The following is a 144,179-nucleotide window of genomic DNA, read 5'->3' as shown; positions in this document are numbered from 1 at the left end:
TCTTCATTCAGGATACAGTATCAACAACGTGTTATCTGTTGTTAGAATTATATATTAATACCTTCAGCTGCTGACGGGCGTTGATATATGTCAACGGGGACAGGTGAAAATGTGTGCCCCGACCGGAAATCGAACGCGAGATCTCCTGCTTGCATGGCAGACGCTCTAACCATCTTTTTTTTAATTATCAGATTGACTTGGAATTTTCATGAAAATCAGACAACCATAATCAAATCATCATTTAATATCAGCTGCAAAAGAAAATCAACAAATTAGCAAGCACAAACAGTTTTTAAATTCTGAACGTGAAGAATAACCCATTATTTCCCGCTGCTTGTCAGTATTTCTTTTTATATACATGTGGAAGAGAAAAAGCGACAAAACAAAGCTACAAGGGAGGGGAAAGCATATTCGCAAAAAGCGTTAGGTATCGTGGCAACCGTTGCAACCGTTGCCATTTCCAATGCGCAGGTGTCAGGTAATGGTGAAAAACGTGGGGATCTGGGTCATTCCCGCCTTCAACGGCATAGTGAACATAGTAACTCAAGAGCCAGACAATCGTGTTCGGTTTCGTCTGAGGAAAAAAGGATATGTCCGGATGTAGGAAAATGTCGTCTGGGAAAGCGGTTTCAGGCCCTCGAGTGAGGAAAGCTAATTGACGGCGGACCCAGAGCCAATCATCCCGTCCGCAAGCAACAAGCCCGTGAAGTAAGGTGTCAGTTTGATGACATTCCTCACACTGATCAGTCGGCGGAAGGCCAATACGAAAAAGACGATCACCAGTAGGCATCAAACGGTGAATGACCTTATACCGCGTTGAAACAACCTCCATCGGCAATATAGGAAGACTAAGATGAGACCAGACCGTTTTCCAAGACGTTAAAGGGGAAGCAAGTTCAACAGAAGAAATGGGATATGGTGCACCCCAACGGGGTGATAACATGTTGGTAGTAATATGCGTCATAAAAATTATATCAGCACCTAGGATACCGATAATTAGAAAGTATTCACAAATGTGCCGCAATTTGGGATTAATCCGTCCAACATCAACAGGAGGGTCAGACAGACCGGTCGGAGGCGGATAAGTAAACGAGAGGTAACTGAAAGCGGACCCCGCGTACAGGTTAAAGCATTGGGGCGGGCAAATAAGATGGACGTCTTCACTTTGATATCAGAAAGACCCAATCCCCCAAGCTTTCGATGCCTGGCCACGACTTCATACCGGACACTAAAGATATAGCGGCGCCATAGGAATTGACCAGTCAACTGTTTCAGTCTGCGGGCCATCATCGCGGGAAGCGGGAAGACCTGCGCAACGTAATATACTTTACTGAAGACATAGGTCTCTAAAACCCGTACCTTGTGAAGGAGGCTAAGGAAACGGCGTTCGTGTTCAAGGATAGCCCCGTGAACACGACTCATAACCTCACGCCAATTCAGTGTCGCCATTTTGATCGGATTGCGATCCACTAAGATCCCTAAGGTCTTATGGCGATTGGCATCCGTCGCCCAAGGAATGACGACATGATCGAAGGCTCTCAGCGGCAGGAAAGTGCATTTACGATCATTAATGCAAGTACCAGCAAGACGACAAAATGAATCCAAGGTGTCCTTAAGCCTCAGTATGTCCTCGACACGTCGTACTAAAACCATGACGTCATCGGCGTATGCACGGACCGAAAAAATTTCCCCCAATATAGTCCAGCCACGTAATTGCATGGCGAGGCCGCGAAGTAAGGGCTCTAAGAACAAGACAAAGAGTGACATTGATAAGGGGCTTCCCTGCGGTAAACCCCGTCTGATCGATATCCGGGTGACCGTTCACAATCACCGAGACACTGATGCGGTAAAAAGGCGAGTTAAGACCTGTCGAGCATCATTATTAAAGCTGACAGTGGTGAGCACTCTCGTTAAAAAATCGTGGCTGACACGATCAAACGGTTTTTGAAAATCATGAAAAAGCAAAGCCCCCTGGGTTGGTTGGTTGGTTGTTTGGGGGAGGAGACCAAACAGCGAGGTCAGCGGTCTCATCGGATTAGGGAAGGACAGGGAAGGAAGTCGGCCGTGCCCTTTCAAAGGAACCATCCCGGCATTTGCCTGGAGCCATTTAGGGAAATCACGGAAAACCTAAATCAGGATGGCCTGACGCGGGATTGAACCGTCGTCCTCCGGAATGCGAGTCCAGTGTGCTAGCCACTGCGCCACCTCTCTCGGTAAAGCCCCCTGGGATATTAGCGGCAGCCGCCATCGAAATTACATCGCGACATTCGAGTACAGAAGTCAGTATCGTGCGTCCAGGCACACAGCTTTGGTGGGCGGCAATAATGGTATCGAGCAGCTTAGAGAGGCGGATATTAATTGCGCGAGCGACAATTTTATAATCGACGTCAAGGAGGGTAATAGGACGGAGGGAATCAATCTCAGGTTGACCTGTGGATTTCGGAAGGAGGACCAGTTTACCTTCCTGAAAAGGAGCAGGAAGTGAGACTCCCTTCATCACTTCATTTACCATTGGCGTTAAGGTGTCACCAATGAGTGGCCAAAATTGAACATAAAACACCTTAGGAATACCGTCTAACCCAGGCGACTTGCGGGACTGAGATCCTGTAACAACAACATAAATATCATCCTTGTGAAAGGGGCGCAGAAAGGCGTCATTTAATTGAGGAGTGACGACGCGATTCAGCAAGGATGTAAAGTCGTCGAGAGAATTTTCAGCCGGGACATGGGTATCGCACAGATGAGTAAAATAGGTGTAAATAAAGTCGGAAATGTCACGGTGAGAGGTGAACATGCGGCCGTCAGTGGTTGTGAGGGAGGCAAGGCACACACGTTTCCGGCGCGCCCGTAAACGGACTAGATGGTGTAAGGACGTCAATTCGTCTTGTAAAAGGGAACGTGGTTGAGACCTCGTCCGCAGTCCCTCCATTTGAATGTGTTTGAGCTGCAGCAATTTGGCTTTGATGTGCTGTAGCCCTGTCGTACAGTTGACGTAATACTGAGTAGTAAAATTCTTGCGTTCGTCGATCGTCTGCCACCATCGCAACTCCAAAACGCATGAGAGCCCTACGGGTTTGTGGTTTAGCATGCAGTATCCACCATGCCACAATAGACGAGTACCGGTCCATAGTACGAGAACAACGAACCCATTCGTCCTCCAGGATAACACCAAGAGAGGTGTCGTGCAAATAGGCTATATTGAGCATCCAGGGAGGACTAAACAATTTTACCGGTTGCTGCTCGTAATTAAACGTGACGGCTACAGTGCAATGATCAGTAAAACAGACTGGTATCACATCAACATCCAGAAGTTGCCCACACAAGGAATCGGGAAGGTAAAAGTGATCAAGGCGACTGCTAAACGTGGGAGTAAAGTATTTATGTCGCACTAGTGTAGGATAGCAAGAAATCCACACGTTAGGCAGGCGCAAGGAGCGCACCAGGTCGTCGAGTTCTTTACTGAAAGAAAAAAAAAAGTGTTCAAATGTGTGAGAAATCTTATGGGACTTAACTGCTAAGGTCATCAGTCCCTAAGCTTACACACTACTTAATCTAAATTATACTAAGGACAAACACACACACCCATGCCCGAGGGAGGACTCGAACCTCCGCCGGGACCAGCAGCTTAGACCAAAACTGCAGCGCCTGAGACCGCTCGGCTAATCTCGCGCTGCTTCTTTAATAAAATTAAAATTAGGAGACTGATCCACAGGCCGTAGAACACAATTAAAGTCCCAACCTAAGATAATCTTTGTCGGGGATTTACGAAGCATGTAAATTGTTTCTTCTTTATAGAAACTCGAAAGTGCGGTAGTACGACCTGTGCCAGAAGGGGCATAAAGAAGGAGTAAAGTGATATCACAAAACGTGCACCAGTTCCCCCTTCCGCTGTCGATTATTCAAAATCCGTCAACGGAATGCCTTCCCTATAAAACAAAGCAGGGCCGTAGAAAGCTCGGAAGCTACATTAAAAAAGATTGAGAATCCAGGAATGGAAAATTGGACGAATAAGACTTCCTGTAAAAAAAAAAAAAAAAAAAAAAAAAACACCATCTGCCCCAGATTGATATACAGGGTGTTACAAAAAGGTACGGCCAAACTTTCAGTAAACATTCCTCACACACAAAGAAAGAAAATATGTTATGTGGACATGTGTCCGGAATCGCTTACTTTCCATGGAAGAGCTCATTTTATTACATCTCTTCAAATCACATTAATGATGGAATGGAAACACACAGCAACAGAACGTACCAGCGTGACTTCAAACACTTTGTTACAGAAAATGTTCAAAATGTCCTCCGTTAGCGAGGATACATGCATCCACCCTCCCTGATGCGCTGATGCAGCCCTGGAGAATGGCGTATTGTATCACAGCCGTCCACAATACGAGCACAAAGAGTCTCTACATTTGGTACCTGGGTTGCGTAGACAAGAGCTTTCAAATGCCCCCATAAATGAAAGTCAAGAGGGTTGAGTTCAGGAGAGCGTGGAGGCCATGGAATTGGTCTGCCTCTACCAATCCATCGGTCACCGAATCTGTTGTTGAGAAGCGTACGAACACTTCGACTGAAATGTGCAGGAGCTCCATCGTGCCTGAACCACATGTTGTGTCGTACTTGTAAAGGCACATGTTCTAGCAGCACAGGTAGAGTATCCCGTATGAAATCATGATAACGTGCTCCACTGAGCGTAGGTGGAAGAACATGGGACCCAATCAAGACATCACCAACAATGCCTGCCCAAACGTTCACAGAAAATCTGTGTTGATGACGTGATTACACAATTGAGTGCGGTTCTCGTCAGCCCACACATGTTGATGGTGAAAATTTACAATTTGATCACGTTGGAATGGAGCCTCATCCGTAAAGAGAACATTTGCACTGAAATGAGGATTGACACATTGTTGGATGAACCATTCGCAGAAGTGTACCCGTGGAGGCCAATCAGCTGCTGATAGTACACGTTGTACACGGTACGGAAACAACTGGTTCTCCGTACTAATCCATACATCAAATGGGCATCTGCCAACTCCCCATTTGTAAACATTGCACTGACTGCAAAACCACGTTCGTGATGAACACTAACCTGTACTGATGTGCTTGATGCTAGTACTGTAGAGCAATGAGTCGCATGTCAACACTAGCACCGAAGTCAGCACTACCTTCCTTCAATTGGGCCAACTGGCGGTGAATCGAGGAAGTACAGTACATATTGAAGAAACTAAAATGAGCTCTAACATGGAAATTAAGCGTTTCCGGACACATGTCAACATAACATATTTTCTTTCTTTGTGTGTAAGGAATGTTTCCTGAAAGTTTGGCCGTACCTTTTTGTAACACCATGTATAAACTGTCGCAAAGCGTCGAGCCGAAGCTCAGAACATATTCTGTTAATATTGAGAGTAAGAAATGTGTATGCTTGCATGGAGCTCCAACCCAGAAAGAAGAACAAAGAACGGTAGAGATCCGTCAGTTGACGGAGCAACATACAAGTAACCATACCAGAATCAATCGCTGAACCAGAGAGAGACGAAACAGAACCCTCATCTTCCCACTGCTTTTTCTTCGGCCGGGACGCGGTTCTCTGTGGCTGTTCACGGAGTCTTCTGCGGCTCCGCAGCGCCGACGCTGCCGCGATCGGTCGCGTGGGAGCATCATATAGGTATTCCGTTTCAGGTTGCGAGGGAGAGGCCTCTACATCCCACTCGTCCGCAGACATGAGTTCACGGAGGGACGGTTGGTGAATAACAACGGGATACACTGGCTCTTGAGAATCCATCAGTTGCTTTATGGGAAAAGGCTGTGACCCAGGGGCGACAGAAGTAGCAGGAGAGGGGATGGGAAACAGAGTCGACAGGAGAAGTGTCCGAGAGTATCGGAGAAGACACGTGGAAATCGGAAGCAGGTTCCTGCACTGGAATCTCCGAAGGGGCGGCCTCGACAACAGGAACAACGCCAGATAAAGTGTCAGGGATCTTCTGCACAGGCGTGAAAGCACCCGTGACGTCCTCATCCACGATTTCAGACTGAGAAGGAGGGGCCGTTACTGGAGGCACATCGGAAGGGCGAGCCAATATGGAACGAACATCAGCCGCATCATCCTATGTTCGGCGATGCTTGTTGTGAGAAATCATGGCGGGCACATCGGAAGTAACGGCATCAATATCCCTACGCTAGGACAGCGGGGGAAATCACGGGCGTTGTCGGTCATCGGATCACTGCGTCCCTTAGAAACAGAGAGCGATTCAGTCTGGGATCCCTGCGGGAGAAGATCAGCTAAAGTCAATTTTTTACGCTGTTCGTATGTGGTTTTTAATACCACCACACGCCGCTGTCAAAATATGCAGTATGCGCATGATCAGTAGTGACTTTCATTGTATCGACTAACCAGTCATGTATCTCCAAAGAACTGGGCTGGACGTGACGCATAGATATGTCGAAGGTGAAGCTGACAGTACCTGTACGAGGAATTTTCGTGGCAACCACGGTGGACATCGCGGCGCCAGACGACGCAGCGACAGGAAGGGCCGCACCAACACCAAACACTAGCCGACAACCAGCGATGCGACGCGCACGGAGACCAGCACCACACTAAACTGACACGAGGAAAATACACAGCGCTACGGTAGAGGCGGAACTAATAGCACAACCTAGTCACCCGACGCGCGAAGCGGGGGAATGATCCGAGCCACCGAGGGCACAGAGTATAGTGCGACTGCAGGAACTATGTCGCATACGCCTCCTGCGAGACCCACTTTCTCACCTTAAATGTCCACACACTACATTCGTAGTGTCACTACCCAACACACGCATTACTCGTGAAAGACATCCTTAGCAAGTCCCGTAAGAGTTCGGGTAATTTGCGTGCATCCGCACAGAAGAGGAAGGTCATGGCCGGTATTGCCAGAAATATATTCTTATATGGATATGGTGTCTGTTCTTTCGGACATGTCCGAAAGAACAGACACCAGTGATGACCTGCAAACGTCTATAACGAAATTAGAATTATATATTAATACCTTCAGCTGCTGACGGGCGTTGATATATATCAACTGGCACAGGTGAAAATGTGTGCCCCGACCGGGACTCGAACCCGGGATCTTCTGCTTGCATGGCAGGCGCTCTATCCATCTGAGCCACCGAGCGCACAGAGGATAGTGCGACTGCAGGGACTATCTCGCAGTTCCGGGTTCGAGTCCCGGTCGGGGCACACATTTTCACCTGTCCCCGTTGATATATATCAACGCCCGTCAGCAGCTGAAGGTATTAATATATAATTCTAATTTCGTTATAGACGGCTGCAGGTCATCAATGGTGTCTGTTCTTTTGGACATGTCCAAAAGAACAGACACCATATCCATATAAGAATATGTTATCAGTTGTTGTTAGACGAAGGCATGCTGCAGTCACTGCTGTGTAAAGACGGACATCGCAAACTTTATTTCAGCGCGATAGTGTCCCACCTCATAACGTGGAGCTATCCGGGCATAATTAGATGTACACTTTTACCAGAGATAGGTAATTCGTAGAAGGCCGGTGGAACGACCGCCACGTTCCCTGGATTTCTGTTTCTGGTGACATGCGAAGGCAATTTGTATATGGTGATAATAAGAAGCCTATCACACCTGAGGGACGAGACTGACGCATATGCTCACATCCCGGTACATTCGCTGGCTTAAGTCTGTGAAGTATGGGTGAAGTGCATTACTACTTTACAACGTGCTGGACAACGTGTACACATTCTATATCGTTCATGTGTTATTGCCGGAATTTGCACTGGTCTGTACAAAATGTGACATAACTCAAGAATGAATAAAACTATGTGCAAAGGAAAGACACCATTGTTTTTGTAGCGCATTCTTCTCTCTGCCTGATAAGCCACATGACCCACTTTTCATTTGAAAATTACGAGTGGTACCGAAAACGGTCGCCATGTTGGTAGTATAGCCTCTCAGAGTTTCCTCCTCTCCCAGCTCGTACTACTGGACTTTAAATTTCTATTTAGCCGCATGTTTTTGTTTTAGAGGTGTGGATCGACACCTATTAGACTACCCTGTACATAGCTTTTTAATAACTGACTCCAAGCTGCGATTAAGTTATATTTTCGATTTAGAAATGGTGCAATACGAGCAGTGGCGTTCTAATGCTACAAAAGAGGTTCAAATGGTTCAAATGGCTCTGAGCCCTATGGGACTCAACTTCTGAGGTCATCAGTCCCCTAGAACTTAGACTAACTAACCTAAGGACAACACATACATCCATGCCCGAGGCAGGACTCGAACCTGCGACAGTAGCGGTCTCGCGGTTCCAGACTGTAGCGCCTAGAACCGCACGGCCACTCCGGCCGGCACAAAAAGAGGAACAGGAATGGAGTAAGTACTGAAATGTGAAGTCGACCCAACGTATATTGCTGTTTTGTGTTATTCACGTTCTTATTGCTTTCAGTCGTTTCGTTTATCATATTTTCATACCATCTTTTCACATCCTCTCATAGAGATTTCGAAACAGTTTTATTTCATTCAGCGTATCTGTAACGATCGTAGTACCGTCTGTTTCAAACTTTCGCCTTGTATTTAGTGATTCTTGCCTTCTTTTCGTTTATTTTTATCGTGCTTGAAACGTCGTTCATGTTTGCCTCAATATTTGTGTTAAATATTTCCACATTTAAATACATCAGTATGTTACTCATTGTCTAAGACACAGAACTTTTCTTTTAATTTGAAGAGGTATGCCCCTTTATTCTGAAATAAATTTGAATTATTGTTATTGTTGTTGTTGTGGTCTTCAGTCCGAAGTTTTTTTTTTTTTTTTTTTTTTTTTTGCATGCCACCCCAGCCAGTTTCTTCATCTCTGCGTAACTACTGCAAACTGTATCCATCTGAAAGTGATTGCTGTATTCCTGTATTCGAGCCTTGGTCTCTACAGTTTCTGCCTTCCCCCAATCACACACACACACACACTTGCTTTCATTCCAAAATTGAAGATTCCTTGATTTAGCTTTAGGATGTGTCCTTTCAATCCGTCCCGCGTCGTACAATAAATTACTTTTTCCTTTAGGTCGGTTCAGCACCACTTCATTAATTGCAGGCCTTATTTCAATAGTGGTGCAAGTACATTTTTGTTCATTCTGAGATACAGAGTCCTAAAGTTAAATGAGCGCTGAAAAATCTGCAGACGAGATACCAGAAATATACACGTATATATACTTGAATATTTCTGGCATGCGTACCATCACGTTTCCGACTACGATAAAGGTCGGATTGTGGCGTATCGCGATTGCGGTTTATCGTATTTATCGACATTGCTGCTCGCGTTGGTCGAGATCCAATGACCGTTAGCAGAATATGGAATCCGTGGGTTCAGGAGGGTAATACGGAACGCTGTGCTGGATCCCAACGGCCTGGTATCACTAGAAGTCGAGATAACAGGCATCTTATCCGCATGGCTGTAACGGATCGTGCAGCCACGTCTCGATCCCTGAGTTAACAGATGGGGACGTTTGCAAGACAACAACCATCTGCACGAACAGTTCGACGACGTTTGCAGCAGTATGGACTATCAGCTCGGAGACCATGGCTGTGGTTACTCTTGACGCTGCATCACAGACAGGAGCGCCTGCGATGGTGTACTCAACGACGAACCTGGGTGCACGAATGGCAAAACGTCATGTTTTCGGATGAATCCAGGTTCTGTTTACAGCATCATGATGGTCGCATCCGTGTTTGGCGACATCGTGGTGAACGCACATTGGAAGCGTGTATTCGTCATCGCCATACTGGCGTATCACCCGGCGTGATGGTATGGGGTGCCATTGGTTACACGTCTCGGTTACCTCTTGTTCGCATTGACGGCAGTGTGAACAGTGGACGTTACATTTCAGATGTGTTACGACGTGTGGCTCTACCCTTCATTCGGTCCCTGCGAATCCCTACATTTCAGCAGGATAATGCACGACTGTATGTTGCAGGTCTTATACGGGCCTTTCTGAATACAGAAAATGTTCGACTGCTGCCCTGGCCAGCACATTCTCTAGATCTCTCACCAATTGAAAACGTCTGGTTAATGGTGGCCGAGCAACTGGCTCGTCACAATACGCCAGTCACTACTCTTGATGAACTGTGTTATCGTGTTGAAGATACATGGGCAGCTGTAGCTGTACACGCCATCCAAGCTCTGTTTGACTCAATGCCCAGGCGTATCAAGGCGGGTATTACGGCCAGAGGTGGTTGTTCTGGGTATTGATTTCTCAGGATCTATGCACCCAAATTGCGTGAAAATGTAATCACATGTCAGTTATAGTATAATATCTTTGTCCAATGAATACCCGTTTATTATCTGCATTTCTTCTTGGTGTAGCAATTTTAATGGCCAGTAGTGTAAAACACTCTCTTTGTTTTGTGGTGTGTCAGTCTTCTTGTGATGTGCTAAGGTATCGCTATATCCATGGCTCTCTTGGACGTCTTCACCATCGTTCACAAACTTCACAGGGGTGACTTTAAAACACGCTAACACAAAACAAGTCAGCAGTGCAAAAAACAAGATGGTGTTTGTAAAGGAATGTCAGTTCTCACATACTTGTAGCGTGCATATTGTTGGGCTATGGGTCCCAGAGAATGATTTTAGGTAACTGGAAACATCAGAAATGTAGCTTCTTGGATTAAGTTTGCAGCAGAGAGGATGAAAGCAGGAGCATCTAAATAGGGGTGAAATAAGGTGTGAAATCTATAGTAGAGAAAGTTATAATGACACAAATGGACGGAAGGAATATGTTCTTAGTATGTCAGAGGCCGGGATCCAAAAGCGTTCGGTACCTTATAAATCTCTGGAGAGAACGACCAGCGAGGAGACTCAGGAAAAGTTGGTGAAGTCGGAACAGGTTTATTTGAGCCTAACGCTGGGAAACCAAAAGAACAAGAACAGAGAGGAATTACTCATATTGATGCATAAATCTGAGGGATAGGAAGTGGAGAGTTGTTTTCTATTGGCACACGACAGGAAGTTATTTCACATCTCACTGGCACAATATGTTGACTCGTTCCCGCACTTCCATATTTCGATCACTTTTCTCTGACAGATGAGAGTAAGGAGGCTTAGTAATTAAGATTCTATTGGAGTAGCTTATATTTGACGGTCTATCCATTTTCATTCGCGTCTTGCCTGGTTTCTCCTGTACATTTTCGGCGAATGCCAGATTGGTTCCTTAGAAAAAGGTGACAGCCAGTTTTCTCTCATATCCTCGTTGAGTCCCACCTTGTGCTTTGTGTCAAATGAAATCGTCCTCCGAGGAACGTTAAACCTTAATCTTCCTTTCTTTCACAAACATGCACGAATAACTTGCTAGCGAATCTGAAATTGTACTGCCGATGCTTGGGCTATCAGAAGCGTCTGCTCCAAGCAAGTTGTGGTGCTTGCCATTTCCGTCACGGCATTCTAAATGAGAAATGGCATGGCTGCGAAAAAGGAGAGAAACTTTATTAAGAGCAATATTTAAGACGACGCTGAAGCCGTATCAGGCGGACATCAGGAAGTGGACTAGCGGTTCGTATGCTGTCAGACTTACCGACAACCTACCGACGAAGCGGCGGTGCTGTAATGACTGGACAAGGACACCACCGGGCACCAAGCAGACGCTGACATGTAGCGAGACTGTTGGAGAACTTTCAGGAAAGGTGTGGAAGAATCTGTATGAAGGCCTCCGGAAGAGTCGGGAAAAACGTCTCTATGGGAGAAATTCGCACAAAAGTTCCTGGGAAAACAGTATATGAACAGTCAGCGCAGGGGGCCAACACAGACTATCACGGAGCAGCTAGAAGCACTATATCAGCCAAGTCGTCAGGAACAGTCACTCGTTGACCAGTCTGGTGTCGCAGTAGAAGATAGCTAAGGGAAAATCGAAGTTTTAAATTTCACATTTTAGAAATCATTCACGCAGGAGACTCGTACAAATATACCGTCGTTTGACCATCGCACAGATTCCTGTACGAAGGACATAGTAATTCGAGGTCTGTTCAAATAATTCCGGAACTTTGTAGACTAAATTTTTCAGTGCGTACCGTTTGCTTATTGTGCATTGTCTCCTTCGAGATACTGCCCTCCTCAACTGATACAGCGCTCCCAACGCCGCTTCGACTTCCGGAAGCAGCTTGGTACTCCTCTTGCTGGATCGCATGAAATGCCGTCTGGAAATTTTCTTTAATCTCGGCCATCGTTGCAAATCTTCGTCCTTTCAACGGTGTTTTCAACTTTGGAAATAAAAACAAGTCCTCAGTGCCGGGTCAGAAGAGGACGGAGGATGAGGCACCACAGTGATTTCGATTTTTGTGCAATAGTCACACATCAACAGGGATGAATGGCTGGTGTGTTATCGTGACGCAAGAGCCATGATCTGTCTCGCCACATTTCAGATCGTTTCCTTCTCACATTTTCTCGCAGACGTCGCAACACATCTCGATAGGACCATCGATTAACAGTTTGCCCCTGTAGCACGAATTCATGATGAACTAATCCTTCAAAATCAAAGAAAACTATCAGCATGGCTTGGACATTTGACCTGACCTGGCGATTTTTTTTTTTTTTTCTTGGAGAACCTTTTCCGACCCATTGTGAAGATTGAATCTCGGTCTCAACATCATAACAGTAGACCCACGTCTCTTCTCTTCATTTGCGCGATCCAAAAGCTCTTCACGATTATGAGGCGACGGTCTTTCCGGTCTTGACTCATGAGCCGTGGGACGAACTTGGAGGCAACACGATGCATTCCGAGATGTTATGTCAGGATTCCATGACATGGTCCAACTGAAATGTTACATTCTTCTGCAACCTCTCGGACAGTCAATCTTCGACTGGCACCACCAGTTTCGTTGAAGTTCCTGATATGAGTGTCGTCGGTAGACGTCGAAGGACGTTCTGAACTAGGTCATCTTTAACCTCCGTCCGGCCATTTTTAAACCATGTGTACCATTCATAACACGTAGTACGACTCAAGCACTCATCACCGTAGGCTTCCTGCATCATTTGCTGTGTATCTATAGAGGTTTCGTTGAGTGTCACGCAAAATTTAATACAGGCACATTGCTTCTCTAGCTCTGCCATCTTGAAATCCGCAAACTCCACGACACAACGTTCTACACAATACGGCGTTGAACAATAACTAACAGATATACATCAATGAAATTTCCAGCAGTTACACATTAATCACAGGCATGTGCAGGGATGCCAACCGCATTTAGCTTCAACATACCATTGGTTGGCGTGAAATTACGAATGTTCCGGAATTCTTTGAACAGAACTCGTAAGCTTCCCTGGCGTAGAGAAATAACTGAAAGAGTTGAAAGCAAATAAATCAGCTATTTTGTATGGAACCCAAATTAGGTTTTACGAGAATTACCCTATTGCACTGGCTCCTTACTCAGCTAATCACGAATATCTCTCCCAGCGCAAAATCGCAAGAGACTGCAAAAAACCGCAGGTGATTGCTGTATATAAAAGGGTAAAAGAACGGACTCTCAGAATTACAGAATAATATCCTTAGCATTGCTAGTCTGCAGAATTTTTGAACATATTTTCAGTTCTAATACACGGGAGCGCCAAAGAAACTGATATACTGATATAGGCCTGCGTATTCAAAAACAGTGATATGTAAACAGGCAGAATACGGTGCTGCGGTCGGCAACGTCTATATAAGACAACACATGTCTGGCGCAGTTGTTAGATCGGTTACTGCTGCTATAATGGCAGGTATCAAGATTTAAGTGAGTTTCAACATGGTGTTATAGTCGGTGCACTAGTTATGGGACACAGCATCTCCGAGGTAGCGATGAAGTTTGGAACTTCCTGTGCGACCATTTCACTAGTGTACCGTGAATATCGGGTATCCCTTCAACATCAAATCTCCGACATCGCTGCGTCCGAAAAAAGATCCTGGAAGAACGGGACCAACGACGACTGAAGACAACCGTTCAACGTGACAGAAGTGCAACATTTCCGCAAATTGCTGCAGATTTCAATGCTGGGCCATCAACAAGAGTCAGCGTGCGAACCATTCAACGAAACATCATCGATATGGGCTTTCGGAACCGAAGGCCCACTCGGGTACTCTTGATGACTGCACGACACAAAGCTTTACGCCTCACGTGAGCCCGTCAACACCGCCATTGGACTGTTGATGACTGGAAACATATTGCCTCGTCGGACGAGTCTCGTTTCAAATTGTATCGAGCGGATGGATGTACACGGGTATGGAGACAACTTCATGAATCCATGGACTCTGGTGTCAGCAGGGGACTTTCATGCTGGTGGAGGCTCTGTAATCGTGTGGGGAGCGTGCAGTTGATGTGATACGGGACCCCTGATACGTCTAGATACGACTCTAACACGTGACACGTACATAAGCATCCTGTCTGATCACCTGCATCCATTCATGTCCGTAGTGCATTCCGACGGACGTGGGTAATTCCAGCAGGTCACTGCGACATCCCACACGTTCAGAGTTGCTACAGAGTGGCCCCAGGAACACTCTTCTGAATTTAAATACTTCCGCTGGCCGCCAGACTTCCCAGACATTAACACTGCTGACCGTATCTGGGATGCCTTGCCACGTGCTGTTCAGAAGAAATTTCCACCCTCTCGTACTCTTATGGATTTATGGACAGCCGTGCAGGATTCATGGTGTCAGTTCTCTCCAGCACTACCTTAGACATTAGTTGAGTCCATGCCACGTCGTGCTGCGACACTTCTACTTGATCGCGGGGGTCCTACACGATATTAGGCAGGTGTACCAGTTACTTTGGCTCTTCAGTGTATAATAAATTTTCTTGGGACGGAAAAGCTAGTGTCCACGAATCAGCGTGGTTTCAGGAAGCATTGTTCGTGCGAAACTCAGCTTGCCTTTTCTCGTATTACATCCTGAAAACCATGGATGAAGAACAAAAGGTAAATTCCATATTCATTGATTTCCGAAAAACATTGAACGCTGTGCTCCACAGAAGATTGTTAACGAAGGTACGAGCATATGGAATAGGTTGCCAGATGTGTGAATTTCCCGACGACTTCTTAAGCAACAGAACCCAGTACGTTGTCCTCGATGATGAGTGTTCACCAGAGGCAAGGGTATCGTCAGGAGTGCCCTACGGACGTCTGATAGGACCGCTGTTATTTTCTTTATGCATAAATGATGTAGCGGGCAGAGTGAGCAGCAATTTGCGGCTGATTGCTGATGATGCTGTGGTGTCCGGGAAGCTTTTGTCGTTAACTGACTGTAAGAGTATACAAGATGTCTTAGACAAAATTTCTAGTTGGTGTGATGAATGGCAGCTAGCTCTGAATGAAGAAAAATGCAAGTTAATGCAGGTGAGTAGGAAAATATACCTGTAATTTTCGAGTGCAATATTAGTAGTGTGCATTTCGATTAAATATCTAGGTGAAAGGTTGCAGTGCGATATGGAATGGAATGAGCACGTAGGGCTTGTAGTAGGAAAGTGTGGTTCATCTGTAACGGAGACCGAATATAGGAGGCCAGTGCGACATAATCTAGAGCACTGTTCTGTAAGGTGGCTATAGTTTCGCACCTTACAAGCACTCATCCACATACTTTGCCGTGATCTACAACCACATTCGGTATTATTTGATAGGTAGTGCATCGTATAAATGGATATTTAAAGGAGATTGACATTGTCACATACGCCTTGTATATAAATGTTAACGTTTATTGCATGAAAGGTGACGGAGTGTCTTTATTATCATACTAGCAGAGATTGGAACGACAGTGAAGATGAAACGGCAGATGGAACTCAAGCCATGGGTGGAAGGCCCACACAGGTGTGTTGGTCCCGCTTAAAAACAGGAAATAGCAAGACGGACGTCGTAGCACCTAAGCACTGGAGCACAATAGAGTCGTGACCGGCCGATATTGTAGCCGAACCGGAGGGATTATACTTCGGAAACTACGAAAATCTTGGACGCAGGTGAGATGAACGAAGAAGCGGCACCTCGGAAACCACTCAGGCTGGGTTATTTCCAAGGATTCTTACTCACAAGCGTACCATTGTACGAGTATAGGTTTTTCCTCGCAAACGTTCCGCGCTGGACGATAAAAGACTATGATATGGTTGATCGGCGTTCGGAAGATTCTGTAGAGAGGGAGAATATTCCGTGGTTTCGGAAATATGATTCGCTTTCGGAATTACGATGGTGGGAAGCCAAGCCTTGCTCGGAAGCCAGTGCTGGAGAGACGGAGTCTTCCATTGTGAGCGCCCGTGTGTGACGGTCGCTCGATGTCAACTTTTGTTGGTACAGGCGGACTTGCTGTCTTTGCTCTCAGGAGAGTTTATAGTTAGAACAGTTAGGCACTGTACTGTTGCGAACTTATACGATTCTGGACTTCACCTCCGGGTTGGAAGTCGTCGTTGAGCACGCAGCGTTCAGTAATCGAGGGCACTCCTTCTGCCTATATTTACGTTGAGACGTTATCTGAACCCCGTCCTTGTGGCTGGGAGTTCGCGTTTCTCGTCTGTAGAACACAGAGAGGAGAAGACAGTATTGGAGTATATTAGTCAGAGGACCGCCTTCTGCCGTCCTAGTGTTTGAAAGAGTTTTATTTTGTGGCTGGCATTCTTCCATCGTCGCAGACGAGTACGAGGACCAGCACGCCAACGCACCAGACGCAGTACATACGGTGATAACGCAAATTGCTCCGGCTTATTAGGGCTATAAAGCTAAACAGCCGTGATCACGTTAGTGTATTTCCACTGAGGTTCCAGCTGACCGTAGATCATCTATGAAAGTAGTGTCTTCTAGTGTTTGGTACGTACATGATGTCAGTCATTTCACGTTGTTGATATTAGATCGTGCAGTCATAATACGGGGCAGAGTTGGGCAACTGATTAGTAATTTTACTAAGGAACAGTAAACTTTGTAATATAAAGGTTTTTTTAAAAATCTACATTAATAATATAAGCAGGAACAACATTTATCATTTAGTAGTTTTAGTTGCCTTCATCACTCATTTATGTTTAGATTGTAATTTATAGAATAAAGAGACTGCTTCAGGGGGTAGTCAGACAGGGCCAAATCTTCATTTCTGCGCTTATTATTTTCCGTTGCGCACATTCATTTTTCACCCGCCTGGAGTAGCATCTTGGAGTTCGAGTACTTGGGATCCGCAGTAGGTTTCACTATAGGAAAGCATCGAAGGAATTCAGAGGCGGGCTGTTAGATTTGTTGTCGGTAGGTTCGAACAACAAGCAGGTCCACTCTGCCGTGACAAGAGTGGAGCGGGGTGTGCGGCGTCGAACGCTGTTTCCTCGGCAGCGTGCAGCACAAACCTTTTCCGACGATACGGAAGTGTCCTGTCGGCAAGCGTTTCGGGAGGCAGGAACAGCGTGTAGCAGGTCGCGCACGTGCCACACAAACGAGTTTGTGTTTCTCGAGCGTGCAGTGAGTGGCGAGCCGTGGCCTTTGAAGAAATTATCATAGCCTACTGAAAGGAGGATACGGAGTGAAATAGCGATGAAGCTTAAAATTGACGGCAAACATATATTATCATTGTGTCATACTCTTCTGACAAAATTAATTCATTAACATGTCTCGCAATTTTCTTGCCACTAGTGATGTTACATGTAATTGTTTGCCGGCCGAGGTGGCCGAGCGGTTCTAGGTGCTACAGCCTGGAACCGCGCTGCCGCTACGGTCGCAGGTTCGAATCCTGCCTCGGGCATGGATGTGTCTGATGTCCTTAGGTTAGTTAGGTTTAATTAGTTCTAAGTTCTAGGGGACTGATGACCTTAGAAGTTAAGTCCCATAGTGCTCAGAGCCATTTGAACCATACATGAAGGTAAATACCAGTTTTCCCTTTGGTGATACAGTTGAATGGAAATTGGTGTAGGGTACTCTCATGCGTGCATCGATCTTTTTCAAAAAAAAAAAATGGTTCAAATGGCTCTGAGCACTATGGGACTCAACTGCTGAGGTCATTAGTCCCCTAGAACTTAGAACTAGTTAAACCTAACTAACCTAAGGACATCACAAACATCCATGCCCGAGGCAGGATTCGAACCTGCGACCGTAGCGGTCTTGCGGTTCCAGACTGCAGCACCTTTAACCGCACGGCCACTTCGGCCGGCGATCTTTTTCAAAACGTAATCAAATTTAGACACAGACTTTCTTGCGCATTCATGGAATTTATCAGGATGTAGTCGCAAACTGTCACACAGTCTGTTAAACTCTCCAAACAATTCTCTCTGTTTTATTAAAATAATTCGGCCTTTCTTTACCATGAATAAGTCGACTTTCAGAAATTTATGCCATTCCAGTATCAAATCGGGTAGTAATGCATCCGATTCTATTGTTTGTCTGCACGAACAAGAACTACCTCACAACCTTGTTTTTGCGGTTTTAAAGAAACAGTTTCGAAAAAGTATTTGTAGCCTCACTGTGTAGTTTTATAATAAACTGTCGCTCCATTTTCACCTATAATCATTAATTTTCTACAATTTCTGTTTTGGTTTGACAAAAGAAGCTAAATTTGGCATCGCATCTAGATGAATAAACTCTATGCGTTACTCAAAATTCGTCACTAATGACACTTACGAAGAAAAAAGTTAAGTTTAAAAAGGCAGAAGGAAATAAATCGTCAATTCTGCTAGAATTCCAGGGGACTCCTGTAACCCAGTGTATCATTAATAATTAACAGCTGGGACTGAAACTTACAAAACGATTTTAACTATAAACTTCATTTATCTTTCACATGTGAAGAAGTACAGCAAACAGCGTACCATCTTTCCGTTCCTACCCTGTACAGAGTGAGAGAGTAATTCTTCTTAGCAGAAATATTTTTTTAATTCTCTAATGATATTGACGTTGACAAATAGTTGGCAAGGTTACGAAAGAATTTTATTGGGTCAGTTCTACTCTGCAGCAAAAATACAGCATTGTTCTATTAGAAAAAAATCAAATTTGATGCCCGTTTATTTGTGGATAACAAGGTTACGGAAGAATGATAGTCATTACTTAATGAACCGCATGAACCGCTTGAGACTACTCATTAAGGGTAAAATCATCACGATATCGACCGTTTCCGCAATTGGTAAACGGTCCATTTTAACACGGGTAATGTATCACGAAGCAAATACCGTCCGCACTGGCGGAATGTTACGTGATACCACGTACTTATACGTTTGTGACTATTACAGTGCCATCTATCACAAAGCGAAAAAACATTCATATTTCTTTACGTACTACACGAATATGTAATAAAAATGGGGTTCCCATTTTAAAAAAACGCAGTTGATATCCGTTTGACCTATGGCAGCGGCCGGCTGCTCAGCTCTAGTTGACGCCACGCGGGATTAGCCGAGCGGTCTAGGGCGCTACAGTCATGGACTGTACGGTGGTCCTGGCGGAGGTTCGAGTCCTCCCTCGGGCGTGGGTGTGTGTGTTTGTCCTTAGGATAATTTAGTTTAAGTAGTGTGTAAGCTTAGCTACTGATGACCTTAGCAGTTAAGTCCCATAAGATTTCACACACATTTTGAACCTTTTTTTTTTTTTTTTTTTTTTTTTTTTTTTTTTGACCTATGGCAGCGCCATCTAGCGGGCCAACCATAGCGCCATCTGGTTCCCCCCTTCAAGCTAGACGAGTTTCGTTGTTTGTAGTTTTTTCGTTTGATGTTTATTTCGTGAGATATTTGGCCCGGTTACTATCAATGACCACCCCGTATATTCAAGAGAAAGAGGTTTCCATGATACGTAGAGTTGTTGGATGCCCTCCTGAGTGGTATCGTGCCAAATTTTGTCCGACTGTGGCGTTCGAGCGTCAAAATCTCGTTTTGGTTGGAGGGCCCTGCCTATAATGCTCCAAACGGTCTCAATTGGGGAGAAATCCGGCGACCTTTCCGGCCACGGTAGAGTTTGGCAGGCACGAAGACGAGCAGTAGGAACTCTCGCAGTGTGCGGGCGGCCATTACTTCGCTGAACCATCCTGGGATTTCGACAATCTAATGCGCCAATTGGAAAGAATTCCTTAGGAGAACATCCAACAACTCTTTCAAATTGCATAAGGGCCAGAGGTGGAACAAAGGGTCATTTGCTTGCTCAATTTGCGAAGCTCCTTCTCTTGAATAAATCACCCAGTTTTTCTGAAATTGTTATTAGTTGTTTGTCTGTAAATGTACATCACAATTTCCGTCCCATTCGGATAACTCCTTCGTGGTGTGTCGTACAATTACTTGAAATTCAAGCTCTTTTTTGTTTACAAACTTAATTTGACACGAACACTGACACGAAAATTTTTAAAACAGACACGAATGATTATACAAATTATGAAACTTCCGCGATTTTATACTGAAAGTAAGTCAGTATCTGACTCTAGGTACCTTTACCAATAACTCGTCCAATTAGCCACTAAACGTGATCCGCAGTTGTATAAAACTATTACTACCGCTACCTTTTCTCCAATTTCGAGCACAGAAACAATATGGTTTATTCAATAATTTTAAACACAGCGTCATTGGAACTACAGTGAATGATTATCATAAAAACGATCTTAAAACAGTCCAAGTCGCTTTTTCTTTACATTTGACGACCAGTTTCTGTTAAATAGCTCCCTTCATACCAACAGTTAAAAATAAAAATAAACTGGGTGACAGAAATATATGTAAAATTACAATGCAATGAAACATTAAAATACGGAGATAAGCCTTCCTATGACCATGGTAATGTGACAGCATTCTTAACTTTGATGAAGTAATATTTTACGTTAAGTAAGCAACAGAGCATGAGCTTATCCTGTGTGTAATAATTAATATAGACAACTGACACGGGTTACAGTATGATTGTAACGCTATGAAGAGGTGCAGTGTCGAACAAACGCTTGTAATCGATGTTTGGATTTAAAAAATCCGTTAAAGGATACCTCTGAATTAACGCACACTACATGATCAAGTGTTATTCAGAGACCTCGGAGCTGGGATTGGTCAAAGATTAACAAACATTAATAACAACAACTCCGTTATTCGATACTACACAGTCAAAACACAACGCATCTTTCTGTGAAATCTCTGCCCAGGAAGTATGACTGTTAAATACAGGGTATCCATAATTAAAGTTCCAGTTTCAAAACGCTGTAGAAAGAGAACTAGTGCTCAGAAGAAAGCCAAATTTGAACAGCATATTATTGACGCAGGGGAAAACGGCATGAAACAAAAAAGTTACAGAAATTTGACCAGTAGATGGCGCTGTCATAGATACACGACGCTATTTCAACATAGTCAGGAAGTCTCTGTACACAAATGTCGGAACGTTCTAACAGTCGTCAATTCCTCGACGACAGAAACCAGCTCATTAATCACGGAGCCATTTGGGAACCACTGTGCGAATGTTCTCATCAATGGAAAATCTTCGATTGTCGAGAATCAGTTCCTCGATTGCGAGACAATGTCGTCTGTGGTCGATATCAATGGCTATCCTTCCTGATTAGCATCGTCCACATCTGTACGGCCGTGGTCAAATTTGGGGGCCAAGCATGACATTCCGTTTGGTCCATAAACCGCTAGAATTTCACAGTGAATCTATGTGCAATTTTTACGTTATGTCCACAAGAGCCGTGAAGCACTGCGGATTTAAATTTTGGAGTACGTTTCCCGTAACTGTCCCACTTCAATCGCACAATGGGTAACTCCCTCTTTGAAATCCCTACATAAATACAGGGTATTGTTTGATATAAAATTGATTTTGTTTTCAGCGACAGCGAGGAAAATGATATATATTGCATGTCACGTCTAATTTTATTATGTGTACAGTTTAATTAACAAAACTTGCATAAATAACTTTCATCTACAACAAGCCTGGACAAATAATTCGTATCATTATCATAAATATAACACGTTCACTTTCTTCGCATCCCGCCCTGAAGCCGTATATGCCTCCGAACGCTTGAATCTGAACAGGAAAGACTTGACAGATAAACTTGAGATTCAGGAGAGGAAGATCCTGAGAAAAATTCTGGGACCAGTCAAAACAGATGGTGAGTACAGAAGATAATCGAACCAGGAGCTATACAATCATACCGAGAAAATCACAGATGTAGCCAGGAAGAGACGTCTCGCTTTCTACAGACATATTACAAGGATGGACCAAACAAGACTAACCAATCAACTTCTCAACTACTAGAAGAGCAGGAAGACCGTGACACCATGGCTGATAAAGTCAAGAAAGATATCCAGCAACTGAACGTAACTGAAAGTGACATTAGAAACCGAGCACTTCTCAGAAGGATACTAAAAGAAAAGAGGTTTCAGGACCGATGGTTCAAATGGCTCTGAGCACTATGGGACTTAACATCTATGGTCATCAGTCCCCTAGAACTTAGAACTACTTAAACCTAAGTAACCTAAGGACATCACGCAACACCCAGTCATCACGAGGCAGAGAAAATCCCTGACCCCGCCGGGAATCGAACCCGGGAACCCGGGCGCGGGAAACGAGAACGCTACCGCACGACCACGAGCTGCGGACTCAGGACCGATCACCGCGTAAAAAGCTCGGTGCTCTGTGGACAAAGGAGAAACATAGCCAGAGAATGCGGGATTACTAGGTAAACAACAAGTCCCTCTCCAGGCTGAAAAGTTGAATATCGTGGTCCTTAGCTGGCCCATTCGAAAGAAGAAGAGGAAGTTCACTTTCTTCTAATACACGTGAAATTTTCAATTTAGGGAAAAACAAATATTGTGTTCCAAGTGTTACAACTCTCCTGTTTATTCATACAATGAAGGCTTTCACGACCGGATGTTTGAGCTGCTGAGAATTCTTCCGTGTTGTATGGCCGTGGTCGACGGAACTCTTCTATCTCTGACGTTTCGTCCAAGGCTGCGTTGGACATCTTCGTAGGTACCCCTGGTTGTGCTGACTCTTGCCGACTGACGAGTCGGACGTCGAAGAGCGGCCTAAATACTGTGTAAAGTGGGCGTGGTCTGGATTTCACGTGATAGCAGAGACAAACCTTGTCAAAGATAAAATATAACTATCGATCATAGTACGTCAAAGATAAAAACTTCTCATCGATTCTGTAGCATCACTGTCCATATATCGCTGAGTTTCATGCCTTCTTCTTTTCTGTTAAAATTATGCCCATATTTATACATTTCGATGGCTTCTCTATTTTTCTCCTGTTTATATAATGTCTCTAATTTGCATCTAAAAGCAGTTCAAACAATGTATCAACTAACACAGAGAAAATACTTCGCAAAAAGAAGTCAAAGTCAGTTTACTTTGTTTCGAAAAATTAGATTCTTGTGGTGTTGCATCTTTTTTGTTAACTGTTCATTTAATTTTTTAAAACTTAATTCGTTGCTTACTGTAATAATTTGTAGGGTGTGTTCGTGGTGCCTAAGTTTTATTTGTACAACGTTATAATTCACTGTATTTCAGCTCAAATGGCTCTAAGCACTATGGGACTTAACTTCTAAGGTCATCAGTCCCCTAGAACTTAGAGCTACTTAAACCTACCTAACCTAAGGACAGCACACACATCCATGCCCGAGGCAGGATTCGAACCTGCGACCGTAGCGGTCGCGCTGTTCCAGACTGTAGCGCCTAGAACCGCTCGGCCACTTGGGACGGCATTTCAGCTGAATAAAAGATTTCGTAAAAGAAAGATGCTCCAGCTGGCTGAAAATTTAAGCGCGAAAGTAATAGGTTCTATGTTCGGGTCCTTATCCGGTACTCAGTTTTCATCAGCTAGGGAGTTTCAAAACAGCGCACACTCCACCGCAGAGTGGCAATTTACTCTGAAGAATTATGTATCTTACGAAATGTTAAAAATCGGGGTATATAATTTATTTTGAATCTAAAGTTTAGTTAGGTGCTAAAATTGTCTAGTGGTATTGGTTGGCATCTGATCTCGTGCGAGGGTAATGGCCACAGAAGGCTGGCAGTCATCGCACTGCACTACACGGCGGGAGCTGGCTCGAGCTCTTATAGGGTAAATGAACGGCACTCTCGACGTTGACCTAGTTTGAGATGTGAACGAGGCGTAAATCACGGCAAAGCGCGCACAGCTAGTTAGGAACGCATAAACCTAGAAAGTCGCGTTGCCTTTTTGGGCGCAGCGGAGGAAAGTGTACGGCGCAATACTTGTCGCCGCCCGTTGAACGACTTTCTGTATTGCTGCCAGTGACTTGGGTCACGCAAGCCAGTAGCGATACTTTTGTTTCAGTACCTATCGTACCGCTATCGACACACAGTTTGTGAGTGTCGTAAGAAACATCAGTGTCGGCTTTGTAAGTGTTGAGTGGTGATAGATGTGTTTGCAGTATCTCTGCAACATACAGAAAACTCATTGCAGTAGTGAGACCTGCATACCATAGGCAGTCCACAGGGTGAACTCTAAATCCAATGTTAAAATTTTGGAATTTTTTCAGGAAGATTTTGTTATTATTTTGGTGTCAGGGACCCGGTGGCTCGTAACATAGTAACTGCTTTTCTAGTTATTTCTTACTCCCATTCACCTATATATCTGTACTGCACAGAAAAACCTCCACAAAACTCCAAATGTCGACAACAAACTTGTTCTGTTTACCAACGGCATTTGCTGTCCACAATAATAATACCTCCATTACTATTCGCCCTTAAGTTTGCAGTCAGTTTGTAACGTAACAACACTACATTTTGGTTATCACCTTACAGATTTTACTATCATCTGCATCTACATCTACATCTACATCTAGATGGATACTCTGCAAATCACATTTAAGTGCCTGGCAGAGGGTTCATTGAACGACCTTCACAGTTCTCTATTATTCCAATCTCGTGTAGCGCGCGGAAAGAATGAACACCTATATCTTTCCGTTCGAGCACTGATTTCCCTTATTTTATCGTGGTGATCGTTCCCCCCTATGTAGGTCGGTGTCAACAAAATATTTTCGCATTCGGAGGAGAAAGTTGGTGATTCGAATTTCGTTATAAGATTCCGACGCAACGAAAAACGCCTTTCTTTTAATGATTTCCAGCCCAAATCCTGTATCATTTCTGTGACACCCTCTCCCATATTTCGCGATAATACAAAACATGCTGCCTTTCTTTGAACTTTTTCGATGTACTCCGTCAGTCCTATCTGGTAAGGATCCCACACCGTGCAGCAGTATTCTACAAGAGGACGGACAAGCGTAGTGTAGGCAGTCTCCTAGTAGGTCTGTTACATTTTTTAAGTGTCCTGCCAATAAAACGTAGCACTTGGTTAGCCTTCCCCACAACAAAAAAAAAATGGTTCAAATGGCTCTGAGCACTATGGGACTTAACATCTGTGGTCATCAGCCCGCTAGAACGTAGAACTACTTAAACCTAGCTAACCTAAGGACATCACACACATCCATGACCGAGGCATCCCCACAACATTTTCTATGTGTTCTTTCCAATTTAAGTTTTCCGTAATTGTAATACCTACGTATTTAGTTGAATTTGCGGCTTTTAGATTAGACTGATTTATCGTGTAACCGAAGTTTAACGAGTTCCTTTTAGCACTAATCTGGACGACCTCACACTTTTCGTTATTTAGGGTAAACTGCCACTTTTCGCACCATTCAGATATTTTTTCTATATCGTTTTGCAGTTGTTTTGATCTTCTGATGACTTTATTAGTCGATAAACGACAACGTCATCTGCAAGCAACCGAAGACGGCTGCTCAGACTGTCTCCCAAAACGTTTATATAGATAAGGAACAGCAAAGGGCCTATAACATTATCTTGGGGAACGCCTGAAATCACTTCTGTTTTACTCGATGAACTTAATATCAGTTATATTCTGGGTACCTGATCTATTTTTGTGCACTTGAACTATGAAACCTAAGATTAACTATTGATAATTACGTAATATTTAAGTCTCCGGCCGACCATTGTGGCCGAGCGGTTCTAGGCGCTTCAGTCTGGAACCACGCTGCTGCTACGGTCGCAGTTTCAAATCCTGCCTCGGGCATGGATGTGTGTGATGTCCTTAGGTTAGTTAGGTTTAAGTAGTTCTAAATCTAGCGTGGAGGGTAAAAATTGTAGAGGGAGACCAAGAGATGAATACACTAAACAGATTCTGAAGGATGTAGGTTGCAGTAGGTACTGGGAGATGAAGAAGCTTGCACAGGATAGAGTAGCTTGGAGAGCTGCATCAAACCAGTCTCAGGACTGAAGACCACAACAACAACAAATATAGGTGACTGATGACCTCAGATGTTAAGTCCCCATAGTGCTCAGAGCCATTTTTTTGTTGTTGTATATAACCATTTTCCTTATTGAAACTATGTTTACAGAAAATTACACCGGGCACGCACGTTAATGTGACCACCTGTCAAAAGCCTAAAGAACCAGCTTTTGCAGCATTTCCGAGTCAGTGAGGTTTTTGACAGTACCTACAGGGATGCTGAGCCATGCCGACTCCAGTGTCGTGGTCAGCTGCATTAGGTTTCTTGGTTGAGGATCCATGGCGCTGACAGCCCAATCGAGGTAGTCCCACAGATTCTCGATTGGGTTTAAACCTGGGGAGTGTGGTAGCCAGGAGAGTACGGTAATATCATTCTGATGCTCTTCGAACCACGATCATACACTGCGAGCGGTGTGACACGTTGCATTGTCCTGCTGTGGATGCCATCGTGCCGGGGAAAAATCAACCGCATGTGGGGATGGGCATGGTCCCCAGGGATAGATGCATACTTGTGTTGACCTGTTGTGTCTTCCAGAATGCCACGAAAACATTTCCCAGGCCGTTCCGCTCCCTCCTCCGGCATGGACCCTTCCGACGATTGTTGCAGCGTGTTTGCCTTCAGACGATCCACGTAGAGATGGGCAAACTCGTTCATCCTTGGGAACTAGTTCTCTGGAGATCGCTCTTTTCTGGGAACCGTTCATTTTTACTCGTTCACCGTTCATTTGTGCATGGTATACGTTTCTTATGTAAAACTGAAATTGCCTCGCTCCTGAAGTACATACTTTTCATTCATTACAGAATACTCACACACTTGTAGAAGTACTTTTTGTGATACTGCAAAACCTTTCGTTTAGCCAACAGTAGCGTTATGTGGCTGATCGAAGTGAAATAATATAAGGTGGCGCACGGAAAACCGGCCGAGTACAGATTGCACGCCAATTACGCACGATTTTTTGACCGCTACGAGCAGAATAGATAAACGTGTAATAATTAGGCAGCAAAGAACTAACAAATAAGCTAACGCAAACAACAACTTCGAAACAATAGATGACGATTGCTGGGCGACAATGAGCATTCTAGTACTCGGGGCCGATTTTTCGTGAGCCACCCTCTACCACTGAAATAATATTGTAGAAGTTATTGTATTCTCTTTACAAAGTGTAGCACCAGACACTCGATTAACAAGCGTGGGCTTCATTCGCTTGTATGTCGGTCTGCCTTCCATAACAATGAAAATGCTGTTTTACCTTGAATCAAAAAAAGACGGCAAATGGCCACTCGTGTGTGCCGTGTCGACTTCCTTTGCACGTGTAATAACTTGTCTTTTTATGTCTTGTGTTGTCTATCTAAATAGTGAAGTAAGCTGATACTCACTTTTGTTACCTGGAAAGATGGATGTATTACATATCAGTAATTTTTATGTAATTTACGTAATTATAAAATACATATTAATTACCGGCCTTGGATGCTGAATAGAATACGGAAAGAACCAGAAGTCCAGAGTTGAAAAAAGGTTTGAAACAGATGGGCGAGCGCAGTGAACGAAACAAAACACAACTCGATACTGAACTGCGGCAATGGAACTGCGACAAGAGGCCTCGCGAAGAAGGACGAGTCCGGCCGAGGGAGACCGAGACCGAGACAGAGACGGGAACGGGACCAAGGCTGAAACGAGACCGGCCGAAGTGCCGTTGCGGAACGAGACCGACCGTTTCCCGTTCCTGAAAACTATAAGTAGTAAGCCGCGACCGAAGTGAACTATGAAAGACCGTTCCTTAGAATTCGTTCCTCGCTCCTTCCGTTCATTTTGGTGAACCGTTCCTTTGGACCCGTTAGTTCGCAAGCGACCAATCTCTAGTTCCACGCTGTCCACGCCAACAACCGTGATTCATCTGAAAAGACCACATGTCGTCGTTCAGTGGACGTCCAGTAGAAGTATTGGCATGCAGAGTCCAGCCTTCGGTGCCAGTGCGTGGGTGCATGAAGCAGGCGAGGCAACGCTCTCTGAACAGTCGTTCAGAAGACATTATTCGTAGCCCCTTGGTTCATCTTGGCGGTCAGTTGCTCAGAACTTTCACATCTGTTCGCCCGTAAGCACCTCTGCTGCCGTCGTTCACCCGTGTCATCTAGGGCCCCTGGAGCACTACAGTAGCCTCGGAGCTGGCTTTGAATAGCGCCGTTTTGCCATGCACGGTCTACTTTAAACACCGCGCCACGCGAGCAGTTTACAAACATTGCCATTTACGAAATGCTTCCGCCCTTGGCGGAAAGACATTGATCATGCGCTTTTGAAAGATAAATTGCTCCGTTTCCGCATTACGACCATGACTGCACTGTTTCCTGCGTATCCCAGCCACATCTTATACTCTCTGCACTGTTAGTGCCGCCACCTTCCGTCTGTGAGGAGTTACTGCACGTTGACAGAGAACGTTGGCGGTGCTCACATTAATGTGATGGGGCCATGTATTTTCGTTATTAATGTTTGTAAATAATTGATCTCTTCGTGAGAGAACGGTTTTCTAACAAAATCATGAACGTGGTCTTCAACTGCGAGGGTCACTCCAAAAGAAATTTACGCTACTTTGTAAAAATACAGTTTTCATTCTGCATGTGTGAAAGTTTTTACAGTGTATAGATACATCCTTCCCGCTTGTTTTCAAACTTAGTTCAACCTGTTCCCGTGAGTGGCGCCGTCACAGCATGTCTTCAAGATGGCTGCTACACTTGACGTTCGTCAGACGCAACGAGCTGTCATAGAATTCCTGTGCTGTGAAAACGAGACAGTGGGAAACATCCACAAGAGGCTGAAAAAGGTGTATGGAGATGCTGCTGTCGATCGCAGCACAGTTAGTCGGTGGGCAAGCGGGTTACGTGATGAAAGCGGGCACGGCAATATTGAGGCTTGTCCTCGCAGCGGCAGGCCTCATACTGCACACACTCCAGACAATGTGCAGAGAGTTAACGAATTGGTGACAGACGCATCACAATGAACGAATTGTCACTCTACATTGGGATAGGAGAAGCAAGTGTTTGCAGAATACTCAAAGTGTTGTCGTTAAAAAAGGTTTGTGCCAGGTGGGTTCCCAGGATGTTGACAGTGGCTCACAAAGAAACAAGAAAAACGGTATGCAGCGAACTTTTGGAACAGTACGAGAATGGTGGAGATGAATTTCTTGGAAGAATTGTGACAGGTGATGAAACATGACTCCATCATTTTTCACCAGAGACGAAGAGGCAATCAATGGACTGGCAGCAGGTAAATTCACCCAAGAAAAAGAAAATTAAAAACCACACCTTCTGCTGGAAAAGTCATGGCTACGGTGTTTTTCGATTCCGAAGGACTCTTGCTTGTGGACATCATGCCAAGTGGAACCACCATAAATTCTGATGCATATGTGACGTCACTGAAGAAACTTCAAGCTCGACTGAGTCGTATTCGACCATATCGGCAAAAGCAGGATGTTTTGCTGTTGCACGACAATGCACGGCCACATGTCAGTCAAAAAACCATGGAAGCGATCACTAAACTCGAATGGACAACATTGAAACACCCGCCTTACAGTCTTGACCTGGCTCTATGTGACTATCATCTCTTTGGGAAACTGAAAGACCCTCTTCGTGGAACAAGATTTGAAGATGATGACTCCCTGGTGCACGCTGTCAAACAGTGGCTCCAACAGGTTGGTCCAGAACTTAACACTACTGGCCATTAAAATTGCTACACCACGAAGATGACGCGCTACAGACGCGAAATTTAACCGACAGGAAGAACATGCTGTGATATGCAAATGATTAGCTTTTCAGAGCATTCACACAAGGTTGGCGCCGGTGGCGACACCTACAACGTGCTGACATGAGGAAGGTTTCCAACCGATTTCTCATACACAAACAGCAGTTGACCGGCGTTGCCTGGTGAAACGTTGTTGTGACGCCTCGTTTAAGGAGGAGAAATGCGTACCATCACGATTCCGACTTTGGTAAAGGTCGGATTGTAGCCTATCGCGATTGCGGTTTATCGTATCGCGACATTGCTGCTCGCGTTGGTCGAGATCCCATGACTGTTAGCAGAATATGGAATCGGTGGGTTCAGGAGGGTAATACGGAACGCCGTGATGGATCCCAACGGCCTGGTATCACTAGCAGTCGAGATGATAGGCATCTTATCCGCATGGCTGTAACGGATCGTGCAGCCACGTATCGATCGCTGAGTGAACAGATGGGGACGTTTACAAGACAACAACCATCTGCACGAACAGTTGGACGACGTTTGCATCAGCATGGACTATCAGCTCGGAGACCATGGCTGCGGTTACTCTTGACGCTGCATCACAGAGAGGAGCGCATGCGATGGTGTACTCAACGACGAACCTGGGTGCACAAAAGGCAAAACGTTCATTTTTCGGATGAATCCAAGTTCTGTTTACAGCATCATGATGGTCGCATCCGTGTTTGGCGAAATCGTGGTGAACGCACATTGGAAGCGTGTATTCGTCATCGCCATACTGGCGTATCACCCGGCGTTATGGTACGGGGTGCCATTGGTTACACGTCTCGGTCACCTCTTATTCGCATTGATGGCACTTTGAACAGTGGACGTTAGATTTCAGATGTGCTACGACCCGTGGCTCTACTCTTCATTCGATCCCTGCGAAACCGTACGTTTCAGCAGGATAATGCACGACCGCATGTTGCAGGTCCCGCACGGGCCTTTCTGGATACAGAAAATGCTTGACTGGCCAGCACATTCTCCAGATCTCTTACCAACCTAAAACGTCTGGTCAATGGTGGCCGAGCAACTGGCTCGTCGCAATACGCCAATCACTACTCTTGATGAACTGTGGTATCGTGTTGAAGCTGCATGCGCAGCTGTATCTGTACACGCCATCCAAGCTCTGTTTGACTCAATGCCCAGCCGTGTCAAGGCCGTTATTACGGCCAGAGGTGGTTGTTCTGGGTACTGATGTCTCAGGATCTATGCACCCAAATTGTGTGAAAATGTAATCACATATCAGTTCCAGTATAATATATTTGTCCAATGAATACCCGTTTACCATCTGCATTGTTCCTAAAGGATGTATCTCCACATTGTAAAACTTTCAAACATTTAGAATAAATGATGGATTTTAAAAAAATAGTGTGCATTTATTTTGGAGTGACTCTCGTACAAAAGTAGTAGATGTACTTAGTCTTTTAATTTGGCGCCTCTTTTCTTGCCTTCGCACGCTACACGTAAAGAGACTTGCAGTCAGTGATAATTGCACAGTAGTGCAATGTATTGTGCGTAACAAAGCAGTTACGTTTGTGCAGTAAGTCACTGCAAAATGTTGACCGGGGACGTCAGTTTGGTGCATTTACGGTAGTCAGACGCCTCAGTTATGTAACTGCCTGAGATGGAAGTTTTTTTGAAGCTACATCTAAATTGAAATTGCTCGAATAACAAGTTCTGCAAGTATTTAAGTCATTAAACACAATATGGCGAGCAGTGGTTAAAATTTTAAATATGAGTCGTGAAGATGAGATGTGGAAAGGAAAAATCTGTCACGAACATCCGGTGGTCGGGCTATCGTCCTCACGATGGGTAGAGTACAGGCATTCTTCGCCATGGCAATGGTAGGAGGAGGGTAGCGCGTTAATTGCCCCAGCCGCTTTTATCCGCGGGAAAGACCGTCGGTACTCATTTGATAACAGACTAAATGGCCCAGTCGACGTCCTGCAAGGACTGGAACGGTGAAAACTCCCCGTCCCTGGCTGAGATTCAACCTGGAACCTCCAGAGCTGGAATCTTGGCGCTCTACCCTGCAGACCATGGCCATTTCAGGAGAATACTGTAAAATGTTAACTGCTCGCTGCTTATAAGCCTATGCTTCTGTTAAAAGGCAAGAACGTTTTCCTTTTCTCAATAGTACTCTAACAGGAGGATCAGTCACCTTAGGGAAAGCTGTTATTTAGTTCTGAATAATATATTGGCATGAAACACAATACCGTGTGTTAGTATTACTTGGAAGATTATAATTTCCTATCTCCCATCTCCAAAGCCAAACTGTTATTGATAAATAAATATTTGCAATACAGATGTTTATGCGTTAACGTTACTTAATGGAGGTATAATTGCCTTCAGCACACAGAAAAAATGTTTGGTTAATTTCTAAATAGAGACTGCTGTTATTTGTATTTTGAACAATAACTGCTACAGTTCATATTCAATTTGTCTATTAAGATCTTGCAAGATTAACGTAAAACATCACCATTAACGAGAGACATTTCTCTCTGTATAAATTCAGTAACTGTAGTAGCAAAACAGAAAACAAATTTGAGCTCACCTGCTTCATTTTATCACTAAGGAAAAGGCACAAACTGAAGTTGTAATGGTTTTCGTTGTAGTACTGAACACAAGCCCACTGGTTTGGTGGATGTTTCGAAGTAATTTTAGTAATGACTAAGGTAAGAAGTGCAGAGTGTTATAGGGCAACCCAACATAACACCTGATAAATATTTTGCAATAATACAATTCCCTTAATAATAGTCCATTCAGTTGTTTTAAGCCACGGTTAAACGTGTTCTAAATCTAAAGTCATTAAAAATTTTGAGAAAAATAATTCACAACTGTGTCTAGTTGCCACAATATTAAAATGTTCTTGTGCTGAGCTAATACGCCTGTAGCAACACATAAGTGTAATTAAATCACGCAAGTGTAAAGGTGCGACTGGTCACATGGAAGTTAAAGTCTCGGTCACAAAGAAACAATAAAAGTACCGGTTTTCCTCTGGCTTTCTGGTGAATACAAATTTAAAATTAAAATTTAAGGAAAATCAGAATTAGAAATCAAATGGGTCGTGCTACTAGCACTGTTCTCCGGCAGTTAACAGCGATATAGACTAGCATGGACAGAGTCTTCATTTGTGTGGCCGTAGTGTCCGTAGTTGCTTTACAATTCTTTAGGGTATTTTTGTTCTGTCGTTTCAACTACAAAAATGGGTGATTTTTTTCACCAGACGCGTTTCGCTTTATTGAAGTAAAGCATCATCAGTGTTCTGTAATTAAGTTATTTACATTTTGATTTGCTTTTGGAGCGAAAAGCAGTTCGTTAAGAATAAGTTGATTTGTACTTACGGTGATTTTCTGTTGATTTCTCGGGAAATGCTGTCTGCTAGCACATCGTTGTTCTTCTGCGCTAGACACCGATAATTTTGGTCAATTTTTTTGTTGTTCACAGCACTACACATTTCTTACGTTTTCCACAACACACTTTTATGCACACCACTGTATTCTGTTTGTTTTTGTTCTTCTAAGTAGTGTTGTGGTTTGTGTTTTATAGTGTTGGCAACATAACTTTTCCACTACCTAGTCTTCGACCTACAACTTTTTTTTGATTATTAGATTATTGTATACGTGTAATTCTATTTAATCATGTTTCTGTGTATTTATGTACTGTGTAAGAGTAGGGAAGGAATAGCGATGGAAAAAAATGGTTCAAATGGCTCTGAGCACTATGGGACTCAACATCTTAGGTCATAAGTCCCCTAGAACTTAGAACTACTTAAACCTAACTAACCTAAGGACATCACACACACCCACGCCCGAGGCAGGATTCGAACCTGCGACCGTAGCAGCCTCGCGGAATAGCGATAGACGGCTTTTTAGTGTAGGGGAGGGAGAAAGCATGAGTGGACACAAGTGTATAGCAGTGTGTTGGAGTGTGAGTTAGAGGAGAAGGTGAGAAGCGAGAAGTGAAATGAAATTGTGAGTGGGAGAGGGGGAGGGCGTGAAGGATGGAAAAGGCTCTTTTCTTTTTCATGTAATTTCACCAATTATTTTATATAGAGTCTGGTTCCCAATATTTATTTGGTCATTGGGCAACTGTTTAATTCGTGTTAATGCTTTTTGTATGTGAAAAGTGTCTTGGAAGGGGAGAAAGTGTCTGTCTTTACTGATTTTTATGATATTCATAACTTTTTCTATATTACTTAGTCTATGATGTTCTTGTTTTAGATGATCCGCAAATGTTGAATGATTTGTTCCGTATTTAAATGCTCTGATGTGTTCTTTATATCTTGCGTCCAATGTCTTGCCAGTCATTCCAGTGTATATCTTCTCACAATCTCTGCAACTGAGTTGATAGATACCCGATTGTTAGTATCTGCCTGGTTTTGGTTTCAGTTTTGAGATGTGCTTTTGTATGGAATTGTTTGTTTTGTAAGCAATGTTTATGCCTTGTTTTTTGACTGTGTTACCTATTTTATATGTGAATTTGTTGTGGTAGGTCACTGCATGCCATTTTTTGTTGTAGACCAATGTGTAAGGGTTGGTGTAGTTTGGTTAGTTTTTTCACTATTTGTTTCTTTATTTTTTGTTTAGTTTGTCTACCATTGTTTCTTTGTGTCCATTTTTAATGCTATTTATTTAATACTGTCTAGCTCTTTCCGGTAATCAGAAGTGTTTAGGGAGAACCTGTTTAGCCTGTTTAACATGAATCTGATTGCTGCTTGTCTGTGGTTCTGTGGATGGTTTGAGGTTGCATTTAAGATAACATCACTTGCTGTGGGTTTTCTGTATATGTCAAACGTGTGTTTATTATTGTCCTCTATTATGGTTATGTATAGAGGTTGAGTGAGTTTTCTTGTTCTTCTTCTTTTGTGAACTTTATGTTGCTGTGTTCAGTATTTATGTCTTTGTGTAGTCGCTGAATTCTGTTTTTAGGTTAATCTACCATGCTTATTATGTCATCCATGTATCTGAAGCAGTAGATGAAGTTGTAGCTTTTCTTTGTTATTATGTCTTCAAATATTAATTTTTCTGTATGGTTCATGAAAATGTTGCTAATGTTCCTGAAACAGGTGAACCCATGGGTTCAAAATAATTTTGTTGGTAGGTTTACTGATAAGGAATTGGTCGATATACACCTCTTGTGTGGATTCACAGAATGCAATGGAAGCGCGGCACAACGGCGTTATGCTGAGCTATTCCCGCAAAGATGGCAATTACATCCAGGTACTTTTACATCTCAGAGTTGTTGCTGATTTTGCACTCAAATTGGTTCATACAAATTCTAATTTTTTTGTCTTCAACTTTAAATGATTGATTTTGTCATTAGGAAAAGAAAGCTTGCTATAAATGAGTGACTTTATCTTAAAGAGTAGGTTGTAATAATGGTACATTTGTGTGGCATAAAATTTATGTCAAATCCTTTCCTTAGTTTGTGATTGGAATATTACTCATTCGCCACTTACGTTCGTATTTGATTTTATTCTAAAGTTGGTTCAGTCAAACATGCCATAATTTCCATATTCCACCCTGTTTCAAAATGAGATCTTTTACGTTAGAGAAATGTTCAAAGTACACAAAAGCAATCAGTACTTTGCTATCAGTCGGTATCGATACCTTTTATTCGATATTATCGAGATATTGACACAATTTTAGTTACTCGTATCGGTACCAAATATCGTAAAGAATCTGTTACTGGAAGATCATTAGCCATGCTTTCAGCGGCCGACCGTGGGTGTGCCACCTTTTGAGAAATGCAACGGACGCGCACTATTCATTAAGAAGATCAAAATCGACAGCAAATGATTACCTCTTCTCGTAAATAGTTTTCCTGATTGGTAACTGGCTTTGGGCAGAAAGATACAGGTATTTTCCAGCTGCCGCACACAGTCATCGAAGCATTGTGAAACTGTGCTTTAAAATTCTATTATTCCAAAAAACAAAAGGAAAAGGCACTACTTATCTGATAGATAGATTACGTTTCCAGTAAGTGGGAAGCACCGGGTATTTCAGGTTTTGAATTATGGAAGTGATGATGATGATGATGAGCGTTTGGCGTCATTGGCCGGGAGGCCCCTCGCGGGGCAGGTCCGGCCGCCATATCGCAGGTCTTATTACATTCGGCGCCACATTGGGCGACCTGCACGCCGGATGGGGATGAAATGATGATGAACACAACACAACACCCAGTCCCTGAGCGGAGAAAATCTCCGACCCAGCCGGGAATCGAACCCGGGCCCAGAGGACGGCAATCCGTCAAGCTGACCACTCAGCTACTGGGGCGGACATTATGGAAGTGGAACATAGACTTTTAATCTGAAAACTACGCAAAGAGCGAGTGTTAGTCAGCAAACTATGGAGAGATGAGTTTTCGGAATTACTATGAGAGGTGCCAAATTGGTCAGGGAACAGATTGGAGCAGAAGATGTACGTACACACAAGGACCATAGCTCAAAAAGAGTTGTACATTGTCAGAATAGTGTGCACGATGCCCTGCAGACACAGTTCGTTTGCTGTAAGGGGAAACAGGTGAATCGCAGCGTTTGAATGAAAGAGCGTGGCAACTACGACTGTACTCCAAAGTTTAAGTACACGGGACAGTACGATTCTTGTGGCCAAAATGTCCAAACTGGGCACCGATTCACCGTGATATTCTGGCAGTATATGGACCAAATGTCACGTCGGGTGAGGTATGAGACATTCACGTTAACGTAATTTGTAGGTAGTGGGTACCGCCGCGGAGAAAGTGCAGAACAGTAATCCGAGGGTCGCGAGGTCGAGACGCTATGTTAAAACTATAATACACTCCTGGAAATGGAAAAAAGAACACATTGACACCGGTGTGTCAGACCCACCATACTTGCTCCCGACACTGCGAGAGGGCTGTACAAGCAATGATCACACGCACGGCACAGCGGACACACCAGGAACCGCGGTGTTGGCCGTCGAATGGCGCTAGCTGCGCAGCATTTGTGCACCGCCGCCGTCAGTGTCAGCCAGTTTGCCGTGGCATACGGAGCTCCATCGCAGTCTTTAACACTGGTAGCATGCCGCGACAGCGTGGACGTGAACCGTATGTGCAGTTGACGGACTTTGAGCGAGGGCGTATAGTGGGCATGCGGGAGGCCGGGTGGACGTACCGCCGAATTGCTCAACACGTGGGGCGTGAGGTCTCCACAGTACATCGATGTTGTCGCCAGTGGTCGGCGGAAGGTGCACGTGCCCGTCGACCTGGGACCGGACCGCAGCGACGCACGGATGCACGCCAAGACCGTAGGATCCTACGCAGTGCCGTAGGGGACCGCACCGCCACTTCCCAGCAAATTAGGGACACTGTTGCTCCTGGGGTATCGGCGAGGACCATTCGCAGCCGTCTCCATGAAGCTGGGCTACGGTCCCGCACACCGTTAGGCCGTCTTCCGCTCACGCCCCAACATCGTGCAGCCCGCCTCCAGTGGTGTCGCGACAGGCGTGAATGGAGGGACGAATGGAGATGTGTCGTCTTCAGCGATGAGAGTCGCTTCTGCCTTGGTGCCAATGATGGTCGTATGCGTATTTGGCGCCGTGCAGGTGAGCGCCACAATCAGGACTGCATACGACCGAGGCACACAGGGCCAACACCCGGCATCATGGTGTGGGGAGCGATCTCCTACACTGGCCGTACACCACTGGTGATCGTCGAGGGGACACTGAATAGTGCACGGTACATCCAAACCGTCATCGAACCCATCGTTCTACCATTCCTAGACCGGCAAGGGAACTTGCTGTTCCAACAGGACAATGCACGTCCGCATGTATCCCGTGCCACCCAACGTGCTCTAGAAGGTGTAAGTCAACTACCCTGGCCAGCAAGATCTCCGGATCTGTCCCCCATTGAGCATGTTTGGGACTGGATGAAGCGTCGTCTCACGCGGTCTGCACGTCCAGCACGAACGCTGGTCCAACTGAGGCGCCAGGTGGAAATGGCATGGCAAGCCGTTCCACAGGACTACATCCAGCATCTCTACGATCGTCTCCATGGGAGAATAGCAGCATGCATTGCTGCGAAAGGTGGATATACACTGTACTAGTGCCGACATTGTGCATGCTCTGTTGCCTGTGTCTATGTGCCTGTGGTTCTGTCAGTGTGATCATGTGATGTATCTGACCCCAGGAATGTGTCAATAAAGTTTCCCCTTCCTGGGACAATGAATTCACGGTGTTCTTATTTCAATTTCCAGGAGTGTATGTCCTTTTTGTTTTCAGTTTTTACGTTACTTACATCGAAAATGAACCGAACTATTGCTCAATGTATCCTATTTATCAATATTTTCGTCCGCACTTCTCACACCGTCGGAGGTTCGAGTCCTCCCTTGGGCGTGTATGTGTGTGTGTGTGTGTGTGTGTGTGTGTGTGTGTGTCGTCCTTAGCGTAAGTTAGTTTAATTCAGATTAAGTAGTGTGTAAGTTTAGGGACCGATGACCTAACCACAAATTTCCAAATTTTTCAATATTTTGATAAAAGGCATGTAAACTAAAGGCGAAGGCAAAATAGAGGAGTGTCGTCATTACTTCATCAAAACCCATATAAATTTTTTTTTACTGTTGTGTCGAAGCCCTACGTACAGGCGAACAAATTTCTTTTGTTAACTGACGCGAGAGGAACACAAAAAAGAAATCCATAATTATACGACAAATTTTTTGAAGATGAAGGATTGCCATCGTGCACTGTTAAAGTGATTTCTCCAAATGCGCTACGCTAGTGCAAACCTGCAATATCTGTTTTTATCGCCAACCTTCAAAACTGCTCTTATCTTATCGACAAAGAAAGGGAAATCACATTCGGGGTAGATTGCATTGCAATACTGTTTACTGTACATCATCGCCAATATTTTACGACACAATGTGTGATTTGCTGCGAAACTGCGTGATGTCAGAGAAAGTTTTATGAATGTAAGCGAAGTTTGTTTTTCTGTAGAAACAATCATGTAATTGCATAAATGCGACACTTATAACGTGTGCAACACGCCGAGAAAATTACTGCTTTCCCTGTTTGTACAATAAACATCACGCCAGCAAGTGTAAATCATGAACTATAAAATAATGAAAGTATCTAATTTTGTATATGAAGTTCTCGTGTACAGATTTAAACCACTTCCTGAAAAATTATTTACAATCCCAAATTTTTCTTTGTCTTTCCTCTTCATGCCTTTTATGAAAGTATTAACAAACACAATTCATTAAGCATTATTTCTGTTTATTTTACAACGTAAGTAACTTGAGTATTGAAACTATGAAAGATAAAATACCTTCCACATACTAGCTCGAACCCGCTTCCCCATGGTCGCTCGTTCCACACTCTGTCTGTTGGGCCACTATTTACACAATTCGCAGGCTGTGCTGCCATAAATGTCTGACGCCTCGCCCGAGCCGCCCCAAAACCGCTACCTTCTTTTAAACTCCTGGCCACCTGGAGCGCCCACCTCTGTAACTTTTATTTCTGACTAAGCCCTGCATATACCAGAAATCTGGAAGAAATCGGTGGTGACAAGTAGGCGCGGTACCCTTGTGAGCTGCAGGTTATTTACGCGTGGCGCACTCAGGCTCAAATGGTTCAAATGGTTCTGAGCACTATGCGACTTAACTTCTGAGGTCATTAGTCCCATAGAACTTAGAACTAGTTAAACCTAACTAACCTAAGGACATCACACACATCCATGCCCGAGGCAGGATTCGAACCTGCGACCGTAGCAGTCGCGCGGTTCCGGACTACAGCGCCTAGAACCGCATGGCCACCGAGGCCGGAGGGCGCACTCAGTCAGCACGCTAAAATACAATACTTAAACTTCTATTTTCTCCATACTGTAAAGAGATATGTTTCCCTCCCAACTTTGAAAACAATTACGATATGTTAGCTACATTTAGTACATGGTGACGTATCAGATAAAATGAACCATACATAAGGTAGCCAGCGAAAACAATTTTCGTTGCAAACTATTCAAATTTTATGCTACAGAGTGCTTGGATATTAAGTATCGTAGTAACTATGTCCCATATCGAAAAAATAGACACTTTATCATCAAGCTGTGGCATGAAACTATAAGATACGAAAGAAAACTATTTTATATACCAATTATTTTCGAATCAGAGATATTATATACAGTAGTGAAGAAGATTGCAGATGTGAAACAGGTCGTTTTTAATTTTCTAAAGGAAAAGGAGAACCTCTACCGAAAAACTAACTCCAGGAGTTGATGTAGCTTTGCTTCATTTACATATAGAATTTTTTACAGTTTAATGAGGTCCTATTGTTTACTGCACGAAAACCGGAAAACTCATTTTTTCTCATGCGCTCTCGCTGCTTCGTGGGAATCGCTCGTTACTTTACTGTGTGGTCTTTTCTCTTACTACTTATCATTTTATATTTATAAAATTTACAGTACATTGTACAACTGTTTACATGTAAGTAAGCCCAGCAGCTAAAATGCACAATTAATAAAATAAACACATTTGGCTTCAAATACAGCTGTTTACTCGGTTTCAATACGGCAGACTTCGCGCCTGCACACCAAATACTGGAGAATGGATTTCAGCTGACTTTCCATTCTGTATGCACTCTATTCCCTGCTCGCTTGCTGAATCTCTCACATGGTGTATGATTTGCTGCGGAAGCTAGCTGGCTGGCTGGACTTCGTGAACGGAAAGGCGCACAAGCTGGCCGAATTGCAATTTTTCTCAAACGAGTGTAAACAAGCTATTTGGTAAAAAAATTTGATCTTCACACATATTAATAGCTTCCTTCGTCAGCTTTATGATGAACTGCCTATCATTTCGTTAATGTTCAAATTTATTGTAATATTTTAGGATTAGGAGAACTGCTGTAAGAATTTCGGAAAGTTCACAGTGAAAGATGAGGTCGCTATGAATTTGCGGTTGGTGCACGTTGGGTCATATACTGCTGCGTATGAAATGCAGCTAACACATTGAATTTTTCTTTAAACTTTGAAGAATGGCCGGTCGGAGTGGCCGAGCGGTTCTAGGCGCTACAGTCTGGAACCACGCAACCGCTACGGTCGCAGGTTCGAATCCTGCATCGGGCATGGATGTGTGTGATGTCCTTAGGTTAGTTAGGTTTAAGTAGTTCTAGGTTCTAGGGGACTGATGACCACAGCAGTTAAGTCCCATAGCGCTCAGAGCCATTTGAACCATTTTTTTTGAAGAATGTTTCTACCTATTATCACCCTTAAATGCATCATATATAAACTTCGTTCCGAAATCACACACTAGCGAAAAAAAACAGAATGAAATATTCATGGAATTCCTTGTATCTTGTAAACTGTTTCAAATATCGAAACACGATTTTGGCAAATGATAGTACGCAAAAAGGAGAGAATTTCTCCATATGATTAATATGCGAAACTTCCACATCAACTGCAATATTCAAGCGACTACAGATTTTTTTCAATGAAACTATGTAATATTTAGCACCATCGATCAGAATCATAAAAAAGCAGCTGATGGAAAGACAAGTCTATAGTTTATGAAAATGCCCATTCTCTGGATAAAAATAAGTTGTATTATCTTCACATATATTCTTCCAAACCCACAGTAATTCTCGTTTCACCGGCTATCGCTGGCGCTTAACTATTACGTTAGTTTGCTGAAACAATCTGTAGTCGCTAGAATATTGTGGTAGATATGGAAGTTCCACATATTAATCATATGGCAAAGTTCTCTTCTCTTTGCGTGTTATCATTTGCCAAAAGCTTGTTTCGATATCTAAAACTGTTTACGAGATACGAGGAATTGTTTGAATATTTCATTCTGGCTTCTTCGCTGGCGCACAAGTTCGCGACGACGCGCTTTACGTAAGATTCAAAGTTTAAAGAAAAATTCAATATGTTAGCTACATTTCATATGCAGCTACATAAGGCCTATCATGCACCAAACGTAAATTCATAGCGACCTCTATCTTTCACTGCAAACTTTCAGAAATTCGGGCAGTAGTTTACTTAAACCTGAAATATCACATTAAATGGACCATTCTCGAAAGCCTTGGCAGTTCATTATCAAGCTAACGAATGAAGCTATACGATGTGCGAGAATCAAAAATTTTCACCAAATAGTTTTTTTACAATAGTTTGATGAAGATCGCAGGCGCGTGACTTTGTTTGGTCTCGAGGGTTGTCTGACAGAGATCCCACCCTATAGGCTGTGACGTCAGTCGTAAAAGAGGACTCCTGACTGGCCAGCGCAGTAGCATATAGGGAACCCTATCTGCCCTGGAATCCTGATTACAACCAACCTACTTTCAGAAGGAAAGGTGTTTGACTACTTACTGAACGTGCCGCGTAGTATTTAAGGATGCTCATATACAAAATTTCGCGCCTCGCTCATGCACTGTAGCTTATGTGGTTTTCGTACGCCAGTTTGAGGCTGTTTCCCGGCTTGATAGACCGTAAATCCCCTGTATCAATTTGTTCGCCTCGAATTCACCTACTACACTGTGGTAAGTTGTAAACAGTTATCGTTTACACTATGTATGCATCGTATAAAGTAGGGTCGAGAATAACTATGTTTCATATTAGTAGCGTAGGACAATCTTTTCACTGCATATAACGGCGGTGCCTGACGTGAAAGCCGCACATGATGGATTTTTCACCGCAATAGCCGATTCCAGCCGCAAAGCCTTTCGACTTCGGCACATTTCTCGCATGCTTTGCGAAAAGATTCATCGCCAACATTAACGAGTATTGCATCACTCTACTCCTCGTTTCAAGAGCTTTCGAATTTCGTTATGAATTATATTATCCCATGAAAAAAAATTCTTTCTTCAATATCTCGGTTGATAGAACGATTAAAAATACCCACTCAACAAAATTACTTGCCTCTCTGCCTACTATCACTTCTCAAAATCCTTGTTTCGATATCATGAACCGTTCCCGAAATGAAACGGGTGCAAGTTTTTGGCGAATCGGCTTGTACGTGAACTTTCTCATTTCTGACTCTGTGACCACCTGAGTGCTTCTGTTATAGCTATGTGTCAGGTAGGAACTGTAAGACTGCATCGACGGATGGCTGGAGGAAGTGCTGAGAGGCCGTAGGGGTACTCCAACTGAAGCCGTCGTGTTGTTCTTTCTCCTTTGGTTCTCTCCCTCCCACGCCAGTTCTTTCCGGCTTAGGTCTTGACACAGCGATGACACCGAGGCGAGAGACAGATAACAAATCAGTGCTGACTAGAATATGGGCAGCGAACGCCGCGAAGTGGGAATCCCGGCGTCGACTTGAAGTGATGTGGGGCAGTGACGGAAGCCCTAAATGAGTCCGGCAACTCCGTCTTTTATGGGTGCCTGTTTCTGCCACAAGGCTTTTTGTGCACCGGACAACCAAGAGAATAAGAGTTTACGTTCTCGACGACGATGCAGTCGTAGGAGTCGGAGCATAAGCTTTTGATAAAGTAATGGCGAGAAAAAGGTCGTAGTACTGCAGCTTGTGATGTAACACACTAGTTTTTTTTACTATAACAAGGTCGTTGTTCTGAGGTGCCTGGGCACCTAAATACGTCTGCAAGAATCTACTACTTCAAATCTATACTACGCAAGACACCTTACTGTGTGTGGTGGAGGGTACTTGTGGTCACACTATATATTCTCCCCTTCCCTGCTCCATTCATGGTTTGGGATGTGGGAAGAACAGTTGTCGGTAGACCTCCATATTAGCTCTTACTTCTCGAACGTTCTTGTCAGTAGTAAGTCTCTTCTTGATGCACAATGCCTCTCTTCTAGCGTCTATCGTTCCAGTTTGTTGAGTATCTCTGTAATGCTCTCGCGTCGCCCAAGCGATCCCGTGACGAAATGCGCTGTTCTTCGTTGGATCCAAGTCTGGTTCTATTGGGGCGGGGAGCCACGGTGTCTGCTGCGGGCGACAGTTTCAAGGGGGGCGCCAAATTCATACTCATGAAGAAAGAAATCTTGTTTCACAAAGCGCGTAGCATCCAACGCACTTTGATCTATTGATTATTCATAGTTTTTGAATCGTATCCCTGTTGATTTTTGAACATTTTGAACACATTTTAAGTTGATTTCTGAACTGATCATAAGTTGATTTTTCAATATCTGCATAGTGTGCATGATGTTTTTGCCAGAGGAATCTCCGTCGCATCAAGAAATAAAAAACTTCCTTCTGACAAAAGGGGAAGGGGCTATATGAGCTGTGACGAATAAACCTGAACAAGTGAATGCCAATCGCTGTCTATTTATGTGATTGACAGGGTGTGCGAATGATAAGAGTTGTTATAATTATTAGCGAAATCCATAGATTCAGACTACTTGAATTGAAATATACGCCTAACAGGAATAGCAGATAATAAAGATTACATATTAACTTCTCGATGTATCCGAGAAAGTGAAACTTTTGCCAGATCGCTGCACTGCTAAGGGCCAGTAGTACAGTCCGTGACTAGCAGCAGCTTAAGTTCTATTCTCGGAAACGTGTTGTGCAAATACGTAATAACGCCTAACCGGAGAATAAACGCGTGATAACAGAACCGGTGATTCTGGCAGGGTTAGTGAAGTTAACTGGAGAATAAGTTTTGACAATGACAAGAATAGTTGCAGAATTAGTGATGACAAGAGTGTTTGTTAGAACGAGGATGGAGAAGAAACAGAGATATCACACAAATTATATGGAAGAATATGACAATTCCAAATTTATATAAAAATTTGATACTACTTCTTTTCGATCTCATGCTTGAGAAACTGGAGCATATGAATGAAATGTGAAATTATTTCCTGTCAAACCTTTTTGCTTGCAGTAGGTCTAATAGGCATTTGATATCGGTACTTCTTGCGTTATATTCCGTCGTGTTATTTATGTAAGTGAGGTAAATAAAAATGACCATTTGTGCCAAAACAGTCTCGCTTACTTGGCGTATCTTACAACTGTTGCAATATTACAAAGGCCTATTTCGTTTTTTCTAGCAGACAGTGACAAAATAGACGTAATCAAACCGAGAAATCACACCACTCTTGGGTACTATTCATATTAACAGCTTTTTCAGTATTAGACAACGACATTTTGATTTTTCGTGTAGCAAAACCTTTGACGAACTTCGATGAGGTAATAGATTCTTTCGTATAAAGGAAAGCACGCCATGTAAAGCTTTAGCAAGATTAGAGAGAAAAAATGCTGGGACCTAAGGATTACAGAAATGTGTACTGTCTTGCTTGTCTCTTGACTTTAGTGGTTTTACTTTTCCTATATTAAATTTTTTGTCACACGGAGAAAGTTATTAGCTAATAGGCAATAAAGAGTGCAGATTTTTCTGAAGGGTTCTTATTCTCCCGATCACATAAAATCCCGCCCAGGATTAATTGAGAGTTTTTTAAAGGGAGTTAGAATGTCAAACCGGCCGACTGGAAGTAAGAGAGGCACCACAGGACATTTTAATTTTGGTTGTCCTGAATATACGTTTGTGGCTCCCATTACAAAATATACACGTTTGAATTCCACAGAGCGAAATACAGTGACGTGCGATACAAGAATGCTGTGTGAAGACGCATGACACTACACTTTGGCACACTTAAGACCAAATAACATGTCTTACATTTACTCGAACATATATGTTTTATATACAAGATTCTTCAGAAGTATGTACAATAAAAATGTAGAGATTTTTGAAACATCGATTTTTTTTATAATTTTTGACGTCCTCGAAGAGGGTGTGGGCCCACTATCAAGTTTTTGCCCCGGTTCGGAAATGTTGTAGATCTGGGGCTGGTTGGATTTTGTCTCATTTCTCCATTAATATAACCTGGTAAGGGTCCAAGACTGATGACCAGTGCTCGAGAACCGCTCGTACAAGCGTTTCGTAAGCCACTTCTTTCGTGGATGAGTTATATTCCCTGAAGATTCTTTTAGTCAATCCCGGGCTGACATCATATTTTCGTACAGTTTGTTTTATGTCGTTATTCCACTTCAGGTCGCTCCTTATGGTTACTCCTAGGTAATGTACGGTAGCTACTGTATCCAGTGGTTTGTGGCCAATATTGTAATCGTACAGTAGTACGCGCAACACGTCAGATTTATTAACGTTCAGGGTTCAATGCCAGTCCCTACACCAATCATCGATCCTCTGCAGGTATTCTTGCAATTCGCTACAATCCTCTGGCGTTGATACCATCTTATAGACATATGTTTCATCTTTCGCAAGACATGAACCGATATTTACGGAATCGTTGTTGAGTATTATAGATAAGATACTCGTTCTCCGGAAACGTCATAATACGTTAGCATAAAATATGTTCCACAATTCTACAACATATCGACATCAGTGATACAGATATAAAATTATGTGTATCTAGCGACGAACCTTCTTGAAAACTAAGATGACCTGTTGTTTTTTTTTTTTAGTCGCTAAGTAGCCTTAGTTGCTCCAGCAACCTACAATAAACTACAGCTAAAAGGATAGTCCTTTTGCCCTGTCTCGGTAGAATCGGACAGATTGTTGTTGTTGTGGTCTTCAGTCCTGAGACTGGTTTGATGCAGCTCTCCATGCTACTCTATCCTGTGCAAGCTTCTTCATCTCCCAGTACCTACTGCAACCTACATCCTTCTGAATCTGCTTAGTGTATTCATCTCTTGGTCTCCCCCTATGATTTTTACCCTCCACGCTGCCCTCCAATACTAAATTGGTGATCCCTTGATGCCTCAGAACATGTCCTACCAACCGATCCCTTCTTCTGGTCAAGTTGTGCCACAAACTTCTCTTCTCCCCAATCCTATTTAATACTTCCTCATTAGTTCCTCGTTCGCAGTACCAGCACAGCAAGGCCGTTCTGGTTATTGTTACAAGGCCAGATCAGTCAATCATCCAGACTGTTGCCCTTGCAACTACTGAAAAGGCTGCTGCCCCTCTTCAGGAACATATATCTGTTCTAAATGCCTTTCACTATTAAGCGATTTTAGTTACTTTCCTATTCCGTGATCACTTATCTCAGTGTTTACATTCGTCATGCACCCTGATGAGTCTACCACTCTCCTTCGTTGCTGTGCATCCGTTTGTTCGTCTGCAGGCGACTAGGAACTTCAGCAGCGAAGTGTACAGTGCATATACAGAAATGCCGAATTTGGAGTATTGTTAAACTGCGTATTGTGCACGAAGAGCCATTGCACTCGCCATATGTAACTGTTTGACGAAAATATACCCACAGGGCCCGTCAGGTGTACCGTGGCGTCTGTACGTTATCGAGACCTCCTTGTACAGCATGTGATGCCCGCGTTGGAGGAGCACACCCGTGTGGAAACCACTGTTTTCATGCAAGAAGGGGTGACATCTCATGTCGCTTGCTTAACGAAATAATGCAACCTTTCAAGAACGCGTATCTCCAGAGATTTTTCAAATGCATAGCCAGCAGATCACCTGATCTGAATCCATGTGAATTTTGGTTCTGGGAATATCTAATAGAACGCGTTTACCAGGGACACATTCGGTCTCTACCTGATATGAAGAACAGTATAGAGGAATACGTCGCTCAGATTCCACCGGAACTGCTGCGAGCAACTGTCGATCATGTCGTTTTACTGATGAAGCATCTCGTCTACGTCCACGGTGCTCATACTGAACAAACTTTGTAAGGGGGCGATTAATAACAAAATCAAAATTATGCCTTTCTCACTTGTTTGACCTTTTCTGCCCAGGTCCAGTTCGTAATCCATTACATACAGGAACTTTTCTATACGTCTTTCTTGCAAGTTTCGCTGCCATACGATGATTACAGCTCACAATGGACCTCCGCAAGTAGATGCACTTTAATTATAACCACCCAGTATTATTTATGTTAAGTCCATTGGTTTGGCTTTTTAAGGGGCTAGTGATCATTTGTCAGTATCAAGTTCTTATTCAAGCAGCAGCTTATCCTAGCCATCCCGATGTCCTTTAAATCCAGATGTTCCATCGGGATGTGAAGTGCGGACTTTGCGAATGCGAATCCAGTGTCTTAACCATGACGCCACCTCAGTCGGTTGCCGTATTCGAGCGTGCTACTTGGTCGACAAATTATTTTTTAAAGAAATTTCCACCTTTTGACTGTAAATTACTATTCATTTACGTCATGGAATCATAATTTCGGCTAAATAACCATTGTCAAGTGCAGGCCGAAATACAACATAATGTCCGACCTGTCTAAATGACGTATTATCGACGAAAGAACGTATATCTGATCTTATACACCAGTCGTCGCATTATACGAGGGCTATTCGGAAAGTAAGGAACGATAGGACGCGAAATGGAAACCACAGTGAAAATCAAAACTGTTTTATTTGCAACGGTTAGCTACACCTTCCAGCTACTTCTGTACACAGTAGCCGCTCAGACTTAGACACCTGTCGTAGCGTTATACCAACTTTTCAATTCCCTCGTTACAGAAGACAGCCGCCAGTGATTTTCACAATTTTCTACTCAGGACTGCAGCTCATTGTCTGTGCCAAAATATTGTCTTCATAGCCAGCGGTTCATCTGAGCAGAGATGAACCTCAATGGTAGTCAATTACCAGCTGTATTGTGGGTGATCAAACACTTCCCATCGAAAACGCTGCAGGAACATCTTCATTGCCCCTGCAGAGTGCGCCCGAGAATTGTCGTGTAGAACGAACCCTACGACAGTTACGTTGTGTGGATTGCATAGCTTCAGGCGAAATCTTTTGCCAAGCCCTCATACTTGGCGGGAGACGCTAATTTCTAGCCATCTTTACGTTCTCACTGTGAGCTCACAACTGAAAAACGCGACATGATGTGATCGACGAGCGTACTAAACACAGTGCCCAACGCATCTGTGCAAAGCTTCATCAGATTTTCACTGTATTTTCCATTTCGCGACCGATCTTCCCTACTTTCCAAATAACCCTCGTAGGATATAAGTGTAGATCAAAGACGCATAACATGGCTGATTGTATACAGCGAATAGACATTAACAAACTGCAATGCGTATTTGGCAGCCAGTACATTGCTTGGAGCTCCATTTATCATGTCATTGATATACAGACGACATGAATACAGGTGATAGCAGAGTACTGGCTGTCCCCGGCCGGAGTGGCCGAGCGGTTCTAGGCGCTACAGTCTGGAACCGCGTGACCGCAACGGTCGCAGGTTCGAATCCTGCCTCGGGCATGGATGTCTGTGATGTCCTTAGGTTATTTAGGTTTAAGTAGTTCTAAGTTCTAGGGGACTGATGACCTCAGAAGTTAAGTCCCATAGTGCTCATAGCCATTTGATTTGAATATTGGCTGTCAAATATGCTTTTCAACTGGTTCATGTTTATTCTCAATACACAGTTTCAGCTAATTATATCCTTTAATACGCGACTAGTTTATAAGACTAGGTATACATTATTTCGACGATGACTGGCCATTTAGACAGATCGGACATTTTGTGTCATTTCAACGTGAACTTGAGACTAGTTCTACGAGTAAAGCCAAAATAATGGTTTTGTGAAATAAATGAATGGTAATTTACAGCCAAACGCAGAAATTTCTTTCAAAAATTTCTACACGACTCTCGTCCCGCGCGAAGGAATCATTCGTCGACAATATCGGCTCTACTCTGGACCACTTTCGCGCGAGCGGGCTTCGCTCTGCCGAAGGTTCGAGGCCGTCTACTGCGGGCTGCACTCGTGACATGCTTGTCATTGGTCCAGCTTCCATTGTCCAGGGAACACAACAGCCTGTTACCGCACAGGCACTTAGACCTGTCGCTGCCAAGTTCAGTAGAGTAACGTGGTATTTTCGGACGGTTCCCCTCTGGGATCAAAGCTACATACTCGATAGACGTTGCTGTGGTGATTACCTACCGGCAGCCCTCGCTAATGACCTACGGCAGAAAGAAAGTGCTGAGCGCCATTCGCTACAGGTTGTAACCTAGCTGTTACGTGTGAGGACAATTTGAACATTCCCCATTTACAACTGTGGCCTCGCTTACAAACCATCTGGAGGGAGATTACGACTGAAATACTGCGAGCTACACAAACGACACAAGCGACAACCAGTACTCCAGTACCCATCGACGTTCCCCTACTATGCCGTCAGTTTCATGGTACACTCGTTAACCAAGACAAAACGTAATATACGGTGTCAATGGGCATAGAGCGTAATATCAGAGGCTCTTAGTTTTGGGCGATTCAGCAACAACTACCACGCCACCCTTTTTTTCAACGCAGCGCTCACGAGACAAGCTCACATGAATGCTAATAAATAGAAGCATTTGCTGAAATTAATACCTTTTCTAAGCTATGATTCCTGCCCTACTGAAGGGGACATTACATACATACTAATAAAATGCGATTAAATACATTTATCGCAGAACAGTTACACTGTACAATTCTTTAAAGTGATGGATTATTTTTCTTTTACAGCAGTTGTTACTTCCATGAATAGCTCCATTGCCCAATGTATCTGCCATTTCGCCACTCTTTTTTAAAAAAAGAAACAATATTCGTGAGATACTAGTTTGTACGCAGTCTCTGAGCATAACTACCGTCAAAACTTTCTTGGAACACTAGCAGGGAAACGGTGCAGCTGGTCATTTTTAAAAATATGAATATGGCGTTTCAGTCTTTGATCGCTTTTCTTTATTTTCAGTGACCGGTTTCGGGCTAGCTGCCAATCTTCAGATCTGTTAGACGAAGTTATTCACTCTTGTTAATTATATTTTTAACTTTGTCTAACAGATCTGAAGATGGGCAGCTAGCCCGAAACCGGTCATTGAAAATAAAGAATAGCGATGAAAGACTGAAACGCCATATTTTTATTTAATGAACGATCTCGGATTTCCCATTAAGACAATCATGGGTCATTTTTGTCACGTAAACATACACTAAAAGAATTTGTAGTCTTTATTATAAAGTTGCAGTCCGACAAACGTCCTCTTCGGTAAATTATCTCGCGCAATTGTTTGCTTACGTTTATAATACACCTTGTTTTATTTTTTGTAATGAAGTCAGACAGTTGTACAGTTTGTATCATAATGTGACACAATTGCATCTGGTGAAATGGCCTTTGTTTGAAACCAATCAAATAAGATTTTTCGACAAAACGTCGGGATAAAATCATAATATGGCCTATGTATTGAAATGTAATTTAATGAAAAAATCTCTTTAATGCGAAGGTTACATAGAGTAGTGTAATGAATACAGAATACATAAACCACAACTGTGCACTGTCGCTAGCGTCTGCTGGCCCGATGGACCAGCTACGTAATCACTTTGCACCGTTTTTTCACTTCTTTTTCGATTTTGCCATACCTATCCCATTCGCTCGCACTGGAGTTTTTAGTCGTTCTGGACTACTTTCGACGCAAGCTTTCCTCTGACTCGTGTTTTCTATAATTTCCATCATATTTACAAGCCATTTGATATGAAATTTTTCATTATTTTGTAATTTTCAACGTAACACCTATTTTCGCTCTTATGCTGGCGAATATTTTTATTGTCTTACATTGGGTCCCGGTGCTCTTCAAAATGACACCAGAATCCATGTACAAGGCCTAGCTAAACGCGTTTCCACACTACACTACTTTTTAACTTAACGCAAAATTAATTTGCAACCATTTAGTATTGGAGGGATGAATGAAAGTGGTAAAAACTGCAGAGATAGGCCACGAGTCGAGTATGTTAAACAGGCTCAAAAGGATGTGGGTTACATTAGTTATTCGGACAATGAGGGGCTTGCACAGGACAGAGTAGCGTGGAGAGCTGCATAAAACCTGTCTTCGGACTGAAGACCGCATCAGTAACAACAACATGACGGCTCACGTTAATAATAAAGTGACGTGTTACTCATGTCGATAGTTTATGTATTGCACTGTGGTATTTGCTTATGTCGTGCTTTTAAAACGTTATGACGTGGTCGCATCGGCATTATAGACGTCGAGCCAAAGGTGCTGTTAATGTACTCCACAACTTAGCTGCATGGCAAGCCTGCTCTTGGTGGTCGCAGACAAAAATTGCGAAACCTAAGTTGAACGCACAGTGCAAATTGCAGCTGGCCCTATATCTGTCTGCGGAAGACGTCGTGTCAAGTGCATTGCACCACTCCTGCCCACATATGAAGAAAACTGATAGCTTTTTTCCTGCAGGCTAACCTTGCCAAAGTGTTGGACATAGAAGGATGGGGGAGACAGTGCGAAACATGGAGAGACGAGTTGATACAGACTGTATTCTGGGGATTTGCTGTTTATTGAGGTTGTGTCCCTATTCTCTGGATCCAGCCCTTCCATTCCCACGATACGTGAGAAATTTAGCACCTTCTCAACAATATTTTCTGTTCGGGTCTCCCCTTCTAGACACTGTGTATACTTCGTCAACCAGTAGTAAAAGACCGTACAAAGTCGGTACCAACATTAGAAATTATTTATGCATGTTTATACGCCAGATAAGGGAAAATTTTGCAGCGTTCTCCGCTATAGGGACATAACAGTTTTTCACATTGCCTACAAACTTTCTAGCGCCTCTCCAAAGAGAATGTGGCCTGGGTTCCGAGAACTTATAATTCTTGTCATTCGGTTGCTGGTCTTCGTCCTGTGCTGGCGGTGCAGTTTGAAGCTGTAATTGTTGCTTTTTGCTATAGCATGACGTGTTGGCTCATACTTCAGAGTCAGGATTCTGTGAAGATCGCAATTCAACTGTTTCTTTGTGCGTAGGGGATGTGAAGGTCTTTGTATTATTGCTCTTGTTTATTTGAAAATACGAGTTGTGAAGATCAGGAACTTTGATTTTTTTTAGTCAATCCAATTGCTACACTATTAACTTTAATGTTTCGTATTTGTCCTGCGTGTACTTGTTTTTCATGAATCTTATTGCGATAAGATTTCCATGTTATGAACTGGAATAAAGGTGGTAGCTGTGAAATCGATTTCCATTAATGAAACCTATTTCTTGCAAATTCTTCCACCGTTAGGTGACCCTTTATAATCAGGTATGCACTAGGATGTAGTTTCAATGTGGTGGTGTTACCACTGTGCGCAGTGGCCAGATTATTAATGGAATACTGCATAACAGGCAAAAGGTGTTTTTTGTGGTTCGAGTGGTAACATTCGCAGGTTTTTATTTTGGAGCTCAAACCGTTACTAATGCAGATTAATTTCAAGTATTCTTGAATTGATTTCGACTACTGTACGCATATGAGTCGCTTTCAACTGAGATTGCCGAGTAGCAGTTTTCTTAATACACTCCTGGAAATTGAAATAAGAACACCGTGAATTCATTGTCCCAGGAAGAGGAAACTTTATTGACACATTCCTGGGGTCAGATACATCACATGATCACACTGACAGAACCACAGGCACATAGACACAGGCAACAGAGCATGCACAATGTCGGCACTAGTACAGTGTATATCCACCTTTCGCAGCAATGCAGGCTGCTATTCTCCCATGGAGACGATCGTAGAGATGCTGGATGTAGTCCTGTGGAACGGCTTGCCATGCCATTTCTACCTGGCGCCTCAGTTGGACCAGCGTTCGTGCTGGACGTGCAGACCGCGTGAGACGACGCTTCATCCAGTCCCAAACATGCTCAATGGGGGACAGATCCGGAGATCTTGCTGGCCAGGGTAGTTGACTTACACCTTCTAGAGCACGTTGGGTGGCACGGGATACATGCGGACGTGCATTGTCCTGTTGGAACAGCAAGTTCCCTTGCCGGTCTAGGAATGGTAGAACGATGGGTTCGATGACGGTTTGGATGTACCGTGCACTATTCAGTGTCCCCTCGACGATCACCAGTGGTGTACGGCCAGTGTAGGAGATCGCTCCCCACACCATGATGCCGGGTGTTGGCCCTGTGTGCCTCGGTCGTATGCAGTCCTGATTGTGGCGCTCACCTGCACGGCGCCAAACACGCATACGACCATCATTGGCACCAAGGCAGAAGCGACTCTCATCGCTGAAGACGACACGTCTCCATTCGTCCCTCCATTCACGCCTGTCGCGACACCACTGGAGGCGGGCTGCACGATGTTGGGGCGTGAGCGGAAGGCGGCCTAACGGTGTGCGGGACCGTAGCCCAGCTTCATGGAGACGGTTGCGAATGGTCCTCGCCGATACCCCAGGAGCAACAGTGTCCCTAATTTGCTGGGAAGTGGCGGTGCGGTCCCCTACGGCACTGCGTAGGATCCTACGGTCTTGGCGTGCATCCGTGCGTCGCTGCGGTCCGGTCCCAGGTCGACGGGCACGTGCACCTTCCGCCGACCACTGGCGACAACATCGATGTACTGTGGAGACCTCACGCCCCACGTGTTGAGCAATTCGGCGGTACGTCCACCCGGCCTCCCGCATGCCCACTATACGCCCTCGCTCAAAGTCCGTCAACTGCACATACGGTTCACGTCCACGCTGTCACGGCATGCTACCAGTGTTAAAGACTGCGATGGAGCTCCGTATGCCACGGCAAACTGGCTGACACTGACGGCGGCGGTGCACAAATGCTACGCAGCTAGCGCCATTCGACGGCCAACACCGCGGTTCCTGGTGTGTCCGCTGTGCCGTGCGTGTGAACATTGCTTGTACAGCCCTCTCGCAGTGTCCGGAGCAAGTATGGTGGGTCTGACACACCGGTGTCAATGTGTTCTTTTTTCCATTTCCAGGAGTGTAGAAGAGTCGCTCCAACTGCATCCGCAGTTCGAACTAACTTCAAGAGTTAAGAAAGGAATTACGCCCACCTTTGCTTCAGTTTCGGTACAGCTCTAGAATAACAACGTTTTTAGGATGGTTCATGAAAGTACAGTATTCGTCATAGACCTGAAAGGCTTAACGTTATTGTGACAAAGCGTGTACTGAAGACAGTTGTACCATACTTTGTATCTAGTGCCTGTCAGGGGAGGAACCAAGAGCGACTGAGGGCAAATAATAGGATTATGCCCCCTCCCCGCCCCAAAAAACAGTAGAAGCATTTGTATTTTTACATAAATCAATTTCCCAATTCCACAGATAACTTTGGAGAATAAAGTAACACAAGTTTTAAAAACAGGCAAGGAATTGTAGAACTTAACAAGCAGTGTTTAACAGAGTATATTTTTCAGCTGTTTGCTTGACGGCCGGCTCACGTAAATGGTCTGGTGGCTTGACCAGTAAAATTCAGCGACATAGCGACATAAAGGAGCAAACCACCGGCTGATCCACCCGCTGTCATCAACAATCCTGGCTTTGTTCGTGAATTCACGAATAGGACCGAATAACACAGGAACTCTCAAAAAACGTCGGCTGACAAATCCAAGTTTAAGATGATGTTCATCGCCTTTTTCTACGGCAAAGGATTGATGCATCATGAATTTCTACCCGAGGGGAGCGTGGAAGATGATGAACACAATGCCATTGACTGTTGATTTTTCTCAGCATCGTACTGGTAGCACCAGGTCTCATCTCGTGTAATGATGCGGATATCCGACAACGCGTGACCACGGTGCTTCGAGCGATTCCACAAGAAGCGTTTGATGATGACGATGGTTGGTTTGTGGGGCGCTCGACTGCGTGGTCATCAGCGCCCATACGAAGTTCAAATTTTTTTCACTCTCCAATTTTTTACATAGTCCAGTCTAGCCACTGGCACAAACGATGATAATGATGATGATGATGAAATGATGAGGACAACACAAACACCCAGTCCCCGGGCAGAGGAAATCCCCAACCCGGCCGGGAATCGAACCCGGGACCCCGTGATCCAGTGGCAGCAACGCTATCCGCTAGACCACGAGCTGCGGACCACAAGAAGCGTCTGCTGACAGTTTCCATCGGCTTTACCATCGATGTTAGAAGTGAATTGTAGCGAATAGTGAGTACTCTTACTTTGAAAGTCACTAAAGGTATTTCGTTTGTAACTCTTGTTTTCTTCATTTTCTGAGATCATTCACCGACCTTTCCAGACGCATTTTGTAGTTCCTATATCAATTACGTGACGCATGTAGGGCCGCTTCTTAAATATTCGGGTGTATGCTTTTCAATAGGTAAATTTTTCTTGACGTTAGGTTAAGGCAATGGACTGTTCACTTAAGTAAAGGAATTATTATTATTACATGATGTGTTTTATACATTTCATACTAATTAAAAGATTTGCTATTATTACAGTGAAACATTTTATGTATTTCATTTCTGCTACTAAAATCGTACACATCTGCCGGAGTGGCCGAGCGGTTCTAGGCGCTACAGTCAGGAGCCGCGTGATCGCTACGATCGCAGGTTCGAATCCTGCCTCGGGCATGGATGTGTGTGATGTCCTTAGGTTAGTTAGGTTTAAGTAGTTCTAAGTTCTAGGGGACTGATGACCTCAGAAGTTAAGTCCCATAGTGCTCAGAACCATGTGAACCGCACCGAGCGAGGTGGCGCAGTGGTTAGACACTGGACTCGCATTCGGGAGGACGACGGTTCAATCCCGCGTCCGGCCATCCTGATTTAGGTTTTCCGTGATTTCCCTAAATCGCTCCAGGCAAATGCCGGGATGGTTCCTTTCAAAGGGCACGGCCGACTTCCTTCCCTGTCCTTCCCTTATCCGATGAGACCGATGACCTCGCTGTCTGGTCTCCTTCCCCAACACAACCAACCATGTGAACCATGTGTCGTACACATCTGTAGCACGTAGTAGATAGGAGTGACTGCAAGTCAATTTTTGTCCGCGTTGTATTTTTAAGTGAACAAAGTTCTCGTATACTCGAATAAAAAGTAGTTAACACTAAATGCGAACATTTTAGGTTAGGCTTTACCGTGACTGTTTTTGACATTAATTGAAACAACAAGTTTACTGTTACCAGAAACCGTTTTATTTATTTACACGACGCGTTTCAAAGGTTTAAACCTCCATCATCAGGTGGATTTACATTAGCTAGTATGACATTTGTGTGTGTGTTGTGTTACGATTTTTTGGAGGAACTTGTGGCACTGCCTAGTGGGGAGACAGGACACTATTTCAGAATATGGTTTTGGATATCTTCTGACAAAAAAATTAAACTGATATCTGATAATAAACGTAAATAAGTAAACTAGAGTACCTCCAGTGGTCACAGGTCCCTTTCGCTGTCGTAACACATCACATGTATACTGTCATATTTGTAAACAAATATGGCGTCTGGCATCTGCTGGATGCAAGGTTCGTATAGCAGAAGAGAACACATAATCGCACAGTGCAAAGAATGTACATCGTAACAACATTATTACAGAATAATTGTTTAAAGCATTTGGAGGTGTTTGTAATGAGGTGTCGAATATGTGTGTGTGTGTGTGTGTGTGTGTGTGTGTGTGTGTGTGTGTGTACTTCAGGTGGCATATAATTTTGACAAGTTAAAACAGCTTAACATTCGTACTCGTTTATACAATCAGGTGAAATGTTAAAATGGCTTAAACTTCATACTTATTGATAACAATCAGGTGAAATGTTACGGACTTGAAGTACAATAATCATATTGGCTACAGCAGTAAAATCATACATAGATGACACTATTCGACTGGGATTAACAGACAGATGTGAGAGGCTGGAGGCAGAAGGAGAGGAAGAGAGAGAGAAAGTGAGTGAGTGAGTGAGTGAGTGAGTGAGAGAGAGAGAGAGAGAGAGAGTGGAAAGAGTGATTATATGAGGGCAAACATTTACATGGCAAGGGGTCTAAAGATTACATGTTACATATATTAGCTGCCTAAATGTTGGGGTAATACATTGGTTAATACTGTAAAATATGCAGATAGATATACAATTTATGCCAGTAGTTGATGTACATACAGTTTCAAGCTGACAAGGAGTACAAGCTGTTGGTGTGATGAATTATCTGTAAATGATGTACAATAGATTGACATCCAATCCAAAACCATATTCTGAAATAGCGTCTCGTCTCTCCACTAGGCAGTGCCACAAGTTCCTCCAAAAAATCGTAACACAACACGCACACAAATGTCATACTAGCTAATGTAAATCCACCCGATGATGGATGTTTAAACCTTTGTAACGCGTCGTGGAAATAAATAAAACGGTGACTGGTAACAGTAAACTTGTTGTTTCAATTAAAAAGTAGTTAGTTTCGCAATTTCCTGTTGTACTCTGCTCCCATGTTTTACATTTCGCATGCGCGTATGACCCTTTTTTTAATTGCTGAGGTATAACCACAATGTGTGCATGCTCTCGTATATATACGTGAACGTGTCACAGGCGCGGCGTGTGTGTGTGTGTGTGTGTGTGTGTGTGTGTGTGTGTGTGTGTAAAAGAGAGAGAGAAAGAGAGAGAGCGGGTGAGATAGGGAGAGTGAAGTTTATTTGCGGCTAAGCCATTGCGGCGTGTCTAAAAAGAAAACGCGCGAAGGCCTGAACGTCACAGAGAATGCCGCCAGAGCGCCTTGGATGTGAGGGACGCGGGCAGCGGCGGCGGAAAGTGCGCAAGCGTCGTTCCATAACAGGCGGACACGCGCGAAAGCGAGGCGGCACTGGCGCGGGACACAGGGCGCAATTAGGACTGGCGCCACTTTTTCTGCGCGCCGCGCGCTGGGCGGCGGTGACGCGGGATCGTAAAGGCCTCGCAGCCTGCAGGAAACATAAATCAGCCGCTCCGCCACACGCTACCTCCTGCTTCATTTACTAACTCATACCGCATCTGCACTACCGGACACAAGCTACATTTTGACTAGCTCTAAGAAGTGAGCCACTAGAAAGATGCACGCTCTTGTTGTTGCGGTCTTCAGTTCGAAGATCGCCTGATGCAGCTGCACTACCCTGCGCACGTCACTTACACTACTGGCCATTAAAATTACTACACCAAGAAGAAATGCAGATGATAAACGGGTATTCGTTGGACAAAGATATTACACTATAACTGACATGTGATTACATTTTCACGCAATTTGGATGCATAGGTCCTGAGAAATCAGTACCCAGAACAACCACCTCTGGCCGTAATAACGGCCTTGATACGGCTGGGCATTGAGTCAAACAGAGCTTGAATGGCGTGTACAGGTACAGCTGCCCATGCAACTTCAACACGATACCACAGTTCATCAAGAGTAGTGACTGGCGTGTTGTGACGAGCCAGTTGCTCAGCCACCTTTGACCAGACGTTTTCAATTGGTGGTGAGAGATCTGGAGAATGTGCTGGCCAAGGCAGCAGTCGAACATTTTCTGTATCCAGAAAGGCCCGTACAGGGCCTGCACCATGCGGTCGTGCATTATTCTGCTGAAATGTAGGGTTTCGCAGGGATCGAATGAAGGGTAGAGCCACGGGTCGTAACATATCTGAAATGTAACGTCCACTGTTCAACGTGCCGTCGATGCGAACAAGAGGTGACCGAGATGTGTAACCAGTGGCACCCCATACCATCACGGCGGGTGATACGCCAGTATGGCGATGACGAATACACGCTTCCAATGTGCGTTCACCGCGATGTCGCCAAACACGGATGCGACCATCATGATGCTGTAAACAGAACCTGGATTCATCCGAAAAAGTGACGTTTTGCCATTCGTGCACCCAGGTTCGTCGTTGAGTACACCACCGCAGGCGCTCCTGTCTGTGATGCAGCGTCAAGGGTAACCGCAGCCATGGTCTCCGAGCTGACAGTCCTTGCTGCTGCAAACGTCGTCGAACTGTTAGTGCAGATGGTTGTTGACTTGCAAACGTCCCCATCTGCTGAGTCAAGGATTGAGACGTGGCTGCACGATCCGTTACAGCCATACGGATAAGATGCCTGTCATCTCGACTGCTAGTGATACGAGGCCGTTGGGATCCAGCACGGCGTTCCGTGTTACCCTCCTGAACCCACTGATTCCATATTCTGCTAACAGTCATTGGATCTCGACCAACGCGAGCAGCAATGTCGCGATACGATAAACCGCAATCGCGGTAGGCTACAATCCGACCTTTATCGAAGTCGGAAACGTGATGGTACGCATTTCTCCTCCTTACACGAGGCATCACAACAACGTTTCACCAGGCAACGCCGGTCAACTGCTGTTTGTGTATGAGAAATCGATTGGAAACTTTCCTCATATCAGCACGTTGTAGGTGTCGCCACCGGTGCCAACCTTGTGTGAATGCTCTGAAAAACTAATCATTTGCATATCACAGCATCTTCTTCCTGTCGGTTAAATTTCGCGTCTGTAGCACGTCATCTTCATGGCGTAGCAATTTTAATGGCCAGTAGTGTACTCTCTGCATACCTTCTGCAACATACTCCGCACACGCTTCGTTCCGTTGAAAAACTAACGATCCTTAGACGAATCAATACGTGTCCTATCAACGAATCAATTTTTTAGCCAAGTTGCGCCATGCATTTCTTTTCTCCCTACTTCGATTCGGCATTTATTCATCAGTAATTTCCTCTACCCATCTACTCTTCAGCATTCCTCTGAAATACCGCATTTCAAAAACGTCTGCTCTTTTTTTGTCTGAACTGCTTATTGTCTATGTTTCACTTCCATGCAAGGTTGCACTCCAGACAATTAATTTCGTAAAATACACTCCTGGAAATGGAAAAAAGAACACATTGACACCGGTGTGTCAGACCCACCATACTTGCTCCGGACACTGCGAGAGGGCTGTACAAGCAATGATCACACGCACGGCACAGCGGACACACCAGGAACCGCGGTGTTGGCCGTCGAATGGCGCTAGCTGCGCAGCATTTGTGCACCGCCGCCGTCAGTGTCAGCCAGTTTGCCGTGGCATACGGAGCTCCATCGCAGTCTTTAACACTGGTAGCATGCCGCGACAGCGTGGACGTGAACCGTATGTGCATTTGACGGACTTTGAGCGAGGGCGTACAGTGGGCATGCGGGAGGCCGGGTGGACGTACCGCCGAATTGCTCAACACGAGGGACGTGAGGTCTCCACAGTACATTGATGTTGTCGCCAGTGGTCGGCGGAAGGTGCACGTGCCCGTCGACCTGGGACCGGACCGCAGCGACGCACGGATGCACGCCAAGACCGTAGGATCCTACGCAGTGCCGTAGGGGACCGCACCGCCACTTCCCAGCAAATTAGGGACACTGTTGCTCCTGGGGTATCGGCGAGGACCATTCGCAACCGTCTCCATGAAGCTGGGCTACGGTCCCGCACACCGTTAGGCCGTCTTCCGCTCACGCCCCAACATCGTGCAGCCCGCCTCCAGTGGTGTCGCGACAGGCGTGAATGGAGGGACGAATGGAGACGTGTCGTCTTCAGCGATGAGAGTCGCTTCTGCCTTGGTGCCAATGATGGTCGTATGCGTGTTTGGCGCCGTGCAGCTGAGCGCCACAATCAGGACTGCATACGACCGAGGCACACAGGGCTAGCACCCGGCATCACGGTGTGGGGAGCGATCTCCTACACTGGCCGTACACCACTGGTGATCGTCGAGGGGACACTGAATAGTGCACGGTACATGCAAACCGTCATCGAACCCATCGTTCTACCATTCCTAGGCCGGCAAGGGAACTTGCTGTTCCAACAGGACAATGCACGCCCGCATGTATCCCGTGCCACCCAACGTGCTCTAGAAGGTGTAAGTCAACTACCCTGGCCAGCAAGATCTCCGGATCTGTCCCCCATTGAGCATGTTTGGGACTGGATGAAGCGTCGTCTCACGCGGTCTGCACGTCCAGCACTAACGCTGGTCCAACTGAGGCGCCAGGTGGAAATGGCATGGCAAGCCGTTCCACAGGACTACATCCAGCATCTCTACGATCGTCTCCATGGGAGAATAGCAGCCTGCATTGCTGCGAAAGGCGGATATACACTGTACTAGTGCCGACATTGTGCATGCTCTGTTGCCTGTGTCTATGTGCCTGTGGTTCTGTCAGTGTGATCATGTGATGTATCTGACCCCAGGAATGTGTCAATAAAGTTTCCCCTTCCTGGGACAATGAATTCACGGTGTTCTTATTTCAATTTCCAGGAGTGTACTTCGCAACACTTAAATTTGAATTCTACAGTAAAAAATTTATTTCTCAGTATGTAACGCGTTTCTTGCTCTTTCTAATTGGCATTTGTATGTCCTCTACTTCGATCATCGCCAGTTAATTTGCTGCCCTACTATCAAAACTCAGTTTACTACTTTTAGTACCACATCCTTGAAAACTCAGACCTTCCTATGCACGAAGATCTAACAGCTACAAATAGGCTTAAATCCAGGACAGCTGCCGGCAGGAGTGGCCGAGCGGTTCTAGGCGCTACAGTCTCGAACCGCGCGACCGCTACGGTCGCATGTTCGAATCCTGCCTCTGGCATGGATGTGTGTGATGTCCTTGGGTTAGTTAGGTTTAAGTAGTTCCAAGTTCTAGGGGACTGATGACCTCAGAAGTTAAGTCCCATAGTGCTCAGAGCCATTTCAACCAGAACAGCTTTCTGGACAATCGGCGAAGAGCTTCAAGACTTCGACTCAAAAACAACCTGGAAGGAACTATGAGCTGCAAGTGCACACAAGAACTGGAATTTGGTGTACGAGCCCAACAAGAAGATTGAAGAACTCAACCTCCCAAGGAAACTGTGGACAACTTTGAACCGCCTAAGAACAGGTGTCGGCAGATGCAAGCAACTAATGAAGAAATGGGGCCTATCAGACAGGCTTGAATGTGAGTGTGGTGAAATCCAAACAATGGACCATTTACTCGCGTGTGAAGTGTACCGATATGATGGTGATTTGAAAGACATACACAGACTCAATGACTCGGCCTTAAATTGGCTCGAGAGTATTTGTAATGTTGTATGGTATTATAAGAGCACCTGTAAAGAGTATTGTTACCATAGCTGTATAAGTATATTTTAATGAATGTAAGAATGATAGCCTTTGTTTATGCCGAACGAGTAAATAAATAAATAACTACCACATTTCGTTATCTAATTCCCCAGCATAGTTCGATTTCATCCGCCTACATTCTAGTACCTTGTTTTACTTCCGATATTCATCTTAAAATCTTTATCCCAGACACTATTCATTCCATCTAGTGCTCCTTCAAGTCCTTTGTCATCTCTGGCAAACAATTTAATCGGACAACCTCGGGTTTTTTATTGCTTCTCCCTGAACTTTAATTCATTTTCCAAATTTCTCCTTGGTTGCCTTTACTGCTTGCTCAATGCACACACAGAATAACATAGGGGATGGTCTTCAACAGACTCAATCCATTTTCGACTGTCAGCTATTATCTCTATCTGGAGAAAGCTAGTAGCTTTCTTCATCTCTTACACATTTTTCCGTGTCATTGTCTGCATATACACACTTCCTACATTGTATTTAGTTAAACTCTCAGGAATAGAGCTCTCTTACATCTAACCAGGCAGTCTACAGATTTTTGTACTGCATTCAATACGATGAGCACGTTATAAGTTATCTCAAACGAAATACCGAATCCAACAGACTATGACGTAAGTAATGGAAACAGTAATAGTTACACCACAAATAACACTGTTCATATTCTTTCATTAAAAGTAGGCACATTTCAAGCATGCAGATTTAAAGTATGAACGCTCGCAGCATCGAACATGAGAAGAGATGAGGATGAAGTTGAATGAGCGGGCCGGCCTCTGGTGGCCGAGCAGTTCTAGGCGCTTCAGTCTGGAACCGCGAGATCGCTACGGTCGCAGGTTCGAATCCTGCCTAAGGCATGGATGTGTGTGATGTCATTAGGTTAGTTAGGTTTAAGTAGTTCTAAGTTCTAGGGGACTGATGACCTGAGATGTTAAGTCCCATAGTGCTCAGAGCCATTTGAACCATTTTTTGAATGAGCAGAGAAAGATGAGTGTTTAATTTTATCCATATATCGCAGCTTCAAACGTGACTGTATTCAATACATTGGAAGTATGAATTGAAAAACGCTTTCAGTCACAACTTTTCGTGATTTATTAAGTACACGATGCATTTCGGACTCTGTGGGTCCATCATCAGGTGTAATTTGTCTTAATACATGCTTTATTTTTTCCCTTGAATGGGGTGAAATGCATATTCCACACAGTCCAAGAAAAGCGTTTTTATCACTTTAGCACCAGCATACATTTTTTCTCCAGTGTTTTCGTACACATCACTTCATTCAAGAGGCACATTTGTATACATATTTGTACACAAATGTGCTTTAAGTGATGTGTACGAAAACGACGGAGAAAAGAATGTAAGCTGGTGCTAACGTGATAAAAACGCTTTTCTTGGATTATGTGGAATATGCATTTCACCTTATTCAAGGGAAAAAATAAAGCATGTATTAAGACAAATTATACCGATGATGGCCCACAGTGTCTGTAATGCATCTTGTACTTAATAAATCACGCAAAGTTGTGACTGAAAGCGTTTTTCAATTCATACTTCCAAAGAGGAGTGTGATAAAGCCTTAAAAACAAAGGAGGGGAAAAAAGTTGGGGTAACTGATTTAGAGATGAAAAGAGAAGGAAGCGTAAGTGGGACAAAATGGAAGCAACTCCTTTATTATTTGACGAAGTAAAACCGGCAATACGCGTTCTTAGAAGGCGTTACTTTTTACACAGAGTAAAGGGCAGCTTTTTCCAGAAGTGAGCAACAACAACGAAATTAATCTGTGAATGTTTTTGTTTTATGGATGGGCACGACTAGGACACTAGGTACGTGAGTTCTTGTGTTACTTCTATAATGAGATGACAGGAACTGCACACTGATGAGTCAGTGAAATAGACGTAGCGTATGGTACTATCTCGTCTTGGGGGAAGTGGGTGGTAGAGGGAGAACGCGCGCTAAGTATTTGCCTCGTATCAGTGAGTACAGCGTGTGGTGCCACACGTCGAGATATTTCGAGTGCGTTTCTTGCGTTAGTTTAGATTAGTTACACCACAGCAAGCGGAATCGCTTTGGTATTCTTCGTAGTCTTTCTAGGACAATAAATTTGAAGGAAATGGTGGGAATTGTTAACTATCCGAGAAGTAAGCATCCGTGTATTTCTCTAAGTCTCTATACAAACATTCATATGGGGATACTTAGATCGGGACGGGATAAATAGTGGGATTCTCTCTAAAAGCGCCAACCGTATTGTCCTCAAGGCCACTGTTGAAAGTACGAGGGCTATTCGGAAAGTAAGGAACGATAAGTCGCGAAATGGAAGCCCCAGTGAAAATCAAAACTGTTTTATTTGCAATGGTTAGCTACACCTTCCAGCTACGTCTCTACACAGTCGCCGCTCAGACTTCGACATCTGTCGTAGCGTTGTACCAACTTTTCAATTCCCTCATTATAGGAGACAGCCGCCAGTGCTTTTCGACGATTTTCTTCTCTGGACTGCAGCTTGTTGTCTGTGTCAAAATATTGTCTTCATAGCCAGCGATTCATTTGAGCAGAGATGAATCTCAGGGGTAGCCAATTACCAGCTGTATTGTTGGTGATCAAAGACTTCCCATCGAAAACGCTGCAGGAGCATCTTCATTGCTCATGCAGAGTTTGGCCGAGAATTGTCGTGTAGAACGAACCGCATTACAGTTATGTCATGTGGATGGCATAGCTTCTAGCGAAATCTTTCGCCATTCCCTCATACTTGGCGGGAGACGCTACTTTCTAGCCATCTTTACGTTCTCACTGTGAGCTCAGAACTGAAAAGAGCGATATGATGCGATCGAGGGGCGTACTAGACACTGTGCCTAACGCATCTGTGCAAAACATCCTCAGATTTTTACTGTATTTTCCATTTCGCGACCGGTCGTTACTTAGTTTCCGAATAATCTTCGTATTTTCACTTACGTGGCAGAGGTGTTGGACGACAAATTACTGTCGCTAAAAATTGATTTCTGCAAGAGAAGTGGAGGCAAACACAAACTAGTTTGCAAGACAGAAACTGCTGATGATATGTGTAAAGGTCATCGCATACAACGATTTTAGCTCTCGCGGGTTGTTCGCCGAAGACGCAGTTGCATAGAGTCTGGTTACGAACTTAGAAAATTGTTGTGAAATGCTGGAAAATCTGAAGACGTCCAGCGTTTTGTGGGGAGACAGGCAGGTGACCTCATAATACACTGATAAGGCGAAACATTATGACTACTGCCCACCAACTGTGGCCCTGTGGCGTGGTAAGGAAAGCATAAAAGCGAAGCGGCGCCCAGTCGGGAACCATTCTAGCGACGACAGGGACCGCAAATGGCGAAATCCACTAGCATAAGCGACTTTGACAAAGGGCAGACTGTTATGACCCGGCGTCTAGAAGCCTGCATCTCGGAAACAGTGAAGCTGCTCCGCTAATCGCGTGTTAATTTCGTGAGCTTCTATGGAAAGTGGTGGAAGGACGGTGAAACCACGAGTAAGCAACAAACTGCTGGATGTCTTCAGATTGTGCAAGTCGGAAGGTTACTCGATGTGTAGCAGGATAGACGGCGATCTGTGGTATATCTGACGACGGAGTACAGTGCTTGTGAAGGCACAAGCATTTACGGGCATGCTGCACATTGTTGACCATAGTGGTCCGCAGCAGACGACCCGTACGTTTTCCCATGTTGACCCAACGACATCATCTTTTACGACTGTATTGCGCACGGCATCATCGACATTTGACCGTGGACCAAAGGAAACGTGTCGCCTGGTTGGATTAAACGCGATTTTTGTTACACCAGGTCAATGGTCGTGTAAGGATACGACATCATCCAGGCGAACGGCTGCTGAAAACATGTTCTGTGTCGCGCACCCAGCCGGTAGGTGCAGTATTATGCTAAAGTGAACATTCATCTGCGCTCCTATGGGACCTATAGTAGTAAACGAAAGCACAGTGACAAGTTGTGAGCTACGTAAACATTACTGCGGCATTCATTATTGATGTCTTCCCCAACAGCAATGGCACCTTCCAGCAGGACAAAATGTCGAAGGCTAGAGTCGTGCTAAACTGGTTTGAGGAACATGATAGTGAAATCAAGCTGGTGTCTTACCCACTACATTCAGCTCATCTGATCCCAATAGAGGACATCTTTGACGCTTTCATGCGCCAATTGGTATTGCGTGAACTGTGTGTAGATGTCTGGTGTAAAATACTTCGGAAACATATCAAGAAGTTGTCGAATCCAGACCACGCAGAATCGACGCTGCATTGTGCTCCAAAGGTTCAAAAATGGTTCAAATGGCTCCGAGCACTATGGGACTTAACATCTGAGGTCATCAGTCCCCTAGACGTAGAACTATGTAAGCCTAACTAACCTAAGGACATCACACACATCCATGCCCGAGGCAGGATTCGAACCTGCGACCGTAGCAGCAGCGCGGTTCCAGACTGAAGCGCCTACAACCGCTCGGCCACTACGGCCGGCGCTCCAAATGTTAACCAACACCTTATTAAGCAGGTGTTCGTAATGTTTCGGCTGATCAGTGCAAGGAGACAATTCTAATGAAAGGCCCATTTTGACATGCGTACATGGAGGGGATGATAGAAAACAGATGACAGACAGTAGCTGTGGATGGGCTCCTCCAGGGCCCAAAGTAAAGCGAAATAACCCTCCAGGAAGCTAGTATGACTTCTTTCGTGATGACATGACTGCAAGTGGACGACACTAAGGACACTGACAAGATGGGAGGAGGAGATACACTGCTGGCCATTAAAATTCCTATACTACGAAGATGACGTGCTACAGACGCGAAATTTAACCGACAGGAAGATGCTGTGATATGCAAATGATTAGCTTTTCAGAGCATTCACACAAGGTTGGCCCCGGTGGCGACACCTACAACATGCTGACATGAGGAAAGTTTCCAACCGAATTCTCATACACAAACAGCAGTTGACCGGCGTTGCCTGGTGAAACGTTGTTTTGATGCCTTGTGTAAAGAGGAGAAATGCGTACCATCACGTTCCGGACTTTGAAAAAGGTCGGATTGTAGCCTATCGCCATTGCGGTTTGTCGAATCGCGACATGGCTGCTCGCGTTGGTCGAGATCCAATGACTGTTAGCAGAATATGGAATCAGTGGGTTCAGGAGGGTAATACGGAACGCCGTGCTGGATCCCATCGGCCTCGTATCACTAGGCAAGACAACAACCATCTGCACGAACAGTTCGACGACGTTTGCAGCAGCATGGACTATCAACTCGGAGACCGTGGCTGCGGTTACCCTTGACGCTGCATCACAGACAGGAGCGCCTGCGATGGTGTACTCGACGACGAACCTGGGTGCACGAATGGCAAAACGTCATTTTTTAGTATGAATCCAGGTTCTGTTTACAGCATCATGATGGTCGCATTCGTGTTTGGCGACATCGCGGTGAACCTACATTGGAAGCGTGTATTCGTCATCGCCATACTGGCGTATCACCTGGCGTTATGGTATGAGGTGCCATTGGTTACACGTCTCGGTCACCTCTTGTTCGCACTGACGGCACTTTGAACAGTGGACGTTACATTTCAGATGTGTTACGACCCGTGGCTCTACCCTTCATTCGATCCCTGCGAAACCCTACATTTCAACAGTATAAAGCACGACCGCATGTTGAAGGTTCTGCACGGGTCTTTCTGGGTACAGAAAATGTTCGACTGCTGCCCTGGCCAGCACATTCTCCAGATCTCTCACCAATTGCAAACGTCTGGTCAATGGTGGCCGAGCAACTGGCTCGTCACAATGCTCCAGTCACTACTCCTGATGAACTCTGGTATGGTGTTGAAGCTGCAAGGGCAGCTGTACCTGTACACGCCATCCAAGCTCTGTTTGACTCAATCCCCAGGCGTATCAAGGCCGTTATTAAGGACAGAGGTGGTTTTTCTAGGTACTGATTTCTGAGGAACTATGCTCTCAAATTGCGTGAAAATGTAATCACATGTCAGTTCTAGTATAATATATTTGTGCAATGAATACCCGTTTATCATCTGCATTTCTTCTTGGTGTAGCAATTTTAATGGCCAGTAGTGTATGTAGAAAGTGAGAATCGGACGTCACTGTAAACCATTAGTACTACTGCACATCCTCGCGACAACGAGGTCTGTTGTAGATCGAAGGGCTTATCTCCACAGGGACAATGACAAGCACGTGATCGTCAATGTCTGACTCCTGTTGCTTGGGTTTGAGATGAGCCTGTGACAGACAATGTTCCATATATTGTCCCGAAAGTATGGTGCAGGTTATGGTTGTCGTTGAAGTAGCCATTTAGGAAGACGGGACACAACTGTACATCGCTACGCAAACTCTGATTTTGCTGTGAGGTGCTCCGTTTCAGTGCTATTACAGGCTCATTCTACCTATAAATACATTTGCGTATGTTTAATTAGGTCATTAAAGTGAATGCAAAATGTCTGTTCTCAGCGATATCGTTTTATGGCAACGGAAGGCGTTCCCAGAATGACGCAATTATTCGAAAGTGGCGTGTAATTGGCAATAAATTATTGAAGTAACACAGGCAAAACAGGAATGTAAGTATCAAAACACGCAACGATAAAATGAGGTAATTGTGGTGAGTTTTTAATGGCAGTAAAATTACTGCTGCCACTCAATTCCCGTTATTTATTGACGTGCACGACAAATTTCGGGCAATAATTCTCGTTTTTCGCGTGTATTTGATTCGCACAAACCTCTGAGGATGATTTTTTTTGCGTGCGTGTGTGTGTGTGTGTGTGTGTGTGTGTGTGTGTGTGTGTGTGTGTGTGTGTGCGTGTGTGTGTGCGGGTGTTCCCAAGCGCGCAGTTGACAGCGTTTTTCGAGTTGTATACCACTGCCGGCCGAAGTGGCCGAGCGGTTCTAAGGGCTACAGTCTGGAACTGAGCGACCGCTACGGTCGCAGGTTCGAATCCTGCCTCGGGCATGGATGTGTGTGATGTCCTTAGGTTAGTTAGGTTTAAGTAGTTCTAAGTTCTAGGGGACTGATGACCTCGGAAGTTAAGGCCCATAGGGCTCAGAGCCATTTGTATACCACTCTTTTCCCGCTTAAGGCAACAGAGAACGTGTAAACATCCAGTTAACGGGAGGAGCTTCTTTTAGTGACGAGCATTATGTGAAATACTTCTTTTGTGACGAAAGTCGACTTTTAATAAAAGAGCACATACAGTTTTTTATTTTTTATTTTAGATCTATAGCTGGTCGTTTGAGACAGTCGATTGAGTCTTACAATAATGATTCTTTTAATTAAATTATAAACGTATATTCCTCTCAGTCTGCGTTATTTTTTCATAATGAGCATACTTTTCTTATTTCCACACAGAAAAATGTCAATATTTTCATCTTGACTTTTCGGTCTAAATAAATTACAAGCATCTATAGTTTTCTTACTTGCGAAATTAAAAATACATCTGATAATGTAAAGAAATCCGTAATTCTTCTGATGAATATATGATACAGTTTCCACATGACGGTGTGCCTATAATACTATATCTAGGAATGTATACAGGGTGGTCCATTGATAGTGACCGGGCCAAATATCTCACGAAATAAGCGTCAGACGAACAAACTACAAAGAACGAAACTCGTCTAGTTTGAAGGTGGAAACCAAATGGCGCTATGGTTGACCCGCTAGATGGCGCTGCCATAGGTCAAACGGATATCAATTGCGTTTCTTTAAACAGTAACTCCCATTTTTTTATTACATATTCGTGTAGTACGTAAAGAAATATGAATGTTTTAGTTGGACCACTGTTTTCGCTTTGTGATAGATGGCGCTGTCATAGTCACAAACGTATAAGTACGTGGTATCACGAGACATTCCGCCAGTGCGGACGGTATTTGCTTTGTGATACATTACCAGTGTTAAAATGGACCGTTTACCAATAGCGGAAAAGTTCGATATCCTGTTGATGTATGGCTATAGTGATCAAAATGCCCAACGAGCGTGTGCTATGTATGCTGCTCGGTATCCTGGACGACATCATCCAAGTGTCTGGACCGTTCGCCGGATAGTTACGTTATTTAAGGAAACAGGAAGTGTTCAGCCACATGTGAAACGTCAACAACGACCTGCAACAAATGATGATGCCCAAGTAGGTGTTTTAGCTGCTGTCGCGGCTAATCCGCACATCAGTAGCACACAAATTGCGCGAGAATCGGGAATCTCAAAAACGTCGGTGTTGAGAATGCTACATCAACATCGATTGCACTCGTACCATATTTCTATGCACAAGGAATTGCATTGCGACGACTTTGAACGTCGTGCACAGTTCTGCCACTGGGCACAAGAGAAGTTACGGGACGATGACAGATTTTTTGCACGCGTTCTGTTTAGCGACGAAGCGTCATTCACCAACAGTGGTAACGTTAACCGGCATAATATGCACTATTGGGCAACGGAAAATGCACGATGACTGCGACAAGTGGAACATCAGGGACCTTGGCGGGTTAAGGTTTGGTGCTGCATTATGGGAGGAAGGATAACTGGCCCCCACTTCATCGATGGCAATCTAAATGATGCAATGTATGCTGATTTCCTACGTAATGTTCTACTGATGCTACAAGATGTTTCACTGCATGACAGAATGGCGATGTACTTCCAACATGATGGGCGTCCGGCACATAGCTCGCGTGCTGTTGAAGCGGTATTGAATAGCATATTTCATGACAGGTGGATTGGTCGTCGAAGCACCATACAATGGCCCGCACGTTCACCGGATCTGACGTCCCCGGATTTCTTTCTGTGGGGAAAGTTGAAGGATATTTGCTATCGTGATCCTCCTACAACGCCTGACAACATGTGTCAGCGTCTTGTCAATGCATGTGCGATTATTACGGAAGGCGAACTACTCGCTGTTGAGAGAAATGTCGTTACACGTATTGCCAAATGCATTGAGGTTGACGGACATCATTTTGAGCATTTATTGCACTAATGTGGTAATTACAGGTAATCACGCAGTAAGAGCATACGTTCTAAGAAATGATAATTTCACCAAGTTACATATATCACATTGGAACAACCGAAATAAAATGTTCAAACGTACCTACGGTCTGTATTTTAATTTAAAAAACCTACATGTTATCAACCTTTTGTCTAAAATTGTGAGCCATATGTTTGTGACTATTACAGCGCCATCCATCACAAAGCGAAAAAAGTGATCCAACTAAAACATTCATCCAACTAAAATATTCATATGTTACTTAAGCAATATCATGCTTCAGTATACAGGGTGTTACAAAAAGGTACGCCCAAACTTCAGGAAACATTCCTCACACACAAGTAAAGAAAAGATGGTACGTGGACATGTGTCCGGAAACGATTAATTTCCATGTCAGAGCTCATTTTAGGTTCGTCAGTATGTACTGTTCTTCCTCGATTCACCGCCAGTTGTCCCAATTGAAGGAATGTAATATTGACTTCGGTGCTTGTGTTAACATGGTCTTCCACCTACGCTCAGTGGAACACGTTATTATGATTTCATACGGGACACTCTACCTGTGCTGCTAGAACATGTGCCTTTACAAGTACGACACAACATGTGGTTCATGCACGTTGGAGCTCCTGCACATTTCAGTCGAAGTGTTCGTACGCTTCTCAACAACAGATTCGGTGACCGATGAATTGGTAGAGGCAGACCAATTCAATGGACTCCACGCTCTCCTGACCTCAACCCTCTTGACTTTCATTTATGGGGGCATTTGAAAGCTCTTGTCTACGCAACCCCGGTACCAAATGTAGAGACTCTTCATGCTCGTATTGAGGACGGCTGTGATACAATACGCCATTCTCCAGGGCCGTATCAGCGCATCAGGGATTCCATGCAACGGAGGGTAGATGCATGTATCCTCGCTAACGGAGGACGGTTTGAACATTTCCTGTAACAAAGTGTTTGAAGTCACGCTGGTACGTTCTGTTGCTGTGTGTTTCCATTCCATGATTAATGTGATTTGAAGAGAAATAATAAAATGAGCTCTAACATGGAAAGTAAGCGTTTCCGGACACATGTCCACATAACATATTTTCTTTCTTTGTGTGTGAGGGCCGGCCGGGGTGGCCGAGCGGTTCTAGGCGCTACAGTCTGGAACCACGCGACCGCTGCGGTCGCAGGTTCGAATCCTGCCTCGGGCATGGATGTGTGTAATGTCCTTTGGTTAGTTAGGTTTAAGTAGTTCTAAGTTCTAGGGGACTGATGACCTCAGAAGCTAAGTCCTATAGTGCTCAGAGCCATTTGAACCATTTTTTGTGTGTGAGGAATGTTTCCTGAATGTTTGGCCGTACCTTTTTGTAACGCCCTGAATATGGTAACGGATGCTCCACCGTATTACTTTTTCTTACACAGCTTCAAAAACCATACAGAAAAAATGAAGGCTGCCTCTCCATACCGTAGTTAGAAGTGACGCATTTATTGTTTTTCCTAAGGAGAATGCCAAACGTTGTACCTGATTTAAGAATACTTCATCTGTTCATGAGTTCTTAAAAGTAGGTATTATGGAAAGTAAAGTAGTACAACTGCAAATCATATGCGAACTTCACCGTAGGTACATATACAAAATACAGGTTGGTCCACTGATAGTGACCGGGACAAATATCTCTCGAAATAAGCGTCAAATGAAAAAACTACAAAGAACGAAACTAGCTTGAAGGGGGAAACCAGATGGCGCTATGGCTGGCCCGCTAGATGGCGCTGCCATAGGTCAAACGGATATCAACTGCGATTTTTTAAATAGGAACACCCGTTTTTTATTACATATTCGTGCATGATCCACATGTTGTGTCGTACTTGTAAAGGCACATGTTCTAGCAGCACAGGTAGAGTATCCCGTATGCAATCATGATAACGTGCTCCATTGAGCGTAGGTGGAAGAACATGGGGCCCAATCAAGACATCACCAACAATGCCTGCTTGATGCTAGTACTGTAGAGCAATGAGTCGCATGTCAACACAAGCACCGAAGTCAACATTACCTTCCTTCAATTGGGCCAACTGGCGGTGAATCGAGGAAGTACAGTACATACTGAAGAAACTAAAATGAGCTCTAACATGGAAATTAAGCGTTTCCGGACACATGTCCACATAACATCTTTTCTTTACTTGTGTGTGAGGAATGCTTCCTGAAAGTTTGGCCGCACCTTTTTGTAACACCCTGTATACTGAAGCATGATACTGTTTATGTAACGCATTGGAGAGAAACAGAAATTGGTTTTCCTCTCCTAAACGTTGAGTATGTCACTGCATTATATGAAGAAGTGGCTCGGAGCACTATGGGACTTAACATCTAAGGTCATCATTCCCCTATAACTTAGAACTACTTAAACCTAACTAACCTAAGGACATCACACACATCCATACCCGAGGCAGGATTCGAACCTGCGAACGGAGCGGTCGCGCTGTTCCAGACCGAAGCGCCTAGAACCGCTCGGCAGAACTGGCCGGTATATGAAGAAATATAACAGCAGCAATGTGTGTGGGTTTTCCATTTAAGTGTTAGAAGGAACAACCACAGACCTGCAAACAACCAGTGCACAATGACTAAAGTACATTTCAGCATTATTGTTTTTGTGGTCTTCAGTCCAGAGACTGGTTTGATGCAGGTCTCTATGCTACTCTTTCCTGCGGTTATTCATCTGGAAGTACTTACTGCAATTTACATCTATCTGAATCTGCTTAGTGTATTCATCTCTTGGTCTTCCTCCACGATTTTTGCCCTCCACGCTGCCCTCCAATGCTAAATTGGTGATCTCTTGATGCCTCAGAACATGCCCTACAAACCGATCCCATTTTCTAGTCAAGTTGTGCCACAAATTCCTCTTCTTCCCAGTTCTGTTCAGCACCTTCTCATTACTTACGTGATATATCCATCTAATCTTCAGCATTCTTATGTAGCACCGCATTTCGAAAGATTCTATTCTCTTCTTGTGTAAACTATTTATCGTCCACATTTCACTTCCATACATGGCTACACTCCATACAAATACTTTCAGAAACGACTTGCTGACACTTAAATCTATACTCTATATTAACAAATTTCTCTTCTTCAGAAATGCTTTCCTTACCATTGCTAATTAAATTTTATATACTCTCTACTTCGACCATTATCAGTTATTTTACTCCCCAAATAGCAAAACACATTTAGTACTTTAAGTGTCTCATTTCCTAATCTAATTCCCTCAGCATCACCCGATTTAATTCGACTATATTCCATTATCCTCGTTTGGCTTTTGTTGATGTTCATCTAATAGCCTCCTTTGAAGACACTGTCAATTCCGTTCAACTGCTCTTCGAGGTCCTTTGCTGTCTCTGACAGAAATACAATGTCATCGGCGAACCTCAACGTTTTTATTTCTGCTCCATGCATTTTAATAGCTACTCTGAATTTTTCCTTTGTTTCCTTTACTAATTGCTCAATATACACATTGAATAACATCGGGGAGAGGCTACAACCCTGTCTCACTCCCTTCCCAACCGCTGCTTCCCTTTCATGTCCCTCGACTCTTGTAACTGCCATCTGGTTTCTGTACAAATTGTAAATAGCCTTTAGCTCCCTGTATGTAACCCCTGCCACCTTCAAAATTTGAAAGAGTGTATTCTAGTCAACATTGTCGAAAGCTTTCTCTAAGCCCGCAAATGCTGGACACGTAGGTTTGCCTTTCCTTAATCTATCTTCTAAGATAAGTCGTAGGGTCCGTATTGCCTCACGTTTTCCAACATTTCTACGGAATCCAAACTGATCTTCCCCGAGGTTGGCTCCAACCAGATTTTCCATTCGTCTGCAAAGAATTCGTGTTAATATTTTGCAGCCGTGACTTATTAAACTGATAGTTCGGTAACTTTCGCACCTGTCAACACCTGCTTTCTTTGGGATTGGAATTATTATATTCCTCTTGAAGTCTGAGGGTATTAAACAAATTGTAATTCTCTAGTGCTCACAGACTAGTGAAGTATAAAATATTTATACTAGGGTTGTAAGGAGATAGGGCGAAAATAAATTTCATCGGAAGCTACAATGTTCCTTAAGAGGAATGAATGAGAAAAAAATGCTTCAGTATTTATTGAACGAAATAGAACTGTTAAGCGACGTTTCTTATACGAGGTGTTAACAGATATATGGGGAACCTCTGGAGAATGGGCAGAGGACTTGCTTCAAATGGCTCTGAGCACTATGGGACTTAACATCTGAGGTCATCAGTCCCCTAGAACTTAGAACTACTTAAATCTAACTAACCTGAGGACATCACGCACATCCATGCCCGAGGTAGGACTCGAACCTGCGACCGAAGCAGTCGCGCGATTCCGGGCTGAAGCGCCTAGAACCACTCGGCCACAGCGGCCGGCTATGCATTAGTTAACATACCTTACATGATGTTATTGTCCATTTATTTTGGTAGCTATTCTGCTACACAATATACAACTTGTCATCTGCAAACAGTGAAACGTAATTTACTTTTCTGTTTTTTATTCATTTACGGACGGAAATGAGTCTGTATTACGTTGTTGCCTGTAACTTACAGTTTTGAAGGTGTGGTGCGTTCTCCTGTGTTGTTGGCGAAGTAAATAGGTTTACTTCGTGACCTGCGGTCGCTTGGCACTGCACTTTTTCGATTTCTCAAAACATAGGTGGAGTTTTCGCTGCCATTACGTGTTGTTGTGGTGTTCATTTGTTTCGTAGCATGTTTGGCTGGGTGAGGCGCGGGAGTTTGAATTGTATTTGGCATCAGTGATGTATGGTTTGTGTGGGTTTGCATGTGTGTGTTGAGTACTGGGGCAGAGAGAGAGAGAGAGAGAGAGGGAGAGATCTCTCTCTCTCTCTCTCTCTCTCTCTCTCTATTTCTATGTTAATATGTAACAACAATTTTACCGTTAAAAATAAAAATTAAACCCACTGATGATAGCACAAATGTGCTGAAACATGTATGGATGAAACAAAACAGAAAAATAGGTGTCTTGCATAAGGCGGAACTTCTCATCCCATTTTCGTACCAAGCACGTGCACAACAAGAAGAGCTGCACCACAAGATGATTATTATGGGAGCATTTACACTGGGGTGACGAAAGTCATGACATAGCGATATGCACTTACACTGATGGCTGTAGTATCGCCTATGTTAGTTATAAAAAGGCAGTGCATTGGCCGAGCTGTCATTTGTACTCAAGTGATTCATGTGAAAAGGTTACCGCAGTGATTATGTCCGCAAAATGGGAATTAACAGACTTTGAATGCGGAATCGTAGTTGGAGCCACACATATGGGACATTCCATTTCGGAGATCGTTAGGGAATTCAGTAATTCACAGTGTCAAGAGTGTGCCGAGAATACGAAAATTCAGGAATTACCTCTCACCACGGACAGCGCAAAAGACGACGGCATTTACTTAACGACCGAGAGCGGCGGAGTACGCGTAGAGTTGTCAGTGCTAACGGACAAGCAGCACTGTGTGAAATAACCGCAGAAGTTAATGTGGGACGTACGACGAACGCATCCTTTAAGACAGCACGGCGAAATTTGGCTTTAATGCGCTATGGCAGCAGACAAACGATGCGAGTGCTTTTGTCAACAGCACGACATCGCCAGCAGCGCCTCTCCTTGGCTCTTGACCGTATCGATTGGACGCTAGACGACCGGAAAACCGTAGCCTCGTCAGATGGGTCCCAATTTTAGTTGTTAAGCGCTGATGGGAGTGCTCGAGTGGGGCGCAGACCCCGACGAAGCCATGGACCGTAGTGGTCAACAGGGCACTGTGGAAGCTGGTGGTGACTCAATTATGGTGTGGGCTACGTTTGCATGAAATGGAGTGGGTCCTCTGTTCCAACTGAACCGATCATTGACTGGAAATGGTTATGTTCGGCTACTTGGAGACCAACTGCAGCCATTCATTGACTTCATGTTCTCAAAGAACAATGGAAATTTTATGGATGACAATGCGCCATGTCAGTGGGCTACAGTTGTTGGCGACTGGTCTGAAGGACATTCTGGACATTTCGAGCTAATGATTTGGCCACCCACATCACCCGACATGAATCCCACCAAAAATTCATGGGACAAAATTGGGAGACCAGTTCGGCACAAAATCCTGCCCTGGTAACAATTTCGCAATTATGGATGGCTATAGTGGCAGCATGGCTCAGTCTTTCTGCAGGGGACTTCCAACGATTTCTTGAGTCCATGCCAAGTCGAGCTGCTGTACTACGCCGGGCAAAAGGAGGTCTGACATGATATGAGGAGGTATCCTATGAATTCAAAAAATGGTTCAAATGGCTCTGAGCACTGTGGGGCTTAACTTCTGAGTTCATCAGTCCCCTAGAAATGCCAGCCGCTGTGGCCGAGCCGTTCGAGGCGCTTCAGTCCGGAGCCGCGCTGCTGCTATGGTCGCAGGTTCGAATCCTGCCTCGGGCATGGATGTGTGTGATGTCCTTAGGTTAGTTGGGTTTAAGCAGTTCTAAGTTCTAGGGGACTGATGACCTCAGATGTTAAGTCCCATAGTGCTTAGAGCCATTTGAGCCCTTAGAACTTAGAAATACTTAAACCTAGCTAACCTAAGGACGTCACACACATCCATGCCCGAGGCAGGATTTGGACCTACGCTTGTACCGGTCGCGCGGTTCCAGACTGTAGCGCCTAGAACTTCTCGGCCACTCCGGCCGGCTCCTATGAATTTTGTCATCTCAGTGTAAAGGACATAGTGTATTCAAGACCTAATGCAAATGTTGAAATTCTTCACCAGCCTGTTCCAGAAGGATTTCAGAGCATACAGCAGACGCCTGGAATAAGGGAGATAGTAAGAAATCCATGATGCCCCTGTTAGAAGCTTGTTTTAGTGGCTAAAGGTACACATTTTTCAGCATTTCATTTAGCCATCGGAAGAAAACATTTGAAAAGAAAAAGTACCTGTAGGAAAAAGCTGGAAATTTGAAACCAAAGGACAGAAACGAAGAAAACACCTAACAACAAAAACTATCTGTAACTAAGAAAATAAAAAAGTAACAAAATGTATATGTGAACTTTTCGGTTCTTTTCAAGTCCTGTGTCCGTTTTTCATGGGTTTCCCACATATTAGTTAATACTCCATACTTTGTATTAAATAAAGCTATAATTTCAAGTCACTCTTTGCCATCTCCCATTTTATCTCACTGCAAGACAAACCGTAGTATTTTAAATATTTCATTTTCATTTCGGGACGAAAGTTTTTCTTGAAAGGATAGTAGTTCTACATCTTTTGTGTCAATGACTGAATTGTTCTACAATACACGTAGCGTAAATCCTTATGTACACCTCTCTTCTTACAAACCACTCTGCCGTTATTTGTTTGAGCTTCTCATTCCACCATCTACGATCTAGTAACTCGCATGAATAGGTTTGCTCAGAAGTGACAGACTACGAGGGTTTTTTCATCTCCGATAGACGCTGTAATATTTCTGGCTTTACAGTCATCATATTCAGCTACAAAGGTCTCTTCTTAGAGCAGTTGAGAAGGCAGCAGTGGGAAGATGAAATATTGTGATGTAAGGTACCGATGACAGATGGTTTGTTCGATATGGGTATCGTGAGAAAGACCTCCGTGATTGGCTGCTGAGTTCGGAAGTAGCGCGTTAAAATGATAAACTTCTGTTATCAATATTATTAATTTTGTTATGGCTAAACAGTGAATTTACTTGCCTTTCATATAAAGGCATCTCTCAATAGCAGCCTATCGTTCCGTTATTCAAAAATTATTAATTATTAGCAAAATAATAAACAACTGCTAAACGAAAAGGCAGACGAAGCACTGCGAAGATCTTCGGATCGCGCCAACTTAAATGGCGGGCGAAATGGTTCGGCTGAAAGATGAGAACTGGTTCGGCAGTATCGTAGGACGGACATGTTTGCATTGGTCGGTATCGGTTAAGAACTTAATTAGCAATCTCTGGTTATTAGGATATTAACTGAGAACAGTTTAATAGTAACTTCACAAATAAGCAGTTCATCGTTTTGTTTATTTTCTGTGAAATGTGACGATTGGAGATTATTTGTGATTCATAAAGTGGACTATAATTGTGTAGTTTCTTGTATTCTGCTAATAAAAACCGGCTGACATCCCTTTTAAACATACCAATTCAAAATTTAATTATTTTGCCCAATAACAGTTCCTCGCTAAGAGTTTATTACAGCCTCAAGATAACAGTTTCACGACCAACGTGCTGTTTTCTGCGCAGGGGACAACTATAGAAGACTACAGATTGGTGAACATTGATCAGAATATATGCATTCCACTCAGGGTGGTGGAAGCAACTAAGCACCTTGGGCGTACTGCCATGCCGGCCGGGGTGGCCGAGCGGTTCTAGGCGCTACAGTCTGGAACCCCGCGACCGCTACGGTCGCAGGTTCGAATCCTGCCTCGGGCATGGATGTGTGTGATGTCCTTAGGTTAGTTAGGTTTAAGTAGTTCTAAGCTCTAGGGGACTGATGACCACTGCAGTTAAGTCCCATAGTGCTCAGAGCCATTTGAACCATCGTACTGCCATCTTAGTACAAATGAGGTCAGTGACACGTCGTCTGTAGTAACGCAGAGCAAGAATGACGGAGGGAAATTTTCAACTGGAGTGTTTTATCATGTACACGTATATTCGTCTCTTTATCCTGTCTGTCACTTTCACTTGCCGTAACGTCTGCGCAGTTAAGAGAAATGCTCGATACATCTGCAAGTCTCTTATCCCCATCTTTAAGTACTTTATGCGCATCCGCGGGTATTAAAATTTTGTAAACCAGTTTAGACCATTCGGAATCGCGCAGAGCTGACGGTAGGCTTGCGCTTGGCCTGAATTTTCGTCTGCTGAAGTCGGAGTTTGTAATTTAGATTCCACTGACTGCTAACGTAGAAGCTGATCGTGACCACCTTTTAATGCAATATAATTTGGCATACTCTTGATACGTTCCATAAGCTGCCGTTTTGTTTTCAGTCTCAATTACTGAAACCAATTTTGTGAATTTCTCTGTGGAACATTTTTCGCAACATCGGGAAGTCAAAGGGAATCGTTACAAGTTTTCGTCAGATGTTGTAGACTGTCTGATATTTGCAACGTAATTCGTTTATAAAATGCCGGTTAATTAAATATAATATTAAATCATGTTAATGTGCTACACTTCTCAGTGTAATAAGCGCCGCACAGTGTACTTGTAAATATATTTAAGGGAAACATTGAGAGATTCGCCGATCTTATACTGAACGTTATTTATGAATCAAAACATGGAGCAAAGGTTCCAAATGATGGAATGTCCTAGAGCGGCCTTCACATCGCCTTGTGGCAGCTACTAATAAATAAATGAATTATAACTATTACCCGGCCTTTGTGACCGAGCGGTTCTAGGTGCTTCAGTCCGGAACCGCGCTGCTGCTACGGTCGCAGGTTCGAATCCTGCCTCGGGCATGGATGTGCGTGATGTCCTTAGGTTATTTAGATTTAATTAGTTCTAAGTTCTAGGCGACTGATGACCTCAGAAGTTACGTCGCATAGTGCTCAGAGCCATTTGAACCTATCAGATTGCAACAAGGCATGTACCCTCTCTAGGACGTTGAGCATTCCGTCCTGTATGTGTCAAAATAGTGACTTAAAACAATAATAATTATAACTCTCGCTCTTACGTAATGCACATAGAAAAAATGTTAAATCGTAATGTTGAAACCATCATTTAACTTTCAGCCAAAAAGTAATTATTGTTGCGGGTAGCCACAGATACACTTACGTATATGTGCATCGGCTTTGGCTCTGATCTGCATAGTAGATACTACAGCAGAGATTTACAGAAGTGACAGAAGTCATGGGATAGTGGTATGCACATATACATATGGCCTTAGTATCGCGTACACTAGGTATAAAAGGGCAGTGCATTGTCGGAGCTGTTATTTGTACCCAGGTGATTCATCTGGAAAGGTTTCCGACGTGATTGTGGCCGTACGACGGCAACTGATAGCCTTTGTACGCAGAATGGTAGTTGGAGATAGACGCTTGGGACATTCGTTTTCGGATATGGTTAGGGAATTCAATATTCCGAGATCCACAGCGTCAAGAGTAGCTTGCGATAGATAGCAGACTGACATGTGCCGTTAGACCAACTGCGGCCGACCACCGTGGTCGCACCCAAAGGGCGAGGCCGACGCACGGAGCAGCCACCCGTCGCACAACAGCCAGCAGCCGCCGCCCAGCCGCAGAGGACTCCACCGTGGCTGCCCCCGCCCAGAGAGAAGACGTCAGATAACGCGATCACTCCTGAGATCACTCAACGAGCTCCTACAGCAACTGCCGGCCCTCGTGACGGCAGTTACGGCAGCCCTCCAGGCCAGCGCAGTTCCCATCAAGAACCTTCGTGGATAATCGTCATGTCCATCGTCTCACAGTTTGCGGCTTCAACGCAAACAGCCTCTGCCCCCAGCAGGGTGAGTTTCACCAGTTCCTCCACGACGAGGGAATCGACATCTGTGTCGTGAGCGAAACTGACCTCAAAGCTGGAGTCAACGTGCGAGCCGCAAACTTCCAATGCTACCGAAACGACAGGATGACGTCTGGCGGCGGCACTACCGTATACATTAAGAGTTCGCTGAAACACCATGTAATGCATATATGCATTCCCTTCACGTGTTTAAGCCAAGTATTACGCAAATTTATGCGATCGGGAATGCTCAGTAGCAGCCAGGCTACATGTACATTTAACAATTAAGTATCAACAAGGAGCATTAGTGATGAAATCGTAGGAGGCAATGTTGTGCAACCATAGTAGGGACAAGATCCGACTATTCGGGAGTGGGATCTTACTATCTGAGACAGTGTTCCGAGACAAACTTCCGTCACAATGTCCGCAAATGTGATATCAGATCCGCCTAGCAACAGCGATCTGAACGCCCATTGGCTGAAAGTTTATATATATATATATATATATATATATATATATATATATATATATATATATGAATGAGAAGTGTCCTCAATGGCTGAGAGAGAAAGGGGGGTTTTCTCTTGTCCTTCGGGCGGGAAGACAGGGCGCGTGAGTCGCGAGGAGCCACGCAAAACAAACGGTCAAGTAACAGGGGCGGCTCTAAAAGAACGGTCACGAGTGCATATTTCAGATGTTAAACGAGATATAAAGTGAAGTTATTAGTTATAAGAATGCCACATGTCGTGGGCAGTGTCTATCATAATGTAAAGTCAGAAAACTGTGTTAATCTGTGTAAAGGGTCGAATATAACGGCGTAGTCCAGAGCCGTCATATTGCAAATACTGATTCTGTGACGTGTGTGACAAAGCAATTTCTGTATTAAAACAAGTATAGTTCAAACGTTGTTGACAATTAACAACTGGCATCCCTAAACACTCCACTTCAACAGGATCACCACCTACATGGAACTTGGCGACTGAGCGCTACTTCTGTGCTACGAGGGACTTACCGAAGCAGCAAGACACCAGGTTAGTGATACTGCCCAGAGAAAGACTTCCTTCTCGCTACAATGCCAATTAGGGTGTTGTAACCACTTGGTGCTTCTGCCTGCGCTGGACACCGTGGAGGCAACAGGAGTCTCTGTCGACTCCACCGTCGGACAGATCATCTTCGCCGGCCGAAGTGGCCGTGCCGTTAAAGGCGCTGCAGTCTGGAACCGCAAGATCGCTACGGTCGCAGGTTCGCATCCTGCCTCGGCATGGATGTTTGTGATGTCCTTAGGTTAGTTAGGTTTAACTAGTTCTAAGTTCTAGGGACTAATGACCGCAGCAGTTGAGTCCCACAGTGCTCAGAGCCATTTGAACCATTTTTTAGATCATCTTCATTGCGGCCTGCCGACCGCCAAGAGGGAACTTGGAGGCTGCTGACATTGAAGCATTGCTGACGACGAGGGGGAGGATCTTCATTGCGGGTGACTTTAACCCAAAGCACACGCAGTGGAACTCCCACCTCAAAAATGTCAGCGGTCGCCGCCTCTTGCGCGCCGCCCACCAAAACGGCGTCATCATACTGGAGCCGTTCGACCCGACGATTTACCCTGCCAGAGGGCACCCCGACGTCCTTGACGTTACCATCATAAAAGGCGTCGAGCAGCATACGGCCAACACAACTCGCTGCGCCATTTCATCGGACCATCTGCCAGTTATTTACGATACTGACATCGTAGGTACTGAACTACGAGGCGTGTTTTTTAAGTAAGTACCGTTTTGAAACTAAAAAAAGACGTGCTAAGATATCTCAATAATTTTATTCTTACATGAAAGCCTGTACCTTAATCTACGCACTGACGCCATTACAGCCTGATTCTACCATGTTTACATTGTGTACTGAGTGTTTAAGATGCCTCCGATAATCGGGAGTCCCGCCGACTGTGAAGTACAGGCTGTTATTTCTTAGTGCTGAAGGCCTAAAGGCGATCGATATTCATCGTGAGATCTGTGCAGTTTACGGAGAAAACATTATGAGTGATGGAATGGTAAGAAAGTGGGTGAGACCATTTAAAGATGGCCGCACAAATGTGCATGATGAACAATGAAATGGGCGTCCTTCGGTCGTTAATGAAAGTTTGGTGCAGGAAGTGGACAATAAAGTGAGAGAAGACAGACGCTTTACGATTTCCTCCTTGCGGGGTGACTTTCCTAATGTTTCTCGTAGTGTTTGGTATGGCATTGTGATCGAACACTTGAATTACCTAAAATTATGCGCACATTGGGTAGCGAAAATGTTGACGGATGTGCACAAAACCAAACGTTTAGACAGTGCATTGACTTTCCTTGAGCGGTATCACAACGACGGTGATGATTCCTTAACCCAGATTGTTATGGGCGATGAAACATGGGTGGCCTACGTCACACCAGAATCAAAGCAACAGTCCATGGAAGTTGAGTAAGGGCGTCGTTTTGCTGCAAGACAATGCCCGTCCACATGTGGCGTGTCAGACCAAAAATCTCATCACATCTTTTCGATGGAAAACTCTAGATCATCCTCCGTACAGCCCCGATCTTGCGCCAAGTGACTACCATCTGTTCCTGCACTTGAACAAACACCTGGGCGGTCAGCGTCTTCGAGACGATGACGAAGTCAAAACATCGGTGATGCAGTGATTAACAAATCAGGCGGCAGACTTCTATGAGGAGGCTATTCAAAAACTGGTACAACGTTATGACAAGTGCCTCAATATTGACGAAAATTATGTAGCAATGTAGATTAAGGTACAGGCTGTCATGTAAAAATAAAATTATTGATATATCTTAGCACGTCTTATTTAAATTTCAAAACGGTACTTACTTAAAAAACATGGCTCGCACCTGCCGCCGCCGCTGCTACAAGATGATGAACTTACAGCGCTTCGAGAACGAAGTTCCTGAATGCTGGAGGAGCAGCCGGACCCTGACACCGAGGTTGCCAATGCCACTCTTGAATCCAGGAACCGCCGACTTCTACAAGCAGCCAAGCAGCAGAAGCAGCCACACCGAGACGTCCACCTCAGAAGCCGGACCACTCCCGTAAAATCCTTCCTCACATCTTAGAGGCCATCAGGGAAAAGAACAGGACCTTCCGAGAGTGGCAGCTCACGCGCAAGCCGGCAACCAAGAGCCGCTTAAACCAGATGAGGCGAGAAATCAAGGCGGCGGTGGATCACCACAGGAACCGGCATTGGGCTGGCCTAGTAACCTCCCTAAACCCAGAGGACGGCAGCGCATGTTTAGTAGTGAAAAGTTTCCTTCTCTGGCGGCAACGTATTCCGCCGCTACAGGTCGAACAGAACTACGTCTGCAACCAAGACGAGAAGGCCAGCGTATTAGCAGACACTTTCTCGGAGAACTTCACAGCTGTTGAGGACGACGTGGACCTGGATCACATCTGACGTGTGGACGAAGAACTTCCAACGTACCTATCAGCGAGGCAGGAGAATGACGATATCACCCCCATCGAGGAAGAGGAAGTAGGAGAATAGCTGCGGTCGCTGAACGTCAGAAAGGCAGGAGAATCTGATGGAATTGATAAATTTCTCTTAGAAAACCTGCCGGCGAGAGCCCACCGGATCCTGACTACCATCTTTAACAGTATCCTTCGGACTGATGTCTTCCCTTCCGTATGGAAGCATGCGGAAGTCGTACCAGTGCCAAAGACGAACAAAGATGCTCGTCAGGCCACCAGCTACCGTCCCATTAGTCTGCTTCCATCCTTCTCGAAGATATTCGAGAGACTCTACGTCAGGAGGCTGCTGCGTCACCTAGAAGAAGAGTCCGTCATTGCCGACGAGCAGTTCCGGTTCTGGAGCGGACATTCGACCACCCACCAGCTGCTGAGACTGGTGGAAGAAGCCCTGGAGACGCGAGAGTGCCTTGGGGCGGTGCTACTCAATGTTTCCAGGGCACTCGATTCTGTGTGGCACAACGGCCTCGTGTACAAACTCTTTGTGCACGGGGTACCGACGCCACATAGAGTACTGATCCGCTCCTACCTCGCCGGACGAACATTCCACGTCCGTACTGACGACGGAAGATCGACGCAGCGGCCGATTTGAGAGGGAGTGCCGCAGGGATCAGTGCTTGGGCCCTGTTGTACCTCCTCTACACCGCCGACGCCCCGAGGGTGGCGCGCGTGAAATTGGCCCTATATACTAATGACACGGCGCTGCTCGTGCGAAGTATGAACGCGGCAGAAATGAGAAGACTGCTGCAGCTCGGCTGCGGGGTCGGAACGTGGTCAAACAAATGACGGCTGAAATACAATGCTGCCAAGAGCCAGGCCGGTTACCATCGCGGGAGGCCCCATCCCGTGGAGCGAGACTGGCCGCTACCTTGGAGTACCTCCGGACCAAAGACTGACATGGCTGCCGCACATCAGAGTCGTCAAGGGCAAAGCATTAGGGCGTCTTCGTGCACTATACCCTCTGCTCAAGCCGTCGTTCTCGTTGCCTTCGCACCACGGCGTCACACTATACCTGATGCTAATGAGGCCAGTGTTAGAATACGCGGCGGTGCTGTGGGGAAACGCGGCCGACACCGACATCCGGACGCTGCAGAGGGTGCAAAAACGGGCTCTCGAGCTCGCTCTGCGCCTTCCGAGCAGATATAGCACGCAAATGCTACACGAAGATACTGGCATCCCGCTACTGCGAGATAGGTAAAAGCAGACAGCACGCCAGTTTTGCGCGAAGGCGGAAAACTCCGAGCACCGGCTCATCAAAGACTTGGGCCTGCAGATCCACCGAAGGCCAACCACGCGCTGGCCTGACCTGCTGAGGGAATAGAAAGCTATCCCATCAGCCTGCCTCAGGAAGGTCTAGCAGTCATCCCCAAAAAAAGAATCTCCAAGAAGCGAGACACGACTACCCCAAACCAAAGAAGAACGGTAGGAATAGCGCATCAGGCGCTTAACCTACTGTCGAGCCCAGGAGAGGCTTGTTATTTTGAGCAAGAGCGAGAGAGAAACTGTCATTTGTACTCAGCTGATTCATCCGAAAAGGTTTCCGACGTGATTGTGCCCGTGCGAAGGGAACTGACAGCCTTTGTACGCAAAATGGTAGTTGGAGATGACGCGTGAGACATTCCTCTTCGGATATCGTTATGAAATTCTATATTCCGAGATCCACAGTGTCAAGAGTAGCTTGCGATAGAAAGCATACTGAATGTGACGTTACACCAAGTTCGCGCGACCACCGTGGTCGCAGAAAATTCAAAATCATATAACCCAGCTCGTCACATCTTTAAACGAACTGTCCTGTGTGTCTTTGATTTTGTGTTTGCGCACGTAAGTCTGTGAACAGAGAAGTTTGAGAAGCTGTGGAAGCCTTATTCCGCACCGGTTGGCAAACGGCAAAACTTGCTGCTGGTCGGGAAACGACAGGGGAGAGTGAGCGTGCTCGCCAGTAGGTAAGGGCACATGTTTCTCGCAGCGCGTGGGGGCGGACGCATGGACAGTCGGTCCGTACAGGAATACTTAGGCTAGGCGCGCACTGGCGATTTTCCGTCGCGCGATTTATTTGTCGCAAGAATGAAACACAGTGGCTCGAATAGGAGCGCGCGCACGTGCGACAAAAAAGTAGCGGCGATTTAAAAGACGCAACCGTCCCTATTTCACGCGCGACGCGATTGTCGCAGGTGTGGAATGATTCACAGGCACTGGCATGGGCCCGCGCGCACTAGCGACGCGATTTCTCAGTCAGTCGCTCTCGCTCTGTGTTGCATACACACAAGTTCAGTGCGCCAGCAGCATGTCTGATAACGGGAGTTGCGCTACGGATGACATTGTGGGTTGTGTTGTCGATTCAGAAAGACTAATTGCAGAAGTAGAAAAGCGACCAGCTCTCTACAACAGGAAATTAAAAGAATACAGTGGATGCAATTTGAAAGAGGAACTATGGGGAGAAGTATGCTGCAGCCTAATTCAGAACTGGACTGAACTGCCTGGACCAGAAAAGACTAACAAAGGTATTTCATGGTTCACTTATTTTATTCATTCATGTAGACATTACAGTTACAACAATTTAAATTTTTTCATATTGCCAAGATACTGATCCTTGTGGAGTCACAAAGTAGTTTGCAAAATAATCCCGTATCTGCATACCACACGCATCAGCTCTTATTCCTACAGGCTCACAGGCTTTCAGAAGGCATTCGTACGACTCGTCCTCAGTTCGTACACCGTCATTTAGTCTTACGAAATTATGCAGAATACAACATGCTTTTATGATTATGTCTGAAAAACCAACATCCACATCCATAGGTCGATGAAATATTCTCCATTTGTTAGCCAAAATCCCCAAAGTACATTCCACCATTCTACGAGCACGACAATGTCTATAATTAAAAACACGCTGTTTCATTGTCAGGTTTTTCCTCGAGTACGGCCGCAGAATATGTCTAGACAGTGCAAATGCTTCATCTCCTACAAAATTAAAAGGCTGAGGCTCTCCATCCTCGTCTTGTGGTAATTTTTTAGGATTTGGAATGTTTAACTGATTAGATTTCAGTTTTTGATAGAAGTTGGATTTCTTGAACACATTAGAATCCCCATTGGCTCCGTACGAGCCCACGTCTATCACAGTGAAACAATAGTCAGCGTCCACTACGGTCAAAAGTATTGTCGAAAAATAATTTTTGTAATTATAAAACTCTGAGCCACTGTCAGCAGGCTTCTTCAGTCTCACATGTTTCCCATCCACAGCACCAATGCAATTTGGAAAGTCAGTTCTGTCTAAAAACTGTTTGGCAATAATCTTCCAATCATCTTCAGTTTTTTCTGCCATATGAATAGGCTTTAGACATTGCCACAACTGCTCGCATGTATCCTTCACAATTTCTCTGATTGTAGTGGCCCCCAGTAGATATTCGTAGTGTAATGAGCGATAGCTATTTCCAGTCGCAAGGTATCTGGAAGAAATAATATTCAGTAACAGCATTAATATTTACTCATAGAAGTATTAAGGTAAATACTCACAATAAATTATATACAGTGATAATTTCATTTATGACAGGTAAAGAAATTCAAAGGAAGTGGAAAAATCTGAAGGACTGCTTCGCGAGAGAACTGGCATCACAGAAAAAATCGTCGTCTGGCGAGGCTGCAAGAAAACGGAGGAAATATCTATACTTCGATGCAATGTTATTTCTGCTCCCTCAGATGGAAGACAGACCGACCACCAGCAACATCGAAATCATGCCCAGTAGCACAGGAAACAAGGAAGTAGTTTCTCCCCCCAGTTTGTCTTCACAAAACAGCAACGATACTGCACAGAGCAAAAAAGTACGACATCCTACGAAAAGAGAGGCCAAGAAGGTTACGTCCTACGAGGAATCTCTATTAAATATATTACAAGGCAGACAAAAAGAAGAAGTTAACGAGGATAAGAATTTTGCATTAATGCTTGTCCCCATGCTGGCGAAGTTAAACGAAGAACAGAAACATTACGCGAAAATAGAAATACTGAATGTGATGAGGAATGCCAGATATTATCAGCTTTCACCGATTTTTCCACAGCATCCGAACATGTGCTATAACACAACTCAAGCGACTTATAACACCACTCAAGCAACTTATTCTCCAGCATCTTCATTCGTTCAACCGTATTCTTCAAATGTCCTAAATGAAACGGAACCTCCACAAAATTTGTTCGTGTGCCCCTCTCCAGACAACCGCAACAAGACCACAGAAACCTCTATGCGCAACATGGTTTTGCAGCTCTCATGAAACAGGATCGCCAGTTTCGACTTGCAGTAGTGATTTTCTTGATGTATCTGATCAGTAATGTAAAATGGCAACAACAATTGTTGAATGAAACGATTCTCTTGATGTATCTAATCAATAATGTAAAAGGGCAATAAAAACTGTTGAATGAAATAATGTGTGCTCACCTCAAAGTCCCTGATAAGCGCTCCTCAGGTGGTATACACTTCCTCCATGTCGTATCTTGTTTTGTTATATTCGGTCCTACTGTCTGAAGCAGTGTGTCAAAACTATTCTTACTCATTCGATAGTATTGAAAGAATTTATTTTGGTGATTTTGTAACTCTTCGTGTAATTTGTAAAACTGCCCTTTCACTAGTTTTTTACTTACAATCGGATGCACCCAGTAACGACATTTGCGCTGTTTTCTCGCTCTTTTTCGTAGTAAAAGCGCCACCAAACAAGATGTTTCGATGAAATCCATGCTGGTACTGAGAGTAGTTGCGATTTTCCTGCCGCTGTGTGCGCACCACAATGTACTTCCGCGACAGCGATTGTTCAGTCGCGCCGACTGAAAAATCGCCTGTGCGCGCCTAGCCTTAGGTAGGCTTCAGGAGTTATACACTCCTGGAAATTGAAATAAGAACACCGTGAATTCATTGTCCCAGGAAGGGGAAACTTTATTGACACATTCCTGGGGTCAGATACATCACATGATCACACTGACAGAACCACAGGCACATAGACACAGGCAACAGAGCATGCACAATGTCGGCACTAGTACAGTGTATATCCACCTTTCGCAGCAATGCAGGCTGCTATTCTCCCATGGAGACGATCGTAGAGATGCTGGATGTAGTCCTGTGGAACGGCTTGCCATGCCATTTCCACCTGGCGCCTCAGTTGGACCAGCGTTCGTGCTGGACGTGCAGACCGCGTGAGACGACGCTTCATCCAGTCCCAAACATGCTCAATGGGGGACAGATCCGGAGATCTTGCTGGCCAGGGTAGTTGACTTACACCTTCTAGAGCACGTTGGGTGGCACGGGATACATGCGGACGTGCATTGTCCTGTTGGAACAGCAAGTTCCCTTGCCGGTCTAGGAATGGTAGAACGATGGGTTCGATGACGGTTTGGATGTACCGTGCACTATTCAGTGTCCCCTCGACGATCACCAGTGGTGTACGGCCAGTGTAGGAGATCGCTCCCCACACCATGATGCCGGGTGTTGGCCCTGTGTGCCTCGGTCGTATGCAGTCCTGATTGTGGCGCTCACCTGCACGGCACCAAACACGCATACGACCATCATTGGCACCAAGGCAGAAGCGACTCTCATCGCTGAAGACGACACGTCTCCATTCGTCCCTCCATTCACGCCTGTCGCGACACCACTGGAGGCGGGCTGCACGATGTTGGGGCGTGAGCGGAAGACGGCCTAACGGTGTGCGGGACCGTAGCCCAGCTTCATGGAGCCGGTTGCGAATGGTCCTCGCCGATACCCCAGGAGCAACAGTGTCCCTAATTTGCTGGGAAGTGGCGGTGCGGTCCCCTACGGCACTGCGTAGGATCCTACGGTCTTGGCGTGCATCCGTGCGTCGCTGCGGTCCGGTCCCAGGTCGACGGGCACGTGCACCTTCCGCCGACCACTGGCGATAACATCGATGTACTGTGGAGACCTCACGCCCCACGTGTTGAGCAATTCGGCGGTACGTCCACCCGGCCTCCCGCATGCCCACTATACGCCCTCGCTCAAAGTCCGTCAACTGCACATACGGTTCACGTCCACGCTGTCGCGGCATGCTACCAGTGTTAAAGACTGCGATGGAGCTCCGTATGCCACGGCAAACTGGCTGACACTGACGGCGGCGGTGCACAAATGCTGCGCAGCTAGCGCCATTCGACGGCCAACACCGCGGTTCCTGGTGTGTCCGCTGTGCCGTGCGTGTGATCATTGCTTGTACAGCCCTCTCGCAGTGTCCGGAGCAAGTATGGTGGGTCAGACACACCGGTGTCAATGTGTTCTTTTTTCCATTTCCAGGAGTGTATGTATAATCAAAATGCTATTTAATTTTTTTAACGAGATTGTCGATTTCCTTCGTGCACTGCTGTAATGTTTTTATATTATTTTTCTTCTGTAAATCGTCTATTTAATTGCCTGATTTCATTCCACTTTCATTGTGTACTGGACCACGTGACCATACGTCATTTTAGCAATGCTATACCATGGGTGAGCGATTTTCATCCTTTCAGTACCTAACAGGTTCCGGAAGTGTTTACTTTTTGTCTTCCTAGTTTGGACAAGAAGAGAATAGAAGCTTTCGAAATGTGGTGCTACAGAAGAATGCTGAAGATTAGATGGGTAGATCACATAACTAATGAGGAGGTATTGAATAGAATTGGGGAGAAGAGGAGTTTGTGGCACAACTTGACTAGAAGAAGGGGTCGGTTGGTACGACATATTCTGAGGCATCAATGGATCACCAATTTAGTATTGGAGGGCAGCGTGGAGGGTAAAAATGGTAGAGGGAGACCAAGAGATGAATACACTAAGCAGATTCAGAAGGATGTAGGCTGCAGTACGTACTGGGAGATGAAGCAGCTTGTACAGGATAGAACAGCATGGAGAGCTGCATCAAACCAGTCTCAGGACTGAAGACCACAACAACAACAATAAATTACCGCTTTAATTGTCTGACTTCATTCCACTTTCTTTGTGTACTGGATCACGTGGCTTTAAGTCACTTCGTCCATGCTGTAAGACGAGTAATGTTTTCGTTGTGTTCCTTTCATTACTAAAAGTGTTGCGGAAGCGTTTGCTTATTCTTTTCTTAGTTTGCTCCACTTTCTTTATGCTGGACCACGTGGCCGGAAGTCAGTTTGGCTGCGTTCTGAGACGTGTAAAGTTTGTGTGTGCGACACATTTTGTTTTATATGCTTCCTTACTCCAGTAGTACGCTAATAGTCATTTATCGAAACTGTGTCGCATAGTTAAGTAGTGCGACCAACTATAACATCTCAACCGACCGGAGTGGCCGTGCGGTTCTAGGCGCTACAGTCTGGAACCGAGCGATCGCTACGGTCGCAGGTTCGAATCCTGCCTCCGGCATGGATGTGTGTGATGTCCTTAGGTTTAATTAGTTCTAAGTTCTAGGCGACTGATGACCTCAGAAGTTAAGTCGCATAGTGCTCAGAGCCATTTTATAACATCTCAGTCATCGTTTCCACATCTGAATCGTGCTCTCTGCTATTGCGGACAGTATGATGTGTCCTCCGCCACCAATTTCGTGTTAACTGGGTAAATCATTTTCTAGTTTGATCGGCGTGTTAGTGAGCTCATGTTCCATTGTTCAGCGTACCACAAAACCAAAGTATGGTGTGCGAATCGTCCATACAACAAATCGTATTACAGTTTTAGATGTTTTATTTGCCAACCTGTCCCTACTGCAACCTCCTGGCCATACTCAGTTGATCGACTTTGACTAGGCGCAAGATGATTCGGAGCGCTGAAATACAGGACATTTCAAAGTGTTTGCGACAATTAGGGTTGATAAATCGCGTCACGGTAAACAACTTTGGTACGAGACAGTCATTGGCCCTGGGACAACGAGACTTCGCCAAACTAGCAGGGTCTACTAACCATTGTGCGGCATATTACAAACCCAGTAAATTAATAGTGCTTTTTGACAAGAAAACCATAAGAATGTGCCCCTAATCGGAGAAAGAAATTTTGGAAGCGATTCAAGAACTTAAATTTTGCTTTTCACGCGGAGCAGATGACTGGTATAGTCGCGCGGAGTGGCTGCGCGGTTTGCGGCGCAATGTCACGGACTGCGTGGCCCCTCCCGCCGGAGGTTCGAGTCCTCCCTCGGGCAAGGGTGCGTGTGTTGTTCTTCGCATAAGTTAAAGTAATGTGTAAGCCTAGGGACCGATGACCTCAGCAGTTTGGTCCCTTAGGAATTCACACACATTTGAACATTTGACAGGATGAGGCAAAACACGCTGCGTATGAACGCCTCAGAGTCCCTACGGCCTACCTCCTCTCAGTTTCATAACCAATCTTCAACGACGTCTAGCGTTCCATGAAGTATCAGTGAGCATTTTGTTTCTAACGACAGCTGTTCCCCGTAACGTCATCTGTCACCCCTGTACAAGTCGCAAGGACTAGCTGTAGCTGACTACCCTCAACTCGAAACAGAAGACTTTTGCTTGTAATTGCAAATGATGTACAACTTCAGCTGCTTTCAAGGTTTGGAAATGATTTTTTTTGTATTAATGGGACCCGTGGACTGAATGCTTACGACTTTGAGCTTTTCACGTTATTAGTTCTAGATGACATGCGCCAGGGACTTCCTTGTGCTTTCACGTTTCCAAACAAAAGTGATATACTAATTATGGAACTTTTTTATAAGACAATAATTTCCTACTTGGGTGCTGAGTTGAAACTTAAATGGTTTATGTCTGACATGGCAAAGTTTTTTCAGTGCAAGGATGTCCTTACAACTAGAGAGAAGAACTAATAAACTTCATTGCAGTTGGCTTGTAGATCGTGCTTGGAGCCGAAATGAAATAAAAAGACATGCAGGTTGAGGTTTATAGAAACATAAAAGTATTAATGTATGAGAGAGGCTTTTTTTTCATTCAAAATCATGGCAAAAAATTAACTGGATGAACTTTATGCCAGCGACCTGACAGTAAATTTTGGAAAATATATTGAAAAGTTTATTCATGGTGCCTCAAAATGGGCGCATTGTTGCAGAATGCATGCAGTCTGGCGTAAGTACAACTATGGCACTTGAAAATATGCATAAAAAACTGAAGCAAATCTATCTTAAAGCCAAAAATGTTAAAAGACTGAAAAAGAGCATTCATGCTTTGATGAAGTTCTTGAGGGATATGTTATCTGGCAGATGTGTTGTTGTTGATCACAGAGGCAAATTTACAAAGAAATTATCTGCTTTAAGATTGAGACAACAGTGGTCTGAGGAGCTGTCTGAAATTTCTGTCAACAAGGCAGATAGTGGCTGTTGGAATATGATGTCAGAGGAGTCAGATGAAGTATATGTTGTTTCAGTGCAGAAAACTGAATGTAGCTGTAACCTTCGATCCACTGACTGTAAAGCTTGTTCACACAGTTTCAGTTGCACTTGTACTGATGCAGCGATTGCTTTGAACATGTGCAAGCATATACAAAGTACATCTTGTTTGTCGGTCCATTAAAATCGGTGATGAAATTAAGCCACAAGACTCTGCATTTACTCAAAAAAAAAAAAAAAAGTGCAGAAGGCTTACAAGGAGAGAAAATTATCCTCAAAGATATGTCGTGCACTACACTGAAATACAAGACTGATTTGTAGACAGAAAAAATGCTGACTACTGAAAATTTCACAAAAACTATTTACTCAATTGAAACTCATCAAGGATTGCAAGCACTGAAGAAATTTATTTCTCCCCATGTGCCAAACTATTCTGCTGCTCCTTCCACTTCCAGGGAACCAGCTAACAAAAAATTTGAACCTCAAAGGTTTATTTTTTCTACAAAAAAGACGTACATTCACATGACGAAGGACATAAAGGGTCCATCAGACACTGTGGTGGAGAAGATTGCACCAAAGCTGGTTCTGCCAAAGAAGCAAAATTTGTTGTAAAATTTGTATACTTGTTATTAGCTTTTTGAATTACGTGTGATTTGTTTATTCTTTTAGTTCCCTTTGATTCTTTAATCACCCCATCAACGAAATGTTAATGTAAATGCTTGTCCAAACATGATTTGTTTTAATATTAACGACATTTCAATATCATCATGCATGTGATTGTTTACGAATCTCACTGTTTGCAGTGTATTTTGCCATGACTTACTTATTTCACTATGATACAGAAGCATTTTTTGAGTTTAATTGCTTTATGCCTAGAACACGTGCCAGTACTTTCCTCCATTAAGATATGTTTTCGACATCACAGAAATTTCTAAACTGATGCTGCTGCGCAGATTTGTGTAAATGTCATTTTACAGTTTCAGCTGCAAATTGCCTTAAAAATAAAAGAAAGACTATATGTGTAAATATTCCTTTCAGTTGAACATTACACACTTACAGATGTTGGCTTCACGCTTACTGCCAACAGTCCAATACAGTGACATATTTGCTGTAGATGAGGTTGACTAAGGATATCTAATATAGCCGTAAATGTGACAAATCAGAGCTGTTTTCACTTAAGAAATGAAAGCCTTAATGATGGTAGAAAAGACAACTTCTTTATGGGACAGTGACAGGCTAGGTGTTCTGTCATAAAGTACGTACAGCTTGGAGTACATATTTTATGAGAGAACACCTGTCATGTAATTGTAATGCTTCAGCTTTTGATGCATGTGGTATAGTCCTCATGTGACAAGAGTAGCGTAAGCATTGTATGATGTAACTCCCACTACCCAGTTTTATGGATCTGAGGATGACAATACATATTGCTGAAACTAGTAATCCAGTAATTGCGTTAATTTAGTGATCTCGTCAAATGATTTTTAAAAAGAATACTACAGTAAAAAATGATGGATCCAGTTTATAAATAGATCGCCTCCTGCACTGAATGATATATGAGGTAACAATATTAAATAATAGGTTGACTTTATGTGGATGTTACAGTTATTTGAACACAGTAGACCTGTACCACTTTTAGTTGTACTGATACTTTCCACTTTGTTTGAGGTTCCTATATTTGTTCAAAATAAGTTGTTTGCTGGTAAAAAGTTTAACAGGTACCATTCCTAGTAATTATTAGTTCAATGTTCTGAATATTGTATTCTGAGACTAATATATCTTCCATTAGTTAGTTAGTAACTGAAGTGACCTTTTAATGAAATAAGAAGTTTACTGGGCCCCTTTCACTTGTCAAGTTGGCCACAATATTTTCCACAGCCTATCTAACTGTAAAAGCACTGGCGAAGGGTAATACAGAAAGTGTGCACACGATTGAAATTAAAGTGAATTTCACAAGTATACCAACTATGGGTAAGCAAGTATACTTGCTCAGCAGTGAAATTTGTGAGCAAGAGTTGGCCAGTTAGTGTAATGTACTTCCTGAAACCTGAAGAGTCGATGCGTAAGCTGACTGGGCTGCTCAGTTGATGAAAACAAACAAAATAACACTCATTTTCATTTAAGAGACTCAGTAAACAGCTCTATTACATCATACCCACACTGTTCCAAAGAATATGATACTCATATCACTTGTATAGTAAATTTAGGGTGGCCTCTTTTGCCTGAGGTTGGGATAGGTTGATGAAAGTAACAAATTAGTGGTGAACTGCTCATCACACATGAAAAAATGTACACCTTATGCATCATTTCACGTTCCATAACCAAATGACAAAGAATATCTGGTTGGCCAAAAATCACTACCCATTGAAAACATTAATGTAACCTTGTTTGCGTGTGATAATTGTAGAGTCAAACACCAGAGTGCGCTGCTGTATTTCTTTTTCAGATAATTATTAATACAAACACCAGAGTGCACTGCTATTAAATCAAATATCTGACATTGCTCATTTTGCTTCCAACATGTTGTGAAGATGTTTTCTAATGATGAAAGAGTTTTTGCTTTAAAAATGTGGTACAGAGGTGGTTATAATTTAATAATAAGTGAGTGGATAACCATTACAACACTGTTCCACCTACATAATTTACAGAAACATTTTGAGAAAAGTAGATCTGCTGTGGATTGTCACAGGTCAGTTAGGTCATCAATAAGCTTATAGTTTTACAAGCGGTTATCCAGTGCCCCAAAAGTCTATTTGAAGGCTATCTCTCGAGTAGGATATTTCTACAATTTTACATAAGGTAAAATTCAAACATTATGTACCATGTCTCGTACATGGGCTATTGTAAGACGATCCTGATCGTAGGCTTCAATTTTGTGAGAAAATGTTAAAAGATGAGATGGTGATAATAAGATATTTTCTAACATAACTTGGAGTGATGAGAAAACTTTCAAATTATCAGGCCATGTCAACAGGAACAGCTGTACCTATTGATAGATAGAGACGTGTTTTTGAGATGCAGTTAAATCAACCTGGTGTTACCGTTTGGTGTGGTATCTCATGTTGTGGAGTACTTGGGTCTTGATTGATTGATGGAACAGAATTTGGCGAGAACTGTCTGGAAATGTTGACAAGATATGCTGCTCTGGGACTACAAATAATCTACAACTTAAACCCACACTACTTTCGACGTGATGGAGCCCTGCCACATTACACAACAACTGTGCATAACTACGTTGATGAGGTATTTGGTGGAAAACTGATTTGATGGTGAGGGGGAAAAAAACAAAAAAAACACCCAAATCTGCCCTTACACCAACAGATTTCTTCTCTTGGGCTTATGTGGAAGATAAAATGTATGTTGCAAAACCACAAACAATATATTTTCATATAAGTCTTTTTAAACAGAAAATCTGTAAATATTTTGATTTGAGAATTAACTATCTTCAAACCCCTGCAGGAAAGAACATTTCAAAGTTAATCTTGAATTCCAAAGTTATTGTAAGCAGCATTAATATCTAACTGTGAAATCATCTCTATCAAGGATTCATTACTCATTGTAGACTATAATTACATACTGGAGCCCTCCAACCTGAAACCTTGGTTGTGGTTACAAACTGATCTGTAGTGCAGCTCAAGGTCTAGGTTAGGTTGGAAGGCGACAATTTGGTTGAGATGGTGTAGCTGGTGAATGTGACAACAAAAAATCTGGTTGTGGTAACAAATCCAGCTGTAGAAGGAGACAAGGGGGGGGGGGCGGACGGGATTCAGTACACAACTTTTATCGTCATCATATACAGAACTTTCAGTTTTCTGTAAAGGAATTTCTTCTAAAAAAAGACACACATCACTTTCTCTCACAGACACAGCAGGAATTGTAAGGATGAGTGCATTATTATCGACTAACAACAAATCGGTATTACTAATTTTTATCCCAGCAGCGTTCATAAATTAAAATATGTTGTGCATAAAACTTGCTATTTTGGTTGTTATTCTTGTTGGGCTGTGTATGAGGGGAAACATGTTGATGGTGAGTAATACATTAAGAAATAGATCCTTAGATGCAGATTCATCCAGAAGATTTCTATTAGAATCCCCACAGACAATTATAGTGTCTTTTTCTGTAAACATAGTGTCCAGAAGGGACTATTATTGGAAGTGTCTATGTCCCATGCAGGTGATCTATAATTATTAGTTTACCCAGCTCCCCATGCAACTGAACAAAATACTCTGAGTACTGAAACTTGCTTTTATATTTAGTAAATTTAGAGAGCTGTGCGCATTCTTCAGGCATTTAAACTATCAGTTTACATGTAATAATAGCGATTTACTTGATGAGGTCTGTTAACTTTTATTGACTTCTGAATAAGCTCAAGAAACTGTAACACTTGGCTGCTACGTATTAACAACAGAATTTAAAAGTTATTATCACAGAATTACCAACAAATTCTTTTGAGAGGCTTGAGTTACAGTCCTCAATAATATTCATCATTAGATTTAGTAAATATTCAAACTTATCAACTTTTACAATGAAATGAATACACCTAGCTGCATACAGGCGTTGATATAAGTCAACGGCGACAGCTGAAAAATGTGTGCCCCGACCGGGACTTCTTATACAACTGACGAGCCAAATTATAATGATTAATGTTAATCATAACATAATGTTCCATAATTTTGCTAGCAGTCTTAGAATCTGTCCATATTGTTAAAAAATTCAAACGTGGTACTCTGTTCACATACACCGTTCGCAGCCGCTGAAGTGTGTGTCCGTAACGAAGCTCATTATATTTACATCAGTTGTATTCGTCAGCAATACTTCTTTTGTATCGCAAAGGTGGAACACATCAGAACTCACAACACAAAATAAAACAACTGCTTATTATCAGATTCCAGACGTTTATCGTTTTCAGAGACACTTCGCATTTTCATAACTATTTTCCCGGTACTTCAGTAAACAGTTGTGACGTCAGGCCCATCCAAAGCAGTTCGACATTACGGAGTATACCACAGTCTTCGTCCTAAAGCCGTTGGCGCATTTTGCTGTCGGTAGACGCTTGTGTGCTACGGGCACAGCAGTGTCGCACATAAAGACGCCGCGGCTGCACTGCTCCGTACTGTGCAAGCCCGTGACGTAACAAAACTGGCCGGCTAGTGCCGTGCTGAAGCAGTGGTGTGCTGCGGCCAACGTGCTGTTGGTAGCGCCCACCGCCGTTGCGTGCTACAGTCTACGAGCGACGAGTAGAGCACTACTAGGAGTGGTGCAGTTCGCTTGCAGAAGCGGAAGTGTTAAGACGTGCTACGCGGTCGCTCTTCCGTGTGACGCTTGTGTTTACGTACTAGTGCACGCGCGTAACAGCTTTCGTTTGGTACGGTTTTCTGTTAGGCACAAAAATGGTTCAAATGGCTCTGAGTACTATGCGACTCAACTTCTGAGGTCATCAGTCGCCTAGAACTTAGAACTAATTAAACCTAACTAACCTAAGGACATCACACACATCCATGCCCGAGGCAGGATTCGAACCTGCGACCGTAGCGGTCACGCGGTTCCAGACTGAAGCGCCTTTAACCGCACGGCCACACCGGCCGGCTGTTAGGCACATTAACACCTGACATTACTATCGGAGACGGCAAGCCCCGCCATGTATGGTGGGGTGTATGGAAAAGGGGGTGGTGACTTCGACGCCCCTATGGGACAACATCAACAACAACCACCTGCCCAGCGGCTACATCCAGATGCAGCACCCTTACCAGCTCCTCCACGAACTACATTGGACAACACGACGGCTGTGATCAGCCACTCGTTAGCAGTTGTTCGGGGAGAATCTGGAATACAGCCGGCAGAAGAGCATATGGATTTATCGGAACAGGATTCCTCCAGCTTCTCCGCTACGAGAAACAAGCGACAAAGTGAGTTCAGTCTGGATTTAAGAAATTCCAAAACCTTCATATCAGACGCTAATCAGCTCTTACCTGTAACTGACGTTTCAAATGTAGCTGACCCCCCCTGTAGCAACTGCTTCTGGGCTCACTCCTAACCAACATGCTGCAACTAACACCCCTCCTGTGGGACCTGCACCTACTCCGAGGTCTCTCAACTTTTTCAAACGTACAGATAGGGGACCATTCGTACTTTATATGGAATGTTTGGACAAAAACTTAGGCCGCTTGCACCCTATGGCACTAGGGAAATTATTGCATATTTCCTTGCCAGAAGTGAAGAATTCTATCCTTAACATCTCTTCAGCAGGAAAAACAAAAGTTAAGATGGAACTGAAAACCCCAGACAAGGCTAATTTCCTAGTTACCAGTGAGGTATTAAAGTCAAAAAATATAGTTTACATTCCTTCCTTTGTTGTCCATAAGCTGGGAGTAATCAGGAAAGTAGACACCAATCTTGAAGAAGCGGAGATTTTGGAAGTCGTACAATCTCCCTTCCCTGTTGTAGGCGTTCGGAGGTTTACGAAGAGATATGGTAAAGACCAAATCGTTAAATTTCAGACCTGTTTGTTAACCTTCGACTCTCAAACCTTGCCGGAAGCCGTGTCTATTCACGGAACAAGATGTCCCGTAGACCTTTATGTACCAACTGTCAGGCAGTACTTTAATTGTCTTCGTTACGGGCACATCAGCAAACAATGTCGATCTCAGATGAGATGCATTAAATGTAGTGGTCCACATAATGTTGAATCCTGTGCCTCACCTATCACTATTTGCGCTCATTGGGGGGGACAACACGCATCCACGGACCATTCCTGCCCGGAATACCATATACGGCGACGAGCTCAAGAATTAGCTACGTTCAATAACATTGACTTCAGGGATGCGCTGTCTATTGCTCGTATGCCAACCTATGCATCCGTCACCGGGGTTCAACAACATCACTTACCGGCTCCGTTCATTCCTGCTCCAACAAATTTGAGCTCTCCGGACTTTCAAAACCCACAACTCTTCCCGCCGCTGCCCGCCGCAAGCATGCAGAGTCAACAACGCGGAAGTGGGGACGTAACTCAGTGTGCAACTGTGCCCCATCAGACACACGTCGCTTACCGGCCTCCCCGGCGGCAGGCGCAAGTAAACAACCCAAGTAACGTTCGTGAGTGGTCTCAGTACCGCAGCCTGTTATATCCCATGCAACATTCATTCACTCCTATCAGCCAAAATCCATACCAGCCTGCTGCTCACAGATTAGCAACCCCACAAGCGCCGAATCAACGACAGCCTCAAGGTCATGCTGAACTTATAGATAAGATAATAAATGTGATTGATATTGTCATGCAAAACATGAGACAAAATAGTGCTATGAACAATTCCGATATCCGGCACCTTGTTACTGGCATATTTCAATCTCTCTCACCCTAAATTATGGCGGCTTTAAAAGTATTGCAGTGGAATGCGAGATCGGCTAATTCCAATAGAGAAAGCTTGCAACGAGAACTGTTCGTAAGTCAGCCTGATATCGTTCTGTTATGTGAAACTTGGTTCAAATTCGAACGAACTGTTCGCTTTCAAAATTATTCTATAGTAAGGGAAGACCGTCTCGATGGGTGGGGCGGCGTAGCTATACTGGTAAAAACTTCGCTGCCGCATCGACCACAGCCGTTACACGTAACTGACACCAATCTTGAATTAGTTGCTGTGGAGATACGAACTGCCCACAAAACCTTTACAGTTGTCTCGTTGTATAACGCTCCTCACCACAGTATCGTGGAAGATGACTGGAGACAATTAATAAGTCAGCTTAGTCCTCCCTTTATCGTAGCTGGAGACGTGAATGCCCACCATGTAGCGTGGGGAGGAGACGTGACAGACAGGAACGGCAGGACCTTTAAGATAATAACCTAGTGATACTCAACGATGGCTCTCCTAATATGATAACTTCACCTCTCCGTAGACCCTCCGCAGTTGATGTAACTCTTTGCACCCCCTGCTTTACTGGAATATCTAATTGGTGCGTTACAAAGGATTCAATGGGATCCGATCATCTCCCAATAGAGTTTCACATTACCATCAACGTCGATACTACGCACATCTGTTACTCTAATAGTACGTGGAAAATCAAGGAAGCCAATTGGGCCTCTTATAAGAAAACGGTTCGCCGGGCACTCGCAAATACGAGACGTGACTTACGGGACGACGATGCATACCCAGTTTTACTCAATGCTATGAACGTCGCAGCTGGCATCAGCATCCCTAAGAAAAAAGAATTTACAGTAATGAAGCACCGTTCTCCTCCTTGGTGGAATTCGGAATGCTCTCGGGAAGTTGCGAAGCGACGACTCGCCTTGAAAACCTATCGTCAGAATCCTTCATTGGACAACTTCTTGGCTGTACAAAAAGTGAATGCGCGAGTTACCAAATTCCTGAAGAAAACCAAGAAGGACAGTTGGAAACAATTTTGCCTGTCCCTAAATAATGAAACCAGTATGGCAAGCATCTGGCATAAAATAAAAGCTTTTAGAACAAGAAGACTGTCTTCCTCCCCTCCTGCTACCACGGCCTGGTTAGAGGAATTCATAGATACAATCGCTCCTCCCACGGTGTCATTTTTAAACCATCGGTTCCCTGCTGAAGAAGACCGCTACCATGTTCTCCTTCGTCCTTTCTCTATAGAAGAACTCAACGAATCTATTAAAGTATCGAGCGACAGTTGCCCTGGCACTGATCACATACATTACTCTATGTTTGCACACCTGCCTATAGAAGCGAAAGACTTTCCCTTGAACATTTTTAATCAGTACCGGATGAAGAAAGACCTCATATCAACATGGACGACGCAAGTAATAATTCCAATTCTCAAACGTGGTAAAGATCCAAATGTCGGTACTAATTATAGACCTATTGCCTTGTCGTCGTGCGTTGCAAAAACACTGGAACGAATGGTAAAAAGGAGACTAGAATGGTGGCTTCATAAAAGTAATTTGTTGCCTCGGAGTCAATACGGCTTCAGAAAAGGCAAAGGGACCATGGATAACCTGTTTTTGCTTAATATGGATATCACGTCAGCCTTTCAAACGAAAGAGACAGTAGTGGCAGCTTTTCTTGACGTTAAGGGTGCATATGATCACGTACAAATACCGATACTCTTGGACAAGCTGGCAGGATTCGGAATTCCTTCACGGATGATCTACGGTATCAGTACCCTGATTACTCAAAGAACGATCTACGTCCGTTTCAAAGGTACCATGATCGGACCTTTTTATGTCTCCCAGGGCTTGCCGCAAGGTGCAGTTTTAAGTCCTCTCCTGTATACTCTATATACGCACGACCTAGAACGCATACTTACTCCCACCACAAAAATCCTACAGTATGCTGATGATATATGTGTTTATTCTACTTCTGCTTCGTATCTTCAGGCCAAAACGGCATTAACCACAACCATCGCACACATCAATGAGTGGCTCTCTAACAATGGGCTGGAGATCTCGGCTGAGAAATCAGCAGTCGTTCCCTTCTCCAAGTCGACGACAGCTCGCACTGAAGATCACATTACCTGTGGCAAGTACACCTTCCAAATGAAATCTCACGTTCCATTTCTGGGGATGATTTTTGACCCTCGGTTAAGCTGGGCGCCCCACATCCGATCCACCGTTACCAAGTGTGAAGAAGGTTTAAATGTAATCAGATCACTCACTCGTGTCTGGTGGGGAGCGCACCAGAGTGTTTTACTCACCATGTACCGAGGGATAATTCGATCTCGATTAGACTATGGCTGTCAATTCTACCACACTGCGTCAAAGATTCATCTCTTCAAATTAGATACTCTTCAATATAGAGCCATTCGTACCTGTCTTGGAGCCATGCGATCGACGCCCACCAACGCCCTTTTAATAGAAGCAGGGGAGATGCCCTTGAGCATTAGGCGCCAAATGTTATCGGACAAATTCTACATTCAAGGCATGGCCATTATGGACAGTTTCGTCTATCAAAGTAGAGACTGCATTTATCGACTGTGGATTGCATCCCACAGAAGGAATAAAGTGCCGGCCGTTTGTGCCAGCTTTGACACTTGGTCACCTGTCATACATTCTGTACGGCGTTCAGCGCATCTACCTGTTTTTGAATATGATCTTCAAACGCTCTGCTCTCAGATCCCAGTCCATTATTTAAGTACGACCTGGCTGGACAGTACTAATGTCAACGTTGGCTTCAATCGTCTCGTTCAAGCACAATGGCCGGGTTTTCTCTGTGTATATACTGATGGCTCCAAAATTCCGCAAGAAGAGTGTACAGGATGCGCTTTTCTCTGCCCTCAGATCCAGATCCGCAAAACCTTCAAACTGCCTACAAGCACTTCTATTTTTACGGCGGAGACAGTGGCAGTTTTGGAAGCACTTAAGTTTGTCTCTAGCACTTCCTTCCCCAAGATATTGATAGCATCTGACTCGCAAAGCGTTCTTAAAAACATTCAGTACAGTCGATGGAACAAAACGACCAACAGTTATATCTTGGATGTGATATCTGAATATATTCGCAGCACACGCACGGGCCGGACGATCCATTTGTTGTGGGTACCTTCCCACTCTGGTATCGTCTATAATGATGAAGTCGATGCATTAGCCAAACAAGCGGCAACGTCAGGCACCGTCCTGGATCTGCAGCTTCCTTATACAGACTACTTACGTGCAGTCAAGGATCACGCAAGACAACAATGGCAGGAAATGTGGAACGTTTCTCAACAGACAAAAGGCGGTTATTACGCAGTGCTACAACCTCGGATTCCTTCACAGCCGTGGTTCATGAGGACACATTTGGACCGATACACGATTTCTACCATCATAAGACTCCGCTTCAATCATGCCTCTTTCCCACAGCATCTACATCGGATCAACGTTTACAGTTCACCAGTATGTGAGTGTGATCCTGAGTCGGAAGCTGATGTCAACCACATCTTATTTATGTGCCCCAAATTTAACCTTGAACGGTTGGTCTTTTTGAAGATATTGCTGAGTATGGGCTACCATCTTCCTCAATCAGCTTCTTCTCTTTTGTGTACTAAAGACGTTCGTCTATATAAAGTGATCGTTAACTTCATCAAGAGTGCTGGTCACAATCTGTAGGTTTTAATGGTGTACATCAATTATAAATATGTCTTGCTGATGAAGATATTTCAGAATTGGTGTGAATTGTAAGCCAAGACACTTTTAATTATTTTTCAATTCAATTCAATTTTTAAAACATTAAGTACAAAACTGTAACAGTTAAGCTTTTTATTCTTGTAAATATGCATTTCAGTATTTGTTTATTCAATTATGTGTACATTGTCACTGTGTTGCCGATGGCTAAATTGAGTACACACTCAAAGGCCAAATAAAAAAAAAATACTATGAGTGGTGCGACTGCTCCATTTTTTCCTTAACACGAAAAATGAGCGCGGAAACTAGGTGTGTTTTGCAGAGGAAGGAGAGCATGCCAAGAAAAAGGGAAGTAAAAGAAGACCTAATCAGTGGTGGGTACAGAACCACACAGCCTGAAACAAGTGTGCAGTGAAATTTACGCTCATTCTAAAGGGTCAAGAGGCACTTCGCACATTTCTCGCCATCCATGCGTGCCTAATAAACAAGGGTCTTGTGTGGACGAGAAACGCCTTCCTAAACCCACTCAGTAGATAACTGTCGATAAATGCGTGGCTATGTGTGAGCAGCACCTACAGTAGTACGGAACTATAGGACTTGAAGGGTTTTGGATCTTCTTCAGACGTTAGTAGACGCTGGAGCGACTTACAGAAAAGTATCGGCGAAGGCTATAATTCCTCATCCCACAAGCGTGTCGTGGCACCTGGCAGAAAGTGCTAAGAACCTAAGAGATGTAATTGTGCCTGAGATAACTGCTCATACAACAAAAGGTGAATGCTCAGCGACTATAGTCATATGGACATGCAGCACAGGAAGAAATCATTGTGTGGCATGAACTGCCTCCTATTTTGTTGACTAGACTCTCAGATCTCATGTTTTGTTTACAACCCAGTTTCCAGATGAGCTTAAAACGGACGATATCATTAGAAGAGAATTGTTGAGACGATTTATGTCTCTTGGTATCCACGACTCTGCTTTGAAAGTGATGCGTTTTACGACTGATCAAGGTGTCAATATTGTCGCTGCAATGTGCGATTATTGACGATTGAATTGTTCCTGCCATATGCTAAATACAGTTCTACAAGATGCTTTTAATGAGCAGTGTATATGCATCGATTTTCCACAATTTCATGGTCTTTTGACTGCGGATAAAGAACTCGTCATATACGCAAAAAAAAAGAGGCCGTCGTAAAGCTCTTCACAGATCACTCGAAAGGCCCGACGATATTCGTTAGAATACGCGGTTGACAATATTAGAATCGGTAGAAAGTCAATATTCGACTTTTTTATACATTTTTTATTCTTCAAATACATGATACATATAACCCACCAACTAATACATTAGTGGATCCTAATTTATACTTGTTACAATTACAATTACTGCAGCTTATCTAAGTTCCAGGCATGTAGTGTTGTTCCTGTTTCCACTACGGGCATTACATGCTGTGTCTTTGGGTTACCGGTATTTACTTATCTTCTGCTTATTGCTAATCTACTCTACCTGCAGCGTTATAGGTGTGCCAGCGTTTATGAACCTGTATTGTTGGCCGTGCCCACCAAGCCAATCCCAGTGGGCACCAGGCTGGCCCAGAATAGTGAATCACTGCAGTATTATGCTAATGGAATTATCCTATCTTATCCTATGTCTAACCTAATACTAAATCCTACAGTCATATCTGGTGAGTGTTTGAATCAGTTAGTGTGCACCCTCCCCCCTAATCCTAGACGTGGCGTATCCCAGGGGTGAAACGGCTGGCCAAGTCCACGCCTCGGCGTGGAGTCTAAATCAGGTATGATCTATTAATGATTGTTCCTTAGGAATTCTTTTATAACTTTGCTTTATATTTCATTGGCAAGTTTATTCAAGATTTGTAAATGGTCCTCTTGCCTGAGCTGGTGGCAGGTATCGTAATTTGGTAGCTGTTATCTTAATTGTGCCGCTACATCGTCGAAGAGGTGGTACTCATATACCACATGGTCCGGAGTGCCTGGTGTGGCCCCACAGTCACACGTTGGTGTAGTTCTCTTCCCAAAACGGCACAGGAATGCCGGGTAGGGTCCATGTCCACTAAGGAAGTGAAGCAGTCCTCTTGATGGCTTAAAGTATTGTAGCTGCAATCGCTGCATAACGTTGGGCAGCAATTCATATGATCTACGACCCGTTTCATCGTTGTCCCACTGTTCTTGCCTACTCCTCCCCCCTACGTTTAATTTCTGATTTTTTCCCCACCTGAATCCCCACTACTAATCGATACTAATAATTGTTGGATGTGAGGTCCGCCAGTTATGCAAAACACCGTTTTTCTCAGTACCCAAACATGTTTCGGCACCACTGTGCCATCATTGGCGGGTTTTCGTTTTTATTTATTCTGCAATGCGAACATTTTTGTTAAACGATTATAAAATTATGTGCATTTTTAGTTCAAACAACAGATCGTTTCTTTTTATAAATACCTTTACATTTGGTGTGCATGAATTTTCTGGATCACTTGTGTGTTAATTACTACAGGTAGCTTGTCATCTGCAACCAAACGATGTTGATGAGAAAATTTTTTGCTGGGAGTTAACCTATCTTCTAGAATGTAATTCAGTTTTTCGCGATGTTTTCGCGCCTATATTCGTTTTTACTTACGTTTTCCTGTGGTAAGCACTTCCATTCTCCGCATAATGCTGAGGTGTTGTGATGCACTCGTAACTATAACAAGTATGTTCCACAAATAACGTAGTAAAACACTTTTCACTAAACCAGAACACAGTGTGATTGTGGTTTGTTATGTGTCCCAGCCCAGTCAGTGTTCATTTGTTCGCCAGAGAGTTCGGCGCCAAATTTGAATTTTGTTTGCATTTTGTCTTTGTGTGTGTGTGTGTGTGTGTGTGTGTGTGTGTGTGTAGACTTTACCCGTTTGTGCTGTTTTTATTTGTAAATTTCCTTTAATGTGTTAAATAGTGTGCCCTTGCAGAGTGTAGTGTATTCGTTTAAGACCCGTTTTCCTTCTGCTATTGCCTTCTTTATATGGAAGTTTTCCTCAATGGTCAGTTTGCTATATAGGCTGTGGCTGGGTTTTAGTATTCTTAGGTCAGTTTCTGTTATGGCTGGCTGGTGATTGTTGGCTACAAGGTGGTCAGCAAATGTGCTATGGGAGCTGTTGCTTTTTAAAGCTCTGAGATGTTCTGAATATCTCGTTTTGAAGTTTCTGCATGTTTGTCCTATGTACACTGACTGGCAAGTGTTGCATGTTAGTTCATATATTCCCGATCTGTTAAATTTATCCATGGGTGTTTCTTGTGTTCTGATCTTTTTCTGTGTTTTGTTCTCCGTCCTCTATCCTATTTGGAGTCCCTGTTTCTTTATTCCTGATCTGTGATTTGCGTAACTGGTGGACCTCACATCCAACAATTTTAACTGCAGACACGGTCAATACAAGGAGCTGCAAATCAAAATGATGGCTAGTAATAATGCTCCCCCTAGTGTTGTCCTGTATGTCCCTACATAACGTAGGAGCATATTTCGCTGCACTCTTCTTACGGCCATGGCAGGCGTAAGCCTGTAAGCCTGTGAGCCCAGACTCCTGACCCACATCGTACAATTGATGTCAGAATACTAATATGGTAAAATTTTATTAATTCTGGTGGCACGTGGAATCGTTTATGACCAATCCCAGTCAAATTATTGAGAGTTTCTAGAGATCTTTGCGTCAAAGTGTCAATATTTGATGTATATTTCCACCTCTCATCGACGACTACACCTAAGTATCAGGCCTCATGTCGCTGAAGAACTGGTGAGCCATCTATTCTTACTGTCGGGTTCCTGACAAGTTGCCCCTTTAGTAGTTCGATGACTTGCTTGGTGAAATTTTCACTTTGGTAGTATGGCATCATGTAGTCAGCATAGATACGGCACTTGCGATTTTTTGTTTCAAATCTTCGCGGCTACGACCTCCAATCAGCAGGAGGATGTCGTCTGCGTAGGCTATGCCCTCTAACATGGAACCCCTCTTGGATAACTTGCAGAACAGCGACTATGTGCTAATGTCCCAAAAGAGAGGCACCAGGACAGAACCCTGTGGACACCCCTTTGTAATCTTTTTACTGATTCTCCCGCTAAGGGACGATAGCAGACCTCCCTATCCTCACAATAGCTCCTAAGACAGTCGCATAGCGGCCCTGGACACTCCTTATCCCGCAGGCGGGAGAATAGCGAAGGCCACCACAGGTTGTAAAAGGCGCCACTGATATCCAACAATGATGCCGACAACGTATTTGTGCGGGGCTGAGCCACAGACCTCCGCGGTCAAGGCGATGGCGTCAGATTTACCCGACCGAAAACCGAACTGCCTGTCACTCATCCCACACAGCACGCGGTGTGCTGCCAGTCTGCTAGCAACCTCTCAAAAAGTTTCCCCAGCAGGTCCAGTAAACAAATGGGCCTGTACGATTTAGCTGCCTTTAGATCTTTATCTGGGCATTTCTTGATCATCACTACAATGGCTTTTTTCCAAATGGTGGGGAATTTCCTGAGCCTCAATCACTCATTATATAACTCAGTGAGATGTGCCACCAGCTGGGGGGCAGAAATTGCACCACCTCCTCTGTGATGCCGTCTGGGCCAGGAGCTTTGTCCCTCTTAAGGGCCTTTATCTGGGCAGCCACCTCCTCTTCGGAGAAGGTATATACCATACTATTGTTTCAATAATCCTGTTGGTCTTCTCTTCTAATTCGCTGTTGCACTTCAGAGTCATCTTCCTCCCTGTCGTCAGGCAATAGGACCCGGAGGAGGACCTCGGCAGTCCCTGACAAGATTCCGTCATCCGTTCCCCGTCCCCAACGGTAGACAACACCATAGGTGATCTTATCTTTTCCCGTACTAACCTGTAACGGGATGAATATTCGACTTTGTGCGAAAAGCTCTGTGAGAAAGGAGAAATAGCTCGAATTGAAGTAACTGATATCGCGCACATGAGCTAACTGATTTCTCTTCTCGCCGTATGTGTGCTATTCTATTGCTGTAGCTGTTATACGTTATCGTTTATATTATAGCCTTTAAAACATGAGAGTTTTCGAGTCCTTCAAGGAGGCTTCCAAGGAACTAGAACTGGGGATACCACCTACACAGCACCTTCTGTTGTCATAGAAGATGACACTATTACAACGTTTGAGTCAGGCGCCCCACGACAGAGAAGCCTGTGAAATAGGACTTTTACCTAACGCCTCAAATTATACTTGAAGGAAAAGTTAGTTATCTAGAAGGGTCCTGAGGTCACAACCTTTCTGTGACCTCCATTTCGTCATTTAAAAATGATACCTGAAAAGGAGAGGCGTGAAGTCATGGCAGAGGTAAGACATACAATCCATTTACCGCTATGTTAATAGCTCCCCAATGGCCAGTTCCAAAGGGAACTGACGACTCTCACAAGGGGAGGCCGCCAATTGTGAAATTCAGATTCGGTTCATACTGCGCATAATAAAAGCTCATGGCCAGAGGTGTAATGTGGCAAAGCACCAAGATGCACTTCTCAGCCGTTGTCGAGAAAATCGACAGTTAAAAGAAACCGTTGCGGTGAAATTCTCTCTACGATTTATAATGTCCTACAGCGTTGTGGCGCAGCGGTAAGGGTTCGAGTTTGTAATCCAAAGGTCGCTGGATCGAATCTCGCGCCATGCAACTTTTTTTTTTAGTATTTGTTTTTTGTAATTCATATATATATATATATATATATATATATATATATATATATATATATATATATTTATATATATATTCCCGGCAATCAGTTGCAACAATTATGCATATAATAAGTTGTTGAAAGTCGTTTGTCGTGGAAAAACTGGCGACTTCGAACATGATTATGTTTTCCGCAAACAAAGTTGTATTTCACAAATGTTATTAATTGTCTTCATAATGTTTACACGTTTAGTTAACGGAAGACGTAGAAACGATATTCCGAAACGAATACGTATAGTGTAAGTCAAACGTTCGAATTAGAGTAGAGACCCCACGATATATATATATATATATATATATATATATATATATATATATATATATATATATATATATTACAAAAAACAAATACTAAAAAAAAAGGTTGCATGGCGCGAGATTCGATCCGGTACCCTTCGGATTACGAACCCGATCGCTTCCGCTGCGCCACGACGCTGTACGAAATTATAAATCGTAGAGAGTATTTCACCGCAACGGTTTCTATTAACTGTCGATTTTCTCGACAACGGCTGAGAAGTGCATCTTGGTGCTTTGCCACATTACACCTCTGGCCATGAGCTTTTATTATGCACAATATGAACCGAATCTGAATTTCACAATTGGCGGCCTCCCCTTGTCAGTCGAAACCAAGGTCGATCACGGAATCGAGTATAAGCCTTATAGGTTCAGAATAGATATTTCCTAGCCTAAATAATAGCGGAAAATATGAGAATACTTTATCAGATCGCCCGATCGAATTTGCGGGCGACCTTGGCAGAGCCCTCAAATTGAGTAAAATAGTTAAAATTCCTTCAAGAGAACATATGGTTTTCTTTTCCATAAACTTTCATATTCAGAGTAGGGCTCGCTTTGGCACGCATTTGTAAAACGATGTATTAAAGAGCTTTTGTATTTTTCCAGTCAGGTAAAAAACATCGTGGTGAAAGAGGCATGTACAAGCTAAAAAGAGGCAAGTCTTTCATCAATTCCACAAATGCACCACAACCAGAGAAAGTGGAGGAGGAGGATATTAGTGTTTAACGTACCTTCGACAACGACGTCACTAGAGACGGCCAGAGAAAGTAAAGAAGTTTGCTTTGTGGGCACATGTCGATGATAGTCTTGTTCCAGTAGATGAGTTGGAGGGATATTTAAATCAAAACTGCAAAATGGAAAACTAGAGGGCAAAATTTTCCTCTTCTTCAGAAGATCGCCGGAGAAATATTGTGTATACAAGCATCTAGCTCGGCTTCTGGAAGAAATTTTAGTTCTGCCGGTTTTATTCTGAACGCAAGGCGGTCTCTTTTAAGCCCATACAATGTTGATGCTCCTCTTTTTATTCATAGTTACTCTATGTGAGTCAAATGAGTGAAATTCAGAAATTCCTTTCGGACATTAAGTTTCGTTTCCCGTTCTTTATAGTGCTGGAAAAGTTTACGTTTATTGCACATTTTGTTGCTTTGTTTGATTTACGTACACTGTCTTTCAGGTTAGTTTTAATTTTTGAAATGAAATGAAACTCAGCATTTTTCCTGGCAGCTTTATTTCAGCATCAACTTATCGTGTTTTAAATTTAAGGCTTAGAGAAATATAACATTTTATTCACGAGTCGTCATCAGACACTCACTATCGTCGTTTAAAATATATCTAACAAATGCGAGCGAGACATATGTGAATAAAAAAACCGTTCAGTGAGGGCAGGTGACGCTGCAGTGGGAAGCACATGCCGCATAGTAACATTTGGCATGTGGTGAGTGGCTTGCCTCTCTCTCTGAACTGCCTTTGCCCGCACTGCGACGCAGCAAGCCATGTGCTGTAGACAGCGGCGCGCTGAGACAGCCAAGGGCCACGGGTTGGCAGGCGGCAGCGTCGAATGCGGCGGTCCAGGCCGAAGAATGATTATGATGATGTTTGGTTTCTGGGGCGCTCTACTGCGTACAAAGTCCCAATTTTTTTATATAGCCCAATTTTTTACACAATTCAATCTAGTCATTATCACGAATGATGATAATGAAGTGATGAGGACAACACAAACCCTTCCGGCAATCGAACCCGGAACCCTATGATCCACAGGCAGCAACGCTAGCCACTAGACCACGAGTTGCCAGGCCGAAGAAACCCGTGGACTGTGTTCTACTGCAATACCATCCCCTGCTCATTCTGATACAGTGGAGCAACTACCTTCTACGGATTCTCTTCTGGGTAGTCAGATGATGCAGACAGCTTTAGACGCTGCGTCATTGCTTGTCTGTTCTTTATCTGATGATGACGTTCATCGCTACCGGTTGTGTTTCTTGCATTCCGTTGACCCTTCTGCGTCAAGAAGTTGTGGTATCACGGCATGGCGTGAAACAACATTTCCAACCCTAGCGTGCAACGTCGCACCGAAAAAGCAAAGCATGGTATCCTCACTTCCGGCGGGGAGGCATCAAATCCTGTAACTTCTTGTCCACCATCTGCCGGTCTTGTCGAGAGTGGGACGTGATGCGTAAATTCTTTTCTACTTATCGTTTTATACCTTACATGTGTTAACTAATGTAGGTGTATAGTTTCTTATCCTAAATGTTATCAGGATAAGCTCGCCATTGCAGCTTGCTGCTTTACGACAGTTTATTTATGAGTCCCAAGCTGATGCCTTGTGTTTACAATCAGTGTTGTTTGATGTGTTTTGCCTCCCTTGGTATTATGTGTTTTTCAGTGTTGCGTCGGGAAGCTGTAGTGGCATAGCCGTGCTTAATAGGGGCGGTATTTCGTAGACGGACTTTGAAACGCTGGACGATAATCGGGCTATAGGGTGTCGTTTTTACGAAAATGGTTCAAATGGCTCTAAGCATTATGGGACTTAACATCTGAGGTCATCAGTCCCCTAGCCTTAGAACTACTTAAACCTAACTAACCTATGGACATAACACACATCCATGCCCGAGGCAGGATTCGAACCTGCGACCGTAGCAGCCGCGTGGTTTCAGACTGAAGCGCCTAGAACCGCTCGACCACAGCGGCCGGCGTCTCGTTTTTACGATCTCGCCTAAATTTTTCCTTATGCTCCATCTGGGTCTGGTCGGATATTTGACTGCTCACATTTAGATAAGGAAGATGCCACTTATTTACTTCGTCAAAATACGCGGAATATTTTGACTGGGGGGCGGGGGGGGAGAGAGATTGTAACTGCATCTTACGTCCTGTGGATCACCCCAATTATAACTACTATTGTGAACTTAATGATGGCGTAGTTGAGTCTGCAGGAGGCTTGGATCTGGAAATATCCCACATTAGTGTGTTTACGTATTTCACAGCTATTTCTTGTAGTCGACTGGACCGTTTTTATTTGTCTGCTTCCCTATGTAGCCAGCTATTTACAGTTGATGTTATTCCTGCCAGGCTTCATTAACCACTGCGCTGTTTCAATGTCTTTCAATCATATCCCGCACCGGATACATCTTTCTCGCCCTATTTGGAAGCTAAATATTTTACATCTGGCGGACCCCTATCTGTATGACGTCATCGCTGCCTTGTGGGGCCGGGCAAGCCGTTCCCAAGTGCGTCATCGCTCAATTATGGAATGGTGGGTTGTCATTGCCAAACCTCGGCTTCGCACTGCACTCATGCGTTTTAGTGCTGGTAAAGCTACTACAATGAGGAGGACTCGGGAAATTTATTATGCTGTTCTTCGTGGTCCTTATGGTAGTGCTCGAGGCGTTCTTTTGAGAGTTAAGGATATTCACCACGTGAAGAAATTCCTGCGACTCAAAAGACTGCAATTACATGGTATTTCTTTGCGTTCCCAGCCACTTTCGATTCTCCAGGGTGAATTGGCGTCTCTGTATCATCTAACCAGGCATCGAATGCGATCTCAGAGGAATTGTCTGCGTATCATTCGTTCTATCGATGGACGTGGGTGATCATCCCAACCTGGTGTAATGCGTGAACTTTCCCGGTATGTTTCCGATCTTTACACTGGAGCGGAATCACACTGTACACCGTCTGCTGATTTAAAAAAAAATGGTTCAAATGGCTCTGAGCACTATGGGACTCAACTGCTGTGGTCATAAGTCCCCTAGAACTTAGAACTACTTAAACCTAACTAACCTAAGGACAGCACACAACACCCAGCCATCACGAGGCAGAGAAAATCCCTGACCCCGCCGGGAATCGAAGCCGGGAACCCGGGCGTGGGAAGCGAGAACGCTACCGCACGACCACGAGATGCGGGCATGCTGATTTTACTTTCCTCGTCTATAGTGTTGTTGCGTCTGGTCTCCATGAGGAATTTTTGGCAGTTTGTCACCGTGATGAGGTATATGATGTAGTTCGCTCTCCTTTCCGCAAATCGCCGGTTTCGGAAGATCTTCCCAGAGAATTATACGTTCGATTTAGGTCTCTGATAGGGAAACGATAACATCTACGGTGAATGAAGTGGTGCAGGAGGCACACATCCCGCCCATCTTTAAGGTCGAAAAAATTGTTTTAATTCCCAAAAAGACGTGAGGTCTGTCCGTAGATAAGGTCCTACTGATAACACTACTCAATTTTGATTCTAAAATCGTAGCGCGGGCCATAAATAACGGTTTGTCGGTTTTGCTTGCTGACGTTGTCGCCCGTTATCAAAGTTGTCTCCCGGATTGGACTCTCCTGACTCGCGTTGCTGAGTGTCGTGATCTCATCTTGATTGCTTCCCCTGTTCCTCTGTCGGGAGCTTCACTTTTCATTGATTTTAATCATACGTTTGACCGAGTTAGTCATGATTTTCTGTTGCGAGTGTTGAAGGCTCTTGGTTTTAATGATGCTGCACGACGGATGTTCACCTCTCTAATTACTGGATTTCAGGCGTCTATCTGTTGACGTGAATGGTCATCTGATTCCCTCCACAGAAGTGTGTGGTGGTGTCCTGCAGGTGAGTCTGATATATATGCCGTTATTCGTGCTTATTTCTGGAACCCTTACTGTGGTCCATAGCCGCTCGATTGGATGGCTGGTAATTATTAGGTGAAAGATATATTGTCCGAGCGTGTGCCGATGACGTTATGGTACTTCTTCGTACTCATGACGGCATACCGATGCTGAAGGACGTTTTCGATACATTTTGTCGTCTTACAGGATCTCAGATTAACGACTGGAAATGTCGGTTACTCAATTTGCGGGGATTTAAAGCAACTGAGATCCCATGGACTGTGGCGGTCAGCCACAATCGATCGTTGGGTGTTATTATTGATTGCTGTCCGATGAATATGGCTGCTTTAAATTGAAAGTCCGTCACGGATAAGATTCAATGAGCGATCCTTGAACACGAGTGTCGCTCCCTCTCGTTACTTACCTCAGAAACTTTGTGGTGAGTAAAGCCTATTTTGATGCACAAATTTTTCTCCTTCCTGCGATGATGTCCCGAAATTTAATCCGATTATCGGGCAAGTTTACCTGGCGAAACTCTATTTTTCGGATTCAGTTTGAGGTAATGGCGAAACTCCGGCTGCTGGGAGGTTTGGGCCTCCCTGATGTTCGGGTAAAGCCTTCTGCTTTCTTTCATAGACGCTCTATTTTAAAGTGCTTCGCGTCCCCCAGTCACTTGCAGCTGACCTTTTTGCCTGTCTCCGACCTGCGAGTTTAATCCCTCCAGTAGATGTTGGTGGGATAAATACCAAAGTTGGGAATTTTTTATCGATGTCAGTTATTTGGGGGTTGAGATTCTTTTCCAGACGCATCTCTCTGTAAAAATGCTGTTACGTCGTTGGAAGTTTCCTAATCGCTTTACCTCTGTGGGGTTCCTGTCGCCATAGATAGATCGGAAGGTTGTTTGGTCCAATGTCAGCCCCCGAATTTTTCCGCTGGAACTGGCCAAGCAGTTCATAAGTTTGTCCCACCAACGTTCGACTTCTTCGCATTGGCCTTAGTAAGACAGACCGACGCAGTCGTTGCCGTGAAGCGGATACATTACGTTATCGGTTGATTGCCTGCGGACACAGACATTGGAGTTGGTTCCGCCGGCAATTGGCGTTTCTTGCCACGGTAAGGACGACGGAAGTGGCAATCTCCGGTGAGATTCTCCTGCGTCCTGATTCACCCTTCTTTCCCAGCACGAAAAACAATAAAGTTATGTGGCTTGTCGTGCATTTTGTTCATTACGTGGTGGGCAGCGGGTATGACCCAGACCCTTGCGCCTCTTATTATATGGTTACGGCCCATTGCACAGGATGCCACGCTATCGTGCGCTTTTTTGCGAATATGAAGATATGCAGTATCTCGTGTTTGTGTCCAGAATCCCTATTCTGTTCGGATGTTTCATTCCTATTACTTTGCTTTTGATCAAAAACGGTTGATGAGTAAACTGGTCCTCGTATTTTCGTCATGGTCCCTTTTCAGGTGTATTGTTACACTGATTATTTCATTTTTGTGGTCCCGTTTGTCTTTTTTTAATTAAGAAAAAACAAATAAAAATTATTGCAGGCAACGACTGGAAATGATTTTTTTCTTTCTCAGTGGCTGAAGCGATGTAGGATTAACTCTGATCTCTGATTTCGTTTCTTTCTTTGTTGAGTAGCACGATTGAAGGTTCCAAAGATAAAATATAAATAAATAAAGATAAAAAATTTATTGTGTCCATTATTTCCTGCCGTTAAGTAATTAAGTAATTTAAAAAAGGAACTGAGTAGGCTTCTTTTGACAGGGCAATGACGACGGAAGTGGCAATTTAACCGTCGTCAGGTTCCTTTTTTATTTTTTAGACGTCTGTTCCTAGTTCTCGTCGTTTATAAGTAAGACATCATTTTGTCACGCGACAGCAACCTATCCCATGACAGTGGGACCCATTAAACTACATGCATGTGTCTACTACCCGCGCAGTGCACAACCGTGACTGCTCCTGTCAAGGTCATGTAGGGTGGCTTCCTGGTGGAGTACATAAACAATAAATACGTCGACATGCTGCCGTTGCGGAGTGTATCCAATAACCAAGCTGCTGTTGCTGTTGCACGGTGCCTTCAAAGGTGCCATCCCTAAGAACGTTTTTCGTCACCTAGAGCAACGCCTTCGGGAAACCGATAATCTTCGTCCACAAGTAATGGACAAAGATCGTCCAAGGTCTAGACGTATTCCACAAACAGAGGAGCGATCCTTGAAACCGTTCACCAGTCACTTCGGCGCAGTACCCGTGATATTGGAACGCAGCTCCAGATACCTCAAAGACTGGTTGTTGAATTGCTGCACAACGAAGAACTGCATCCACATCTTTACACGTTAACTCAACATCAGCGGCCAGAAGACCGCATTCGACGAGTGCAGTTCTGTGAATGGCTTTCGCACCAAGCAGACAATAACGAACATTTTATAAATAACGTGATGTGGACTGACGAATCTAGCTTTACTCGTGAAGTTAGTTTCAACTGCACAACAGCCATTATTGGTCAGAATACAACCCACATGTCGCCTGTAAACGTGTATCTCAGCCACGCTTTGAAATAAACCTGTGGTCAGGAAATGTGGGGGAGGGCTTTTGGGCCCATACGTATTGCCGGACAAGTTAAATGCGCCGTGTATCGTACATTTCTTTGCAATACTGTGCCTGACGCAATAGGAAACGTTCCACTTTATGTTCGGGGACAGCGGTTGTTTCAGCATGATGGTGCACTGCCACACTTTGGAGTGAATGCGCGTAATTATTTAAATAAAACGTTTCCAGGGCAGTGGATTGGTCGTGGAGGTCCCGTGTTCTGGCCCCACACCTAAATCCACTAGATTTTTATTTGTGGCGACACTGAAGGGAACAAGTTTATAGTACTCTACCCTTGGATGTACAGGACCTAATAGCTCGCGTGAATGCCGCTTCGGCAATGGTGGACGCAGCTGTGTTGCGTAGTCTCCAGCAAAGTATGATCCAGATAGTGGCGAAGTGTTTGCAGATGCTGCGTGGTCGCTTTGAAATTGTTCGTTGCTCGTACGTGTACCTACCGGCTCTGTGTAGATAAGCTTGGACGTCAGACATACAGTATAGAAGTAGTGTGCACAGCATAATGTACAATTAAGTGTGTTCTACTTACTGTGCTTTCAGGCCCGGATCTAGGGGGAGAGCCTCGCGGTTAGAGGCGCCATGTCACTAATTGCGCGGCCCCTCCCGCCGGAGGTTCGAGTCCTCCATCGGGCATGGGTGTGTGTGTTGTTATCAGCATGAGTTAGCTTAAGAAGTGTGTAAGTCTAGGGACCGATGACCTCAGCAGTTTGGTCCCTTAGGAATTCACACACATTTGAACATTTGAACACCTAGGGGGAGGGGGGGGGGGACCGTGGTATCTGCCCCAAGCAGCAATTTCAGGTGGCGCCAAATTCATATTCTTGAAGAAAAAAAAAACCTTGTTGCACATAACGCCTAGCATCCAGCCCAGATTGGTCTATCCATTATTCATATGATTTTGAAATTCATTCCTATTGGTTTTTGAACATTTTTTAACACATTCTAAGTTGATTTCTGTACTAATCATAAACTGCTTTTTGAATGCGTGCATAGTGTACGTGATGTCTCTACTAGGGGATCCCGTTGCATCTAGAAATGAAAAACTTCCCCGCAGACAAAAGGAGGTGGGGCTATACGAGCTGAGCCGAATAAACCACCACGGGTGAATGTCAATTGATGTTCGTGTATGCGGTTGATTGCGTGTGTGCATTATCGGCTTGCTTATAATTATTATCGAAATCCATACATTCAAGCTACCAGAGTGGAAATAAACGACTAGCAGGAAAGATTACATATCATCTTCTCGCTGTATCCAAGAAAATGAAATTCTGACAGAAAATTTTTGACTGATCGCCAAACTACTAACGGCCAGTTGTACAGCCCTCGGTTAGCAGCCGCTTAAGTTCTGTTCTGAAAATAGTGTGGAAAACGCATTGTACGAACACAATTATGCCTAACTGGAGAATAAACGAGGCATAACTATGTAAGGTAGCTATAATTTCGCACCTTACAAGCACTCATCTACATACTTTGCCGTGATTTACAACCGTATTTAGGTATCATTTGATAAGTTGTACATCGTATATATGAATATTTAAGGAAGACCGACGTTGTCACGTGCACCTTGTAAATAGTTGTTAACACGTTGTTGAAAAGTGATGGATTGTCTTTATTATCAAAATGGCGTAATGAATGATTGCCTATACTAGTAGAGGTTCGAACGCCAATGGAAATGAAACGGCAGGCGTAACTCAAGCCCTGGGTGGAAAAGCCCGCACAGGCGTGTTGGTGCTGTTTGACACAGGAAGTAGCCAAGACGGACGGTCGGGGCACCTGAGCGCTGAAGCACAATACAGCGGCGGCCTGTCGGTTTGTAGCGGGGCCGGAAGGATAACAGGATAACACTTTGGAAACTGAAAATCTAGGAAGCAGCAGAGAGGAATGAGAAAGCGTTACGTCGGAAACCACGCAGGCTGGGTTATTTCCGAGGATTTTTATTCTGAGAAGTGTACCATTGTATGAATTTCTAATTAACGGGGATAGGTGTTTCCTCGAAAACTTTCCACGCTGGACGACAAAAGACTAAGATATGGTTGGTCGTCGATCGGAAGAATCTGTAGAGAGGGAGAATATTCCTTGGTTTCGAGAATAGGATCCGCTTTCTGCAGTTACGAGGGAGAGGAGCCGAGCTTTGCGGGGAAGCCAGCGGTGGAGAGAACCAGGTCTTCCGGTTTGAGCGGCCGTGTATGCCGGTCGCTCAGTATCAGCTTTTGTTGGTACAGACGGACTTATTGTCTTTTCTCTCAGGACATTTTATAGTTAGAACGGTTAGGCACTGTACTGTTACGAACTCATACGATTCTGGACTTCGCCTCCAGGTAGGGAGTCGTCGTTGAGTACGCAGCATTCAGTGATTGAGAGCTTTTCTTCTGTCTATACTCATGTTGAGACGTTATCTGAACTCCGTCCTTGTGGCTTGGAGTTTCTCGTCTGTAGAACAAAGAGAAGAGGAGACAGTATTAGATTATACTAGTCAGAGGACTGCCTTCTGCCGTCCTAATGTTTGAATGAGGTTTTTTTTTGTATGTATACAGGGTGTTACAAAAAGGTACGGCCAAACTTTCAGGAAACATTCCTCACACACAAAGAAAGAAAAGATGTTATGTGGACATGTGTCCGGAAACGCTTACGTTCCATGTTAGAGCTCATTTTATTACTTCTCTTCAAATCACATTAATCATGGAATGGAAACACACAGCAACAGATTGTAACACTTTGTTACAGGAAATGTTCAAAATGTCCTCCGTTATCGAGGATACATGCATCCACCCTCCGTCGCATGGAATCCCTGATGCGCTGATGCAGCCCTGGAGAATGGCGTATTGTATCACAGCCGTCCACAATACGAGCACGAAGAGTCTCTACATTTGGTACCGGGGTTGCGTAGACAAGAGCTTTCAAATGCCCCCATAAATGAAAGTCAAGAGGGTTGAGGTCAGGAGAGCGTGGAGGCCATGGAATTGGTCCGCCTCTACCAATCCATCGGTCACCGAATCTGATGTTGAGAAGCGTACGAACACTTCGACTGAAATGTGCAGGAGCTCCATCGTGCATGAACCACATGTTGTGTCGTACTTGTAAAGGCACATGTTCTAGCAGCACAGGTAGAGTATCCCGTATGAAATCATGATAACGTGCTCCATTGAGCGTAGATGGAAGAACATGGGGTCAAATCAAGACATCACCAACAATGCCTGCCCAAACGTTCACAGAAAATCTGTATTGATGACGTGATTGCACAGTTGCGTGCGGATTCTCGTCAGCCCACACATGTTGATTGTGAAAATTTACAATTTGATCACGTTGGAATGAAGCCTCATCCGTAAAGAGAACATTTGCACTGAAATAAGGATTGACATTGTTGGATGAACCACTCGCAGAAGTGCACCCGTGGAGGTCAATCAGCTGCTGATAGTGCCTGCACACGCTGTACATGGTACGGAAACAACTGGTTCTCCCGTAGCACTCTCCATACAGTGACGTGGTCAACGTTACCTTGTACAGCAGCAACTTCTCCGACGCTGACATTAGGGTTATCGTCAACTGCAAGAAGAATTGTCTCGTCCATTGCAGGTGTCCTCGTCGTTCTATGTCTTCCCCAGTCGCGAGGTATAGGCTGGAATGTTCCGTGCACCCTAAGACGCCGATCAATTGCTTCGAACGTCTTCCTTTCGGGACACTTTCGTTCTGGAAATCTGTCTCGATACAAACGTACCGCGCCACGGCTACTGCTCCGTGCTAATGCATACATCAAATGGGCATCTGCCAACTCCGCATTTGTAAACATTGCACTGACTGCAAAACCACGTTCGTGATGAACACTAACCTGTTGATGCTACGTACTGATGTGCTTGATGCTAGTACTGTAGAGCAATGAGTCGCATGTCAACACAAGCACCGAAGTCAACATTACCTTCCTTCAATTGAGCCAACTGGCGGTGAATCGATGAAGTACAGTACATACTGACGAAACTAAAATGAGCTCTAACATGGAAATTGAGCGTTTCCGGGCACATGTCCACATAACATCTTTTCTTTATTTGTGTGTGAGGAATGTTTCCTGAAAGTTTGGCCGTACCTTTTTTTAACACCCTGTATTTTGTGGCTGGAGTTTTTCCGTCGTCGCAGACGTGTACGAGAACCATCACTCCGACGCACCGGACGCAGTACATACGGTGATGTTGCTAATTGCTTTGGTTTATTAGGGCTATAAGGCTAAACAGCTGTGATCACGTAAGTTTTATTTCCACTGAGGTTGCACACCACTGTAGATCATCTTTGAAAGTAGTGTCTACTAGTGTTTGGTACGTAGATGTCAGTCATCTCACGTTATTTACAATAGATCGCGTAACCATAAAAACGGACAGAGTTGGGCAATTGATCACTAATATTAATTAGGAGATTCCTTTGTGTCTCTTTATGTTCATTGAACATTAATATATCGACTTTTGTAATATAGAAAGGGGTTTTAATCTACAATAAATGTATAAGTAGAAACAGCATTTATCATTTTGTAGTTAGTAGTTACCTTAATCATTCATTTATGTTTATGTTGTAATTTATAAGTTAAAGAGCAAGAAGGAGGAGATAATATCACCATCAAGAGATCCTAAGATCTGCTGCAGGCGGTAGTCAGACAGGGCCAAATCTTCATTTTCGCGTTCAGTATTTTCCGTTGCGTACATTCATTTTTACACCCGCGTGGAGTAGCATCTTGGAACAAAACCGGTGGTTTTGGGCAAGGCTATTGAAGTTAATCGGAGAAGAAGTTCTGACAATGGTAGGAATACTTAAGAATTAGTGATGGCAAGATTGTTTGTTAGAATGAAGAAGGAGAAGAAACGGTGACATCACATAAATTATAAGGAAGAATATTACAATTCCAAATTTATATAAAAATTTGGTACTACTACTTTTCGATGTCATGCATGAAAAACTGGAGCATATGAATGAAATGTGAAACAATTTATTGTCAAACCTTTTTGCTTGTAGTAGGCCTAATAGGCATTTGATATTAGTACTTCGTGATTTATATTCTGTCGCGTTACTTATGTAAATGAAGTAGATAAAAATGACAATTTGTGCCAAAACAGTCTAGCTTATTTGGCGTGTCTTACAACTTCTGCAATATTAGAAAGGCCTATTTCGTTTTATCTAGCAGACAGTGATAAAACAGAGGTAATGAAATCGAGAAACCACATTCGTACTAACAGCTTTTTCAGTATTAGACAATGACATTTTGAATTTTCATGTAGCAAAGCGTTTGACGAACTTTTATGAGGTAATAGATTCTTTCGCAAAAGGAAAGATCGCCGTATAAAGCTGTAGCAAGATAAGAGAAAAAAATGCTGGGTCCTAAGGACTGAAGAAATGTGTACTGTCTTGCTTGTCTCTTGTCTTTATTAGTTTTATCTTTCCTATTTTTAATTTTAGCTCTTACTAAAGAGAAAGAGCAATATAGAGTGCATTTTTAATAGGAGGGCAGGATGTCTAAGATGTCTAACCGGCCGACTGGGAGCAGGAGAGGCACTACAGGTCATTTTAATTTCCACTACCCGAATATTGGTTTGATCACTTCCATTACAAAATATACATGTTTGAATTCCACGGAGCAAAATACAGCGACGTGCGATAGAAGAATGCTGAGTGAAGAGGCACGGCACTGCACTTTGGCACACTTTAGACCAAATAACGTCTTATATTTCCTCGAACGTATATGTTCTATATATATCAAACTCTTCAGCAAGATGCGCACTACAATATGAGCAAATTATTGAGATATAGAGTTTTTTAAAAAATTTTGAAGGCCTATCTCAAACGCTCGAGGGTATGTGGTGGGGGGGGGGGAGGTTGGGGGGGAGGGGGTGGCGCCACTATGCAGTTTCTGCCCCAGTTCGGAAATATCGTAGATCCAGGACTGGTGTTTCTTGTACCTCACTGGATACAGATTATTTACGTCGTGGTTTAAACAAAGTGATCGTTTACGTCTGTAAGGAAGTTCAAGTTACGTGTTAATGTTTAAATAAAGGTAACAGTAACAGAAAGAAATATACAAGATGCCACATTGTGGGGGTGTAAATTTGATACAATTTGATGCTTTAACTGAAAAGAAATGTTCGTCCCGAACGCGACTCGAATATCGGCGAGTCTGCATTTCTTTCCCCACCGCATTGTCTCGTCTCACTGAGCTAACGGGACAGGTCCAACACTCCAACACAGTGTAGAGTTCATGATACCTGTTCTTGGCCACTCTGCACGGAGTCACAATGTTGCTACAACTTCGTTTTTTTTAAACTGCATTTCTGTTAAACCTGTTGGCGGGACTAGGTCTCGCTAGATACACTTTCATCTTGAACTGGGATGAGGAATCGTCGATCTCCAAGTGCGGCGTTTCTTCATCATGTCTAAACGGCCGACTGAGAGCAGGAGAGGCACTACAGGGCATTTTAATTTCCACTACCTGAATATTGGTTTCATGACTTCCATTACAAAATATACATGTTTGAATTCCACAGAGCAAAAAATGGTTCAAATGGCTCTGAGCACTATGGGACTTAACATCTTAGGTCATCAGTCCCCTAGAACTTAGAACTACTTAAACCTAACTAACCTAAGGACATCACACAACACCCAGCCATCACGAGGCAGAGAAAATCCCTGACCCCGCCGGGAATCGAACCCGGGAACCCGGGCGTGGGAAGCTCCACAGAGCAAAATACAGCGACGTGCGATAGAAGATGTGTTAATGTTTAAATAAAGGTAACAGTAACAGAAAGAAATACACAAGATGCCGCATTGTGGAATTTAAAAAAAAATTTTTGAAGTCCTATCTCAAACGCTCGAGTGTATGTGGAGGGTTGGGGGGGGGGGGGGAGGGGGTGGCGCCACAATGAAGTTTTTGCCCCAGTTCGGAAATATCGTAGATCCGGGACTGGTGTTTCTTGTACCTCATCGGATACAGATGAGGCAGTTTTACTGCATGAACAGCGAAAAACGTACTAATCGAGAAACTTGCTTTCCTTTTATCATTTTGTGCGGGCTATCAGCGAGAAAAAGTTTCTTGAAGGTTTGAAATTATGTTTCAAGTTTGTTGCAACTCACTATGTGCACACATTCTCAGCTACTGGACGAAAATAGTCTGGTTATTTGCGCGTCGTGAGGTACGTTATTTTTTCACCATCACTCTCATTCGTTAGAAAGGTAGGTCATTGTTACCCCCACAGCGATTGTTTCCAGACAGTAGATGCTACGTGTACCAAGTTTGGTTGAAATCGGTCCATTCTAACGAATGAAAGTGAGGGTGAAAAAATAACTTAGCTCACGACGCGCAAATAACCAGACTATTTTCATCCAGTAGCTGTAAATGAGTGCACGTAGTGACTTGCAACAAACTTGTCACATAATTTCAAAGTTCAAGAAACTTTTTTTCGCTGACAACCCGCACAAAATGATAAAACGAAAGAAAGTTTTTCGCTTAGTACGTTTTTCGCTGTTCATGCAGCAAAACAGCCTCATGAGGCATGCAGTTTTAATTTATTACTCCTTCACTACTAACTGCACCCGGAACACTTTTCACAGACAGTATCCACATATGCCGCTGAATGTAGCTACAAACATATATCATGTACTACACATTGTTCAAGAGACATGACATCATAAACACTGAGATGTAGGAATAACTGCCGCATCATGCATGACGGTTTGATTTGCTGCTTCTTTACTACTAAGTCTATTCGTAACACATTTTGCAGACAGTATTTAAATATACCACTGGATGAAAATACAAAATTATATCATTATACCACTCATAGTTCAAGATACATCGGGTCGTGAACATTGAGCTGCGTGAAAACGAAACTGCAGGGCTAATTTCAATAAAAAAAAAGGTACTCCTACACCCATAAATCGATTTTAACTTGGTACACATATTACTTGCTATCTGGAAAGAAATACTGTGAAGGTCAGAACTAGCAAATTACTGTTGGGGTGTTGGTGGTAACTTGGAAAGCGAAGGGGAGAGGTGGAGATGGACAGAGAGAGAAGTGGGGTGGAGATGGACTTAGAGCGGGGAGGAGGTGGCGGACGGAGAAGGAAGGAGCGAATGGACTGAGTGGGAAGGAGCAGTTGGACAGAGACAGGAACGGGAGGAGGCAGACTCGGGAATTGTTAAAGATGATCACAGGTCTTAAAAAAACTCACTCACTTCTCATGACACTTCGTTTTCATCATTCCACTCAGCAGGGGAAAGTGCCACAGTCGTGCAAAATTTGTCAAATATCGTTTTCCACCTTCGACTCCGATTATTTATTTTCCTCTAATGGCCCTGTTGCACCACTTTCAAGTGGTAGCAGCAAGGAAGAGACCATAATTACATGCGCACAGACAGTTGAAAAAGAAAAATAAATAAACTTTAAAGTAAGTAGGTAAACCTAATCCGAGAAACGCTGTCAGATTCAGTCTCAAAAGTAAAATTTATGGGTGAGGTATCTCGACCTATCGTAATAAATACAAGCAAGGCGATGGTTCATCTCCACTTGTTTTAGAGTGTGTCGTGGAGAACACTGAAAGAACTTGGAATGAAAAACAGAAATAATAAAAAATATTCATACTCGTTCAAGGCAGAAAGAAAAAACTCTTGCAAAAAATTGCCTAGCATTTGCGGAGGATTTTTCCATAATTTCTGAAAGCCCGACATATATAGGTGTGGAAGTCCATCATCTGGAAGTGACAGCCAACGCGAGAGGCTTAACAAGCTGTGCAGAGAAAACAAAATTTGTGACAAGTGTAAATAGTGTTCTAAAATATTTAGCAACAGATGTGGGCAAACAGAAAAAGGGAAAAAATTCAAATATTTAGGGAGGACTATTCAAGAAAACGATTTAGAGAAATCTGCTTTAGAGAAAAGAATACATAAGATGAGAAAGCGTGTGGTGTAACTAGGGATACCTACTACAAAAAGTGCTTATCTAAAAACATAAAATAAAGAACTACAACATTGTAGTGAAACCAGAGTCTCTGTATGCTAACGAACGTCTAGTATTAAATTGTAAGCTTGATAAATTAGAAATAAAAATAAGAATTATATGGAAAAATGTAGCATTTTGGAAATTAAGAAGTAACAGTGAAATTTGTCAGAAAATAGAAAACATATAAGAAACAACAAGGAAGCAGACATTACTATTTTACAGACATTTACAGAATGGCTGATAAAAGACTCACCAGTTGTGATCTTGGAAGAAGAAGAAACTAAGAACTACCTGGATTCAAGACGTTAGGAAATATCCGGAAAAGAATAACATATTAAGGGACGAAGAAGTACTGGAAGGAGAAGTTTCTAGGAAAAAAGTTTATGAAACTGGAAGGATTCCGAGGCAGTAGGCAAAAGAAAACCAGCACAAGGTGGTCTGAAAACAGGAAAACGAAACATATTGAAACAATGGAGGCATACCGGAAGAGAAGTAAAGAACAACAAAGGATTAAGAATTGCATTTGGAACGTGATCCCTACAAGGCCTTAAGAAGAAGAATACAAAAAGAAAGAAATAGAGCGATACAAGACGTAACAGTTACACCAACACACAGAACAGAGAAAACTTACATGACGTGCTACCAGCCATCAGCATACAGCGGGCGAACATAAAACACACAAGCAGTCATGTGTGCAATAGGTATAAAAAGTCTTTCAGAACTGTAGCTGTACGAGAACACCACCCAACGCGAGCCAGTTCCCATAAAATAAGCTGTGAAAGCACCGACAATCTTACAACGAATAATAACTGCAGCAACAGACAAACGTTAAAGCACTGTTCTCGTTCCTGACAACACAAGACTGCCGTTGCAAAAGCGGAGAGAGGTAGCTAGAAGATCGTAACATAACTCATCGTTACTGCAACGGTCAAAGCTGTTCATACCACTGTTATGTATGCATGCCTATTACTGTCTCTGCGTACAAAGGAGTTCCGTAAGTGTCTATAGTACAACCAATCATTGTTAACCCTCACTAACGTACAAACGCGATATAAAGAGAAGCGTTCAGACGGCATACTGCACGTCGCCGCCCCATGGAAGCATGAAGAACGGCTTGAATGTTCACCAGAACACTGAAATGAAATCTTATTAGCGATAAACAGTTACTGATTAGTATATCTTTAAAACGTCTGCAATACTAAACAAGGTTTCCACGTACATTCTCATAACGACACGTCAGTTTGCTTCATTTACGCATTAATTTGAAACATACCCAGAAGATGTGACAGAGAACATGAAAACACAATTTGGGCATGTGGGCATTGTTAAAGGAATATACTATAAGTCGCCCCATAGCACATGATCGATTCAGTTCTTAACCTACTTAATCACATAAAATGCTAATTGTACCGTACAGTTACTGTTCAACATATCCTCTACATCCTCTAAAGTATTGCATTATGTCGCCACATATATTTTCTTAATGTTTATCGGTTAACTGCCATTATAAGGATTTAAAAAATACAGGTACATATTTGTATATTAAAAGACGAGATTCCAAAAGTACTGTGGAGCAATCGATCACATTGTATTCCTCAAGATCAGGTTTGTGAAATATTGGATAGAGGTTGCGTAAGAACCTTCTATCATATAAATCCGTTTGCTCATTTAGCAAATTGTTTGTTCGCTTTTTGAATTATTCGTGTATTTCTGTTTCTTCAAGAGTGTTCATTAGTTTTCCTTCATTTTTCCTCTGTTGGATGTGACGTTTCGACATCATTCGAGTAGGTTTATTTGTCTCAACTGCACACCGAAAGCGGAAACATAGTTATTTGTTATGGTATGGTCTGTAATATGTATGCTGTACGTCCGTCCAGTTTGTCCAACCTAGCACTTGCAATATGTGCTGCCGTGGATTCTCTAAATTCTCGACCTCGTGAATGGTCCGACATCGTTCATATTATGACTAATTGAATGTCTCAGGATATTTCATATCCGGAACCTAATTCCAGTTTTTTGTTTTTTTTCTATTTTTAAAGGCGAGACACAGTCTTTTCCCAAAATGCTAAGACGAAGAGTACGGTGGCATATTTAGATTCCCTCCCTCCTTCCCACTATGCCCTTCTAACGTAATCTCGTTCTCAGTTGTTCCACATTCAGTATGACGCTTTCAATACTATGTTCTAACAACCATTTAAGAGTTGAAGCTATAGTCAACTACCAGCTTCTGTGAGATCGGCATTTCATCTTTAATTTCCTCCGTGTCTAGTGGCAGACTTAACTACTGATGCAGCATAACATGTCTGTAAGGTTATTAGGCATGCTATGGTTGCAAGACTGGTTATGTATCAATACATCATTCGTGAAAGCTTTGCGATGGTAAGGTATGTATGTGGAGGTATGTATGTTGAGGTTCAATGTTTACTGTCTTGCTGTTTAGAATGTTAATGCATTTGTCTATTTCTACTTCTTTGTGGAAGTTGTTTTTGTAATACAGACTACTAAACTGCGCCTGCATAATATCGATTTCATCTAGTTTTCCGTCAAAAGGAACGACTGCATTGTCAATATATCTACAGTAATACAGAATTTTGCTTGGTGGTAAGCATAAATTGTTCGAAAAAAGTGTGCTTCAACATTTTCACAAAAATAACTGACAGTGTACGCACTGGACAACTAGCCATTGCTAGTTCATCTTTGTAAACGCTAACGTCTCAATGGAAGTTGTAATAGCTATGAGATGTAACAAGTTCTGAAATTTCAATAATCTCAGAAGTTTAAGCCACTTTGGTGAAAAAGTTCGAAGTCTCAGAGAATGAAAGTCTACCACTACTTACAGTTCGGATATCTTTAGACTTTCAGGCACCTTCATAGGGTTTATGGACCATGTATTTATAAGTATGGTAGTTTACATCTACATGTTTAGCTTCTTACTCATTATGCACCATCAGAACAAAACGTTTCGAGGATGGATTCAGAGGAAATACAGAATTATGATGGCGGTGTTCTTGCTTTAGGTGTTCAACATCGTCCCCCCCACTTGATTACAATGCACAGAACGTTCACACAACCTCGCGAAACTGCCAGAAAATCATTCTTTGGGATATTGTTCAACTTGCGCAGACATTTGCACCTTCTTCGGCCTTGGCGAACCGTCAGACCCATTCTTTATTTTGTCCTTTCGTGGTAGGTCCGTGTTGATAACACCAAATCTCATGACCAATGATGATTTTGTCTGAAAAGAACGGTCTGGTTTTCTCATTTCAACAAGTCGCGTGCAGGCGCTGATGTGTAGTTTTTTGCTCTGGAGTCAAGGTGTGCGAGACAAACCTTGCATGCACTTTTTTCTTCTTCGAAACATTCTGGAGAAAGTCTTGAAAGCTTTATTCGTAGATTTTCCTCTGTGTCTAGTGGCAGACTTAACTACTGTTGCAGCATAACATGCTGTTGCAATTTGTGACATAACAACGCTGACGTACTGTGATCTTATGTCCACTGCTTAACACTGCCTGCTTACAAGTGACTGTTCAGACGCATGTCTGTTACAGTTGTTAGTTCAAGCTGCCACCATAGTGACTGGGGTGACATTGCTTGTAAGCCAGGAATGTAATCAGTCTCTGAACTTTTTGGACAAATGGTGGTCTATCTGTGACATTTGCTACAGGATGAACTAGGTTCCCAGATTTGTGAATTTTAGATTGGGCCCTGAGTGTAGGGGTACTCAGGTTCATGATGGAGCACTCTTTAGCTTCGTTTGCCTAGTGGTATAGATTCTTGTCTTTTTTCTCTCTTAATGTTGTACGGAAGCACACTGTATAAAATATGAATCACCCCTTAAATGAGCTCACTGGTTAGTGTGGAGTAGTATAGATGCTGTAGACCTGGACCAGGCAGTCATGTGACCATCCACCGTTGATGTAAGTCATGAGAGTGAAGTGGTGTGTATGTGCCAGTTGTTTGGGGGGTTTCTACACCTGTATCCAAATCAGTACTCCGCAAGCCACATGACTGTGTGGTAGAGGGTACTTCTGGTGCCACCAACTGATCCCCCCTTTCCCTGTCCCATTCGCGAAAGGCGTGGCAAGAATGGTTGTCGGTAAGCCTCTGTATTAGCTCCAATTAATCGGATTTTCTCGTAGTGATCATTTCGCGAGACGCATGTGGAAGGAAGTAATATGTTGTATGACTCTTCCCGGAAACTTCCCTCTCGAAGTTTCAATAGTAAACTTCTGCATGATGCACAACGCATCTCTTGTAGGGTCTGCCACTGGAGTTCGTTGAACATCTGTTTAACGTTCTCTTACAGACTAAACGATCTCGTGAAGAAAAGCGCAGCTCTTCCTTGGATCTTCTCAATCTCTTCTATCAGGCCTATCTCTGAAGGGTCCCAAATTGATGAACAGTACTCAAGAATCGATCTAACAAGCGCCTTGTAAGAGACTTCCTTCGTGTGTGAGCTACATTTTCCTAAGATTCTTCCTATGAATCTTAGTCTAGCATCTGCTTTTCGTTGTATATAGTCTTTCCAGTTGAAATCGCTCTGGGTATTATACGACAGTTACTGTTTCCAGCAATTTGTCATCAATAGTGTACCTGTACAGTGGTGAATTTCTTTTCCTATGCATGCTCAAAATTACATTTATTTACGTTCAAGGTCAGATATCAGTCCCTGCGCGGTTCATCAGTCCTCTGTAGGGCCTTCTGCAAATCTTTACTGTCTTCTGGCGTTGCTGCCTTCTTATGGACAACAGTACCATTTGAGGACAGCTTCAAACCGCTTCCGACGCAGTCTACTAGATCTTTGATATACAATGTAAACAGTAACAGACCCATCACACTTTCTTTGGGTGCACCCAAAATTACCCTTAAATATGTTTTTAAAAAAAAAAAAAACAAGAAAAGAAAGAGTGGCGTGGTAAGTAGCAAATCTGGTCCGATTCTCACATAATAATGGATTGAAGTGTAGATCTGCCAGAATGTTAGAAGGGAGGTATCGAGTTGGACGTGACCACGACTACACCGTGAATTAAGTTATCCAATTCTGTATCAACGCAGATTGTCCAGTGTGTCTAAAATGAATGGTGTACCACTCGCACCCATGTAACTTGGCATAAGAACAGTGATCGTAAAAACTGCCTAGCCGACACGGACCAGAGACGACTGTCATGCCTTGTCAATGAATGTGGATTTCGTACCCGACAGACATTGCTGCTGTCAGTGAACTTAGTTCCACCTCAGCCAGTTTCCGATCGCACATTGCGAAATGAAATGCAAACAATGGACATCTGAAGTCACTTATCTCACAAAAGTCCATTTTCTCAACGGGGCATCAAGGTGCACGTCTTCAGTGGACTAAACAACACACAAAATAGGCAGTAGGTAATTGGAGGCGTGTCGTGTGGCCCTTAAACTAGCTGCCATTATTTCTCTTTTTCAAATGACGTGAGGTTTTGGGTGGGTATCCAGCCCAATGGGGCGTTTAACCTGCAGTGTGTAGAGGGTGTAGTTCAGGCTGGAGCTGGTTCTGTGATGTTTTGGAGGTCTTTTTCGTACAATGGCTTGAGTCCACTCATTAAAGCTATCCTGAACACTGAACCAAGATTTCTATTTCAACACCCACGGTGGCCAAGTGTTGCCTTTTCTCCTATACCTTCGTCATGAGTATGATTTGAGAATTCCTGTCTCCCAAGATGACTAAAGCCATGTTCGCATGGTGACACACATACGTTTCTCGGTTGACGAACACTCGTACAACTAGTCGGACCTTCACTGGCCCGCTGAGTCATCCTATATTAACCCTGTAATCCACTGAACAGCCAGAGAAACTGGTAAACCTGCCTAATATCGTGTTGGGCACCTCAAGCACGCAGAAGTGCCGCAGCACGACGTGGCACGGGCTCGACTAATGTCTAAAGTAGTGCTGGAGGGAACCGACACCATGAATCCTGCAGGGCTGACCATAAATCCGTAGGAGTACGAGGGGGTGGACATCTCTTCTGAACAGCACGTTACAAGCCATCTCAGATGTGCTCAATAATGTTCATGTCTGGGAAGTTTGATGGCCAGCGGAAGTCTTTAAACTCAGATGAGTGTCCCTGGAGCCACTCTGTAGCAGTTCTGGACGTGTGGGGTGTCGCACTGTCCTGCTGCAATTGCCCAAATCCGTCGGAATGCACAATGGACATGAATGGATGAATGGATGCAGGTGATCAGACAGGATGCTTACGTACGTGTCATGTCAGAGTCGTATCTAGACATATCAACGGTCCCATATCATTCTAAATGTACAGGCCCCACGCCATTAGAGAGTCTTCACCAGGTTGAACAGTTCCCTACTGACATGCAGGGTCCATGGGTTCATGAGGTTGTCTCCATATCCGTACACGTCCATCCGCTCGATACAATTTTAAACGAGACTCGTCCGACCAGACAACATGTTTCCAGTCATCAACAGTCCAATGTCGGTTCTGACTGCCTCGGGCGAGGCGTGAAGGTTTGTGTCGTGCAATCATCAGGGGTACGTGAGTGGCTCTTTCTCTCCGAAAGCCGATCTCGATGATGCTTCATTGAATGGTTCGCACGGTGACACTTGCTGATGGCCCAGCATTGAAATCTGCAGCAATTTGCGGAAAGTTTGCACTTCGATCACGTTAAACGATTCTCTTCAGTCGTCATTGGTCCCGTTCTTGCAGCATCGTTTTCCGGTCGCAGCAATGTCGGAGATTTGATGTTTTCCCGGATTCCTGATGCTCGTGGTACACTCTTGAAATGGTCGTGCAGGAAAATCCCCACTTCACCGCAACCTCGGAAATGCTGTGTCCCATCGCTCGTGCGCTGACAATAACAACATCTTGTAACTCAATTAAATCTTGATACTCAGTCATTGTAGTAGCAGTAACTGATCTAACAACGGCGCCGGAAACTTGTGGATACTAGTGGTGATTCTGAACGAAAAAACTCCTAATAAACATGTGCCCTTTTCTTAACCGTTTCCGGGTAAACCAATGAAAACAACTAGGAACGGGAAACGTGTAGTGTCGTCCTTGCTAACCGTGTCAGCACGCAGTTCACTTGCGCAAGGTGCAGTTGTGTACCTCAAGTCTAATAGTGCTTGTCCTAGATCACGGTACTACAGTGTTGTTACCTGAACAACGAATACAATTTTGTGTAGTGAAAATGCCAGGGATCTTCACACATGCAGAGTATGCTGGCATGGTGTTTGGCTACGGTTTGTCCAATGGGGATTCCGGAGCTGCTGTGCGAGAATACCAACAACGATTTCCGAGTCACAGAGTGCCAGATAGCAGGGTGTTTAGCAGTGTGTTTCACGGATTGCGTGAGCGTGGTACGCTTCCCAACCTAAATATTGTCTCTGAACGTCCCGTACAACAAACTCTTAATGAAGTTGAGAACATTCTTCAAGTAGTGGAACACAACCCTACTACTAGCTCTAGAAAAATTGCTGCCCAACGTGGTATTCCACAAACACGAGTGATACGCACAGTACACGAGCACGGTCTGTGTCCCTTTTACTGCATGAAGGAGATGCTGCAGCCCGGCAAGAATTCTGTCAGTGGATCATTGCCAATGAGCGATTAATTCCACGTATTTGTTCACTGATGTGTCAATATTTATCCGCAACGGAATAAACAACACGCGCATCTCTCATGTATGGGCAGGTGAAAATGTGAACACTACTGTGGAAATGAATTTTTAACGACGTTTCTCAGTCACGTGTGGTGCGATATTATTGATGACCAATTCATCGGTCCAGTCTTACTGGGACATGGTAACTTGAGTTTCTTCAAAATGTGTTACCAAAAGGATATCCCTTTGGCAACACGAGCTCGTATGTACCGGGTAATCAAAAAGTCAGTATAAATTTGGAAACTGAATAAATCACGGAATAATGTAGATAGAGAGGTACAAATTCACACTCATGCTTGGTAACCCAACCCCAAAGCCACTAATCGCACGGACTGAGGTCTGGGCACCTGGGAGGCCAAGCATGACGAAAGTGGCGGCTGAGCACACGATCATCACCAAACGACGCGCGCAAGAGATCTTTCACGCGTCTAGCAATATGGGGTGGAGTGCCATCGTGCATAAACATCTTATGTTCCAGCAGGTGTTTATCAGCCAGGCTGGGGATGATGCGATTCTGTAACATATCGGCGTACTTATCACCCGTCACGGTAGCAGTTACAAAACCAAAATCACGCATTTCCTCGAAGAAAAAAGGCCCGATAACGGAAGATGTGGGAAATCCAACCCAAACCGTGACTTTCTCGTCGTGGAATGGAGTTTCCACGACAGTTCTAAGATTTTCGGTAGCCCATACTCTGCAGTTGTGGGCGTTGACAGACCCTCGGAGCGTGAAATGAGCTTCGTCGGTCCACAACACGTTACTCAACCATTCGTCATCTTCCGCCATCTTTTGAAACGCCCACACCGCAAATGCCCTCCGCTTCAGTAAATCGCCAGGTAACAGTTCATGATGCTGATGGATTTTGTACGGATAGCATCGGAGGGTACGCCTCAGTGCCAATCAAACAGTAGTGTATGGAATGCCGGTGCGACGTGCGACTGCACGAGCGCTGACTTCCACGTGCATAGACGAACCCGCTACAGTCTCTATTTCTTCGTGAACTGTCTCAGCAGCATTACGCCTTGTGCTCGGTCGGCCACTACGGGGTTTATCGTCTAAACAACCCGTGGCTTCGAACTTCGAAATCATTCTCGCGACAGCTGCATTTGTCAACGGACCTTGACCGGTTCGAGTCCCCTTCCTATGGCAATAGGATCGTAACGCTGAACTAGCACATTCCCCATTCTGATAATACAGCTTCACTAAAAGCGCCTTTTCAGGTAACGTCAACATGCTGCGACTGCTGGCGCATCTGATTCTCTCTCTCATTACAGCTCCTTTTATACACGATTGTCATGCGCAGTCACTGACGTTTTGCTGTCCAGCGCCATCTGTCGGACATTTTGTGAACTTTGTGTTTTTTTTTTTGTTCTAATAAAACCCCATGTCATTCCAAGCATGTGTGTCAATTTGTACCGCTCTACCTACATTATTCCGTGGTTTATTAAGTTTTCAAATTTATACTGACTTTTTGATCACCCGGTACTTTCATCATGACGGAGCTGCTACACATTCCTTACGGCCAGTGACACAGTATCTCAACACAGCGTATCCTGGTCGTTGGATCGGTGGCCGTGGAGTCATTGCTTGGCCACCGAGGTCACACGGTCTTACCCCATTGGATTACTGTTTGTGGGGGGGTGGCTGAAGAGCGACGCCTACAAGCGCAGAGTGGACACAAGAGAGGAACTTCTCGCTCGTATTTTACATGCTTGTGCCCAGATAAAAGAATGCAAAACTGAGCTCCGACGGCGACACAACACCTGTCTACACGAGCTGCAACATGCATTGAAGTTGACGGTGGACTATTTGAACATCTTCTGTGAGGAAACGTACACAATTGAGCAAATCACAACATAACAGTATCTTAATTTACCGTCACCTGCACGTTTCCCGTTCCTAGCTGTTTTCATTGGTTTACCCGGAGACGGTTAAGAAAAGGGCATATGTTTACTAGAAGTTTTTTGTTCAGAAACACCAGTAGTATCACCCGTCAAAGCATGTACCTTTCCTCCTGACTCACCCAGAAGGGAAGGGGGAAACGAAATGAAACTTCATAGGCTGAGAGGCTGTGTGGCGTTATTTCAATGATTACAAAATCGATTCAAATTTTCAAAGAACTGGACAGTATGAGCCTCTTATCATTATGACGTCGCACCCTCTCTTGCCTGAGTGCATGCACTGATTCGGTGTTAAATAAAATGTAAATGTCGTGTGACTAGGGCCTGCCGTCGGATAGACCGTTCGCCAGGCGCAAGTCTTTCAATTTGACGCCAGTTCGGCGACTTGGGTGTCGATGGGGATGAAATGATGATTAGGACAACACAACACCCTGTCCCTGAGCAGAGAAAATCTCCGACCCAGCCGGGAATCGAACCCGGGCCCTTAGGATTGACGTTCTGTCACGCTGACCACATTTTTTTTAATTTCCCGCTTATCGTGAGCGGTTGCCTTAACATTATTTTTTTAGATATCAGAGAAAAAATTCAAAAATCCGAAAGGTAACTGCAACTCGTACTTTTTTTATTAGGAAAAAGGCGTCTTTCAGTTACGACAAGCAAAATTAGAGTTTACATCCATGGCAATAACAGAACAAGAGTACCTTCGAAACTATGAAATGGAATTTGAAACTAATAGTATAATGATAGATAATAGAGAAAGAAAAATGTAAGCAAATTTTGCACGCCATTCCATGTGCATGGCCCATCTGCGTACAGATTCCATGTTCCAAATTGGTACAACATTTCGCAGCGTGTGGAGCCCCATGTTGGCCGTCATCCTCTGCCCGGTACTCCCCAACTGTGAGGGGAGTTGTCGAAGACACTGCGCAAATAGTTCGCAAATACACTCCTGGAAATTGAAATAAGAACACCGTGAATTCATTGTCCCAGGAAGGGGAAACTTTATTGACACATTCCTGGGGTCAGATACATCACATGATCACACTGACAGAACCACAGGCACATAGACACAGGCAACAGAGCATGCACAATGTCGGCACTAGTACAGTGTATATCCACCTTTCGCAGCAATGCAGGCTGCTATTCTCCCATGGAGACGATCGTAGAGATGCTGGATGTAGTCCTGTGGAACGGCTTGCCATGCCATTTCCACCTGGCGCCTCAGTTGGACCAGCGTTCGTGCTGGACGTGCAGACCGCGTGAGACGACGCTTCATCCAGTCCCAAACATGCTCAATGGGGGACAGATCCGGAGATCTTGCTGGCCAGGGTAGTTGACGTACACCTTCTAGAGCACGTTGGGTGGCACGGGATACATGCGGACGTGCATTGTCGTGTTGGAACAGCAAGTTCCCTTGCCGGTCTAGGAATGGTAGAACGATGGGTTCGATGACGGTTTGGATGTACCGTGCACTATTCAGTGTCCCCTCGACGATCACCAGTGGTGTACGGCCAGTGTAGGAGATCGTTCCCCACACCATGATGCCGGGTGTTGGCCCTGTGTGCCTCGGTCGTATGCAGTCCTGATTGTGGCGCTCACCTGCACGGCGCCAAACACGCATACGACCATCATTGGCACCAAGGCAGAAGCGACTCTCATCGCTGAAAACGAGACGTCTCCATTCGTCCCTCCATTCACGCCTGTCGCGACACCACTGGAGGCGGGCTGCACGATGTTGGGGCGTGAGCGGAAGACGGCCTAACGGTGTGCGGGACCGTAGCCCAGCTTGATGGAGACGGTTGCGAATAGTCCTCGCCGATATCCCAGGAGCAACAGTGTTAGCAACAGTGTCCCTAATTTGCTGGGAAGTGGCGGTGCGGTCCCCTACGGCACTGCGTAGGATCCTACGGTCTTGGCGTGCATCCGTGCGTCGCTGCGGTCCGGTCCCAGGTCGACGGGCACGTGCACCTTCCGCCGACCACTGGCGACAATATCGATGTAGTGTGGAGACCTCACGCCCCACGTGTTGAGCAATTCGGCGGTACGTCCACCCGGCCTCCCGCATGTCCACTATACGCCCTCGCTCAAAGTCCGTCAACTGCACATACGGTTCACGTCCACGCTGTCGCGGCATGCTACCAGTGTTAAAGACTGCGATGGAGCTCCGTATGCCACGGCAAACTGGCTGACACTGACGGCGGCGGTGCACAAATGCTGCGCAGCTAGCGCCATTCGACGGCCAACACCGCGGTTCCTGGTGTGTCCGCTGTGCCGTGCGTGTGATCATTGCTTGTACAGCCCTCTCGCAGTGTCCGGAGCAAGTATGGTGGGTCTGACACACCGGTGTCAATGTGTTCTTTTTTCCATTTCCAGGAGTGTAGTTGTCGGTATCGGGGTGTACACTCAAGTGTGTTATGACTGTCCTGGAGAAATTGCCAGTAATCAAGCACCATCTTCTCATTATCTCGAAAGAGGTAGTATATGGACATGCCTTTAAACCATGTGAGAGCGTGAGTCTTCGCAGGTGGGAAATAAGTATCCTCTGAACAAAGGAGGAGCCGTGGCTCAATTGTGCGAGGCGCGATACGCAGGTAGCAGGCGAGGATCTTCTGCACTAGCAGCCATACCTCTAACGCCGATCCACATGTTAAGCGGTGTTCGTCAGTATCCACGAGGTGGCAACGTGGGCAAAGGGGGGAATCCGTCATCCCAATAGCGTGCAGCCTTTGTCGTGTTACAACTTTCCCGTTCACAACCTGGTACCATGTGGCTCATACCACTCAGCTACCGGGGGCGCACGATTCGGTTTTATAAAGGTGCTATAAGGCCATTTTCTCCTCTCTGGATGCAATCTGGCCCACAGGTGTTGTAACTGGCGGTTGATAACGTGGATACTAGTACTTGTTAAGAACTGAGATCCGAGCTGGTCCCAGACGTGTTCTATAGGGGATAGATACGGCGATCTTGCGTGCCGCGGGAATACTTCAACATTACAAAGACAGTTAATAGAGACAAGTACCATGTGCACATGAGCATTATCCTATTGAGAAATGGAACAACGATACTGTCTCATTAGAGGTAACAGGAGGATGCAGGATGTCCGTGACGCACTGTTGTCCGTCAGAGCTTCCTCTGTCACAATCCCTGGTGACCTGACGTCATACGGGACGGCTCATCACACCATGACGACAGGAGTAACACCATTGTCTCTCCAACACATTGGAAGAATGGCACCTCTTCTCAGGTCAACTATTGTCGTTCGGGTTAATAAAGAACTGCGATTCATCACTGAACACAATGTGACACCATTCATCAGCAGTACATGCTTCCCACTCCAGACATCACCGTTTGTGTTGTGATGACAGCCGACGCAGTCCTGCTGCTCCTAGTCTCCAACCAATGGTGTGGGATAAAACAGAATGTTACAGGGGATCCATTACTTCTACTCGGATGACAGACACAGTGATGTGCCTGTAAACACAAAACGGCAATCCTCCCATGTGGTGGTCAGACGTGGTCTATTACCACCTTAACAACGAATATGGCTACCCTGACGTTCCCATGCAGTCCACCATCAGGCTACCGTCGCAGTAGGATTCGACCAGTCGGCCAAATGGGGACCCACAATCAGGCCCCATTTAAAACTCGGTCAGGTGCTGATAACGCTGTCTCTTACGAGTACGCAGCATCGGCTCGATTACATTGATCACTCAACATCTGACACTGTTCACGTTCATTAGATGCCCAACCAGGCAACACTAATAGCATTAACGCATTCTGGTGGCCGTTCTACCTATCACAGAGAATTGCAGCCCTAATCAGCTACACAGTCGTCAGTCGTTACAGTGACATCCGTTCATGTCTTCTGGGTGTTCCACCTGATTTGTCAAGCAGCGTATATTCGCTAACAAGATTTGTCGTAAGTAATCTATCAGAATTTGTGAAGAATAGTGATGTCCACACCTAGATCAACACAAGAAAAAATTGACTTTTTTTACTCATTATTAAAGCTATCATACGATCAGAAAAGAGTTCAGTATGCAAGAACAAAAACGTCTGACAGGTAGTAATATTCGTTTTAAATCTAACCTACAATCATTTCTTCTGAATAGCCCCTTCTACTCCGTCGACTAAATTTTATTTAAAAACAGACAGTCTATAAAAATCTAGCATTAAATGTAATTTCTTGAATAAAAGGGAAGAAAGAACAATGAAATCGCGTAATCAGGCCCTGAAGCCTACCTGACAGTCTTCCGACCGCCGTGTCATCCTTAGTCATTCATCATCGGTTGCGGTCTGGAGAACCATGGGGTCAGTACACCGCTCCCATGGCCACTGTCAACGTTCCCTCCATGGAGTCGCTACCTCACAGTCAGGTAGCTAGCTCCTCAGTTGGCATCACGAAGCTGAGTGCACCACATTCCAGTCCTCCGGCCAAGGAAAAACCCTGGCAGCACCAGGAATCGACCCCAGGTCCCCACATAATGGTCTGTCGTGTTGACCACCCTGCTGCGGAGGTGGATAACTGCATGAGTAGGAGCGAAGTTAGTGTGTGCGTGAACGTCAGATCTGGACAACGGCCTTGACGCAGTGGATACACTGGTTCCCGTCAGATCACCGAAGTTAAGAGCTGTTAGGCGTGGCCGGCACTCGGATGGGTGACCGTCCGGGCCGACATGCGCTGTTGCCATTTTTAGGGGTGCACTCAGCCTCGTGATGCCAATTGAGGAGCTACTCGACCGAATAGTAGCGGCTCCGGTCACAGGAAACCATCGTAACGACCGGCAGAGCGGTGTGCTGACCACACGCCCCTCCTATCCGCATCGTCAGTGAGGATGATACGGCGGTCGGATGGTCCCGATTGGCCACTTGTGGCCTGAAGACGGAGTGCTTAACGTCAGATCTGGACTGCTCAGGAACTTGTAAAGGGCCAGCGTGGAGCCATTTGCCTAAACCAATCATATATGCATATCCTATAAACTGATTCGTTCCACATCATTTCGAAAAGAAATCGTTGAAATAATCTATCGAACATGTGACTAACCGACTCTGCAGTGGCTTGCAGAGTACATATGTTATCAGTACCTGAGACTATATGTTGCTTGGCTGTTAACAATGTCGTGGCAAAAGACATGCGGCAGTCTACCACTCAGCTCGTTGTCTTGTTCCCGAAAGAAATTAGTGTCACTGTGACAGACAGGGAATTTGCTTTTCTGCAGTGCTATTCCCGTAGTAACGACGGTAGTGTGTGTGGCTTGTGCTCGAAAAATGGTTGTACAGGTACTTTCTGGGTATATGAGTACTTTGAATACCATCGTATTCTGTCCCGGCCGTAGACCTCTTGTATATGCCTCCTTGGAATTCAAGTTTAGCAGAAGCCAGTCTCAGACAGAATACATAGAATGCTACGTCGTAATTCCCCTCACTGCCACGGTTCTGGCCTCTGTTAGCAACGGACTGCCACTCAGCGAGAGTGATTCAGCTGAAAATAGCACGACTGGGTTATTTACGCATATATTAAATAGTCACCACGAACATTGATACGCTAATAAAAGTACTAGACGAATTAAATGTGCAGTTTATTACATCCGTTGCTATCAGTTAACTAAGTCACCACTTCTATATTGCAGGACATATATTCATATCAATTTTGCTACTTTACTCATGATACAAACTTTTCTCAATACGTAACTAAAACAGCATCATTTTTTCCAACTATCACTGAAAAGAAGATACTATTAGCTATAGTTCTTTGAATGTAACTCTGTCCTCGCTACACAGTTACTAAAACGGTTTCCGTCTGTACAGTAATGCTAAGTCTACGAATGAAAAGCAACTGGCTTTGATTACACCCACGGAAGAGAAGAAATTGTCCCTGTAATATGCTAGTCGGTAGACAAAATGGCCCACCAGAAGAGAACCAGCCAAATGCGGTGGCTCTCCATAAAACTTTAAGATGAGTGGAATTAAAGGGAGTATGGAGATACATGGTGCAGGTGAAGAATTAATCTGGAGATCTCTCAGCCCGATTATATGCACCGTGAAGAATGGTTTCAAATACAGGCGTTTTGGACATAAATTAGAAAAATCTCTACAAGGTAACGAAAAATATGTCTAGCATCATGAAGATTAACGTCTGAAAATAGTCAATTTATGTCGAATGTGAATATATTTTACCTCATAGTGTCTGAATAAAACAATAACGGTCGTATGTGGAGAGTCGCCTGTACCAGGTAAATGGCCATTTTACAACCGGGCTCAGGTCGTCAAAGCATGTTTTGCAGAGGATATTGTACTCAGCCCATTGACTTCTCGAAGGGTAGGTAGAGAGGGAAACAGTTGGAAATAAAATCGCTATCTCCTGCCGTTTTGAAGGAAACGAGGACATTCAGCTTTGTTTTTGTGTTTTTGGTCTCCCGGTAAAAGCAAGTTGCGTAAATCAGACGCCAGTTATGAAGGCGTGAGGATTTCTTCCACAGAAAGGAGGTAGATGTTTTATTGGGAGTTGTTTAAAAATACTTAGCGGTA

General features: G+C 44.2%; 1 non-coding gene across 1 annotated transcript; it reads right to left on the bottom strand.

Annotated features, from left to right (window-relative positions):
- Positions 1-7,071: 7,071 nt before the first annotated feature.
- Trnaa-ugc (transfer RNA alanine (anticodon UGC)) lies at positions 7,072-7,146 on the bottom strand. The gene has a single exon. It is a non-coding gene; the product is annotated as a tRNA-Ala (tRNA).
- Positions 7,147-144,179: the final 137,033 nt, after the last annotated feature.

The sequence above is a fragment of the Schistocerca serialis genome, chromosome 3 (assembly GCF_023864345.2).
Source record: "Schistocerca serialis cubense isolate TAMUIC-IGC-003099 chromosome 3, iqSchSeri2.2, whole genome shotgun sequence".
NCBI lineage: Eukaryota > Metazoa > Arthropoda > Insecta > Orthoptera > Acrididae > Schistocerca > Schistocerca serialis.
This window is presented reverse-complemented; position numbering and strand designations above follow the sequence as displayed.